General features: G+C 37.1%; 12 protein-coding genes and 1 long non-coding RNA gene across 35 annotated transcripts; 7 read left to right on the forward strand and 6 right to left on the reverse strand.

Moving 5' to 3' along the window:
* The first annotated feature begins 10,661 nt into the window (after positions 1-10,661).
* Positions 10,662-17,996, forward strand: LOC131552617 (uncharacterized). Of its 4 annotated transcripts, none has more exons than XM_058796517.1 (18): positions 10,662-11,344; positions 11,439-11,527; positions 11,611-11,955; positions 12,046-12,405; positions 13,205-13,306; positions 13,480-13,575; positions 13,698-13,799; positions 15,307-15,393; positions 15,568-15,729; positions 15,981-16,064; positions 16,144-16,281; positions 16,488-16,580; positions 16,743-16,826; positions 17,008-17,100; positions 17,185-17,283; positions 17,380-17,398; positions 17,565-17,619; positions 17,866-17,996. In XM_058796517.1, the coding sequence occupies exons 2-18, from the start codon at positions 11,461-11,463 to the stop codon at positions 17,971-17,973; spliced, it is 2,094 nt and encodes a 697-aa protein (XP_058652500.1). In that variant the 5' UTR covers positions 10,662-11,344; positions 11,439-11,460; the 3' UTR covers positions 17,974-17,996. The 4 variants fall into 4 exon arrangements, 3 of the variants coding, with proteins under 3 accessions (XP_058652500.1, XP_058652501.1, XP_058652499.1); XM_058796518.1 differs by having other exon boundaries at positions 11,451-11,527; XM_058796516.1 differs by having other exon boundaries at positions 10,663-10,810; positions 11,085-11,527.
* A 469-nt stretch (positions 17,997-18,465) lies between these two features.
* Positions 18,466-21,870, forward strand: neff2 (neuronal intermediate filament family member 2). The gene is given in 4 exon segments (XM_058796519.1): positions 18,466-19,045; positions 19,047-19,614; positions 20,401-20,525; positions 20,683-21,870. Coding segments are annotated over 4 exon segments (1,164 nt in total). The 5' UTR covers positions 18,466-18,635; the 3' UTR covers positions 20,744-21,870.
* Positions 21,871-22,930: 1,060 nt separating this feature from the next.
* mrps26 (mitochondrial ribosomal protein S26) lies at positions 22,931-25,006 on the forward strand. The gene is made up of 4 exons (XM_058796520.1): positions 22,931-23,311; positions 23,496-23,642; positions 23,999-24,122; positions 24,335-25,006. Exons 1-4 carry the CDS (start codon positions 23,091-23,093, stop codon positions 24,467-24,469), a joined length of 627 nt encoding a protein of 208 aa, XP_058652503.1. The 5' UTR covers positions 22,931-23,090; the 3' UTR covers positions 24,470-25,006.
* An 802-nt stretch (positions 25,007-25,808) lies between these two features.
* LOC131552595 (serine protease HTRA2, mitochondrial-like) lies at positions 25,809-29,619 on the forward strand. Of its 2 annotated transcripts, none has more exons than XM_058796472.1 (8): positions 25,809-25,896; positions 25,993-26,488; positions 26,782-26,986; positions 27,949-28,269; positions 28,498-28,606; positions 28,685-28,754; positions 28,850-28,945; positions 29,028-29,619. In XM_058796472.1, exons 2-8 carry the CDS (start codon positions 26,052-26,054, stop codon positions 29,191-29,193), a joined length of 1,404 nt encoding a protein of 467 aa, XP_058652455.1. In that variant the 5' UTR covers positions 25,809-25,896; positions 25,993-26,051; the 3' UTR covers positions 29,194-29,619. The 2 variants fall into 2 exon arrangements, with proteins under 2 accessions (XP_058652455.1, XP_058652456.1); XM_058796473.1 differs by having other exon boundaries at positions 25,825-26,488; positions 27,949-28,143; positions 28,237-28,269.
* A 126-nt stretch (positions 29,620-29,745) lies between these two features.
* loxl3b (lysyl oxidase-like 3b) lies at positions 29,746-49,220 on the reverse strand. Of its 5 annotated transcripts, XM_058796464.1 has the most exons (17): positions 48,971-49,220; positions 45,616-45,951; positions 45,364-45,527; positions 44,007-44,224; positions 42,077-42,133; positions 41,256-41,330; positions 40,156-40,363; positions 39,883-40,063; positions 38,779-38,933; positions 37,486-37,656; positions 36,200-36,355; positions 35,350-35,509; positions 33,580-33,823; positions 32,511-32,626; positions 32,282-32,418; positions 32,076-32,187; positions 29,746-30,731 (listed from the first exon to the last, which is right to left on the reverse strand). In XM_058796464.1, the coding sequence occupies exons 2-17, from the start codon at positions 45,941-45,943 to the stop codon at positions 30,658-30,660; spliced, it is 2,556 nt and encodes an 851-aa protein (XP_058652447.1). In that variant the 5' UTR covers positions 45,944-45,951; positions 48,971-49,220; the 3' UTR covers positions 29,746-30,657. The 5 variants fall into 5 exon arrangements, with proteins under 5 accessions (XP_058652447.1, XP_058652448.1, XP_058652450.1 ...); XM_058796465.1 differs by lacking the exon at positions 42,077-42,133; XM_058796467.1 differs by lacking the exon at positions 36,200-36,355.
* Positions 48,248-70,215, forward strand: LOC131552599 (uncharacterized). The gene is made up of 3 exons (XR_009274018.1): positions 48,248-48,297; positions 48,401-48,454; positions 69,817-70,215. It is a non-coding gene; the product is annotated as an uncharacterized LOC131552599 (long non-coding RNA).
* pank2 (pantothenate kinase 2) lies at positions 49,494-54,492 on the reverse strand. 5 transcript variants are annotated; one of them, XM_058796475.1, is made up of 8 exons: positions 54,353-54,492; positions 54,009-54,258; positions 52,938-53,290; positions 51,665-51,918; positions 51,395-51,571; positions 50,765-50,888; positions 50,431-50,556; positions 49,494-50,349 (listed from the first exon to the last, which is right to left on the reverse strand). In XM_058796475.1, exons 2-8 carry the CDS (start codon positions 54,235-54,237, stop codon positions 50,299-50,301), a joined length of 1,314 nt encoding a protein of 437 aa, XP_058652458.1. In that variant the 5' UTR covers positions 54,238-54,258; positions 54,353-54,492; the 3' UTR covers positions 49,494-50,298. The 5 variants fall into 5 exon arrangements, with proteins under 5 accessions (XP_058652458.1, XP_058652459.1, XP_058652460.1 ...); XM_058796476.1 differs by having other exon boundaries at positions 54,393-54,485; XM_058796477.1 differs by having other exon boundaries at positions 54,005-54,432.
* mavs (mitochondrial antiviral signaling protein) lies at positions 54,577-61,320 on the reverse strand. Of its 2 annotated transcripts, none has more exons than XM_058796470.1 (6): positions 61,229-61,320; positions 58,429-58,494; positions 58,000-58,129; positions 57,705-57,885; positions 56,935-57,620; positions 54,577-56,782 (listed from the first exon to the last, which is right to left on the reverse strand). In XM_058796470.1, exons 3-6 carry the CDS (start codon positions 58,120-58,122, stop codon positions 56,012-56,014), a joined length of 1,761 nt encoding a protein of 586 aa, XP_058652453.1. In that variant the 5' UTR covers positions 58,123-58,129; positions 58,429-58,494; positions 61,229-61,320; the 3' UTR covers positions 54,577-56,011. The 2 variants fall into 2 exon arrangements, with proteins under 2 accessions (XP_058652453.1, XP_058652454.1); XM_058796471.1 differs by having other exon boundaries at positions 58,415-58,494; positions 61,229-61,319.
* LOC131552598 (G-protein coupled receptor 151 protein) lies at positions 63,732-78,016 on the reverse strand. 6 transcript variants are annotated; one of them, XM_058796484.1, is made up of 2 exons: positions 77,965-78,016; positions 63,732-65,412 (listed from the first exon to the last, which is right to left on the reverse strand). In XM_058796484.1, the coding sequence occupies exon 2, from the start codon at positions 65,301-65,303 to the stop codon at positions 64,023-64,025; it is 1,281 nt and encodes a 426-aa protein (XP_058652467.1). In that variant the 5' UTR covers positions 65,304-65,412; positions 77,965-78,016; the 3' UTR covers positions 63,732-64,022. The 6 variants fall into 6 exon arrangements, with proteins under 6 accessions (XP_058652467.1, XP_058652463.1, XP_058652466.1 ...); XM_058796480.1 differs by lacking the exon at positions 77,965-78,016 and adding an exon at positions 74,596-74,650; XM_058796483.1 differs by lacking the exon at positions 77,965-78,016 and adding an exon at positions 74,596-74,644 and having other exon boundaries at positions 63,732-65,415.
* On the forward strand, positions 73,045-101,195 carry rab11fip5a (RAB11 family interacting protein 5a (class I)). 5 transcript variants are annotated; one of them, XR_009274016.1, is made up of 7 exons: positions 77,357-78,189; positions 86,571-87,079; positions 90,588-91,320; positions 93,592-96,510; positions 97,131-97,226; positions 97,568-97,688; positions 98,503-98,519. XR_009274016.1 is itself a non-coding variant. In XM_058796462.1 (6 exons), exons 2-6 carry the CDS (start codon positions 86,668-86,670, stop codon positions 98,758-98,760), a joined length of 4,443 nt encoding a protein of 1,480 aa, XP_058652445.1. In that variant the 5' UTR covers positions 73,045-73,295; positions 86,571-86,667; the 3' UTR covers positions 98,761-101,195. The 5 variants fall into 5 exon arrangements, 4 of the variants coding, with proteins under 4 accessions (XP_058652445.1, XP_058652443.1, XP_058652444.1 ...); XM_058796462.1 differs by lacking the exons at positions 77,357-78,189; positions 97,131-97,226 and adding an exon at positions 73,045-73,295 and having other exon boundaries at positions 98,503-101,195; XM_058796460.1 differs by lacking the exon at positions 97,131-97,226 and having other exon boundaries at positions 77,362-78,189; positions 98,503-101,195.
* Positions 101,196-101,722: 527 nt separating this feature from the next.
* Positions 101,723-116,728, forward strand: sfxn5a (sideroflexin 5a). Its single transcript, XM_058794742.1, has 14 exons — positions 101,723-101,899; positions 106,108-106,176; positions 106,270-106,347; positions 106,756-106,782; positions 107,025-107,079; positions 107,615-107,640; positions 107,742-107,795; positions 107,882-107,938; positions 109,064-109,129; positions 110,711-110,801; positions 112,398-112,513; positions 112,614-112,699; positions 115,332-115,449; positions 116,228-116,728. The coding sequence occupies exons 1-14, from the start codon at positions 101,843-101,845 to the stop codon at positions 116,303-116,305; spliced, it is 978 nt and encodes a 325-aa protein (XP_058650725.1). The 5' UTR covers positions 101,723-101,842; the 3' UTR covers positions 116,306-116,728.
* Positions 116,729-120,045: 3,317 nt separating this feature from the next.
* Positions 120,046-125,229, reverse strand: emx1 (empty spiracles homeobox 1). The gene is made up of 3 exons (XM_058796163.1): positions 124,628-125,229; positions 122,730-122,914; positions 120,046-121,140 (listed from the first exon to the last, which is right to left on the reverse strand). The coding sequence occupies exons 1-3, from the start codon at positions 124,968-124,970 to the stop codon at positions 120,973-120,975; spliced, it is 696 nt and encodes a 231-aa protein (XP_058652146.1). The 5' UTR covers positions 124,971-125,229; the 3' UTR covers positions 120,046-120,972.
* Positions 125,230-139,916: 14,687 nt separating this feature from the next.
* On the reverse strand, positions 139,917-140,870 carry noto (notochord homeobox). Its single transcript, XM_058796731.1, has 3 exons — positions 140,525-140,870; positions 140,221-140,408; positions 139,917-140,111 (listed from the first exon to the last, which is right to left on the reverse strand). The coding sequence occupies exons 1-3, from the start codon at positions 140,868-140,870 to the stop codon at positions 139,917-139,919; spliced, it is 729 nt and encodes a 242-aa protein (XP_058652714.1).
* Between the last annotated feature and the right edge of the window lie 1,067 nt (positions 140,871-141,937).

Below are 141,937 nucleotides of genomic sequence, written 5' to 3' on the forward strand. Positions count from 1 at the left end.
AAATTCAGAACATTTCATAGTACCGAGTCAGCTTTATTAAAGGTGTTAAATGATATTTGCATGGTAACTGACCAGGGTGATAGTATTGTATTAGTGCTTTTAGATCTTACTGCTGCATTTGATATGATCGATCATAATGTTGTCATTGCCCAACTCAAGTCCTGGCTTGACAGGAAATGTTTTAGGTTGGTTTATATCCTATTTAAAGGACCGGAAGATCTCAGTTCGACTACGCACCCACACGTCTTCAGCTGCTAACCTCCCTTGGGGGGTCCCACAGGGATCAATACGTCCTCCAACACTTTTCTCTCTGTATATGCTCCCTTGGGGCTTCATCTTTAGGAAGCACTGTGTCTCATTTCACTGTTACACTGATGCTACTCAGATTTATTTGCCACTTAAACGCTCTGATAACAACAACTTTTATACTTTGTTGGCTTGTATGAAGGATATCAAAATCTGGATGTCATTAAATTTTCTCTACTTCAATGAAAAGAAAACTGAAATTATCCTTTTGTGGTCTCCCTAGTGGCATTCCATTAAAATATCTCAGTAATCACTCTGTTACATCCCAAGCCAGAAACCTTGTTAAAAACTTTGTTTGGTGTTTTGCTTGACAGTAAGGTGAAATTTCAGAGTCAAGTAAATTCTGTGGTTAAATCCTGTTTCCTTCATCTCCATCTTCTCTCTAAAATCAAGCCTTTCTTCTCTTTTCAAGACTTTGACAGAGTAATTCATGTTTTTATATCATCATGTTTAGATTACTATTCATTGTATTGCAGAGGTGTAAAATACTTGAGTAATTTTACTTGATTACTTTACTTAAGTATTATTTTGGGGGATTTTTACTTTATTCAAGTACAATTTAAACTGACTACTTGTACTTGATTACATTTCTGAAGAAAAAACAGTACTTTTTACTCCTTACAATTTTATTTCATCTTGAAAAGTACATTACATTTTTATTTTATCTTATGCACATTACATATGATAAACGGAAGCTCAAACGTGCGTGCTTGATGTGAGAACCAATGATCATTGTTTCACGCATCAAGCACACATATTTCTACTTCATTTATGACTTTCATCAGGTAAATGTCTGGCTTCAAAAGTTCACCATCAAATCCAAGGAAGCATATTGATGTAGCAAAGTTGCATTTTCCCAAAAAATGTTTATTCATTATTTGTTCTGTTTTGATAGAGCCATTAGCTGTGTAATATATTAGCTGAATGCACAAGATTGAGTGCAAATAAAATCAGTGATGAGAATTGAAATACTTTAATTTAATTAATATTTTTGTGGAAATATTTTCTTAATTAAAAATCTCCAAAAGTGTTTAAATAAGCATTGTTTGTTAAATTAATTGTAATTCTTGTTTAGTGATGTTCTCACCAGGTAGTGGATAAGTTGTATTTATAATTCGATTGAATAAAAAAATGTAAGGAAATTAAAAAAATTACCACTTCATCAGAAACTCTGACTTTAATGGGAGTTGCTATGTGCTACGGTCAAAACTCACCGGAGGCCATAAGCGTGTTACAATTATTATTTTTTTTAAGGTAAAGTACGTAAAATTGATTTATATATATATATATATATATATATAAACAGTTTTACGTACTTTACCTTAATAAAAATTAATAATTGGTGTTTCCTTTTAAGAGCTATCCAAAATCACAGGCAGAACAGGTGTTTTTGAGATGTGGGGGCCTTTTATTATGTAATGCAACATCAGATAGTCTTGAAACTGGTTGAGGGACACACTGGGGTAGTGGACTGTCAATCTGAATTGAAACTGGTCTGTGAAAACAGGGAGTTTCCTTTTTAGAGCAATCCAAAATCACAGGCAGAACAGGTGTTTTTGAGATTTGGGGGCCTTTTATTATGTAATGCAACATCAGATCGTCTTGAAACTGGTTGAGTGACACCCTGGGGTAGTGGACTGTCAATCTGAATTGAAACTGGTCTGTGGAAACAGGGCATTTCCTTTTTAGACCTATCCAAAATCACAGGCAGAACAGGTAGAATATGAGTTTTTGGAGGGCTTTTATTATGTAATGCAACATCAGATCGTCTTAAAACTGATTGAGTGACACCCTGGGAGAGTGGACTGTTAATCTGAATTGAAACTGAATTCCACTGTCTGTGGAAACAGGGCGTTTCCTTTTTATAACTATGTGAATTTACAGATAAATGTGGTTATATGGAAGTTTTGAAGGGCTTTTATTTTGTTATTTGTCATACAGGTATTTTCATATTATTTGGAAATTTAATATTACTCAACATTTTAAGTCATTTTCATTTCATCAGATCGTTTTTTTAAACATTTGTATTTTAAATTCATTGATTTCATTTATTTGTTTATCTATATATTCGTTCAATCGTTTATTCATTATTGACAGAGAAACTGGCTCAATAAATGAATGCCAGAGATCACTTTTCCTTTGTTCTGAGTTTTTACACGCTATTACCGCAACGCCTAGTATATGCGCGCAACACAAAATAACGTGGCGGCTAGAATGACCGTGCTTTTCAAAGTGGAGGCTGGCCTGACTGCAGTTATTTTTAGCTGTACAAAACAGTTCGTTTGCTGATTGATATTGAAAATGAGTGTGTATTATCATATTATTTTAATGTATTATCTTAATTATGAACACACTGGTTTATAGTGCAAATTGTTTTACCGTTTACTGCATGTTGTTATTCTCCTCCTTATTTACCTATAGCGGCTAATGAACCGGAAGTCTCACCCATAGGCTTACTTCCGCGTTGAAGAAAAAGGTGGATAGCTAAATTGACCTTATGCACGGTTACTTCCTAGTTGTAGATAAGCCAGCGCAGTCATTTCCGGTCAACTGTACTGTGCCGTAAGAAGAGCGTCCTTTACTCGCTTTCTCTACATAATCCATTCACATTTAGGAGAAAAGTTTTGTTTGTCTAAGATGACCAAACGTCCACATATTCCGTTTCAGGAATGACAAAATGCGAATGTTAAATTTACGCGAGGGAATCCGTTAACAGCGGCAACGGAATGAATCACCTGACGAGCCGATGTCAAAATAAAGCTGTGCATTAATTCAGACTAAATTGAGACTAACAAAACTACAGGTCTGTGTTGGATAAAACTTAAACAATGTAGCCTAGTTATTGAAATTAAATCTAAACATTTCAAAATACTGAATGCATTCAGGGCTGGACTGGGACAAAAAATCGGCCCTGGCATTTTTTGGTCCTGGTGGCCCACCATATATATATATATATATATATATATATATATATATATGCATATACATATATATACATGCATACATACACTACCATTCAAAAGTTTTTGAACAGTAAGATTTTTTTTTTTTTTTTAAAGAAGTGTCTTCTGCTAACCAAGTTGCATTTCTTTGATCCAAAATACAGCAAAAACAGTAATATTGTGAAATATTTTTACTATTTAAAATAACTGTTTTCTATTTGAATATATTTTAAAATGTAATTTATTCCTGTGATCAAAGATGAATTTTCAGCATCATCACTCCAGTCACATGATCGTTCAGAAATCATTAAAATATTCTGATTTGCTGCTCAAAATACATTTATTATTATTATTATGTTGAAAACAGCGGAGTATAATTTTTTTCAGGTTTCTTTGATGAATAGAAAGTTCAGACGAACAGCATTTATCTGAAATAGAAATCTTTTGTAATATTATAAATGTCTTTATCATATTTGATCAATTTAAAGCATCCTTGCTAAATAAAAGTATTAATTTCCAAAATTGTTAACTTCCAAAACAAAAATTATACTGACTCCAATCTTTTGAAAGGTGTATTGTATAATGTTACAAAAGCTTTTTTATTTCAGATAAATGCTGATCTTTGGATCTTTCCATTCATCAAAGAATCCATTAATAATAATACTAAATATTTCTTGAGCAGCAAATCAGCATATTAGAATGATTTCTGAAGGATCATGTGACACTGAAGACTGGAGTAATGATGCTGAAAATTCATCTTTGATCACAGGAATAAATTACATTTTAAAATATATTCAAATAGAAAGCAGTTATTTTAAATAGTAAAAATATTTCACAATATTACCGCTTTTGCTGTATTTTGGATAAAATAAATGCAGGCTTGGTGAGCAGAAGAGAATTCTTTAAAAAAAAACAAAAAAAAACCATTCAAAATCTTACTGTTTAATAACTTTTGACTGGTAGTGTAGATATGTATCATTGCATCTAGTTGTTTTGAATAATAAAAAATGTCAGGTCTGACAAGATCGTGTCTTTTCTAATTTAAATCTAGATTTATTCGCATTGGCCCATGGAAATCTCTATGAACACACTTGACATGACTTGGCCAAAAAATCGCGGTGGACGAATTTACGTTTTTACGGAGCCCGGGAAGTCACCTGTAGGAGAAAAAAAAACAATCCGTTCCCTCAGTTTATAAACCGTACTCACAAATTCTTAAACTGTTCCCTCGGTTTAACAAATCGTGCCCACGGATTAATAAACCGTACCCACGAATTTCCAATCCGTGCGCTCAGATTTTGTAAACCATACCCTCGGTTTTTGAATCCGTACCCACAGATTCATAATCCGCGCGCACGCTTTCGCAATCCGTTCCCACGGGTTTGTAAACTGTATTCACGGATTCATGCAGCAAGCTCCTAGGTAGCCTACGTGTTAACGAATCATACTGTATATTGTTTTATTGCATATTATTCTGTGGAATAGGCCTGCAGCAAATTGTAACGGACACGAGTTGGAATACAACGATTTAATAAGAAAGATGTGCGTCAAAATCTTGTTTAATTTGTGATCATCTTAGACTTGATTATTATTGTATAATAAACCTGGCATTGTGACTGACTTTGGAGTTATTTGTTACTCTTTTGTAAGTCGTTTTGAATAAAAGCTTCTTCTAAATGCATGTAACCTAAATATAACAACAACAATAATAATAAAATAAGTTATTATTATTATTTTAATTTATAGGCTAAATAAATGAGTGCACTTAAGACAGTAAAATGTTTGTCATACAATAATTCATGAATGCTTTATTTTTAATAACATTTTACAGTTTTGGAAACAGGGTTTCTGCAGGAATTTTAAGCTCAAATTTAAGACTTTTTAAGACCTTTTTTAAGACCTGCACAAATAAAATTAATACCATATGAGCAGGGTAGGGCAATGTCTATGGTAAACTATTAAACTGTAAAATGACTGTAAAAAGCATGATTTACAGTTCAGATACAAGTTTTCAGGAAAACAAAAAGTTTTATAAAATGATACACTTCACATTTCAGCCTTTAAACCATTTTTTAAGAAAATGGATGAGTCAAAAAGATTAATTATTATATTAATTTAAACAATTATTATCAATCAATTATTATATTAATTAAATAACATACAAACACATTTTACTGTTTAGACTTTTATAATGAATTATCTTCTTATTGACCCAGCAGTTTACATTTACAGCTCTGTGTGTTTACAGGGTAAAAACATGGGTCGATTTTCACATTGGTCTGAACAAAAAACCTAATGTTCCTGCAATACTGTGGAGGCTGCAGTTCTAGGACCCTATTTTTTGGGACAGCGCTATCTACTCCAACAGAGGAGACCTGATTCAAACATTAAACAAACAGATGCAAAGACTAGATCCATGGAAACTATTCATTTTTTATCTTTCCATCTTATTTTTAATGTAAGAGCTAGCGTGAACCGTTTGAAGGGGAGTCAGCAATCTCCATTTAGCCTTTTTAGCTGTGAAAAACAGTTCATTGTGACGCTGGCTGTTGTAAATTAGTATTTGTATTCAAATTATTTTACATTTATTAAAGTACTAATAATCACACCAATTTGTACCGCAAGTGTTTTACCATTTACTGCACTTTAAGTTTGTCATACATCAGACATGAAGCGCTGCGGCTAATGAACTGAAGTCTTTCACAGACACAAGCCTTTCTTTCCAAGAAAACTGAATTTAAAACCAGAATATATAGAATATATTGAAATAAATTAGGTTAAATATTTCAACAGGGTTACCAACGGGTATGTTTAGGGTTAGGAGTTGGTTAGGACAATAATTAAGTGTATACAATTAAACAACTACATAATTCCTTAAAAATAATAATATACAGAATTGAATAGCAAGTGCTATAAAATAATATGAGCCACTAATATTTGGTCATTTAGCAGATGCTTTTATCCAAAGCGACTTACAAATGAGGACAATGGAAGCAATCAAAATCAACAAAAGAGCAATGATATGCAAGTGCTATAATGAGTCTCAGTTAGCTTAATGTAGTACATGTAGCAAGGTTTTTTTTTTTCGTTTTTTTTTTCAAAGAATAGAATTAGAATAGAGAGTGCTAGAGTTAGAGGGTCAAATAAAGATGGAAGAGATGTGTTTTTAGCCGATTCTTGAAGATGGTTAAGGACTCAGCTGCTGGGATTGAGTTGGGCAGGTCATTCCACCAGGAGGGAACAGTTAATGTAAAAGTCTGTGAAAGTGATTTTGTGCCTCTTTGGGATGAACAATAAAGTGACGTTCACTTGCAGAATGTAAGCTTCTAGAGGCACATAAGTCTGAAGTAATTAATTTAGGTAAAGTGGTGCAGAGCCAGTGGTCGTAGCTATTGGTAGCCAGTGCAAATGGATAAACAGAGGTGTGATGTTCTTCATTCTTTCTTACATTATTTTTGGCTCATTAAAAATTAATCTTGCTGCACGTTCTGGATTAATTGTAAAGGTTTGATAGAACTGGCTTGAAGACCTGACATAATACATACATACAAAAAATAAATAAACAAAATAATCCCAAAAAAAAAAAAAACTATAGGGTCCTAGAAATCCGATTCTGAAACTACAGCCTCCGGTATTGCATGAATACCCTGCTCACAACAACAGCCTTATTGAACGTGCACATTCATTCTCTGCCAGCAGGAGGCGCTTTCGAACGGTTTCCGCGGTAACAGCAGAACACAAAGCAGCACCGGACTTTGAAACGTGCTGCGCACATATTTATTTATAGCTTTTTGAAGTTTAATCGTCACATTAAGCTGCATCGTGATTCTGGTCTGTACCCAAATTTAAGACCTCTTGAAATCATAATTAAGACTTTCTTGTACAATTTAAGACTTTTTATGACCTTAAATTTGATAAAGTAAATTTTAGACTTTTTAAGACTTTTTAAGGACCTGCGGAAACCCTGTGGAAATGTGTTTGTGTACTCTTCATTTAAACAAGGAGAAAACTGAAGTCATCGCATTTGGAAACAAAGATGAAGTTCTCAAGGTGAATGCATACCTTGACTCTAGGGGTCAATCAACTAAAAACCAAGTCAAGAATCTTGGGGTGATTCTGGAGACAGACCTTAGTTTTAGTAGTCATGTCAAAGCAGTAACTAAATCAGCATACTATCATCTCAAAAACATTGCAAGAATTAGATGTTTTGTTTCCAGTCAAGACTTGGAGAAACTTGTTCATGCCTTTATCACCAGCAGGGTGGATTATTGTAATGGTCTCCTCACCGGCCTTCCCAAGACGACCATTAGACAGCTGCAGCTCATCCAGAACACTGCTGCCAGGATTCTGACTAGAACCAGAAAATCTGAGCATATCACACCAGTCCTCAGGTCCTTACACTGGCTTCCAGTTACATTTAGGATTGATTTTGAAGTACTTTTACTCGTTTATAAAGCACTCAATGGCATAGGACCTAAATGCATTGCAGATATGCTCACTGAATATAAACCTAACAGACCACTCAGATCATTAGGATCGAGTTAGAAACACCAAGGGTTGGACTTTGGACTTTGCACTGGGCTGGTTCCACGCTGCACGTCACGCTTTTTCAATGCATCATACACTCAACAATACATATACATATGCATGTGAGTGGCGGCCGGGGGTGGGACTTTGGGCCTTGTGCCCCGCAGCACCTCTCCTTGATGGCTCGTTTTGGGCCTAATTTATGCCTTGCGCATGGAGGGCCCAGAGGCAGCCTTACAATATCTTACTATTTATAGCTTTATTATTATTACTATTATTATTTCGTCATTACTATTACTACCATTATTATTACAATTTGTCCTCTTCCTGATTCCCCAACCACCCCCTGTCTCGGATGAATAAATTTATTATCGTTATTGTTGCTACTATTACTAATTACTATTTAATACAATTATTGATATTTGTCATCCTCCTCACCCTCCAACTTTCCCCTCATTTCTGATTGAGTTAATTACTATTATTATTATTATTACTGTTATTATTTATTTATTGATATTGTTGCTGCTACTATTACTTATCACCTTCCTCATCCTCCATCCTCTAATATTTGTTATTAATGCTATTATTATTATTACTGTTATCATTACTATTATGTTTTTGTTTTTTTTACTTTTGTCATGTCTGTTGTACTTTCCTTTATTTATATACTTCCACCCCCAACTTACACAAACACACACACACACACACTCACACAAATCATGTTGGCTGTCATGTATGTCTTGTTGACCTTGGTTATTTTGTATTTGATTTGTTACCTGTAAGTATCTGTATGTTTGTTTGCATAAAAAAAGAAAAGAAAAAAGAAACACCAAGGGTTCACACAAAATAAGGGGTGTCTGCTTTTAGCTATTATGCCGCCCGCAGTTGGAATCAGCTTCCAGAAGAGATCAGATGTGCTAAAACATTAGGCACATTTAAATCTAGACTCAAAACTCATCTGTTTAGCTGTGCATTTGTTGAATGAGCACTGTGCTACGTCCGAACTGATTATATAAAATGTATAATAAAATCACCAAAATAAGTCTTCGTGTTAAGAATGAATAGTACACAAACACATTTCCAAAACTGTAAAATGTTATTAAAAATAAAGCATTCATGAATTATTTTATGACAAACATTTTACTGTCTTAAGTGCACTCATTTATTTAGCCTATAAATTAAAATAATAATAATAACTATTATTTTATTATTATTATTGTTGTTATATATTTAGGTTACATGCGTTTAGAAGAAGCTTTTATTCAAAACGACTTACAAAAAGTAACAAAACAGTCACAATGCCAGGTTTATTATACAATAATAATCAAGTCTCAGATGATCACAAATTAAACAAGATTTTGACGCACATCTTTCTTATTAAATCGTTGTATTCCAACTCGTGTCCGTTACAATTTGCTGCAGGCCTATTCCACAGAATAATATGCAATAAAACAATATACAGTATGATTCGTTAACACGTAGGCTACCTAGGAGCTTGCTGCATGAATCCGTGAATACAGTTTACAAACCCGTGGGAACGGATTGCGAAAGCGTGCGCGCGGATTATGAATCTGTGGGTACGGATTCAAAAACCGAGGGTATGGTTTACAAAATCTGAGCGCACGGATTGGAAATTCGTGGGTACGGTTTATTAATCCGTGGGCACGATTTGTTAAACCGAGGGAACAGTTTAAGAATTCGTGAGTACGGTTTATAAACTGAGGGAACGGATTGCAAAACCGTCGGCACGGATTGTTTTTTTTTTCTCCTACAGGTGACTTCCCGGGCTCCACCGCGATTTTTTGGCCAATGGCGCGCGCGCACAGGATAGATGCCTGCCTTCGTTGCGAGTCCCTATCAAGCACTTTACTGATTCAACTGCTTTCCTCTCCTCCTCCTGCCTGGCTCTTTACGCCGCATCACTCACTGCAGAGCAAGCATGTTCTTGATAAAGCTGCTGTGAAAACGTGGGAAAAGCCGACGAGGAAGAAGTTGGGGTGAAGCGTTCTTTAGCCTATATAGGCGGAGCAAAACACTTCATGGCTCCGTCTATAGCGCATTGTGATTGGGTGGTTTACGCTGTCAATAGAGGAGACAAACCAATGGGCCACTGGCTGCTCGTGATGGTCCTTGGCAATAAATAAATAAATAAATTCTGTCGGCCCCTTCAGTGTGTCGGCCCACCGGGAAAATGCCCGGTATGCCAGATTACCAGTCCAGCCCTGAATGCATTATTTATTTGTTATACCAATTTATTTAATTTGTATTTGACTATATAGGTATTTAAATAATTCAGCATTATAGGCTGTGCCTTCCTGCACTTGCTATAGCCTACTTTATACTTCAGTGCGACAAAGTACTAAATTTGTTATAATGTTTATTTTATAATAAATCAAAAGACGTGAAAAACTAAGTTGAAACGGCAGCTGCAGCCAATGAGTGATCCTCTACTGCCATCTCTTGGTTATAACGGTAATTTCATTTTCATCTTAAAAAGTCTATTTTTCGCCGAGACACGTTTTTAGCATATTTCTTCATGTTGTCTTCATGAATGAAAACTGAACCTTTAATAATGGGAATGTTACCACACAGAGTTGAGAAACAATAAATGGCTTAAAATTTTATAAGATTTTAAAAATGTGTTCATGGCTTTGAAGGTAAGATATTGATTAATCGAGAATAGCATTACCGTCGTTTAAGAGATTAGCCTAACTGCCTAAACAGTTATGATAGTGTTTATTTGTCAGCATTTAAATGCACAGTTATACTGACGTGGGTACTTTCCTGGACTCCTGGATGTTTCTGTGAGAGTCTCTACCTATATATAGCACATATAAAATGAGCTTCACCGGAAGATTACGAGCTGGCTTATCTTTATCCGGAAGTTCTAAATAGCGCTCTGTGCATATGGTCAGTTTATACTTCTGCGTCGAACCTACGCCGTACCTGACGTGCACCTCTCCAAAAATCTAACAGCGCGTCAATTCTACGCGGACCGCAAGCGCTATGATTGGTCTGCTAGAACCCCTCCCTCCGTATGTACTTGAGTTTTGTGTGCGTTTATGAGCACTTTAATATAGTTTAATGTCACACCTTCTTATTTAAAATAAAACAAAGCAAAAAACAAGTGTCTTATCATTTATTATAATATAGCATTATACATCAGTAGTTGTCTGCGACAAACAATGTTGATCTGCCGTGGTATGCGTCCTTGTGGAGACTGAAAGAATGCCATCTTCTCCTGTTCCGTTGTTGTCCCCTTTTTGTTGTTTTAAATAATGATTTGATATTTATTTGCCGCCGTCACAGCTATAATGCTTCTCCAAGGAGCCGCTTCATCTTCGGCTTTTGCCGTGGTACTGTGGGTTACACCAGCAACATGCCCGTGGACACTGTGGACTATCGGTCCGCATGTGTACTGCACGTCGACGCGGACGACAACGCAGAAGTATAAATCAAAACCGACGCACAGCTTACGGCGTAGGTCCGACGCAGAAGTATAAATTGGGCTAATAAATGCGTCTTCGGTCAAAGGCCAGATTGCACAACTGCACGCGAATAAAATGAAAGTAGGAAGAGCTTACATTCACACCCACAACTGTTCTTTGTATAATGTAGTCAATTTATACTAGAGCTGTGTTTATTTTTATCTATTAAATTCAGAAATGTTCATAGCTCTGTAGATATGTGCACTTGGAACGTGAGCATGTTTAGAGTCTTGATATCTGCAGCAGCTCTTCTAACATCTGAAGGTGAGGAGCACATGCTTTGCTTCATACTTGTTTACATTATGTGTTTTTGACTTTAACAATCCCATCTGAATCATCTTTTTAAGGGCTCTTGGTTCAAGGACCTGCTCAGCCTCTGGTGGCACGGCTCGGGGGTTCCATCACACTGCCCTGCTCTGTGGAAACACCATTACCTGTGGAGGAACTGGAGATCGAATGGAAGAGGACAGATGAAGAGGCATTAGTGCACTTGTTTCAGAATGGACAGGACAGACCTGAGGCTCAGCATCAGTCCTATAGGGATAGAGCACATTTTTTTTCTGAGCAGATCTTTAAAGGAAACTTCTCAATCCTGTTGGAAAATACAACAGTTGCAGACACTGGTATCTACAGATGTGTTGTTTACTCTTACCAGGATGTTGGAGAGATCTCTGTTACAATTCAACATGTGGGTAAGTGTTTATCTCATTACAAATCATCTTTAAACACTTTTTTACTTTACTTTTTTCCCCGCTTGATTATTTCTCTTTTGTTTGTAACAGAGCGTGTAGTTGTGACAGGAGAAGCTGAAATTGTATTTGCACGTGTTGGGGAGGATGTTGTTCTAAACTGCATGGTGGACTCGCATATCCCTCCTCAACGCTTTGACGAGGTCTCATGGAAGAAGGTGGACAAAAGTCCAGACATCATCCCTGTGTTGCTTTTCCAAAATGGGACGATATTTCCAGGATCGTCTCACAAGCGTTACAGAGACAGAGCAGAGTTCTTCAGAGAAGAAATTCCCAAAGGCAACTTCTCGATAAGACTAAAAAATGTCCAGACTGCCGACAAGGGAGAGTACATGTGTGAAGTACACACAGAGAAATCGGTGAGCTCTGCAACTGTGGAAATCGGGAGGTTGGGTAAGTCATCTGAAGCACACACTATACTGTTTAAAAGCTTCGGTTGGTAAAATGTTGTTTTTAAAGAATCAAATTGAATGCATTATGTTTAAAAATGACAGTAAATACATTTAAATGTTTTCTTTTACAAATAATTGTTTCCACGCAATTTTAAGCAGCACAACAGTGTTGTTTTTGGTAATTGAAATATAGATTAAAAATTGAAAAATAAAAAACTAAATGACTAAAACTGAATTAAAAATAAATCTATATAGAAACATTAAAACAGAAAAACTCTTAGAAAGTTAACTCTTAAATTTATTTCAAAATATTAATAAATACCATAATAGTATATAAACAATACTAAAATAACATTGCATCCACTGATCTATAATAGAGAACATTATATAGATCAGTGACTGCAACACAACTGTTTTCAACACTGATAATAATAAGAGCACAAATCAGCATATTATAATGATTTTCGAAGTATCATGTGATGCTGAAGACTGTAATAATGGTTTCTGATAATTCAGCTTTGCCAACAGGAATAAATTACACTTTAAAATATAATAAAATAGAAAACAGTTATTTGAAATTGTAATAATATTTCACAAAATTACTTGTTTTTACTGTATTTTTGATCAAATAAATGCAGCCTTGAAGAGCAGAAGAAGAGACTTTAAAAAACATTTCAAATCTTAGGACCCCAAACTTTTGAATGGCAGTGTATATATATGTATTTAATTTATAAATCATTTTGAGAATTTGAGAACATGGATAACTTAATCTAATGTTAGTATCTGTGTCTCTCATGTAGGGATGTCTGCTCTGCACATTATTACACTGATACTTTGCTTTATTTCCCTCTTGTTGACTTTCGTATTAAGTATTCCAGTCACAATCTATATAAGCAAAAAAGGTAAGCCAAGAATTAAGTATGCTTTTAATATTTTTTATGACAATTGTAAATTAATAAGATGTTAAAAAGTTGTTCTGCTATTCTTTCACTGAATCAGGGTTGATGTGTAGATATCTATTTGCTGAATAAGTATAAACTAAATGCTTGTTCATGGTGTTTATGTTCCTCTGCAGATATTGGCACAAAACCCATGTACGCAAATTATTTGCAGGTTGTCTGTCCCAACATCTGTTTATCTATTGCATTTGTTCTGTGGGGAGTTATTGAAGGTAAGCATCCTGAACTTCTCCAAGTCTCTATGAATTGTTCACAAAGGTTATATGTACTTAAGGTATTTATTTATCTTTTCTCTCTGTTAATGACTTTGGTGTTTTTTGACTGCTTTGTTCAGGGTCTGTAGTTGAGGTAACGATGTGTGCAACAATTAATCTGACGAGGATCATTTTGTTATTTCTTATGGCCCCATATTTTAATTGGGATACTACAGTTTCTGGTATGTATATCTCAATGAAAGACATTTTCGGATTGTTCTTTGTATTGTATATTGCATAATACATTTCATATATCATTGTACTATAATTGTACAGGTGCTGGTCATATAATTAGAATATCATCAAAAAGTTGATTTATTTCACTAATTCCATTCAAAAAGTGAAACTTGTATATTATATTCATTCATTACACACAGACTGATATATTTCAAATGTTTATTTCTTTTAATTTTGATGATTATAACTGACAACTAAGGAAAATCCCAAATTCAGTATCTCAGAAAATTAGAATATTTTAAGACCAATACAAAGAAAGGATTTTTAGAAATCTTAGCCAACTGAAAAGTATGAAAATGAAAAGTATGAGCATGTACAGCACTCAATACTTAGTTGGGGCTCCTTTTGCCTGAATTACTGCAGCAATGCGGCGTGGCATGGAGTCGATCAGTCTGTGGCACTGCTCAGGTGTTATGAGAGCCCAGGTTGCTCTGATAGTGGCCTTCAGCTCTTCTGCATTGTTGGGTCTGGCATAATCGCATCTTCCTCTTCACAATACCCCATGGACCCTGATTTCCAAAGGAAATGCTAAATTTACTTTAATCAGAGAACATAACTTTGGACCACTCAGCAGCAGTCCAGTCCTTTTTGTCTTTAGCCCAGGCGAGATGCTTCTGACGCTGTCTGTTGTTCAAGAGTGACTTGACACAAGGAATGCGACAGCTGAAACCCATGTCTTGCATACGTCTGTGCGTAGTGGTTCTTGAAGCACTGACTCCAGCTGCAGTCCACTCTTTGTGAATCTCCCCCACATTTTTGAATGGCTTTTGTTTCACAATCCTCTCCAGGGTGCGGTTATCCCTATTGCTTGTACACTTTTTTTCTACCACATCTTTTCCTTCCCTTCGCCTCTATTAATGTGCTTGGACACAGAGCTCTGTGAACAGCCAGCCTCTTTGCAATGACCTTTGTGTCTTGCCCTCCTTGTGCAATGTGTCAATGGTCATCTTTTGGACAACTGTCAAGTCAGCAGTCTTCCCCATGATTGTGTAGCCTACAGAACTAGACTGAGAGACCATTTAAAGGCCTTTGCAGGTGTTTTGAGTTAATTAGCTGATTAGAGTGTGGCACCAGGTGTCTTCAATATTGAACCTTTTCACAATATTCTAATTTTCTGAGATACTGAATTTGGGATTTTCCTTAGTTGTCAGTTATAATCATCAAAATTAAAAGAAATAAACATTTGAAATATATCAGTCTGTGTGTAATGAATGAATATAATATACAAGTTTCACTTTTTGAATGGAATTAGTGAAATAAATCAACTTTTTGATGATATTCTAATTATATGACCAGCACCTGTATATTATCAAGTGCTTTAGGACATTGTGATAAACCCATAAATATAGAATCTTTGCTTGTAACTTGAATATTGGAAATAAACAAACATTTACAATTCATGTTGGTAAAGTTTTATCATTAATGATTATGATGGACCCCCTTTTGTTTCAGTTAATTTTCCAGGTTATATCCACAGAATAATTGAATTTGTAGCGATTCCCATTGCATATCTTCTGATTTCTACAGCATTTTGCTCAGGTAAGGAAACTTGGCCTCTTTTACAGTAGAATTTGATTGTTTATTTAATATAGTTTTTATAATACTTATGCAGATTGTCCTCTCAAATCATATCCGTCTGGGCCTGATCTATGAACATGTACTTATTACTTATAACTGTATAACTGAATTACTATAATCTGTTGTGTTTTGTAGCTGTTCTTCATGATCTCTGGAATACATCTCAGTGGACTCAAGCTGTTCTCGTCAGTGTTGGGATTATTCTGCTGTCATCCATGCCTGCAGTTTTTCGAGCCTTAAACAACGTTTGCTTCACACAATTTTTTGATATACATTCGTCAGTGCGATTTATTATAGGTATATCAAATAGTATTTTACTGCAGTTTTAAGCGTTAGAAAACCTGTGGTAGCCAGCCAAGACTTGGAGCAAGTAATTCAGATGTTGCGCACTCAATCCCTCGTGTGACCTGTAATTAGCAGAAAAGTTGAGAACATCTTATGCAGGGCTTGAACCTACAGTACACGCTTTCAGATCTTTATCCACTAGGCTGCATGTTCTGATGTGTAATGGTCATATGTGTTTACATCAGCATTGCTCTGTCATGCAGAGTCGTTAGGACACGTTCTCATGCAGTCAAGCAACTTTCTTCAAATGCGTCTTCTCTTCTTTAGATCATCAAGTGTTGATGAATGTAAGTAGGAATTGTATTCACTGAATCTGTCAATTGTGACATACTTAGTTACTCATAGACATTAAAATTCATTTTTCAGCCATGATTATAATGACATATGCCTTTGGGGGAATTTCTGCTGCTATATCATTAATAGTTCTTCCAATACCAGCAATTCGCCAGTACCTTTGTTCAAGACTTGGCAACTTTCAACTTTTTGCGCTTATATGGAGATGTTGTAAGTATAATGAGTTTCATTGTACATTGGAAATCATTGTTACATGCTGGTGAGGATATTTCAATTGAATTCTTAAACATTTTCTTATTAAATCAAATCCAAACGTAAAGTCGATTGGGAAACTTTGTTTATAGTGATTTCCCCCCCCCCCATTCTATGTATTGATGATCTGTCTTTCTCTCTCTCTCTCTCTCTCTTTGTCCCAGATTTAGTTTGGGTAACTGTTATGGTTGTTACACTCATCGGGCATAGTGCATTTATTTTATTTTATCTCAACAAGATTCTGGAGTATACTAACGGTAAGCTGGTTTCTAATGCTAGCAAACTACCTTAGTGGGTTTTGTTTTTTGGTGGTGTTTTGTATGTTATAAGATATAAGTCATTAGTTTTGTTAGTTTTTTGGTATAGTGTAGGTTTCCAGCAATAGTAACCTGACTATAATAATGTGTCATTCATCACAGAGCGGTTTGGATGGATCTTTGTCACAGTTCTGCTCCATGTCTTGACTGCAATTTCACCCTCACGATTCCCCAGAAAAGTTCCTGGTAACAAAATACACTGAAAGTCAGAAAATGAGGGGGAAAATTTGATTTTTTTTATTTACTTTGTGGAAACAGTATTAATAATAATTTTAATTTAATCAGTAGTGTTGAAATGTGTGTCTTTATGCTGCAGTTCATCCGTAATCCTACCATCATAATGATTCATTCTTTTTCTGTTTTGCAGATGTAATTTACACTAGTTTGTACATGTATGGGGTGGCAGGTCTACCAGTAATCAATTCTGTTTCTCTTGCCACAGAATTAATATTGCAATTGTGTAAGTGTCAACATCTAAACAATATTTATACTTCTACAATGTATTTCAGAATAAAGTTCTTCTCTTCAATTTTCTGTTTGCAAGACAAGGGGGAGAGAACAGTGGATGATCTGCGTGTAATAGTGCTGGCGTTTGAAAGCATTATGTCTGGCGTGTGGCTGGTTTTACAGATCCATGCATACTGTGAGTTTCATTGGTACTTTTTGACACTCGAGTATAAGAGCTCATGTATTGATATCGATGTAGCTAACTGTCATTGTCTTTACTGATGCATTACAGGGGCAGTTTCTGGGAGAAAGTAAGTTTACTTTTTTGTAAAATATATTTTTTGAATTTTAACTAAAGGATTAGAAGTTAGCAGTATAATGACCCACTAATGTAAATTTACATTTACAGCTGAGGTTGTTTAGTATTATTTTGCATTGCTTAATTGCTTTACTAAGTGTTAATTGATTGTCTTTCAGTGTACAGAATGAGCTGTATACGCTGAGGGACTTCACAACACAGTGCACATTACAGGTAACTTTGTTTTAGAGGCTAAATATTTGATGGTAAAAAAAAAAAGTTTTGTTTTTTAAAAAGACGGAAGAAATAAAATGTAACATGTTTTAAAATGCATTTCTGTAATATGGGTTACCCTCATTAATTTTGGATCAAATGCCATAATGTAGTTAAAGACTCCTCTGTGGTGAACTATTCGTATATTGCTCTCAACCTTTATTCTATAAATCCTGAAATAAGAGTGTGTGTTTAATAACGTTACAGCAAGGAGACATTGAATCAGATTTTTTAGAGAATCACCTCTCTGAGATCCAAAGATGTCAGCCAGAGGCAGCACCATTCCTTGAAGAAGAGCAAGATCAAGAGGTTTAGATCATTTGAGGAATAACTTAATGCCATCTGTGATGAGCTAATGTTACCTTACCTATGCTAACTGTATTTAATTCAATTGATTAAATTGAAAAATTACGCATTATTGTACAATTTGTTGTTTCAATGATTTTCATACTTTGGCTAATGAATTGTATGTAGTGAAAACACTGCTTAATCTTGTTTTATCTATTTCCACCTTCGAATTGTTAACTTTATTGTTATTGTTTATTCCCATAGTAATAATCTGACCGCATGGATTTCTTTAAAATATGTTTCACACACAGATTCACATTTATTTACATAAATTACATTTAAAACATGTGTCTGGAAACATGAAAAGTGTCCCTAAAATGTATTAATCTGCCCTACCTCCTGATATGCTACTCCAGCTAAAAAAGAAACACAAAACCAATCGGCAGCATCATGACACTGCTGAGCTGTTGATTGGCTGAGGATCTGTGTGTGTGTGGAGAGAGTGTGTATGTGTGTCCTGTATAAAGCACACTGCTCTGCAGCATTTCTGAACTGGTGCAGTGCCGGTTCATCTCCACTAATGGTGTGCAGAACAAGGGGGACTTAAAGAGAAAAACTTCTCCAACCAACAAAACATTAACATCATTTGAAAACCAAACAAAAAGCAACAACAAAAAAAATCCTGCATCATGAGCTTTGACCCTTTCATCTCCTCCTCCCTCTCCCGGCGATGGGAAGATTCCCCCTCCAGCAGAACCACCTACCGGCTCTCCCGGGGGCCCCTATCATCCTCCAGGTGGCCGACGCGCTTGGAGCCGCTGCAGCGCTGGGAACAGAGTGACCTGAGTCAGGCGAGCATAGTGAACGCAGAGCTGCTGGAGCTGCGGGCCCAAGAGCGAGAGCAGCTGGTGGGTCTGAACAACCGCTTCGCATCCTACATCGAGAAGGTGCGACACCTTGAGCAACAAAACCGGGTGCTGCTCCTACAGCTGGAGGGCCTCCGGCGCAGGCAGAGTCAGCCGTCCCGTGTGCAGCAGCTCTACCTACAGGAGGTACGGGGCCTCAGGGAGCAGCTGCACCAAGAGGCCCAGAATAAAGCACATGGAGGCACAGAGGGAGAAATTGCGGGAGGTGCATGCACAGCTGCACGAGCGCTGGGAGGAAGAGGCGCAGCGGCGTAGCCGGGCAGAGGTAGAGGTGCAGAGGTTGCGGGAGGAGGCGGGTCAGGTCGCACTGTGCAGCTGTGATGCAGAGGCCAACGTGGTCTCCCTGGCCCAGGAGTTGGCCTTCCTGAAGCAAGTGTTTGCGGAGGAGCAGGAGGGGCTGAGGGTCCAGCTACAGGTTGCCAGCCTCAGCGTGGAGCTGGACACAAGAGGACCGGACCTGTCGGCAGCTCTGAGAGAGATCCGAGTGCAGTATGAGAGCCTGGCTGGACGCAACATGCAGACCGCCGAAGCCTGGTTCCGGGGGAAGGTGGCGAGCGTAGTGGAGCTGACAGATAAGCAGGAGGAGGCTGTGCGCTTGGTACGTGAGGAGACCGCTGAGTATCGACGGCTGCTGCAGTCCCGTTCGGCTGAGGTCGAGGCACTGAGGAATGTCATCGATTCTCTGAATGCACAACTAGGGGAGCTAGAGGAGACACAGTCCACTGAGGTCACCAAGTACCAGGTATAGATCACCAGCAGTAATCAATCCAAGTATAATTTCACCACATGCACAGTACGACCACACAAATGTGTCTGTAGAGACACTCTTAGAAGTGAGGCCATTATGCTATTGACTGCAGAAACATTCTTTATAAAAGAGAAGATTAATGAAATGGAAAATAACCAGAACAATCTTTGTGTCGATGGACATAATACACTCATAAAACGTCCAAAAATCGTACCTTCATGGGTACAACAGCTTGTCACTGGGGCAGTAGTTTTAAACAAAGAACTCTGTACCTTATCTACCCCTAAATTGTGCATAATTGTACCTAAGAGTAGTAATATGTAAGGTACAACTGTCAACCTTTTAGGGGTAGATGAGGTACAAAAATGGGAACTGCCACAGTGACAAGCTGGTGTTACCCCTAAAGGTAGAATTCTGGGGCTTTTCTCTGCTTCCTCCTTTGTTGAGGACAAAGACTGTAAATTTGCTTTTACCGTGCCAAGTCAGTGTGCTGACCTTTACTGTTCTAGAGTCTCAGCATTGATGGGAAACTATTTCTGCTGTGCTTTTGGCATTGTAAGGTCCAAGTGATACTAAAGTTGCAGAAATGTTACTGATGCTGACTCATTCTATCAGTGCTGAGTCATGACTGACAAACTGAGTAGGACAGATGAGACTGACTCTAGAGGGAAAGGTAGTGCTGACTAAAATCTTTAAGATCTATGAAATTCTGCTCTACTACTCTGATGAAGCATATCAGCATTAATTTATGCTTTGAAATTTTCTTTGAACAACTTCTAGGAGAGGATAAGTGACCTAGAGAGGGACATTGCGGATGCAAAAGAGGAAATGTCACGCTATTTGCGGGAGTATCAAGATCTGCTTAACGTGAAGATGGCTTTGGATGTTGAGATTGCAGCTTACAGGTAATATACTTGACCGTATGACACTTGCAGTTTCTTTAATCTTAAAACAATTCTTGTGCATTCAAAAATAATCAAGGGTAACTTTGATGGTAGATCACAAATGAGTATTGATACGATGCGGTTTGTTTTGAACTTAAATTTATTTTTGTCTTTACAGGAAACTCCTGGAGGGAGAAGAAATTCGATTTACGTATTCCACCCTACCAGCCCTAGCCTAAACCCCTAAAACACAAAACCCTAGTAACTCACATTCATCATATTCATATTTTGAATACTGTTGAGTCAGACCCACATAAATCAACCCCCCCCCCCCCCCAAAACCCCTATTAACCTGGACCCACCATTTAAGACCCTTGTTGCCAAATCCATATCCAAAACCTTTACATTTACTTCCGATCCTAGTTCTTTAGTTAATTCCACCCAAATTCCACCATCTATCCATGAAACTAAACCGCAGCATATCATCGCTTTAAAGTCAAACGAGCCCTTGTGTCACACAAGAGGTACACATAATGAGGTCCCCCTTCTTCTTTACACTTGAAAATGGACAAATGACCACCTTGGAGACAAAGCTAAGGGTAGCACTCACTCAGCCAGAGCTCAGTGTCATGTTGGCAGATTCTCGCGGAGGACCTTAGATGGTTTAACTTAAAGAATACTATATTGTTCTGCAAATAGTTTTCACTAAATTGTCATTTTTTAATGTTTCATTCCCAGCGCCCATTGAAAATCAGGTTAGGCTATGATCCCCTATATGCAAACTTTTAACCAATTGTTTGTTGAGGTGAATCATTGTTTAGTCTCAGCTCACTTTGGGTGCTAGAAATGGACTAAAGCCAATTTGTTAATTCGACATTAGACCAAGAAATTAAGAATCAGTCAACAGGACACTGTCCACCATCCCTGGCTCTTAGATTACATGTAGTTAGTGCAACAGTTAAGTTTTAGCTATGTTAGTTAAGTTAGAATGTGTTCATTTTAGTAAATGTTGTAGTAATATTTCATTTGCTATATGTCTGTGTTCCGCTTCTCATATGTTTGTTTGGTTGAGAATATTTGATTCTTTTGTTTTAGCGTTTAGTGTTTGACTTGATAAAAGCATGACTGAAAATCAAGAGTAGAAATAAAAGCTCTAGAATTGGAGTTTTTGACTCATGGTTAAAATACAACTATCATGGTTTCATCTGCTTTTGTTGTGTCATCTAAGTTACAATATATGTCAATTAACAGTAATTTGGAAATAAACAAGAAACCGAGTCTGTTTATCATGACAGTCTCTGAACTGAATGGTGCTGTATGTTTGCACCTAAAATACATGCTGAATAAAGCAACAGTACCTCTTCTGGAGCACGACTCTGGTGTGTGTTTGTGTGCCTGTGTGCAAGATATGCAGTGAAGTCCAGATATCCAAAACTTGCCCATTAAAACCTCTTTGGAACATTTTCACATTAAGCTGGAAAAAAATGCATAAGCAGGTTTATGATGAATGTAGATAGTGTAGCCCATTTCCTGAACAATTAGACTCTTCTGAGTTGGTTCTTTTCAGTGAACAAAACCCTCATGAATCAGTCATTAATGATTCAGTCTGAATTACTTACTGAACTTACTATGTCAAGTCCAATTCAGAAAAAATAAATAAATGAATGAATCAATAAATAAAAATAATATAACTATAAACTGTTGTCCCTGTGAAGCCCATTTCAGCCACATATAAAAAAATAAATTAAAATAATTGGTAACTCTTAAAAAAAAGTGTAAATTGTGACATAAAAGTCATAATTATGACAGTGTTTTTATTTATTTATTTCCATGTCTTAATTGTCAGTTTGTTGACATAATTAGCTATGCTTTAACCAAAGTGGTTGACTTTAATGTCATAGTTTTTGCTTTTTATGACATAATAATCACCACTTTGACTTTTTATACCATAAATATGATTTTTATGTCATAATTATAATTTACCAAAGCAATTTTTTTCTCACGTGGCAGATGGGATTCCATACATCAATCATGTAACGTTAGGCCTATACTGACTGTTCATATGACTGGCTTTTTATGTAAATATTATTATGCAGTTTTGTCAGCGGTGTTTAATCAAAAGCTGTTTTTTTTTTAGTATTTTTAACCAACAGTTAGTTCAACCAAGCAATTTTTTAAGTTACCTCGGTTATGCCGCCTCTAGCCCGCTTTTTAGATATTTTTTTCTAAATATTTCTTCCGACGCAGGCTAGAACGGTTAACGGAACCGTTAAGGAGCCGAAATCGTACAAATAAATCATAACCATAACAGATTAGTTTCCCATCCATTCGCAGCTCTGCTTCCTTCCAGCGCGCGGCAGCAGAGAGCGCTTTGCGTTCAGCTCAGTCTTGACTGTGGATCGAGTAAAACAAACATCTTCCGGCGGTTAAAGTTCAAGAACATGGCGGCCTAGGAGACGATGCTCAATGTTATGTAGCCATGCTGGAATCTGTTACTGTATAATACTATACTATATTCCTTTAGGGTTTGACTGTATGTTCTGCGTAGACGCTTAACGTTAATCATAATTAGATTTAATCTTCAACATGTTGCGGGCTTTATCGAGGTGTCATGCTCCTGTAGTCCGTCTTCTTTCTCCTCGTACTGCTGTTTTGGTCGAAACTGTCAGGGGGAGAAAATCTCGCACAGACCCCAAAGCAAAGTCAAAACTGGGACGGATCAAGACTCCCTCTCCCGTAGATCCGGTAGAAATGGTTGTGCTAAAGGAGCGTTACACTGAATACAATCTGATCTTAAGAGCCCTGCGGTAAGACTGCATGACATTAAACCATTTCCTGACTGATTATGATGTCCAGTCACCAGTGAATAGATCTGTTTTTCTGATTCCCAAGCTCACACTTTTTATTATTTATCACAGTTGAAACTTCAGCCATTTGAGTTTGAGACTGACATAACCTCAACTGATATAATTGATCATTTTATGCATGTAGACGTGAATTCAAGGAGCAGATGTTGAGGAAGAAATATGAAGAGGAGGTCGGTTCCGTGGCAGAGGAGAGAGCTAAAAGGGAGGCAGAAGAGCATCGGTCACTGATGGCCTTGAATGATGCTGAAAACCTCAGAATATGTAAGATAAGGTGAGTCATTTAGAAGTGAGATACGTGAGGGGCGTAATGTGAGAAGGTTCTGGCTGCATCCAAAATAGTGAGCTGAAAACTATGTGAACATAGTATGTCTGAATTTACGGTATTTATAAAACAGTAGACAAAAAGTCCTTGGATGACCTACAGTATCTAGTGAGAATGGGCACTTCACTATCCCTGCAAAAGATTTGTGCAAGGCAGTTAAAGGCTCTGATGACATTCCCTAATTGGCTGTTTTGTTTTAGGGGGTATAACTTGTAGTGATGTGATTTATGGTGGTGAGGGATGCAGTCAGATATACTTGCATTATGTTGCTGTTTGAAATGAATGTGTATCATCTGGTCTTCAAGAGAGCAACGCATGCAGAAGGAGGCTGAGGCTGCTGAGCTGAAGAAGAGAGAAACAGCCATCGTACGCCAGCAAGAGCTGGAGAACTACATTAAAGAGAAAGAAAGACAAATTCTTCTGCTACAGGTGAGTGTTTTACAAAAATTGTTCAAATTTAAACTATGCATGAGTAGTGCTGTCATGTTTTGTTGCAGTATTTTTATTTAATTGATTTACAAACTGAAGATATTTTATACATTTTTTAAAAAGGATGACATGCTTTATTCATGTTATTATATTTGATCAGATAGGGTTTATGAGTCAACCTCTCTCTCACCCTGCATTCATCTGTATTTCAGGAAGAGGCAAAGGACTTCATCACGCCGGACAATCTAGATCAGCGGATTGAAGAGGCTCTTGACAACCCGAAAAACTACAACTTTGCCATTGATAAAGAAGGACGTGTTGTCAAACGGACTGCATTTCAGCAATAAGGATTTCAAAAACCAGAATACCTACAATGTACATAAAATATATTCTGTCAGTGTCATCGTTTAAACTGTATGGACAATTTTTTTTCTTTTTTCTCAAAACTGATCCATATGAGTGCTTTCTGACCCTCTGCAAGTATTATGAGAGAGTCACTGGAAGTAGTGAGTGATATCTTTGTGCGTGTGCGTGTGTGTGTGTGTACTATGTGAGGAACTCAAAATGTCTCAAATATACTAAAGTCTCTTAGAACTGTCGTCTTAAGATGGTCTTCACTAGTCAAAATGGTTCATACACTAAATGCACCAACTAATGTAAAAAAAAAAATGTCCAGTAAGTGTGTGCTGAATTAATACTAATTCCCTCAAACGTAGAACAATGGAAGTGCCAAAAACATGTAGCCGTAACACTTGTGTATCTCAGCAAGAGAGTTTTTAGTTTGTTCATGAGGTTAAATATTCACAATCCTTATATGATTTTCTTTTCTTTTTTTAGTTGAAGGCATGTCACAATAGCAACCGCTGCGATGCATTCAGAATGAATAATGCAAATATTTATAGGTTATTAATATGAATACTGATTTTTATCTATAAAACGATTGAATAATAGATCCATGAATAGTATTCTTGCCTCATCTTACATTAACTGGGAAATAGATGCTCAACTCAGATCTGCAAATCATACTACTCTAAAAATACAGTGACATAGCATGCAACTCTTTATATAACGATGTGGTGAAAAATTAGTATGCGGTTCTAAATTCAACAAGAATTTAACACCAAATTAATCAAATTACATTTATTACACGATCACTTAATCATATCTACATAATATTTCTGATTAGTAAGGTTTTACTTGTCACGCTAGACAAACATGTACGAATGGCTTGTCAGATTTTCTACTTTCAGTACCTGACTTTCAGATCAAGAGTCTCCCACAGGGTTGCCAGGTGTGTGTAACAAAACCAACAAACCCAATGAACCTATCCAAATATCAAAACTCAACATATGCCACTCTCATACCTAAAATACGTATTTTACAGTCACTATTATGTGTAATAAACATTTTCAACTTTAAAATCACTAGTAGAAACTAGTAGTTTAAAATCATAATCTAAATTTCACATAATTTCCCTTCATCACAAAACTCTAATCTATCAGTTTTGTTATTGGTAAAATGTAAAATATTTTAAAACACTTATTTCAGTCGATTACAATCTATGCAATATGTAGACCTCTTTAAACCTCGGGAAAAATCAACTCCCTACAACTGTATCTCGGGATAACCGCGAACTTGGCAACCCTGAGCTCCAGCTCTCCTCAGACATGCCCATACATGCGCAGACGCCTTAGCCAACTACTACTTCCGGTACAGTCACCGACCTACAGACAGAAGAGCCAAGGGCTGGACAGGCGCGCCACGACGAGCACGTGTGAAGAACATTTTAACCACATATATTCATATTTAAAGAAGATTTTATATACATTTTCACAGAAACATTTGCTAATATATAATGTGTTTGACACAGTGATGTCCTGCTTCCATCGGGATTGAGTGTTTTCTTCGATACATCTGATCTGATGCAACATGGCAATATCACATGTTAATAGATATCTCATAAGGACAATCACGAGATGTCTCCGGGACAGCAGTCGGCAACCAAATGTGATGACAGTAAGGCCATTAGGACACTTTTCTAACTCATCTTCAGGTGAAGAGGAACGTGAAGCACGAGCTGTAGTTTCACGCCGGACTTCAGGAGGCGGCGGTCGCAGCGCTCGCCTGGCAGCCGCGTTTGGACTGGGACTCGGAGGAGCAGCATTGTATTCATTAAGAGACGAGGACAATAAAGATGCCTTACAGAGGACAGTCGCGGTCAGGAATTTGCTAATTGACAGCTTACTACCGACTGTCCAATGTGCCTCTCCGTTTAAACCTGACAGCCCGCGGTACAAGTATAATTTCATCGCGGATGTGGTTGAGAAGTCCGCACCTGCTGTAGTCTACATCGAGATCATTGGGCGGTGAGTGTTAAAAATACAATGAAACCGTTCTAGTCCTGCTGAAAACACCTCTGAAACGAGTCTCTGAGCTGGTTTAAATGAGTCTCACGTTCTGGTCAAGCTGCTGACAGACCCTTCTTATAAACTAGCCACCATGACTAGACTTGGAGGCCAGCAAACCAGTTTAGGCTTGTTTAAGTTGTTTTTCTCAACAGGGACTTTTCATTCTTTGTAAACTGGTTGTATCTGACATATAGGTATTTAGTTTCAGTTCTGCTGGGTATTGTGACACATACATATGCTGTGTTTTCCAGACACCCCTTTTCTGGCCGTGAGGTGCCCATCTCGAATGGCTCTGGCTTCATCATAAGTAGTGATGGCTTGATAGTGACCAATGCACATGTGGTCGCCAACAAGCGTTGTGTCCATGTTAAACTGACCAATGGAGAGACTTACAATGCCACGGTCCAGGACATCGACCAGGTTTCAGATATCGCTACCATCAAAATCAATGCTAAGGTACCAGTGGTGCTTTAATGTACTACTGTGTAGAAGTTTGTGGATGATATTTAGAATTTTAAAGACAAGCAAGGATTAAATTGATCACATGCGGCATTAAAGACACTTAGAATGTTACAAAAGATTTCTGTCTCAAATAAATGTTCTTTTGAACTTTCTATTCCTCAAATAATCCTGAAAAAAAGTGTCATGGTTTACACAAAAAGTTTCCAACATGAATAATAAAAATAAATGTTTCTTGAGCACCAAATCAGTATATTAAATGATTTTTGAAGGATCATGTGACACTGAAGACTGGAGTAGACAGGAATAAGTAACATTTATTGAAATAGAAAACAATTATTTTAAATTCTAATATTTCACAATATTTAGATTTTTACTGTATTGTGCACATAAGAGGCTCTAAACTTTATAGTTAAAAGTTAACTTAACTTTTAAAAACACATCTGTTCCATCTTTATTTGACCCTCTAACTCTAGCACTCTCTATTCTAATTCTATTCTTTAAAAACAAAAAAAAGCATGCCCCTTTTATACTTCATTTAATAACTGCTTGTTTTCTTAAAAACTAACACTAGCTTCTCTATTCTTTTTGTATTCTGTCTTTTTGTTTTCTTTTTATTATACAAATAACAAAGCAAAAAAAAAAAAGCCCTCTATCACTAGCTTGCTCTATTCTTTTTCTATTCTATCTGTTTTCTTTTTATTCATTATGTAATTAAAAAACAAAAGACCTTGCTACATGTACTACGTTAGGCTAACTTGTCTCAGCACTTTTATATCATTGCTCTTTTGTTGATTTTGATTGCTTCCATTGTCCTCATTTGTAAGTCCCTTTGGATAAACGCGTCTGCTAAATGACTAAATGTAAATGTATATGGTAATATGTGTGTACGTATAATATGTACTCATACAAATGTTTTATGTCTCATTCTGTTCTTTTCCCTCTTGGTCTCATCCCAGCATCCCCTCCCAACGCTGTGTCTCGGCCAGTCGTCAGATGTGCGTCAGGGTGAGTTTGTGGTTGCCATGGGAAGCCCCTTCTCTCTTAAAAACACAATCACATCTGGAATCGTCAGTTCTGCCCAGAGAGGAAGTAGAGAACTGGGCCTGTCCAACTCCAACATTGACTACATCCAGACTGATGCTACCATAGATGTAAGAGCACAGGAAACGACATTAGAGAATTTGGGTGTAATTGCATGTTCATTTCATTTATCAAATAATTCATATCACATTTCTATTTTACAGTTTGGAAATTCAGGAGGTCCCCTTATAAACCTGGTGAGTCACTGACTGACATTTACACAACATACTCCTAGTACATTTTGGTTTTAGAAACGAGGAAGTTGAGGTGTTTAATTTTGCAGATCAGATTTAATTTATAGGTCATTTGACTAATAACAGAAGAACATGTTTGTCTACCTGATCAATCTATCTAAGAACCTACTGATTGGTCACGTGATGCAATGTATGTGATATGAACTAACATGTGATGTTTGTAACTTTCAGGATGGAGAGGTCATCGGCATTAATACCATGAAAGTGACTGCAGGGATTTCCTTCGCCATTCCCTCAGACAGAGTCCGCATCTTCCTTGAGCGAGCGGCAGACAAACAGAGTAAGAATGACCCTTGACCTTTTCATTCTTGTTTATTTGTTTCGAGGTCACTGATTGATGTGCATCTGCTGTTTTCAGAGTCCTGGTTTGGAGATCCAGGATCAAAACGGCGTTACATTGGAGTGACGATGCTGACTTTGTCCCCCAGGTGCCTATTTGTGTTTTGATATCAGATGCTAAATGTGCGTGAGGTGGTCACTGTGTATTTTTTTTTCACTTTAAATGTTGTTTTTGCCCTCTCAGTATAATCGAAGAGCTGAAGATGCGTGATATGTCCTTCCCTGATGTTTCTTGTGGAGTTCTCATGGTCCGTGTTATTATAGGATCTCCAGCCAATAGGTAAGCAGCAGCAGCACACTGCTGTGATCTGTTGATAGAGGCCTTCTATTGTCGATGTAATTTCCTGTTTTCTGTTTCACAGAGCTGGATTGAAACCAGGGGATGTTATTGTTGAGATAAACGGGTCAAAAGTGAACTCGTCAGAAGAGGTCTATAATTATGTAAAAACATGCGACAGCTTAAACGTGGTGGTCCGGCGGGGGGCCAACCTCATAAAGCTGCATATGACCCCTGAAAACACGGAGTGACGTTACATGAAGCTTAAGCATATAAATAAGAGAGTAATAAATGGTTCAGCTGAGAGAGAAATGAGAAGCGAAAGATGATTTGAGTAATTATTCAAATCACTGATGTTCACATGCTGGACGCTTGTGTAGTCAAAATGTTATAATTGTGCAGTTTGTAAGTGTATGAATTAGTGTGGATGATTCTGAGCATTACACTGGATAAATATCAGTGTGTCCTCTCAAACTACACTGTATCAGTATTGTTTTTGAAGGAATACTTCTAAATGCTTGTGTGAAACACGGTTTATCATGAGATGAATGAACATATGGCTGCCATAATAAAAATGGGTGCTTTTATTCCAACATTGCAGGTTTTTTGTATTCAATGTATTTTAATACATTTTATAAACCGCTGTGACTTCACAATAAAACCTCTTCAACATGGAATGTCAACATTTTTGGATGATTATATATTCACAGTGCTTTCAGAAAATGTGACCAAGTACACTTTCATCTCAAAAATTAGTGTCATTGTGTTAAGCTTTCCACAAACTAGCCTTTGGCTTCCATAGTATTGTTGCAGTTGCTAGGGTTTTCAGGGTGGTTGTTATGCATTATTAGAACAAAATAAAATTGAGACATTAAAAAAATATATATAAAAGGTAGGTACTGTGTATCTTTTTTGGCTTTTCCAGATTTCCATCTTTATGAGTGTTAAGCAGAAGCCTTTGTAACGTAAGAAGTCATGACTGATCATTTAGTTATTACCATTTATTTGTTTAATGGCTCATGAAACTTGAAATGATTTGAATTACAACTTTAAATAACACTTTATTTTTCATCTTTAACAGAGTTGCATGTGACGAAATATTTTACTGTATCTGAACACATGAATGCATAACCAGTTCAGTAAAAAGGCAAATCTAGGACAGCGTGTAAAAAAAACAAGTCATACATGAGAGCGCGTATGAAAGTAAAATAGGAGTTGAGTCAGAGCTTTGAAGCATAACGTACATTCACACTTTGCGACAGCTTTTAAACACGAATGCTCATCTGGAGTACAAAACATTCAAGTATTTTTAACTCACAGATGCATCGACAAGGCTTTTTAAACCTTTTAAGAAAATAAGCACCTGATTGCACTGTAAACACATACGGCAGGCTGTACCACTGCACGGCCTGAGCAAATGTTCATTTACATCTGATCGTCACACTACTCAAGCCAGACTCAGTAGCCCAGAGTGTTTTTTGGAGTTCTGTTTTCATAAAAAATTATAGGTAATGTCAATAGAGTTATAATCTGTATTGAGTAAAAACTTTGGATACTGTAGATTTTAGGATTTCTGTAATTGCAATGTGAGAAGTTAATTAGTTTATGGCTGGTTTGAATGAATAAATATTTTACTCTGGATAAACCTACATATTAGATTGTCTCAATATGCTAATTAGATCAATCTGGTAATAGGATTCTGGTAATAGGATAGATTATGAGATCTGGTTGTTAAGTTGTCCAGGGTATTTCTCAAACTTCTTCTCAGCCTCCTCACTGAAAGCATCACCTGAAATAAAGACAAGGGAAAATAAATCTTTTAGTATTTGACACTGAATGGAAGCACTACCCTAATGTACTCTTACTATATATATATATATATATATATATATATATATATATATATAATTCTCAGATGATTTTTCTAATTGCAACATGTAATGTCAGATCATGAATGACAAGAATGTGGCATACTTTGTGGTTTTCTTACACTACATATTCCATTCTGAACATAGACATTCTCGAACAATTCTCACCCAAAATGAACACTTCCTGAAAATGTATTCACCCTCAGGCCATCCAAGATGTAGATGAGTTTATTTCTATATCAGAAAAGACTGAGTAATTCAGCATTGCATCACTTGCTCACCAATGGATCCTCTGCAGTGAATGGGTGCCGTCAGAATGAGAGTCCAAACAGCTGATAAAAATATCACAATAATTCACAGGAAATCCAGACTCCAGTCCATCAATTAATGTCTTGTGAAGTGAAAGGTTGCACGTTTGTAAGAAACGAATCCATTATTAAGGCATTTTAACTTTAAACCATCGATTCTGGCAATAATACATGATGACATGTTCTCCAGTGGAAAAAGTCCATCTCCTGTTGTCATCTCATATTTGTTTAGAACAGCTTTGGACTGTTTTTGCTTGTAAATGGTACTTGATCTGTGCATATTTTCTCTCCTGATTCAGACAGAACAACTTCTTTTCACTGGAGAAATCAATATTATGCATAGAGGTATTTTAGCTGGAAGCAATGGTTTGAAGTTAAAAATGACTTCATTTTGTTTATTACTAAAATGTGGCTTTTCAATTCACAAGACATTAATTGATGCACTAGAGTGGTGTGGATTATTGTGATGTTTTATCAGCAGTTTGGACTCTCATTCTGACGGCACCCATTCACTACAGGGGATCCATTGGTGAGCAATTGATGCCCAAGACTGGTTGCCCACTGAAACTAAGCAGGGTTGAGCCTGGTCAGTACCTGGGTGGGCCACCCTCTTGGGAAAACTAGGTTGTTGTTGGAAGAGGTGTTAGTGAGGCCAGCAGGGGGTGCTCACCCTGTGGTCTGTGTGGGTCCTAATGCCCCAGTACAGTGACGGGGACACTATACTGTAAAAAGCACCATCTGTGGTCATTAAAAATCCCACTGCACTTCTCGTAAAGAGTAGGGGTGTCCTGGCCAAATTCCCACTACTGGCCCTTGTCAATCATGGCCTCCTAATAATCCCCATCCACTTGATTAGCTCTATGATTCTCTCTCCTCTCCACCTGTAGCTGGTGTGTGGTGAGTACATTTTCATTTTTGGGTAAACTATTTCTTTAAAGCTTTGTATTCGTGCCTCACCAATATGGCAGTTATGGACCCAGATCCTGTGCCCATCATATTTGCAGTTACATTTCATGGCATTGTTTGTGAAGTCACTCTCAGCAACCTCATAGTTAGGATTTATCACAACCTGGAAAGAAGCGAAAACAAGTGTAAATACTCTTCAATTAACAGAATACATGTTTTTGGTGACTGGGGACAATGGTCTGCACCCATTTTCTGACCTGAAGAATATAATTTCCTGGTTTGACATCAGTAATATCGATCCACTGGCAATCAATGTCATGGCGATACAAATCCCAGCATCCCACTGTGATGCCCTGCTCACCAAAGTTAGCACACTCATATCTCTTGGAAACACCTAGAATATAAACACAGATATTTACACAAGTAAAAATGTGTCTAACTAAACAGAGCTGACTGTAAATGTGTATTTGGATGAGTGTGACTTACCCTCTTCACAATCTGTGTCCTCCAGGCAGAAGCTGGCTTTGTGTCCTTCTGCCACTTTAGTGCCATTGGCAGACATCAGGTCATAGTGTGTGAAGATGTCCATACTATGATAATGCCTGTGGAGTCACACACACACATAAAAATCCCATCAAAACTGAGTGAAAAGAAATCAGCTCTTCAACGTGTGGTCAACAGATCCCAGAATGCCACAAAACATTAGAGAGAAAAACTGATCATCTGCTTGTCTAAAGACTGGTCAGAAATCATACCTTGAAAGTACAAAATCTTCTTGAAATTTTGTGGGGGGTTTTCTCATTTAGGTTCATGAATGTGCATGAAAATGATCAACACATGTGTGTTTTGGAAAGACTAATTTACATTGGATACGTTGACTGTGTTGAGGTAAAACTGACTCTCCATTGGTTTCCATACAATTTTGAAAAAGAGTAGTCAGGCAAAACAATAGGTCAACAACTAAAATATGAAATTCATGACAACTTATGAATGTTAAGACTTGAAGTTTACTAAAATCACTGTCTTTTAGATACAAGTCTATGAAATTATGAATTACTAGTCTGTTGTAGCACTGAAAATAAATGTGAGAAACCCATTTTACCCTCGCAAAAGTTTGAGAACTCGACATAAAACGGCAGAGGATATTTACAAATATTGATAAATACTATTTACATTAAGAACAAATAATGTTCTATACTATTTATACCTAGATGTAGCACCTCAGTGTACAAATAGGGAAATGTCAATGAAATGTTTTATTTTGTGTCTGTGCAGCTAATTTTGAGTCAAACTGATCTCTAAAAGAAAGATAGGAACTATTTTTTTTTAACACAACAGGAGTTCATAATTTTCATATTTTATATTTTTAGTCTCTGACAAGCTACAATATGGGTTTTCTGTTTTTATATGAGTCTTTAGTTTTGTTTCCCTTTTTTTCTTAGTTTTGCATGAAAACCAGTGGGAGTCAATTTGACCAGCAACACAAAAAGTGAACCCAGATTTTCAACACAACAGGAATAAAAATGGTTTAAATTCTTTTTAACAGTACGGTTACCCGTGACATGCGTGCCAGACCCATGAGTGACGGCCTGCTTTGGGTCTGAAGTCAGCCCGTCCGATGTTGTGTATCTGTGAGGAGAAGCGCAGCAGGCGGCGGTGACCGTAAGGCCAGTTAGCTTTAGCGGCGCTCTTGGACAGACAGTCCTCCTCTGCTGCACAGTACAGCATGTGTAACGGCCGGTCCTCTATATACGTCGTCTGCTGCACTAGCGGTGCGTTCAGCACTAGATCAGATGCAGCTTGGGAAATAAAATTGTACATTTTAAGATCAAGCTAAAATATGCAAAAACCCTGAAACCGCATGCTAGAAACGTAAAATGAGAGTTCAAAGAAAAATATAGTCTTGGTCCAAGAATTTCATTTAGATTTTTGTTTCTATTTTGACATTGCATGTTGGTCACTGAACTGGATGTCTGAGGTTTTAATGTCTGAACAAACAGTTTTGCGCAACGCACAACAGTTGAGAAAATGATATGTTATCTCATTTGTATACGTAATCCAGACAGGTGTAAGTCATTTGAAGTCAAGCCTTTGCCATGTGAGGTTCACTAATTACAGACCAGTGTTCAGAGAAAGATAAACAGCAGACTGACCACAGCTCTAGATCTACCATCAGCAGCAGACTGACCGTCTGAGAGGTGAGAATTCCAGCCATCTATAAAAATATTATAAATAACTCTTGCAAAACAGTCAGCTTTGACTCTTACACTGTTTGACTGAACTAGATTCTGAGTATGATATTGCTTTTATACAGCAGTTCTATAAACAAGCTAATACCGAGTGACCTACATTTTAAATACAATATTGCCAATTAGCTGCTTCCCAATTCACAAACGTATGCACTATTATATGCTATTTTAGTATGAATAGTTTGAGTAGTGCGTTCACACTGAAAATTCCAAAAAGAAAAAGTGACACATGACACACTTGATTAAAATGAAGTGTGGAAGTGTTGTAAAATAGACGGTAGAGTACATATTGTATAGTAGTATAAGTGCATAGTGTTTCGGGCATCATTTGGGACACAACATTTGTCAATTGTTTTCCAGAGCTAACAAAAATAGTTCCAAACAAAGCCAAAGCAAAATGAATGTGCATTTATGAGCACAACACAGTGAATGAAGGTTTTAGAAATAAATCGGTTAAGTGAATGTTTCAGTGACTCACTCATAAAGACGGTTACTGTTACTGAGTAGGTACTATATTTGCTGAAGAACTTTTAAAAGTATGTTTTACATAGTACGAATGTAGATAATATGAATTAAATTCGAATGACATGACAACATTTACTCCCATGGTCTTATGGGATTGTAAAGTGTCCATTTGATTTTGCCAGAAGTAGTACATCATGCATGTATTGTTCGCCCACTGTTTTATTAATACTATGAACTACTCTTTTCACATATACTATATAGTAGCTTTTCACATCTACCATATAGTAGTTTCGAAGGCACATTCAGATGCAGAGAGTCACTTAGTTCATTCCTGAATGAATCAGTATTGTTAACTTAATCAGATGAATAAATGATTCAGTGACTCACTTATAAAGACAGTCACTTGTGTAAACATAACCTGCAAAAGTCTCACTGAAAAATCCCCATCATTAAAACAAAGACTGACAGTCTGTCCGAAAGGCACAAACACTAGAGTGCTACAATCAGTGAAAAGTCCTAGTGCTGTTGGACTAAATACCAGTTTAATATCAAACAATCAAATTTGAGGTATTCTTTGTATCTGTCTGTGCATATCGTGTAAAGTGACTCACTTTCTGAGCAGATAACTCCTGCTGAGAACCGTGCGCCTGCTTTCTGGCAGTTGACCGTTCTGTGGTGTTGGCACTGGCTGAGAGACATCTCATCGCCTGTACATTTCACTCCACTCATAACCATCTCTGTCACATTACTGCCGTCCCAATACCATGTTTCCTTAGCAAACACGCAACACAAACAAACACAGACCGATGGTGATTTACAGTTTACTTTGAAGAGATTGTCAGTCACATGCCATTTTGAACTACTTAAAGATTGTAAAGCATTAAGCATCAAGCACTCGAAGACCAGGTCATTTCACCCCTCCCACCCCCCTCCCCACAGTAAAAAATGATATCCAAAAGATAAATCTTTTTCATTAATTTTTTTTATTTTTGCATTATGGTAATGAGAATTTGGGAGGAAATTTGCACACAAAAAAAAAAAAAGAAAAGAAAAGAAAGACCAGGCCACACTTCACCCCAAAATAAAATAAGTTGGGAAGATAGAAAAGTTTTTTTTAAAGTATTTATTTTATTGTTTATTTATTCATTTTTGCACCATGGTAATGATAATTTGGGGAGAAATGTAACTGTCGTTAAACCTTAACTGTCATGAGAATAATGTCACAAATCTTGGTCCTACAATAAAATTTCTGTAATATCTTTCTTTTAAGGGTGAAACAAGACCAGACATGTGGACCAACTTAAATAATCAATGGCTGTTCAATACAGCTACCACAAAAGTGCTCCACTTATATTCCAGAAAAAAAGTAATTTACAAACATTCATGTTCGCTAAAAAACAGCATTCCTGATGAAAGGATAGAGCTGCGTCTGCGAGCATTGTGTGTATGTCATGTACTCACTGTAATCGCATGCATGCTGAACCCCAGCCCTAGCTGCCTGCATGCCACCATGGCCTCTTTGGTGGTCCATCCCTCACTGCATACACTGCCCCACCGCTGCCCCACCCGCACCTCCACTCGCCCTTCATACTGCGAGCGCCCACCTGACAGACGCACCTGCAATCACAACCTACGCCACGTCAAACACACTCACATCTTACCCCGCTCACCCTTCTGTCTCCTGCCATCCGCTGCTTACCCACATACACAGACAGACGACCCTGCTGAAAAGACCAGGGGTCTCATTTATGAAACACACACACGATCCGATTTGACCCGAAATGTTCTTATGCACACCAACAGAAGAGCATGCATACAAACTTATATACCAGAAAATTAAAATTTTTTATCATTGTTTAGTAAAATGTAAATATAAAAAGACAGTAAATAAAAAAACTAATTTTGATAATTACATCATTAAAGTCAATTGCTTTTCATTTTATATATATATATATATATATATATATATATATATATATATACTAGTCAACGTTTGAAGTGGATCAAAACCTTTAATCAAAGTTGTCCTAAAACCAAAATGCGTACTTGTCTTAAGACAACTTTGATGAACTTTTTGATCCAATTCAAATGTTGACTATATATATATATATATATATATATATATATATATATATATAACTATGACTACTACACACATATATATATATATATATATATATATATATATATATTCATCATCTTTGCCCAAGAAAAAAAGAGTTGATCTTTTGTAAAAATACACACATTATATGTGGTAAATTTAAACAGTAAATTGACTGTAATTGAACTTGTAATATAAAACTATCCTACCATTGTTGTGGGCAACAAATATGGTAATTAATATGTATAAAACTATAAAATAGTAGGCATATATGTTCACATGAATAACTTGTCATATACTGCTCGATCACATTTAGGATCATACAAAGCACATCTTTATAAATGAGGCCCCAGTACAGAACAGCATGGCTGGTTAGTCCTAGTTTTATGCTGGTCTAGCTACTGTAGTATAACCAAGCTGTTCAATAGCCAAACTTGAGCAGACTGATCTTTTCAGCAGGTTTATTTCTGTCCGTCCCTGTACTACATGCACTGACTCATGTGGTGCGTTTTCAAAGTTTGAGGCTTTGAATATGTATGTGGGAGTGTGTAAGCCAGCACCATCTGATTTTTTCGATGGTAGCAGAAAGTTCAAGGCAAAGTTCAAAGCATGCAAGTGTGTGTTGCTGTTACTGTTAGCATCCTACTTGTAGGCCATGGTTGGCGTACCCGAGGCCCAGCTGCCTGCACACAACCATGGCCTCCTCAGTTCCCCAGCCTTCTCCACAGATCAGGCCCCAGCGCAGCGTCCCGTTAGTCTCAGTGTATAACACCTCCACACGGCCCTCGTAGCGAGTTCGGCCCCCTAAGATGCGCACCTGAGCAGGGCACAACCAGGAACGAGGTGTAAGAGGGAGTTCAACTAGAAATATACAGGAGATCGGGGCTAACTGTCACACTTCTTACTCTAAAGAATGTTTCTTGAGGTGTTTTTGTTAGTTTATTTCAAAAGTCAGTTTTGGCTACAAAAAAACTTCTAATATTTCATTGCCAAAGAAAGGAAAGATACATAGTGGGGTTGTTATTTTATATTGGGTAAATTTAAGCAGTAAACAATTATGAAATAGCAATAATGTAATTGGTAACCAATAAATCTACCATACCATTGTTTTGGGCAAAAAAAAAAGAAAATTAATATGTATAAAATTAGAACTATTAAAACCCATCTGACAACTTACCCTGACCTGACATTTATGAAAAATATTCTTGTACTGAGAACACAGTTTGAATCTACCTTCATTATATAGTTGACTCTTGTGCTCTCTTATGTTCACACAGGCTGTATTTATTTGATGAAAAATGCAGTAAAAACAGCAATATTGTGAAATATTATTACAATTTTAAATAACTGTTTTCTATTTAAATAGGTATTAAAATGTCATTTATTTCAGCAGCCATTACTCCAGTTTTCAGTGTCATGTGATCTTGCAGAAATCATTTAATATGCTGATTCGGTGCTCAAGAAATATTTATTATTATTAATGTTGAAAACAATTTTTATGAGACAATAATCATTTTTTTCAGGATTCTTTCATAAGAGTATGTGACAACTAGCCCCGGTGTCTTCTACGTGCATATAAGATGTTTCAAGCAGTAGGTGCACAATGGTTAAAGTACGTTGCATCTGTTGAGAATCAATCATAATAAATCACAACAGATGATGAATTAATTCCAGTAATTGTCTCTTAATACAGACAATGATACCCAACATTTCCAGTCATCCATTTTAAGCCAAGATGAATACTAAGCACAACATCATGAATATATGTAATTCATTTGATCACTGCTATGTTCTTCTTGAATTGAGAAACAAGCAATAGATGCAAATGAATGTAATCGTCACTGGAAACACCGAATGGCATGCGACCTATTTGTTAAGTAACAAAATCAACACATAAGAAGAAATGTTATGAGTGTGAGTATGTGTGTGTTGCTCTGACCGTTTTCTCATAGCCCATATATGGAACATTACAGCGAACTGAAGCGTCTTCAGTGTGTTTGCAGTCCTCAGCTGTGATGTTTTTATAGGGGCAGTTCCACAGAGAGCGCTCATGACCTGTGCACTGCACCTCATTCATATGGAGAGGCCCCAACCCTGAGACAAAACACAAAGCAAAATTCATCCTGACAAAAATACATAAAATTGTGTAACAAACAGTTTTATTCATGCAAAAAACATTGACCCAAAAAAGGTAACACAAAAATTTTTAAAAAATAAAATATTTCATCAAAGCCAGTGGGAACCCAAACTGATTGGTTACCATCATTCTTCAAAATATCTGCTTTTATGTTCTACAGAAGAAAGAGAGCCATTCAAGTTTGAAACGACATGAGGCTGTGTAAATGATGACATTTTTGGGTTATCTATCCCTTAAAGTGAAGTGTTTCAAGTTTGTTTAAATACTTTTTGGTGCCATTGTGGCTGGAATACACTACCTAGACTTTTCAAAGGATCACACACTACCAGACTTTCAAGTTGTACACAACAAACTCACACATAAAGATACATGACAAATAAAAACAAAATATCAAACATTTGATATCCTCTGACTGCATATGCTCCTTTTCTTAAACTGTGCATTTTAACTGAATTTTTCTTTTTTTTTCTCATGATGTTGTATGTCTGATGTGTTTTTTTCTGTGCTAGCTGTGTGTCTAAGTCCAAGACAAATTTCCCTAACAGGGATAATAAAGTATATACAGTCCAATCCAAAGAATCTTAGTCTGAAGCCCATCATACAGTATGCGATTTTTTGTGAAATTTGTCAATGCTCTGACTTTCTAAAGACTGGCTATAACTTTCATCAACTAGCATTGGATGACTCCAAACCGCAAATTAGGGCAAAAATCTGGGCAATAAAGGAGGTAATAAATGAGGGCAGTTATATTATCTCTGAAAACCTCAGAGATGAGAGTCCAGGTCACTGGTCAGGTAATAAAAGCATTCCATGCATTCCTTCACTGCAGGAAAAACAGTGTCTGTATTTGTTCCATTATATCCATCCATCCCCTGATTTGTTTTTGTCTCTCTTTTTCAATCTCACCTTGTCCCATGCGGGCACCTGTGAGGGCTTCTTTGGCAGAGCCGAAGCCTAGTTCTCTGCATACGACGCTGGCAGAGAGCAGGTTCCAGCGATCATCACAAATTGTCCCCCATTCACTGCCCTTCAACACCTCGACACGGCCCTCACCATATTTCGCTCCACCCTTCAGCCGTATAGTAGACTGATGAGAAAGAAACAGTTAATAGAAGTATATAAACTTATATATATAAACTAATCTAAACTTATGTTGCACTAATGAAATACACAGTTTACCGGCATCTTGAGTTTCTTCCTCATGGCAGTGCTCTGTGAGTACAGTGGACCGGGCACACAGCTGGCCACAGCAGGCATTCCTCCAGGACACGACTCTGTGGCATTGCCATAGTTAAACTCCAGAGGACATGCAGCCAAGTGCACTTCTGTACCTAAGCATGCCACTGAATGAACCAGGAAGTGATTCTTCTGCCGTTCAGCATACAGCCTGAGAGAGGAGATGTGAAAGAGATGCTGACCATGTTTACATGCACATTATTTTTAGATTAGGGTCCATACTCAGGTTAAGCCTTTATTCAGAGAAAGATGTCTAAATGCTCAACAGCTATTGCAATATTCTTGTATACACATATGTAATCAGCATAATTTCTATAATGCACAGATTATGGACAAATATCGGAGATGCAGCATTCATTCTCATTGATGTAGACACACACCAGGACAACAAAATTGCAAATGTACACTACTGTTCAAAGGTATGCGGTCGGTACAATTTCTTGAGTCTTATTACAATTTGAAATGTATATATATATATATGTTTTTTTAATGTAATTTATTCCTGTGATAGCTGAATTTTCAGCATCATTACTCCAGTCTTCAGTGTCAAATGATCTTTCAGAAATCATTCTAATATGCTGATTTGCTGCTCAAGAAATGTTGAAAACAGCTGTATTGCTTAATATTTTTGTGTACACATTTTCAGGATTCTCTGATGAATAGTAAGTTCAAAAGAACAGAATTAATTTGAAATAGAAATCTTTGTAACATTATGCATGTCACTTTTGATCAATTTAATGTTTCGTTGCTAAAAAAAAAAAAATTTCTTTCCAAAAAAAAGGAAGGAAAAAAAAGAAAAGAAAAAACTGACCGCAAACTTTTGAATGGTAGCATATTTTCACATATAATAATTTGAGAAAGCTTCTTTGTCTTTTAACTGATTTCTATAATCTATAGGTTTTGTCTAGGCCCCAGAATCACCTGTAATGCAGCGTTTCTGACTGAAAACATTTTGATTTAGAGAACAAAAGAGAAGGTTGGAAAGGTCTGAACCAAAAAGGTAATGTATGTTCCCCCCCCCTTTTTTTTTTAACCAAGGTTACCTTTTAGCTGCAGCTGATTTGCCCGGTTTAGGCTTAGAGCTAGTTTTAGTGATAGCCTTAGCTTTGGGCTCCTGCCTGTAATGCAAACATCCATTAAGCATTCAGAAACACTCAAATGTCCACTGCAACATCCAACATGCACATGCACACATATACATTCCAGCTGCATGGGAAAAAGGACAATAAGATCCAAGTTTTTTTTTTTTTTTTTTTATAATTAATTAAGACTTAACACTGTCAAGATGCTGTGAGGCACAAGCTAACTAAATGAATAATTATTTTATATATAATAATAATTACCATAAATGTCAGTAACAGAAACTTTGGGATGAGAACTACAAAATACCACATCAATTAAAAAGAAAAAATGTTAATGGTGATTTCACTTTGCCATGATTGTTATACATTGAAACTAGCACATTAGAAGCACACATATCTGAGGTGAACATGCAGTAAGCACAAGGAGGGATTTGTGTTAGTATGAGGGTATCTGTTCAAGATATCGCCCTCAGAAAGCTTCTACTCTTGCACAAGCACAGCCTCATCTCAAAACTATGTGAGTAAAACTAACAGATGGTAATCTTCATGGGGAAATGTTTCGTCCACCTCTCTTTCAGACAGACACACTCACTCACTCACACAAACACATTGCTGAGAGAGCATATCAACACAACCCCATCACAAAAAAAAAAGATAACTGACTAAAGCTTGGAAACTGCAGTTAGTTGACTAGCACTAATAGTGTTGTGTACTAAAGCCACACTATGTGCTTGAGTCCTCTAGGGAAAGAACACTACTGGTTTCTTTCCCTCAGATAGTACCTGGCCGCTGTTACTTTAACTTTTGATTTTGGCTCAGCAGATCTCTTTTTGAGATGCCTGTTGAAAACAGGGAAATGGGGTCAAGCACACATACACACATGTACACTGTTTACTGCATCTCTCTTATTTCTCTCTGTCCACTTCAGGACAGTTTAGATTGTTTGAGATGGGAAAGGTTACGTGGCATCGCCATATTCCCTTAAAGGGATAGTTCACCCAAAAATGAAAATTCTGTCATTAATTACTCACCCTCATATTGTTCCAAACCCATAAGACCTTCGTTCATCTTCAGAAAACAAATTAAGATATTTTTTATGAAATCCGAGAGCTCTCTGACTCTGCACAGACAGCAAGGGTAGTACCACAGTCAAGGCACGGAAACGTAGTAAGGACATCATTAAAATAGTCCATGTGATATCAGTGGTTCAACTGTAATTTTATGAAGCTATGAGTACAGCATGTCAGCAGAACCACACGCATGCATCGTGGTACTCTTGATAATGGTGTCCCAGGAGAGAAGAAATTGTTAAATAAAGTCATTATTTTTGTTTTCTTTGCACACAAAATGTATTCTCGTAGCTTCATAAAATTACGGTTAAACCACTGATGTCACATGGACTATTTTAACAATGTCCTTACTACCTTTCTCTCGGATTTCATCAAAAATATATTTGAGTAAGTATGAGTAAGTATGAGTTATATGAGTAAGTAATGACAGAATTTTCATTTTTGGGTGAACTAACCTTTTAACCCTTACTAAATAGAAAAAAATAGTCTGCTTAATTGTATTGAATGTGCACTTGTAGTATACTTCACAGCATACATTTATAAAAAACTGTACCTGCAGATAATATTAATGAAATAAAAGGCAACTTAAGTGTACTTTCATTACTGTTTCTCAAAACACTTTTTAAAAAGTGCACTTGTGGAAATGTTTGACTTTTACATTTTAAATCAACGTTTTAATAACCTTCAGTAATGCTTCAAAGAAGTACACATATTTTAATGTATTGAATAACATACTAAAGCACATGTAAAGTGCTGGATTATAATTTTAACTGCAGAATGTTATTTAATATTACATTAAAGTTGAAGAAAGTTTATATATTATTTACAGTTATAGCTGATATAATTGAATATATATATATATCATTATATTATATTAGTTAAAAAGCCATCATATTTGGCCATATTTACACTAACATTTTGTTATTTGATTTTGATTGTATTTTGTGGGATATTTTGACCTAAACTATGATAAAGTCGAAGCTTTCCAGAAAGAAACCTTCTGGTCAATAATAAAGCAGGCTTCTTTTACTATGCTGGAATCCTAAGTTCCATTAAAATATCCCAAAAACTATAAAAGCAACTGAAGTGGGGTTATGGAAACATCATCAGTCACAGTGTGCCACTGTTTCGAGAATGTGGGGCAGGTAATGGTGCATACGTGCCTTATTAAGGAGACGGGCTGAGAAATGGAACCTTTAAAACCACACGTGGGAAATAAATGCAGACAGACATTGTGTGCAAAGCCATTTGTATTCTGCATAGGGCTTATTCATGTAAGTGGAACATTCTTGTAACATTCCATTGGATTTTGGGATGAGACCCTGACAGTGTGCTTTCTACCAGTTGGTGTGCATGAATGTCCTACGTCTATGCAATAGTTTCCTTGTCCAGATGTTTGTCTGTGGTTTAAACTGTGTGTATGTTGCTGCATTTCACAGATGACTGAGAAAGTAAACATAATTTCCTCTCACATTGGCTAAACTGCCACAGTAAAGCGAGACGCCACACACAAAGTCAGAGTATAGAGTAATATTCAAATGTGTAAAAGTGTTTCCATGACCAACTACAATCCATTCAATTCCTGATAGATAATATCGATTCCTTCATTACATCCAGGCCTCAACATGTCATGAACACTCACTTGTAGAAGTTCTTGTTGACCTTCTTCTCATGGGGGAATCCCATCATGCCGCAAACCACACGTGAATTTTTGGGTGTCCAGCCATTATCGCAGATCTGAGCCCATCCGTCCTTATTCTTGACTTCCACCACCCCCTCAGTGACCGGCATCCGCTTAGTGGCTATGGTGAACACAGGACGCAAACGCACCTCCTCCACTTTATTCTCATCTACCTGCACCTGAGAGACACATGATGCAAAAAATAAAAACCATATGGACAACCAAACATGAACAGAGTGTGAACAAGCTTGTGAGATGGGAGTTAACCCCTTTAGACAGTGCAGGACAAAAAAAAAAGAGCTCAGTCGTCGAGTGTTTCCTGCATGTTAGATCAGAGTCGTTATTGTTAACTAAAACTATTAAAAAATGTTTGTTATTTAAAATTAAGCTGAAATAAAACATACAAATACAAAAATTAGATAAAAACTTTAATCTAAACTAAAAAATTTGTAATGTTGCCTTGCCAAACTAACTTGAAAGCTGAAGCACTACAATTACTGGAAAACTAGAAATAAATAAAAATAAACTGGAGTAAAACTAAATTACACTTAAAAGTAATATTTAAAAAAAAAAAAGGTAATAAAAATTCCATAACAAATAATAAAATTACTAAATAATTAAACTAAAATGAAAACTGAAAAAATAAATAAATAAAATAAACAGGACATAATTAAAAATATTAATAAAAGACTACAATTATATTAAAAGTATGCTAAAATAACACTGTAGAAGTTATTGTACTTAACTCCATTTCCCACACTCAGAAATGCTAAAAGCAAGTATTCTATTATAAAGACAACATGTTGTTTTTTAACATTATTTTGGAAAATATTCAGAAAAATTCAGAAAAAATAACATAACATACAAATAACATGAGAAAAATGTATCTTCATACTTAGAGTTACACATACCATGAGAGAGGTTTATCTTGAATGTTAGAGGTTATTTTATTTAATTTTTTTTTTACATTTTTCTGTCACACCATAGGACACATTGATACGTCAACTACCCATTTGCACTAAACAATACTTACTGTACAATATAAGAGAAACTTATTTTAAATTAAACTGAAATATATTTGTATAACACTTAAAGTGATACAGTAGTAGTAAAAGTAAACTAGCAAAGAAGCTAGACAACACTGGCAAAACAAAAGAAAAAAAAAAAAATTAGAAATTTAGAAATAGACAAAAATAATGGTTTAAGTACAGTTAAAATACATTTTGTAAAATATTTTCTCTCATATTTTCTGTCGACGGCAGTTAGATTTAAAAAAAAAAAAAAAAATTCTTAATTGTTTCTGTGTAGGGTCCTTTACCTCTATAACATTGGAGTCCATGTATCCCGGCAGTCTCTCATCTTTACAGATCACTCCAGCGTCCTCATCATGAGTGCAGTCACTGTTACCCCAGCCACGAGATTTACACACTGACACGCTCCTCTCACTGCCACTGCACTGCACATTGTCAAGCCAAATCTTACCTGGAACAAACAAAATCTCTCTGAGCACATACAGAAATTGCTTTATATCTGCTCTGATTGAGTGTGCGAATGTATGTAGGAACGTTACCTGTGCCCTTGCCATACTTGGCGCTGTGAGTCCAGCCCGTGGCAGACACGAAGCCCAGCTGGCGACAGAGGACATGGGCATTGGCCAGTGAGAAGTCATCATCACAGATGGTACCCCATTCGCCTTTGTAAAACACTTCAATTCGGCCCTCATTGTGTTTCCTGGGGAAGCCAGACAGACGGAACTTCAGAGTCTCCGGGCCTTCTGCTGTCTGAGGGGTCGGTGTGGGGCTCGAGCGCACTGGCGGGGTGGTTTGGGCAAAGCATGATGGAATCCAAGCATGAATTAAGAAGACAACAATGTGTCGCCACCACTGACACAGCTCCATGTGCGGCTCTGTGGCAGGGAACAGAAACAAAGAGGGGAAGGTTTGAAAAATACTGAAAAACATGTGGTTACTGTTGTATGAATGTCAGGCTGTTTTGATTTGAGCACTATCACGTGTTCACACAGAACATGTTAAGCACACTCCCACCACCAGTTCTCAATACCCTAATGCAAAAATGTAATTTCTCGTTACTGTACTGTAAAAAATGACTGTACACTAAGACAAATGTGTAGGACTTTTCTTTTTTTTTACTAGTATATGTCACAAATAATTACAAAGTAATGCACATTGCATTAAATGTGAAATTTTGAAGTAGAAAGACTGAAGTAATAATACATACTGCAATAATCTTTTTTTTTTACAACTTAAAAAAATTATTTTTGCAGTTTACAGTAAATAATTATTCTCCAAAAAAAACCTCTAAAACGTTTAGAAGCATTACGGTAATGATAATGTCACAAAAAAGCAAAATGGGTTTTTCTCGAGATTTACCCACAGATATGTGCAGTGCATGTATCCTGAATCTCCAACAATTGACAGATTGATTGGAAATGACGTACAACTAAAACTATTCTGTTCACAATTTACCGTCATTTTACTTCTGGGTCACATTTAACCCCAAACCTGTATACTGTTTAAGGACAATTAAGCCTATTTTTTAGGACCATGAAGATTTTCTGCCATGCTACAATTGTTATGCAAGGTGACTAACCCCCATCACCACTTCTCATTACCGTAATGCAAAAAAAATAAAAAAATAAAAAATAAAATACTTTATCATTACTGTAATGTAAACAAAAAAAAGCACTAAATTTCACAACTAATTAATTAAAACAGTATTTTCACAGTATTTTCTTTAAAAACAATTATCTAAAATTAAAAAAAAAAAAAAATTAATAAAAAGCATTACAGTAATGATTATCATCTCATAAAAATAATCCAAAACATCTGAATGGTCCTAAAAATAAGATTTATTAGTTTTCTTCATAAAAAATATGTACCTTTTCTTTTGATTTCGGAGAAAAATGTGTCTTGGATATGTTTTCTTGAGATTCACCCACAGATCAAATGTCTGTACATGTATCCAACACACCCTGGGGCACCCACTGTTACAGAATGAGTGAGTAGGAAAAACTAACAATAACTGCATTTGACACAGACATCTCATTCATCACATAAACTAAACTCAATACTTTCATGTGCATGCACCTATTTTGATATTTTGAACAGCATGAGCTGTAGCCATCCGGCAATAGCTGGATATTGCAATATTGATTTTAGAGGAAGCAGTAAAACATTTTACTGAACCTCAACCACCCACTGGGTTTAAGTGTTTAAACCCATTGTATATAGTATGACATTGCACAGATAATTGTGTTGATGATATAACAGCCCCTCACTGGTGCAGCGATGGGATTTCACTAATGTAACAACAGCTTAACAGACAAGTCACTCTGGTGCCTGCGGGTCACAGAGGAATGTAAATCTTGAGCGCCCTCTCCACTGGCTATGAGCGAGTACAGACCCGTTACCCAAACACATGGCCTTCTATTGTCAGTTTGTGGACTGGACTGGATCTCTGAATTGCCTTCATTTGAATATCAGGTCATAATACAATCTTTTTAATCCATGTAAAAATGTCGGCAACCATAAAAAACACAAGATTTTGGCCTTTACATGCATATCAGGGTGATTCCTGAACGTTCCCTTTAAATATGGCCACTTTTGGTCCAGTAGACTTTAAGGAAATAAACTCTTTGAGAACACAGTTTTCTTGTTTGTTAATTAGTTTTATTAATTAGTTAATTTTTAACAATGTCGGAATACATTCCAGAAGAATTCTTTCATTTCTGTCATTAACATTTACACCACATCTTTAATTATGTATTGTATTGTGTAAATGAGGTGATGGAATTTTAATTTGGGGATAAAATGGCTCCTTTGTCATAGGAAATTCATAGCTAGAATTTTAAGAATTTTCTGGAATCTCAAATACGCATAATTTGACAAAACAACAGCTTGATTGGAAATGACAAATATATATTTACCTTCGTTTTACTTTTTCTTCATGACCAATATTTCCTTTGTCTCCTTTCTAATGAAGTACACTAATGCATATTAGGCTATTAAATACATATTAAATCTGCATAATTGTATAAGACAAGTATTTTAAGTAATTTCAAGCATGTTACATGTGTAAAACTTAAATATGTAAAATATGTCAAACTGAATAGATCAATAACTTTTCCTGGATGGATCCAATTATACAAGGTATAAAGAGACTGGCGCGCAATTGAAAACAGATCTCCAGTAACTCAGGGGCACATGGTTCACTAGCACATGGTATTTCTACGGTAAATATAATTAAATCAAACTAACAGCACAAAATACATGATAAAATCTTTAAATCACATCAACTGTAAACTATATCATGATTTGAAATGCCTATATAAACAGGCAAAAGAAATGCTGAGGTAACAGCGTGACGCTGCCAGGTCCGGACCCCACAAGGTATGTCGAGATCATAGACAAATTCACTATTAAACTTCAGGTATTAATTAAATATGTGAGGGCAAAATGCAAACAGATGTTGATTTACTTCTTTAAAGTGACTTCAAATGTAGTTCAAGCAGCTCAACTTCTCTGGACAGTTGAACACTGCTGTCCTTTCTTAAGAAATACAAGCGGCGGAGGAGAAAAGGAACTTCCGACAAAACTCTAATAGTGTTCTAATAATGTTATCAGTGTTCTTTAAAACATAAAACTATTGCAAATGCGTTGGCATCATTTATTAGCTTCACTGCCAAACTGAGTGGAATAAAAGGACTTGATAGAGGAAGTGTAGGCTACTTGGCGTCCTGCTGCTTTATCTCAGATCATATCTGTGCAAGTATAATTTATACTCTATTCAACAATATTTATGACACTTTTGCGTAAAAGAGAAAACTATTCAATAATATACTCAGACGAATAAAAACTAATATCAATAAAAATAATTTCCCCCCCTCCCCTCCCCTCCCTACCTACCTCAAGTTAAGCGGTCTCTTCAGTCTTGGCACGCAGTTTCATGCAGTTTATATTTATGCACAGAGCCTGAAAAGCATCCAGAAAAGACTTGAGTACCTGCTGCAGAACCCAGACTTCTGCAAAGAAAAGCGTCTTGAGCAGAGATAACGGGCTGTTATGGCAGTGAATTGCCAGCTGGACAGTCGTGCGGGTGGGAGAGAGAGCGATGGGAAAGACGGGGCACAGGGGGGAGAGGTGGAGCTGACTCGTGGACGACTTCACACGAATGAAAAGGGGCAGGATTTATTTGAGGAAAAACACATAACCCTTTCACAGTTCAGGAAAAGATTTTCCTACTTGCATAACGGAACGTTATTCTGCTCAGGCACGTTCTACATTTGTAAAAATACATGCTGGGAGATTCTGATCTTCGTGAAATTTGCTGGAATATTAAAATAATAATAATAATAACGTGCTACTGTTAAAATGTCCGATTTTAACGAATCAAGTCATTGTTTCTGCATGTCAAAAGCACAAAGAAGCCTTTTTATATTGTGATTTATATATTTTATTACAAAAAAATGACAATCCTTTTTTTTCTTCTTTTTTTTTTACAAAGACGTTTTTGTTGAAGAACAATACTTGTTTTCCATATTTTAAACACAAAACGCTAGGCACTTCTTATTTACTGGTCTAGGAACAAACTGTCTATTATTTATACAGACTTGAGCAATTAGCAAGTAACACACAAACTATAAAGAGAAGGCAACAAAACACATGTTGGTTCAGTGTTGGTTTATGCAACAGGGACACCAAAGTTATTCCAAAGAAGAAGAAGAAGAAACAGTTCTCAGGTTTAAAGAGATTTATCCATAGTGTAAAAGTTTTTGTTCCCTTCCCTGAAAATAGGTCAAAGTTTTGCCTGGTCCCTTTCTCTCTCACACAGTTATGCAAAAATTGTCAAAACAACACTGTTTCTCTACAAACATAATAGGAGCTACTTAACATTCATGAAATTCTGATTCTGAACTCACTGCGACATCTTCAGCTAAAATTATATTTAGTAATTTTGCATTTATGTTGCATCAGTTACATACACAAGAGAGCAAAATGAGCAAAGTGCTTGACTGATCAGCTTGCTTTTGAGTAAATGATGGCTGTGCCTTAAAAATAGTGCAATGTACCACAGTGATTTGGTGGTATTTTGATGAGTTTTGGTATTAATAAGATGTCAGAGCTTGGTCTGCATTGTTGAGGGCATGGGCTGATTATTTGAAGGCAATTTTGGTCTGTTTGCATAAATATTTCTGTCTTTTGGTAAAAGCTGTGAACTAAGATTGAGTAGCAGATCAGGATGGGTTTGGTAACTCCAAAAGTGCACCAACCGCACCAAAATAGCCCTGAAAAACACAAAATGACTTTGAGTGATTTGTTAAGATATTATTTAGTTTTGGAGGAATTGCAAAGACTCACACACACACCTCATGTCGCAGGAACAGGGCTTTGAGTTGTCCTTTGCTCCAGTAGTCCAAAGCATAAGCGAGCAGCTTCATGGATAATGTGTTCACCCGCAGAAAGTTCCCAACAAATACCACTCTTTCAATGTTCTAAATGGAAGAAACTCATAATGAGCATTGATTCTGAAAATGTCATTTTTTTAAGAGGAGTTTCCAAGGAGCTGATTGGCGCCTGGTCTCTCATAGCCCTGTACAATGCTGCTTGATCCAGATTCCACAAGGCAGCACCGTAAAGAGGCTGACAGACAAGGGCAAGGACAACATACTGGTGATTTATAGTGTGGATGTGCATGTGTACCTCATTGAGTGCACACATTCGTGTGATTGACCCAATGTTGTTGGTGATGGTGACAAGTGTTGCTCTAGCCAGATCCTCCTTGGAGACCGCGTCTCTCTTTTCCTTGCATATCATGTTGCCAAAGCTACAAAAAAATACACACACGTTATATTGATTAAATTGATTCACGTCTATTATCAGTGTCATAACAGAAACATTTTAAAATGATAACATTGTCATTTAAGGAATAACATTTGGGATAAAAAAAAAAAATCCCACCTTTATTAATCAAGGATGCATTAAACTAATCAAGTGTCTGAAAAAACATTCATGTTGATATGAAAGTTTTCTATTTTTGATATATTGCATGCGATTATCATGCGCATCTCGTCAGTAAAACCGGTTCCGTGATTAGCAGCTTGCGTAGCTTGTCAGTGAACTACGGCTCTGTGTATTAAATGGCGCTCTATTTGAAAACAGGTGATGGAGATTTACTGCTAATCATGGAACCGGCTTTACTGACGAGATGCGCGTGACAATCACATGCGATATATCGTGCAGCCCTATCCTGAATTAATTTGGATTGATTTAAGAACATTGAAAACATTAAAAAGACCCCAAACTTTCAAACGTTAGTGTATATGCCTGTACCTGGAGGCAACAGCCCATCCTGGCAAGCCAAATCGTTCATAGTCGCCACCATAGATGTCCTTGACTAGTTTATCTACACATGTACTCTCCCCTTCTGTGGCCATTGCCAATGCCTCCTCAAAGGTAGAGCATCCAGTCAACAGGCAACACAGCCCAAGGAATGTACCACCACCAAGACTAAAGGGGAGACAGAAAATATTACTATAGCTTTACAGTAAAATGCCCATTTATTTTGTTAAACTGTTGCAATATTATTAAGTCATGACCAACCTGGTTCCAGTAACACGCTTGTAGTTGTCTTTGGAGTATACAGCCAGTATGCTGACACCAGAGCCGATGTTGACAAGCAGCAGAGGATAGGGGTTCTCCAGGTTGTATGCCTTCTGCTCGCAGCGCTCAGGGTCTGTTGGATGCTCAAAATAGTAACATTCAGGTGGACCACTTGAGACCACCGAGTCAATGTACAGAACCCCCTTTATCAGGCAGTCAAGCTCATCCAGCTTCAACAGCTGAAGATTGGCCATCTAAGAGAGGAAAGACAGGAATAGTTCACCAAATTCACCTTCAGACCATTCAAGATGTAGATGAGTTTCTTAAATAGGTACAGATGTGGAGAAATTTACCATTACATCACTTGCTCACCATTGGATCCTGGGTGCCGTAAGAATAAGAGTCCAAACAGCTGATAAAAACATCACAATTCTGGATTATGGAATCGTATTTTATTTTGGTTAGAAGTGTTATAAAGTTAAAACATCTTAATGATGGATTTGTTTCTTAAAAACATGCAGATTTTCACTTCACAGGATGTTAATTGATGGGCTAAAGTTGTGTGGATTATTTGTGGATGTTTTTATCAGCTGTTTGGACTCTCATTCTCATGGCACCCATTCACTGTAAAGGATCCATTGGTGAGCAAGTGATGTAATGCTAAATTTCTGTCAGGAACACTATCGTCAAAATGATTGACACTTACTGTAGCATACAGTTTGGTTTTGACGGTATGGTTCTGTTCTGGGCAAAAACTCCCTGCCCATCCATGCAGTCTGTTATGAATGAGCAGGGAGAGCAGCAATAATAACCCCCAAGGGTAAACAGAACAGAACAAAGCAGATATCATTAATGTATTTAATGATTTTTAAGTGTAGCACATTTTTCAAGATAAAAGAAGTCTGGTCTGATTCAATGAGGAATATCAGAAAGCCAAGTCCTGACTGTGGCGAAAGGAGGAGTTGGGGATGGAGGAGGGTAATAATAAGCAGAATAACACGGAATAGAGCTTATATAGGAATGCCGTGATAGGTGTCGTATTCCTATAGGTAGATGTGATCAGCTGAGAGTCAGCCGATGCAAGCTTGACTCACGTGCCCGGCCAGAACTAAAGCTATACGCATAATTTCTACAAATCTGTTCCGATGAAGAAAGAAACTCATCTACATCTTGATCAGCCTGAGGCCATCATTTCATTTTTGTTCTATTTATTCCTTTAAACAGATCACATAAAATAATATATATAATTTCATCAATGTGAGCTTGGACACACCGTACGGAAGTCATCTTCATATTTAAATGCACCACCTCCAGTGGCACAGAGAGTGGTGTGCAGACTGGAGAAATGCTTGTCTCGGCCCATCTGCAGGAAGGCAGGCAGCTCATGCGTGGGAAAGCGAATGAAGTGTAGGTTGCCCTTGCGGCCCCAAAGGGTGAGGTCAGAGAGCTCCAGGTGAACATCTCGTATACCTGTTTTGCCATAAGCGGTGTGTGAGGTGAGGTAGCGGCGGATGCTTTTCAGACTCTCCACCTCCTCCTGTTCCTCTTCTGCTGTAATGTCTTTGGGCTCAAAGTAGACCAGCTTCACCAATGTGCCACCAATGTCCATGCCAAACCATGGGAACGCTGGGGACCAATAATAGTGAAGTGACTTTAATACCTTGTGCATTTTCTAAACATTTTCTGTGAGTAAATATTAAGCTCATTTCACTTTTTTAGGAAAAAGTTAACTGTTAACTATATACGAGCCGTTTTATTTTCTGTAATTTTCACTGAGTTCGGCACATTTTCAGCCTTTTAAGGTAACAGTGTTATGAATTCAAATACACAATAGAGTTTTAACTAGTTTCGAAAAATCATTTCTCAATCAAAAAGAAATATTTGTTCCTGGCACAATAACTTGAGTAGCATGATTGAATGGTTGCGCTTGATGAATAAGTCAACACGACAAAATTGAGAAAAAAACGTGTCACACACTTAAATATTAAATTTTTTGGTTATTAAATGTTATTACTCTGTACCATTGTACTAGGGTCGCCTTTTGATATTTAATATTCCTGAAGGCTATAGTATTAATGCTATACCATATGGAAATATATGAATTGTATTACATTTAATGCTAATGTTATCTACCGTCTAAAAATGTAAGTGTATAGTGTATATTATTTTTGACATATTATTCATTAATATGATGCCAACCGCGAGCGCAAAAAAAATTGACAAACATGGCTATAAAACGTATGACTATTGGTTTAATTTATTTATATATATCTGATATTTTATCACTGTGGCATCCGCTCCGTTTACCCTGTTACCTAGCGCCATAACAAGATGGTTCACCTACGCGGCCTGTTCTTTTTCAGCGAATCGAGCCTCAGCATCGCCGGCGTCGATTTTGACATCCGCTGCTCTCGGAGTGCACTGCCGCCGGCCTCTGCGCTGTCTGCACCCGGTGTAGCAATTATGCTACAGGACGTTTCCGTCTTTGATCGAGGCAGCCTGAGCGCTGTAGGTTCTTCCTCTTGCTCCTCCGCACATCCCTCGCCGTCACAGTGGAAGCCGTTCAGCTCCATTATGCCTTTTACCAAAAACCTCTGCATCGATTAAGGAGAAAAATCACAGTTAACATATATAAATGCATTGTCTGTATTTCGTATTGTCATTCACAGCTCCATAGAAAATATTTACGTCGCTGTGTTTACAACACAAGCACAGTTACTCGAATTACTCAATGAATGCTCTTCTCCTGTCAACTGAAATCGCAACGAGCCAATCAGCTTCACAGTTCGGTTCATATGTTCCCTTATGATCACTTTGTCTTCTTCAACAGTAGATGGCGCGCTTCACATAACAACAAGCATCATTTGTTCACAATCTTTACCCCCTCTTATGTTCTGACTGACCAGACAGACTTAAGGTAGGACATTTTATTTCAGAAACATCTCTGGAAATCATTATTGACTGTTCATGATAAAGATTGAGCAGTACACAAAAGCAAAACAGTTTAGCGCAAGTATAAATATTCCCCTGAAATACAGTAACTTATCTAGCAAACATACAGGCCCAGATAAAATACTCAAAAAGATCAGGAGTAACATTAACACATACAGTGCATTTTAAATCAGGTTCAATCATTTCACATCAGAAAGTGAGGATAAAGTGCAGTTACTGATTAAAAATGACACATGAATTACATTTAAAGTGTACATGTAATTCATTGTCATTTACAATGTGGTTCATGAAGCAGTTTACCCTTACATAGACAACTTGACGCTAATAGCATGAATATTATGTTGTTTCTGCAGCTCAAACGATAGAGCAATCCCGCTAGCAACCCCAAAGAACACGAGTTTGAATCTCAGAGAATGCTTGAACTTAAAAATATACATAGAATACAGTGTACAATCTTTTTAAACTACATATCAATGTATTACTGTTGTGCACTGGACTTGGAGACTTGTGCAGACAAAACACTTACATATTAGCAATATAAACAATATAATCTTGGGCCATGGGGCACTTGGTTATGTTTGCATTTAGCTTAATCTATCTTAACAGTTACTTCACTATAGGTACCTCTTGTAGCAGGCATTAGGAGAACACATTTGATTTTTGTCAAAAGTGGGCAGCGTTCTGTGTGTGCACACTTTGAAACTCTTATAGGGGTCCAACTGGCCAGAAAATATGGGACAGTGATGGATAAAGAGATCTTAAGGAAAGGGTTGGAGTAATTGTCCAGTCCATGTAATATGTTCAAAATGAGTTTTTCATAAATGTCCAATAGGTTATGCAACAGCTCCTTATATTCATGGTCTGTCACACACAGGATGTATTCTTGCAACCTTATCACAATTCACAATACATCAAATTGTTGTACAATGCAATACCAGTCAAACTGGGTTCTCTAAATTACTTAACAGCTCCATGATAATCCATTTATTAGTGAAACTGATTTCACAGATGCAACGGCAGTCAAATTCATTATCGGCCCTGACATGCAAGGCAAATCTATGTAAGGCACATGGCAAACCATGATTACATATAGGCGTATATGTACACACATGAAATAATACATGAGGATAAAACCATAGAGTTTGGCGAAAGAGATCATGTTGGACAACTAAAATCTCAGTCTGTTCCTCATAGCAAGCTATCGAATGGTTATATAAGACTTGGTATATAGCACAAACCTCACAGGGACTACATTTATTGTACGTTTTGTCCTTTTCTTTAGCACCAGTTACTATGCACTGTTATTTATTACTTAAGTCCCTTTGTGTTTCATTGAAAAAGAAAAATCATAGGGGTTTCATGCAACACAAGAGTGAGTACACGATGACAAAATTCTCATTTGTGGGTGAACTTCCAGGCCAAGAACGCAGCAGAAAAACCAATCCCTGCAGCAGCAAAAAGATGGAAGTTGTTTATCCTGAATAACTCTGGCCGCCCCTCTCCTCTCTGCTCTGGCCTAGCAGCAATGGATTCTTCCTCTCGAACGTTGATGGTGGTTGACTTCTTACTGTCATACCCAGATGGCTCAGTAAGATGAACTGCACTTTCTGTGCCAACATAGTTCAGAGTATGCTGGTCCTCAGAGATGACTCTGCTGCGTTGCAGGATGCTTGGTGGCTGACCATTCATATTTTCAGCAGATGGCTCTTCAGCAAACTGAATTACATCTATCCGTGTATGACTCTCGTAGAAAGATTCATAGTGGTCCTCCTCAGGCTGGTTAAGGGTCAAGGAAGCAGAAGTGTATGGAGGGTCTTGAAAGGACTGAGTAGCAGAATCAAGGGAAGCGGAGTTCTGGTCTGCAGCACAAGTAGACTGGCCAGATTCTGTGGAAGAGACTGTTGCGTTGCTGATCTCCAAATCATCTGAAACCACTGAGCAAGGCTCCTTTTGCCCCTCTGCTCCATTTTGCTGGGGTTCTGGATGCTGAAGGACTTCAAGATGCTGAAGGACTTCAGGCTTGCTGAAATATTCCTGGTCGATGGAAGAGGGAGAGTGTGTAACCACCTCAGCAGATGCAGAAGATGTTGCCTGAGCTGTTCTGGTAGAATTTGTTGGAGCATTATTAAAAACGGGCAACCCAACGGTGTTGTTCCGCTGAACCTCCTGAGAGAAAACACAAGATTAAGCCACAGAAAACAACAGATTAACCATTGGAAAAACTTGAAATAGAGTTGACCAGATCCTTTTAATAATGAACTTGCTGTGTCACAGTTTTGCCTAAGAACAACAGTAAAGTCCTTTGGGTTGAGCATTACCTCATTTGCAGTTGGGTCAGAGATCTCTTCCGGCTCCTGAAATGTCCTTTCCATTCTCAATGGGGGATTAGAGTCTTGGACAGGGAGTCTCTCAGAAGTGTCAATATATTTGTCTGCTGTTGGCATCTGGGTCTTCTTTGACTTCGGAGAAGTCTGGGAGGTGGTGTAAGGCTTTGTTATTTGGCTTAGAGAAGTGGAAGTGTCTGAGGAGGACGATTGAGCGCTTGAGGTGGAGAGGAGAGCTTCATCAGCTGATGAGGAGATGGTGGTTTGGTCTGTTAAAGCCAAGCCATCTAAATTATCTAAAGCAGGTGTTTTGTTCTCAGCTGCCCCAGTGAGGGTTGGAACAGGTAAAGACACTTTAGAAACTGAGACTTCGGGAGGGGAAGATGCTTGGGAAGGAGCTACAACAGGAGGTGCTACTTCAGCTTGGGGAACTGGTTCAGGAGAAGGTGCTGGAACTGGAGTATGAGGTTTAACAGGAGCAGGAGATGGTTCTGGGTCTGCAGTGTTGGAAGGGGCTGTTGAACTTTCTGGGGCTCCCCCTGAGGGTGGACTCAGCAGAGGAGAAGTGGTCTCTGGGACTGCATGAACTGTCACTGTGGTTGTTGTGGAACCAGATGAAGCATAAGAAGCAGCTGGAGCAGGTGCTGTTCTGGGTGTAGGAGCAGCAGGAGCAGCATTATCTATAGATATAGAAAAAAGGCATTCATAAAATAACGTGCCTCCTTTTCATAATTTGCTTTGAACACAAGCAAGAAAGCTCTTACTTGTGATGCCCCTGATCCTGTCATAAGCAGCTTTCATCTCATTAGCCAGTTTCCAATGTTCACAGTTCTGGAGTGCAGTGATAAACTCATCAGGCCATTTCTCGCGTCTGCGTAGATTGTCCAGAAGTGTCTGTATAGCAGTGAAGTTTCCAGAAGTTTCTCTCTTGGCTTCGACCTCTTCCTGCAAAAACACAAATTGAATTAGTAAACAAAAACTTATTTATTTAAGCCTTTTACTTTTGCATATCTAGATATAATTGTGATGTTATTTGTAGTTAAATGTAGTACTGCTTACCTTATCAGTGAGTGTGAGGCATGGCAGGTGAGGCAAGATCTCTCTCACTTTGAGCGTTGATGAAAAATGAGCCAAATTCGGCCTTATTGCCTCGTTATAAAATTGCTCACGTGTATATGACATTTTTGCACTTATAAAGAGAGAATGACAGAAAAACAGTGTTATTTAGTGGTTTATTGTTATTAATCTCACTAAATCAGGGGTGTCCAAACTTGGTCCTGGAGGGCCACTGACTGTCCTGCAAAGTTTAGCTCCAACTTGCCTGAACACACCTGCCTGGTAGCTTCTAGTATGCCTAGTAAGACCTTGATTAGCTTATTTAGGCGTGTTTAATTGGGGTTGGAGCTAAACTCTGCAGGACAGTTGCACTCCAGGAGCAGGATTGGACATCCCTGCACTAAATAAAATCACATACTTGAAAATTTCTACCTGCTTTAAATAGTCAAATTCAACAGCCTTTTCTTTGTTTTCCTGAATCTGGACTCCAAATCACACCTGGAAAAAGAATTAGAGGAAATTATTGCAAATGTAATCTTCAAAGTTTGAGAGGGTTATCATTACAGCTGAATTAGAATGTTAGATAATCAGCTAGGCAGAGTACAGTCTGCTGACAATGCTAGGAATATGATTGCATCATCTCATATAATCCATCCTGCTTCAGAACTTCTGGATGTGGGAAGCCTTGAAAGTGAAAGTGAAAACTGGTGTATGCATGAGAATTTTGGGGAAATCCTTAAGTTTCCATTTGGCCTTCATTAGAAAACGCTTTCAAACCACAGATGAAACAATGCATTTGATATAACTGGTGTGACATAGATGTTTGTAAAATGTAGATCGGATATGAGGAACGCAAAGCAGATTTTGCCTCATTTTTGCAACATTGACTCATCAGTACTGGGGATATCCCTGAATGGGCATTTCTCATATGCCACCAGTTTTGTCTAATGCATTTCTGTTTTTTTTCTAATGATTCACATTCTTTCCCAAAATTGTTCATTATATATTATAGCTTTGTCCATTTTTGGTTAAGATAATGTGTTAACGACTGTATAATGTAACTGTTTGATGTTCTTGATTGTAAGGTCTTATTAAATGTATTTTTAAATCATGCAATCATGTAATGACGACATACATTTTTCATTTGATGACAGACAGATCAGAGCTGCTTTCCTGCAGACACATTTGATATTATTCACTTAATATGTATGCTAAACTTCTGAGTTCATGTACAGTATATTTGTAAATAATTTTTATTTGTCTTAAACAATTTAATTTGTGAATGAATGAACCAAAGTCTACCTAGATCGCAAACCTTGTTTTGTGTGGTCTTCTGGTGTGATTCCTCAACCTGATTTTGATATCTGTGTATCAACTTGTGCAACATATAAATGTATTCATAATAGTTTAAAAATTAACCATATTGACAGGACATTGTAGCACATTTATATAATTTACACTTTAAATGTTCTACAGAAGGCCTATTATCTAACACAACACATCACAGCTGTAACAAAGTCAGTCAGTTTCTATATGGTACTGAGTACAAAACTGATGTGAACTATTACCCTGCTGGTTGAAAAATTAAGGAGGGAAATCATGTACAAAACTGTAAAATGCCAAAAGCCAATGGCGAAGCCCTGCTTTTCAATGGATTCCTATGTTATTTGACCTGTTCACTTTAAATATTTTGATTCAATACACTCCATACAACATTTTTTTGTGTCATAAACTACCATGACACACCTACTCATTATTATTATTTATTACTGCTATTGTCCACAATAGAAAAGTAGGAGAAAAAAAATACACAGTATAATAGTACTTTTAATGTTTAATACAACTTTACAAAAACTGTATAATAGAATAAAAACAATATGAATTTGATTCAAAAAGTGCTGAATCAAAACTCTTCATACAATATTGAAGGAAGACATATATATGCTAGAAACCCATCCAACTCATCCATTAAAAATTTAAATAAATATTTATTTATTTTGTTTTGAACAGATGTTTATACTGCACAATTCATAAAATTACATTTTAAGCATTTAAACAAGCATTTAGGCCCACTTTTTCTATTATGAGAATTAAAAATTCAGTTGTGTATTCAAACTAAATATCCATGCCCCCTAAAACCAGCTCAACCAAACAAGCTCAAAATTTCAGCCCACAGTCTATAGACAGGACTGACAAAGCAGACAGTCACACAAACATCACCGGCATCTGTGCCACATAACTACACATGTAAAGCATTAACAAATTGCAGCACATCTAGCCTTCAATCTCACAGTGAAAAGGAGGACCCAAAATATCATCAGAGACTGTTTTTAGTCTGAATCTTAGACTGTTTTCACTTAAACAGCTCAGAAATTATAATCTGTTGTCGGTTTCAATGACAGTACTGCTCTTCTAATCTAAGGCACTGCAGGTTAATCCATAGTTCACGTCCCGTAAAGGTCAAACATGAAATAGTTTAACTGGAGCAGAGTTATTATCGGTCATCTTCAATGATAACAGACATAAGGGTTCATTTACTGTCCTAAACCACACTGAACTACAGTTAGGCAGGTGCTGTCCTTCCTCAGAGCTAATGTGCAGCCAGCCAAGTCCAGGACTATTCACAGTTTCTAATAACTTATTACAGAGTTTAAAGCACGAGGTTGAGGTCATAATGACAGACTGCTTAATTGGCTTATGTTCAGGAAACTGGAAAACTGCTCTCACGTGGAATGTCCTCTAAACGACCGCACCATTTCCCTGTAAAATCTCGAGGAAACATTGTCAAGTACTTAGAGGTGACCAGGAAGCACCTATACCTGTCTTTATATACAGCATATGCTTTAAAGTATGTAATGCATTGTGCCTGGCGTAAATGATGAAGAATAACGACAAAGATCAGCCTTTGAATCACATGCAACAGTGATTACGAAGAGTTTAGCGGAATATTTAATCTATTTTAACAATATTTGAGCATGGTTTTTCAAGTCGATTTACCAGGAAAATTAAGTTGCGGGAATCAGAAACATACAAAACACGCATTTAAACGTTAAAATGTGAGTTTATGTATTTTCAAGAGACAGTCCGCCTGTTTGTAAGTGAAATCGTCAACTAACTTTACTGGTGCGCGAGCTTTATGCAAGACAGACATTAGTACACGAAACGCAAGTACAGTATAATTTACGCACAAAACAACTAACACTGTGGAAATATGAAGTGTCTTTGAATTTACCCTTTAGAGGAAGGTCAGTCTGTGAGGTCCTTCGCAGATTGAACCACTAAGTTTCGATATCCACGTCTTCCGTTCAGCGTTTAAAGCACAACCCTCTCCTGTCATCACACGCTGTTTGTCTTTTTCATTGGATGTCGGAACTGTGTATCAACTTGTTACAATATTACGCCACTGAATTCTCATATTTCCGTGTTGCAAATATGATTTTGGAATCGTATCGTCTTGCAGTAGGACAAGTTTAAAAACCATAATGATTATTATTTGTATCATTTTTTGACAGGTGCAGTTGGCGACAAACTGTGATGTCGAAAATAAACTAAAATTATCCTAGGTCAGGTAGACTTTGAAATGCATGGTTACCTATTTGATTATACAGCTGTTAAAGGTATGGCAGTTGTAAAAACCGATAAAGACGCCACTGAAAAAAGCTGATAAACTCTGAGGGAGGGATATGCTACATAGCCACTGAACGTGCCATATAGGCTAATTAAGTCCATTTTATGGGTCTAAGACCATCGAGTTTTTATGGCCCGTACATAAATATTAAATGTGTACAAATCTTGTGTCCAATTTCAACAGTAATTATGGAATTAATTTTCAAATTATCTGTAAAGTTAAGAGTTACATGTAGCATGCATGAGTGCGAGTTGGACGGTGTGCACACTGCGCAGGCGCGCGTTCTCAGACATGCGCATTATATACGTGCACATCTGCAGAAATGACAGAAAGAAGTGATGTCTACTCCCAAAAATTTATTCTTTAGTGATTTGCGTTACTAACCTAAACAAAACCCTAAAGAGAGTGATCATCTGGGAAAGTAAAGTCTTTGAACCGTTTACACTATTAACACATTGGAAATATTCAGCAAATGTTTCGTTTTATTCTTGTTTTACTTAGATGTCCTTGTATTAAGTTAAAAGCATGTTTTGCAAACACATATTAACCTTATTAACATAAAATAACCTATTTTGTGCCTCCTAAGATTTCTAAAATTGAATATCCCTGGTAGAAACGGAAAAGGAGCTTATTTTGTAGATGGCCCTGTATGTTTTAGATGGCCCTGTATGTACAGAGTGAAGCTGTAATACAATTTCTTTCTTCACCATCTCAATTCTCATGATGACGGCATATTTCACTCTCTTCACGGGTAATGGCTGTTATATACTATAGAAAATCACGTAATATGAGCATATCTCCTAAGGCTACAGCCAATGTGTTTGTGAGTATATGGGCCACTGAAAACAGAATACCGTGAATGATAAATCCCTGGCCTTATGTTTGCTCAAACATAGTAAATACAATACTGTACTTTTTAAACCATTCTTTTTCAGTCTAAAGTAAATACATAATATTGAGTGTATAAATAATTGTACATTTTATAGTTGAGACATTGTGAATGTACTAGATTAGTGGCAATGGGCATCATGTGCTTATGTCATAGACTTGCTATACAAAAAAAAAAAAAAAAAAATCTGCCAAGTAGTGCTGTCAAGCCATTAATCGCGATTAATCACGTCCAAAATAAAAGTTTTTGTTTCCATAATATATGTGTGTGTACCATGTATATTTATTATGCATATACACACACACATATATTTTGAAAATATTTACATGTTTATATTTATATTCATATAATTTATTTTATATAGAAATATTTAATATATAAACAACATATTTTTCTTAAATATATACATGCATGTGTGTGTTTTTACACACACACACACACACACACACACACATATATATATATATATATATATATATATAATAGATATACACAGTACACACAAATATATTATGTAAACAATTAACTTTTATCGTGATTAATTGTTTGATAGCACTACTGCCAAGCTGCTATAAGTAATAGATAGCTGTACAAAGTATGTTTAGCTTAGTTAATCGACTCTAAATAATGAGCTTCTAAATGTACATATGCATTTACTTGTGTATTCCAATCTCATTTGTGGATATTAATGCTGGCCTATATTGCATGCATGTCACAGTATGTTCACCCTTTAATGTTAAATGTTAGAAGGTATTTTGTAGTAACCAAGGAGGCTTTTAGTTGAAAGAACAGTGATCTTTTAAAAGCACCTCTTGCAAAAAGCACCTAAAGCTAATCATTCATTTGGCACTAATAGAGACTACACTAAAATAGCATCCACTGTGAGCTCTTGACTGACGATATATCATGCTCACGTGGTTTTTATGGGCCATGGTTCTTCTTTCAAGCTCTAATCTTTTGATACCACATACAAATAAAGACATATTAAATATATAGTATTATAGTTTGTATATAGTAAAAAATAAATTAATTTAAAAAAGCAAAGCATGCGAGCATATTTCTATGAAACATTTTTCAACAAATCACATTCAAAATGTTTTGAAATATTAGCACCTACATTCTAGGTTGCATTTGAAATCAACCAAAAAGGGACTAAACAATGCACATTTTTAAAGCATATTTTTATTGTTTACATACTTAAAACATTTCTTAGTGAAACATATTCAGAGTCAGAACATACATTAATTAAATATACAACAGACAAAACAGAAGCAGACTAGTGAAAATAAGATTATTTACTTCATAAAAAAGAAAAGTAACCTTTTTGGCCTTGTGCGACTACGCAGGGCAATCAGAAAAGGTTTTCATATTCAATACATACATTTAGTCAATACATGACTGCACAGTTTATTACAAGCTTGGACCAGCTTAGATTCAGCTATCATTCTCCAAAACACAGCTATCATCTTAAACTGGATTTTCCTGCACAGATATAACAGAGGTCAAAGCTTAGAGTTCAACGTTGCTTTGATTCAGTCGTTCCCATGGTAACGGGTCATTATTCTCTGTGACTGTAGTGTTTCGCCGTTCGCTCCAAAAGTGCTCGAGATCTGGGAGAGTTTGACAGGATGCATCTGAATGCCTCTCCATCATGGTCACACATCCTCGCTCATCCAACACCCTCATAACCACTGTGCGCATCTCATTTCCATTCCCCTCAAGTTTTAGTCTGTGTTTATCACGTCGACAAGCCAACGATGAACACAGATTGTTAAGACTTTCTCTGAGGGGCACATGCATGGTCAGAAGAATGGCGGGAAAGAACGTGCTGCTCAAGTAAACGCACACCTGAGCGAAAATCAGCAAACCGACTGAGGGTTTGCAGCTTTCGCCGGATCTATGGCGCATCCACACCCAAGAAACCCACTCGGGAAGCATCATCAGCGTGTTCAGGGCGATGACGCATAAATACATCAAAGAATTCTCATATTGACGCGCAACAAAAGACTCCTCGTGGGAACTCGGTTTGATGAGGAAGATGGTCCTGATGTGGCACACGGCAGAGAGGATGATGGGAAGAACGTAGATGCCCAGTGGTAGCATCTTACTGAAAACTCGCATGGCATCTTGGGAGTGAAAAGTTAATTCGGATACACACAGACTGATATTTCCCTCTTCTTTTAACCTGGAAAAAACGATATCAGGAACTGGAAACACTAGCGCAACCGTCCATATGATTATTAAGGTGATCACAATGTTCTTTTGACGAAAATTCGACTGCTCCTCGGGATGACTGGAAAGGGTATGACGTGCTTGACTCGTAGCTAGCAGTGTAAATGCTTTTACCGCCAGACAGCTGTGCTGAATCCATTCTGTAGTTCTGCAAGCCAGTAGTCCGAGTGTCCAAGTGCGCTTGTAGTATGTGACCGCGCGCGCCGGAGCGCACACAGAGAGTATCATCAAGTCAGTTGCGCTCAAGTTGGCGAGCATCACATTTGCTTCGGATGCGCTCTGGCTGGCGAAAACGTAGATTAGTACCACAAGCACCAAAACATTCCCACCGATCCCAAGCCCACTGATTGTGCTGAGAATAGCTGGTACGATTATTTTCGTATCTTCCCCTTCTAACTGTTGAATGCCACCATCAAAACTCACAAATGTGCTGTTCACTGCCATGTCAAACTCCATGAGATGCAGTCCAGTGGGAACTACTCTGATGTGGATGCAATTTGCTGTGCTGAATTCCCTTAGTTGCGCACGCTTGATTGCAGATATTTTAAGAGATGCCATTCAGTGTCGTCAAGCATCAACGTCATCGTGGCTGAAGGGAAACACAAACCCAGATTTGTCTATTGTGCGTTTTAAGCATACAATGGCGTTTCCCCTTTTCTCCACAGCACTGCTTGAATGAAGTAAACATAAGCAACAATTACAGTTGGAAAAATCTTCCTCTCATACTTTTTCTGGATTGTGTTTGTAGTGCAAATGGTGAAATTAATCATAAATACAAAATAATATGTGGGATAAACTTTCAGATAATTATCAAAACATTCATAGGTTTCATTGTGAACTTCCCTACTTAGAATAGATCACCCTCAGGCCATCCAAGATGTAGAGGAGTTTGTTTCTTCGTAGGAAAAGATTTGGTGAAATTTAGCATTACATCACTTGCTCACAAATGGTTCCTCTGCAGTGAATGGGTGCCGTCAGAATGAAAGACCAAACAGCCAATAAGACAATAATCCACAAGTAACCTACTTCAGTTACTGTCTTGTAAAGTGAAAAGCTGTGTGCTTCTAAGAAACAAATCCATTATTGAGGCATTTTAATTTTAAACTGTCACTTCTGGCCAAAATGTGTGTCCATAATCCATGATAATGCTTCCTCCAGTGAAAAAGTCCATCCCCTGTTGTCCTCCAAATCAACCAACATGTTTGTTTAGAAGAGTTTGGACTGTTTTCACTTGTAAATGGCGTGTGGTAAGTGCATATTTTCCCTCCAGATTCAAATGAGATGACTTTTTCTCTGGAGCAACATTATGGAAAAAAGTCTCTTATTTTAGCCAGAAACAACAGTGTTAAAAACGTCTTGATGATGTTTCTTACCAACATGCTGCATGTTGGTTTACAAGACACTAACTGATATACTAGAGTTGTGTGGATTACTTGTGGATTATTGTGATGTTTTCATCAGCTGTTTGGACTCTCTTTCTGACGGCACCCATTCACTTCAGAGGATCCACTGGTGAGCAAGTGATGTAATGCTAAATATCTTAAAATCTGTTCCGATGAAGAAACAAACTCATCTACATCTACATGGCCTGAGGATGAGTAAATATTCAGCAAATTTTCATTTTGGGGTGAATTATTCCTTTAAAGAATTATTAATAAATTGATTGATTATTAGGGATTATTAATAAATATTTATACTGTTAAGTTAGCGGAAACTTAAAACTGCATTTTAATTTAAAGAAAAAAATCAAGTCTTTTATCAAAAAAAGTGACTTGTTAGTACACGTATGTGTTTATTTTATTAATATATTCATATGTTTATTCTGTCTGTATTCAAGCATCTTGTGGCTCAGAGACCCTGCAGTCACTCTCTCAGAGGTGCTTTTGCATTTCTGGGCCAGTGTGTATATGTGCTTTCTTCTTGTTGTGACATAGTGCCCTTGGCTTGGCTCTCGCAATTTCTAACAACAAAGAAAGAGCAAAAAAATGTATGCTTGATGTGCGCAGGTCAGCCGAAGTGGTTATTTTTATTTCTCTTGGAGAATTTCCCGGATGGTGAAAGTAATGTTTTTACTCGAGGGATCAACTTTTATAGAGGATGTGGCATTCACACACACAATCTTGTTTTCTCTCTGCTGTCAGCCAGTGCTTTTAGACGCATGTATTGCATGCCCCTGGGTCATTAGAAATCTCTTAATAACACTCTTTGACATAAACAATGTGAAAAACCAGGGCAGCATATTTGATGGAGCGAAATCTCAACAGGAAATCGGTGAGAATTTTCTTATTCATTTGGAAAACATCAAAATGATCTCTGACTGAGACAAACATACAGATAAACAAACCTTCCGTCCATCCATTAATTCTGCAAACTGCTATGCAGGGTCACAGGGATGTTGGAATCTATCCCTGCATGGATGGCCAGTCCATTGCTGGGCTTAAATAAACTTTCTTTCCAATGCAAAATATAATCTGAAGTGTGTATAATTCCCATGCATGGAGCATTGTAATATTAACTGATTTTAATGGCACTTGTCTCATGTTAAAAGTGATCTATAACCAGGTACTCAACCTCCTTCTGCAACGGAATGCTACCATCTCAAAATTGAATTAGTAGTAATGTTTACAATAACTAAAATGTTTCAGGGTTTGAATAAAATAAATCTGTAGTGTCATGGAAACTCACTTAAAAACTGTGAATGACCCTAGATTTTAGCTTTAGAATTTAGCTTTAGAATATAGTATAGTTATAGTATTACCATTTTATTTTTTTATTTGTGTTGTCAAATAGTATCACACATTTCATATAGCTAAACAATAATTCAGACTGTGAAGTATTATTATTGTTATTATTATTATTATTATTTTGTAATTCTGTAATGTATTAGATTTTATGTTTGGGGGTATTTTTCAATGTCTATAATTTTCTCTAAATAATTAAAAACAATTAAGTCATTTTTTTTAGATGATGTGAATAAATACAAATTCTTATGCAATTTGAACATTATGTTCTATGTAATGTAACATTTTGCAACAGTTCAATAAATATAAAATTACACAAACTAAATACCAATACATCAGTAACAAGTTAAATGACAAAAATATTCATTAATTTGCGAATGTATAAAATCTAAATTTTCCATGGTCTGAATGAAAAAAAGTAATACATATGTTTATCCGAAAGAGGGCAGCAAAGTCCATAAAGCTAAATACCATAACCACTTAAAAAAGAAAATACTTATTACTATAATACAACGGAATTATAACACCTAGATATTTTAATGATGCTTGTTGTTAAATTATTTTGGATAGTTAAATGAAGGGGTCATCTTCTGACAGAGATCCTCTGCCTTTAATGTTAAAATGATGGCTCTGAAGTTGTTTCACACATAAGTGAATTTGTCCTTGGAAAAATAATATTCAGTCCAAAAGTAGCTATAAACTCACGGCGTTTTTTCCATATCCTAGCCACATTCTCTAGCAAGAGAACACTTAAAGTTACTTAAAATACTTTTTTTTTATTTTATTTTTTTAAACTCGGCTCCAAAGCAAATTTTGTTCCAAGCCTGGTCCAATACACCTGCCATATACCTATTTTTCAAGCAATTCTGAAAGGCTCTCGACTGGATCGGGTATGTTTAATTAGAGATGAAGCCAAATTCTGCAGGATTTAGGAGTTTAACACCCCCGCTTTAAAAACTTTACACAGGCGCAGAGTAAGGGGACACTGCAGAAAGTGGGACGCCATACGCGCGGAAATAGCATCATTTTTTTTATCTTGATTTACGCGCATATGCTTTTATGAATAGCATTCGCGCGCTAATCTCCTCGGTTATCAGTGTGGTGTATAATAAAAAGCGCTTATCCCGCGCGCTGGCCGCAGGGCGGGATTTCTCCCACAAATAAACTACTCAGCACATAACCCGGACGTTAGGTTGGAAAAAAAAAAAAGCAGAAATTGACTGAAATTAAAAAGGAGACAATTTAAATGAAACGAAGAGTTCAATTGGGAAGAATAAATAGAAGTCATTGTAGATAACGCATACACTATTTGCTCATCTATTTAACATTCATTGAATTGAATAATCCGACCTTATTATCGTAAATAGCCTGCATATTTACTATGAATATGCTAATGCATGTTTGCTGCAAGCAGTCTATGGCGTAATATTTTTTTTTCATCAGTATATGCATATAGATTCACAACATCGGCTGCAGCTCTATAGAGAGAAACTGATTTGTAAGGAGCGGAGTATCCTTTGTCTTCAACCATCTTCTGATTGCCTCTGTTCTAGCCATTTCTAGCTGCTCGCCCGAGGCCAGGCAAGTTACATTTCAATCAGTAGATTCATTGGAAAGTCATTACCCCAAACTAGACGCCGAAAGGCATGACGTCATTAGCCCAACTCAGCGCTCATTAATTGGCTGTCACTTTGCATACGAACGGCGCGCGAGCCCTCGGCCAAACACCCGTTTTATCTCTCTCTTTTAAGGAAAAATAATAGACAATTTATCATTAATCTAAAGCTAGAAATATTAACAAGTTAAATGTCATTTCCTCCGCTCCGTTGTGTTAATCCTCTCCTGTTGCTTTCTGCCCTTAAGCGCTCTGCAAGCGTTTCCTCAAACTCTTTGAATGTTCTCTGATTGTTGCTTTACACGTCTCCTATATAAAAACAGAGGCTTTTCTGTGAACCATGAAGCTTAACGATTTATGCTGATATTCATATTTTCCCCTTCCTTATTAGCCTAGCACCCTCACACTGGACGTTGAGAAATATGCTAGTAAAGCACAGACACTTAAACTTTAGCTTGTTTATTTATGCATAATGGAAAGAAAATGAACAGGACGCCAAACAGGGTGGAACCTAAAAGGATAGAAGTAGATCTTAAGTTTGCCATCATGATTGTCAGTTATTTTATGTGTTTACAGGGTGTCAACTGTCTGAATATCATTTGAAATTAATGGAATGTTTTGGAATGAGGCAAACCAACTTCACAAGCATAAAACATCACATTGCTAATACTTGATTGTGTGTGGATTTCCTAACAAAAATGTCACTTTCTGGAAGATGGTGAGGGGCCTGGACAAATTCCAAATGGTGTTTGGAATTCGGGAAGGGGACGACACGAGATGGGTATTCCAGAATGACATTGTTTGTCATTGTTCCATTGTTCATCTACATTATGAGACACAATTGCACTGTTCTCTTCAGAGTTCCCACTTCAGTGACTCAGGCCTTCAGAGCGAGTAGGACATGGAATGCTCACTTCTGAAAGGAATTGCTGAGGAATTAACTTTTGCTTATTAAAATGATGGAAGGTAAATAGAGCACACAGGAAAAACAAAGTAAGTACTAATTAAAACTAAATTTCCAAGAAAATACTTCCTTTGAAACATTTTGATTAGAGAATGAAAAAAAATAAAATAAAAAACACACACACACACATAGAATATTTCTTAACAAATTGTCAGTTTTTCATGTTGCACATTACATCCCATGCAACATATCAAAATCCATGCACTTAAACCGAAGTAGTGAACCAATTCAGAATTTACCTCTGTGGTCACTTCATTGTGCTAAAATCAAACTAACTAATATGATTTTCAACTGTGAGATATTTTATCCAATATATTGTCCACAATATATATATATATTATGGTACTACTACATAACAGCCCATTTTTGTTTAATGAATGTTAATAACAGTAAAATTGTCTCTGTGGTCATCAGATTATGCTCAGTTAAAAATCGAAGGCTGTGGGTTGATAGGTTAATGGCGTTTAGCTTTCATACCGCCAGCAGATGCATCACTACCGACCTGTTTGAGCACAGATCAATCAGCAGTCAAGGGCAAAGACCAAAACAACGGCAGACACACAATTCACTCAGATTAAGAAAGCAGAGTTTAAAACAGTGGTGCCAGACGATGTTCATAAATGAACTAAAATCCGTTTGATTAATGCACAGAGATATTCGCCTTTAGTTTTGACACAGTGTGGGGGCTCGCGGAGATGATGGCCTCCCACTAAACAAATAAACAAATGACACACCTAAACCTTCAGACGCTCTTCGATTAGCTCCCGAGTTTAATCCAGGGTCACACAAAAGTGAAGCATGTCTGTGGGTCAATATGATCATGGGAAGAATACTTCTGATGAAAGCTAAAACCTAGGAAATGTGAATTTATATATGTATATTATAGAAAGTTTTGCTGTATTGCTGATTATATATTTTTATTTATCAGTTAACCAAATATTTTTCCTTGGCTCAAGGGCAAAGAATCTTTAACAGTTTCATAATCAATATTTTGTGCCGATGTTCATCTCCCTTGACCTTGCAGTGACCATGACAATAGACTTTGAAACAGAGACAAGGAGGAAGGTTGGTGTGTGCTTTGTGTTTCCAATTATCTCCTGTTATACTCAGTCATCGTACACATAAATGCACACAGATGGCCAGGAGGATCACAATGTATGATGTTTGTGGGGATATGCCACCCATGATCATGACCACAGACCCGGCGACCTTTGACCTGTCACCTCTAACCTGCTCAAATGTGTCTGCTCATTGTGGTGTCCAATCACAATAGACCTCAAGATCAAACCCAAGTGTCTATTTGCCTTGTCTAAGCTGTTAGATAAACACTGAAGATCACTGACAGATTGGACCATTATAATTCAAACACGGACCCTCATTCAAACCCAAAGCAAATTCATTCTCTAATCTTTCTGTCTGTTTTTCAAAAGACCATCGTGATTGAAATTAAGTGAGCTATTCTAAAGAGACATCTGTCATAGATACAGATACAGAGATACTTGGGAAAGTGTGCATAAATATGCCTCATGCATATTTGTTGCTTTTTCTTTTTCTTCTCAATATTGAAGGCCATTTTTTTTTTTTTGCATTAAATCAGTTTTCTTTCTTTGGTGTTTCCAATCTTCTAATGTTTAAATCTGAATGTGGTTTTGAGACTTTGAACACTGTAATGGGTCACAGGTGGCCTGTCATAGGGTCAACTTTGTATGTAACTTGTTACTATATACGTATGTAACATTTTAGTTTAAATCTCAGATTAAAACATCTGTTAAAATGATCTATTTTTATATAATTGATAAACGTGTTTTAGGTTACTCTTGTATTGTCATTTTCATTTTATTTTCATGTAAATCTATGCTTCATTGTTGTTTTTATACTGTAAAGTGTCATTGAGTGTTGATAAAATATATTATTATTATCCATTTACAGTTATTGTGTGTTATGTATTATAATTTTTCACTTTTTCGGTGCTGAACCAGATCTGGAGTCTACACATTTTTTTATTTGAAAACCTACCAGTGGAGGGCAATGTGACTGAATAACATGTTTTAACATTGATAGAGGAAGTACTCTGCATCTAACTGACAAACCGATTGTGCAAAGACATATTTATGAGGGTCTGACTGACCACATAATGTGATTTAAAGTAGTTTAAACAGGAGTCGTTTGTTGTACGGTGCGTGCAAACAAAAAAAATTACTAAATTACCATGTAAACTCAACTTAAAGCCTTATAGCATAAACCAAACTGAGTAAACTATAATACATTTAAATGTGTCAAAACTGTTTTTCAAAATGAATCTCTTTCAGTTAGGCTAGTAAACTAGTAACGGTGCACGTTAGAATGTAGACCTATTGTAAATTTTCCTATAGGGCCTATAGTATAGGCCTATGTTTGATGTTGAAAACTCTTTTAAATCGCAAAAGATAATGAAACTCTAACAAGTCTCCCTCTTTTCTAATCTCATCTCGAAAACACAAAATGACACCTTCAACATTTACTCTTCCCATCCAATCCCATGCAAAGCAGGCTGGGAACTAACTAATCCCCTGCCAAAATAGAGTTAATGCCAACAAAAACTAGTCCAACACACATGCATTTAACTTCTATTTCTAAGTGGATTGCATGCAATAAAATTAAGCTGTGACAAAATGTATTGAATTGTGTTGCTAAACTAAATTATTTAAGAAGCCGTATGTGAGTGACAAGGAAAAACTGCTGAAAATTCTTTTAGTTATTATAGAAAATCATAGTTTTGTGTTGAGTAGCCTAGTTTATGAGTCCAGTCGCTACTCTAAAGCATACAAACAGGCCATTTGTTTGATTTAATTCCACCATCTTAAACATAGTAAAATATATATATATATATTTTTTAATAGTAGATATATTTTTAAGTTTAAGATCTGGGTAACGTGATCGCTTGCCCTGAGATGATTTGTGTTCCCTCTTTATCGGATGATTGACATGAGAGGTTGTGAAGTGCCGCTTGTTCCCACAAAACGCTTCCGCGCGCAGTTTAGCGGATAATTAAATTCTAAATCGAGTTAAACCACTCAAAGAAAATCTTGATGCCTCTAGTTTGTAAGTCGACACCTCGAGTAAAGCCCTAGAACACAGAAAAGCGCAGCGTGCGGCCAGCTGCGTCAAACAAGTGTGCGCTTTATTGAGCACCGAGCACGACGCCAGTCTGGTGCAGGACGAGGCCGCGAGACACGAACTGTTTTGACAGGGTAAGATCCGTCTGACTGAGCGGAAACACCGCATATTATCAGTCCACTCGCTTGGGGATATCAAAACTCGGTTTGTTCCCATGAGACCACCAGTCCATATACATAAATAGCAGAGTCAGCAAGACAATGGGACACATAGCTTACCTTTCCTTCAACTAGGTTCTTGCAGGCCTGCTTCTGAGGCTTCATTGTCTTTTAAGTCAGGTTTCCACAAAATATTAAGCAGCACAATGGTTTTCAACAATGATAATAAGAAATAGCAATAAACTAGAATGTTTTCTGAAGTATCACGTGACACTGGAGTAAGATGCTGAAAATGTGTATTTGCCAAACTATTAATCTTTGCTATGTAACTTTTATATTTTGTTTGTTAGAAATGCTCAGATAGATCATGGAACATAATCTGTGTGTGCTTGCAAGTTTATTTACACGTCTGATTGAGTGACAGGAAGTATGTTAGTCACAGCTGTTCAAGGCAGCCTGCTTAAAAGTAGATTGGGTCAGGTTGTGTATGAGTTTAGATGAATGAGGAATTTCATTACGTAGAAGCCTCTCTGTGGTTCTGATCCCTGATTAAGGATCTAATTACCCAGTTTAGACTGTAAGTGGTCTATTTGCACTTTGGTGCTGGAATTGAACCCTTTCCAGATTAGTATGTGTGAGTGTCCGTGTGTAAGTGTGTGTGTGGTGTGTTTCTCTTGGCCCAGATAGTGCACTTATGAATGTCAGCTGCACCTCTGTGTCTCCACTGTCATTTAGCAAGCGCACACAAGTGTTTAGTGAGTATGTTTGATCAAACTGAGGACAATACGTGTGAAGGATTCTTGTGGACAGAGAATTGGCTCCAGAAGCTCATAAGATGTGATTGACATCTAACCTCTAAGAATAGCATAGTTAGAAGTTAATTAGGTTTAAAGTAAAACATAGTCATTAGGGAGGCAGCTTATTCTCTTTTAATTGTCATTAATGTGAAGAAAAGCAGAGATTGTTATGAAACTGATAATGTAACAGACCCATAGCACCAAAGCATAAAAAAATGAAAGTTTTAAAGTTACTTTTCCCCCATACATTAGAATGTGTCCTGTTTAAAATGATTGTTTTTCTGAGCAAAAAATAATGACTGTCTCATATTTTCACCATGATTTACTGAAGACTAAAATACCATTCAGTGTAACAATAGATTAAAGAGATAGTTCACCCAAAAATGAAAATTGTCATGTCATTCCAAACTCGAGAGACCTTCGTTCATCTTTGGAAGACAAATTAAGATATTTTTGATGAAATCTGAGAGCTCTCTTACCCTGCATAGACAGCAATGCAAATAAAATGTTCCCAGGCCCAGAAACGTAGTAAGAACATCGATGAAATATTCCATGTGACATCAAGGGTTCAACTTATATTGAATACTTGATTATGTTGATTATGTTCAAGGAAAGCGCACATGTGTCGTGGTACTTTCCAAAATGGCAAAAGACGGCAACTTGGGGAGAAGAATTGTTGAATAAATTGTTATTTTTGTTTTCTTTGTGCACAAAAAGTATTCTCGTAGCTTCGCAAAATTGAAGTTGAGCCACTAATGTCACATGGACTGTTTTAATGATGTCCTTACTACGTTTCTGGGTGTGGGAACATTTCAGTTGCATTGCTGTGTATGCAGGGTCAGAGAGCTCTCAGATTTCATCAAAAATATCTTCATTTGTGTTATGAAGATGAATGGAGGTCTTACAGGTTTGGAACGCCATGAGGTGAGTAATTAATGACAAAATTTTTATTCTGGGGTGAACTATCCCTTTAAAGTATGTTGTTTAATTTTTACGTAAATATATCTGTTACCCTGAATGACGATGGAAAATTATTTCACCCATGCGTTGACATTTTCACAAAAGTTATTTGAAACATTAAAATAGACACTTTACTTGCATTTCTAGAAAATAAATTCTGTAAGTTTGATTTGATGTAGACACCAAAATGGGATGTCTTGTCTTTGACCCTTAGGTATTTGGCAGCTTTTAATCCAAAGCGACTTTCCATTCAGTGTACACATCTTTACAATTGAACAGTTCTTGCTTTTGGGAACCAAACCCATGACTTCAGCATTGCTAGTGTAATGCTCTACTATTTGAGCTACAGAAAATAAAAGACATGAGATAGAGTTGTCAAAGTTGTGGTTGATATGGCAGACCTCTCTCCACACATCAGAAGCAGGTGCTATTTTAGTTCATTGCTTCAAACTCTTTACAAACTCATTGTGTCAGAGGCCCTGACTACTTCAGGTTTTCAGCTCATGACTGGCCATTGAATAACTCTATAAAACCTATTGCTTTGATGTCCATTAAGTGCACATAGAGCTTACTGGCAAAGGATATTTTCACAAACTCCTATACTAGTGCTCAGACAATGTAACCTTAGTACAAATAGCATGCTACTTCTGTTTCCACTTCATGTGAATATCATCTAGCCCTGTACTTACTGTAAACATGATTCTGTTTGGTGCTTTTTTAGTGCAAACAGGACCTACAACTAATTAAACTGTAAATAACATCTACTTTTATATACTTAGTGTATACAGATGCTTTATTGTTTTTCATTTTATTCTTTAATAATTTCAAGTAAAATGTGGAAATTGTCTTGCATTCTAAGAAAAGTCTGTAACAATAGGGCCCAGTGTGTTGATATGAAGAATTTTCTTTATTTATTTTTTTTTCCCACAGGTCTTTTACCCATATTTATAATTATGCATTGCATCATGTTGTTTCAGGGTTAAAACACACAACACAATGCAGAATTGTGCAAATTTCCTGGCAGATATATTCGTTTTTTCTTTTAGTGTGTGGTGTCAGCATAAGAAAATTATCAATATGGATAGAAGTATTATCAATAACATATATTGCCATTATCTATTTGGGGTCTGATTTCAAAAATGGCTGGTCATAAATGTACTTTTCACCATTATATCTCATAATACGCATTAAATGGAAAAAGTTGTCTCAAATTATTGAGTCTTGTCGAAAGCCTCACAAAATACATTTTTAAATGGGCAGTCTCTTGGGTGTCCTTGATGCTGCTAATCAGGACCCCAACAGGAAGTAAGAAATTTTCAAGCTTGTAAGCTAGGAAGAAAGAGAGTAGTGTTTATGCTTAGTGTTAGAAACAATGTTTTAAAACTGCTGAATGAAATATATGATACACTACACTCCATCTAAAACTACCTTAAAGTTTTTTTATTCAGAACTGATGACATGAAACGTCTAAAAAAAGTATTTCCCTTATAATACCTATACGTAAAGTTTAACCTAAAACTTCAGTTGTGCCAAACCTATGAAAAGAGAAAGGTTTCCAAGTGTCAACTACCTATAGGCTATAGCTAGCTAAGCATTAATGCTCTCATTTTGGCTCAAGCAGTAGCCTCCTATTTACCATGCCATGGGTAGTGGATTATTTTCCATCTTTTCAGCTAGATATATCTGAGGGATAGAAAAAAAGTATGAAATTTGACAAGATGAGAAGGAGAGTAAATACGATAGTCCAGCGATCGGAAATTCTGATGACTGGGTACATGATGGGCTAAATGGGCCTGGGGTAAAAAGCCCTTGGATTTGTTGTGAGAAATGTGCAAAGTGGATCTATATTACAGGGTTATTTATAAATTATGCACATCATTCATGAATTTAAAGCAAAAATAATACATACATTGGGATTAAATGCATATTCTGAAATGACCGATACTAACCAGGAAGAGACCAAGTTGAGCCTTGAACATTTCTCTCCATTAACATTCAATGCTTTATCTTCTTAACATAATTTAACATTAAACATAACACAGTTTTCAACATGACAAACTATTTTTCCTTATAGACCGGTAAAGGCTTTTGATCAATTTGCACCCTAATGCACCTCATTCGTGAATTTTGGCCCACATTGAAAACTATTAAAAATTCATGAATTTTTAATGGTTTTCAATGTGGGCCAAAATTGACAAGTTTGTGAAGTTTCTGAGGACAACACGAGGGTTAAACCCTGCCCTGTACCAGCAGCTTCCCCGTTTAAAGTCAGCGCATCACGGTATCTGCAATATTATGTCATCGTAAGGCAGTATTCAGATTCTCACGCGGGGTAGCTCGACTACGGTGCAAGTTTAGCATTCATCATAAGCGGTCCGACAACGAACGACTGTTTATTTAATCGGAGGCTGCTTAGTGAAGCTGTTTTTCTTAAATGCACACGGAAGAGCGTGTATTTTAGAGCAGCACGAATGCAGTATGCTGTAGTCTGGGTACCGCTAACAGTCACTTCCTTGTCCTGCGGAGAGGAGAAAGCAGTGACGTCGGTGGACCGGTCTGCAAGGCGGCTGTACCGCCGCAGAGAGAAACGACCCACGCCGGCGCGCGAACACAGACGTCTCGCGCGTGCCGAAATGTTTTGCCGTGGACCACGACGATAGGCTGGCGGTTACCAAGCGACGCTCGACCGGGAGAACAGCCGTTATCAGCTGTCCCACTGTCGGTGCACCGGTGACCATGTCCTTGGTGAAGAACGACGAGGAGCAGCTCTGGGTGCCGACGCACGTGCAGGTAACTGTGCTACGGGCCCGAGGGCTGCGCGCGAAGGGTAAACACGGCACCAGCGACGTTTACACCATCATCCAGCTGGGCAAAGAGAAATACTCCACCTGCGTAATGGAGAAGACCACGGACCCGGAATGGGGCGAGGAGTGCTCTTTCGAGCTGCTGCCGGGGATCCTGGAGGAGGGAGGGCGAGACGTGTACCCACCCGGTGCTGGCGACCTGACCCTGACCGTGATGCACCGAGCTCTCATAGGACTGGATGTGTTTCTGGGCCAGGCTGTCATACCTCTGGATGAAGCATTTCAGGAACGGAAATACATGAAAAATGAGTAAGTTTGTGTTTGCTGTTTTATATTCATTGTTGCTGTTGTTGTTATTAGTGTCAGTGTGAAGAAGCAGTTGTGCTGCTTTTACTTTGGATACAGGAATGAGAATTAATATTGTGTCATTAGCCCAGTCGGATATGTCTTACTCAGTGCTGCAATGTGTTCCTCTGCAGTCACGCCCTCTTAATGGGCTTGGATGTTGACAGAGGAAAGTAGGGGAATTTTTCTTTAGTGTTTCCCATTTCTGTTTCTTAGGCCTTTCGATACACATCTTTCTCAACAAACTCCTGAGCTCATTAGTAGAGGCTTCAAGACCTGAAATGGGTGTGTCCCATCTGGGAGACATCCAAAATGTGTAATGCTGTGGGGGGCCTCCTCCAGTATCTGTAATGATGGTCTGCATTTTTCACATCTGTCTGATTTAGGTAGTGGAAGTTGCAGACAAAGTGTGGAATGTGTCATTGTTTATGCGTATGAGCAGGTTAGCTTTGCTCTGTCACCTTTATGATTATGTAAGACTAAGGCAAAAGCAGGAAAATAAAGACTTGGATCATGTGCTTTCTCTTTAAATGTAATATTCTTCTTGCTTCACCAACAGAGTCTCTTAGCAGTTCACAGCTATTTTACATTAACATTTTGGCTAATTTGTATGAATTCATACCATCTTATTCATATGTTTTTTGTACAGTCTGCCACAATGACAGTGATGTTTAGAGGTGGATCTTCATGCTAACTTTTTTTTTTTTTTCTAAAAATTGCATGTTTTCGCATACAAAATCGCCATCTTGTAAAATAGCTATGTTTTCTTGTGAGATGAGGTTGACTTCATGGGTCCACCAATTAAGGTCCATTACAAAATAAAGCATATACAAATAGGGAGTTCAAAGAACCTCTTCTTTAGGTTATACTAGAATCTTAGTAACTCAAAGATGGTTAAGATAGAAGTTTAATAATAAAATAAGAGCACCGCAGTGTTTAATTGCTTTACCACTCCACCAACAATAGTTGGGCAGTTGGCATGATTTGACAGCAGTCTATGTAGCATCACAATCCATTTGAAAAAGCAGTTTTTATATCTAAAAAAAGGTAATTTCTTAAATTGCAGCCCCATTTAAATAAATTATTACAATTATTAAAAAATGTGCTTTAAAATTGCCTAAATAAATGCATCCAGTGAACCTATAGACATATACAAAAGTTTGGTTTTGAATAAAAATGAATGTCCATGTTATTTATCATCTACAGGTTTGCTGTTATATTTGCCGTTCATATTAAGATATTGTTCTCCAGAAGTAGCCAATAGTTTTTGAGTGACACCAGAAGCAGCTGTGGTGCTAGATAACAGATATCAGAAGCTCAGAATAGCTCAAGATGGGCATTTGATTAGACCAGTGGAGTACGACTTCTTCATTTCTCGTTCATCCTTAGGCAAAAGAAAACATATTTTTATCTGTTTCATTGTAGCATGCACAACATAAGGAAAGTGTTGCAAAATGTATTTTAGTATTTTAGTTGAATGTTTGTGTATATATTTATTTGTCTGATTCTGAGGAAATACATTTTCCTGAGTAGTTGTGGGTGTGAGAGGTTCTATATCGAGACTGTAAAACTACAGCTGTGAGAGGTTTATTCTCTGTATACGCCCCACTTCCTGTGACAGGCAAGCAAATAAGAAATCATTTATTTGTGTTATACAGAGGCTCTTCAGTGCTGCACTCTAGCTCTTCTGGTATCACATTTGTAGAGATGGAACCGGAATTAATGTGTTTATGTGAAGAAGTTCCTTTTTTATGAGACAATGAGACTGACAGGGTCAAGAGTAGGTAATGTGACACAATTACAATTATTTTGCAACCATACACTGCAGTGAAACGCCTACACAATCCACCCGATTAGAGGTATGCACTACACACAGGCAGTAAATGGTAGCCTAAATGAGACTCTGTAACTGATACTATCAAATTTTAAGATAAATCGCTATAAATATATTAAACCGCTCACCTTTTATATTTCCTGTTTGAGTACACCAGTAATCCATTGCACCATTTGTTCTTAAAGGAATAGTTCACCCAAAAATACAAATGTGCTGAACATTTTGAAGAAATAGTTTCATTGTCAGAATTATATTAGTTATTCTTAACTAATGGTAAAATGTTTCTGTTAAAAGACAATACTACATGATCATGAATAACATATGCAATTTTTATATGAAAATAACAGTAACTTGAAATTAATAAGTAAATACTGACAAACACGCACATGCAAAAAAAAATATTACATATTTATTATGACTCATTTTATTGACATGAACACAGAGGCGAGTTGTGTAGGTTGGGCTAGGGCTGAATTACTGCTAACAAAGTAAAATGTAAACAAGTGTATATGTCCACATTTTCATATACAGTGGTGTGAAAAAGTATTGGCCCCCTTCCTGATTTTTAATTTTTTTGCATATTTGTCACACTTAAAAGATTCAGATCATCAAACAAATTTTAATATTACACAAAGATAATGCAGTTTTTAAATGATTATTTCATTTATTAAGGGGAAAAAGCTGTCCAAACCTACCTGGCCCTGTGTGAAAAAGTGCTTGCCCCCTCCTATTAAATCATGAAAGAACTGTGATTAACCACATTATTTTAGAAAGCTGAGTTAAATTTCACTAGCCAAACCCAGGCCTGATTACTGCCAGACCTGTTGAATCAAGAAATCACTTAAATAGAACCTGTCTGACAAAGTGAAGCATGTTTAAAGAGCAACACATCATTCCGCGATCTTAAGAAATTCATAAACAGCTGAGAAACAAAGTAGTTTACATGTATCAGTCTGGAAAGGGTTATAAAGCCATTTCTGCAGCAAACCATGGTCAGAGCCATTATCCACAAATGGAGAAAACTTGGAACAGTGGTGAACCTTCCCAGGAGTGGCTGGCCTACCAAAATTACTCCAAGAGCACAAAGACGACTCATCCAGGAGGTCATAAAAGAACCCAGAACAACATCTAAAGAACTGCAGGCCTCACTTGCCTCAATTAAGGTCAGTGTTCATGATTCAACAATAAGAAAGAGACTGGGCAAAAACAGCATCCATGGGAGAGTTCCAAGGAAAAAGCCATTTCTGACCAAAAAGAACACAAAGGCTCGTCTCACATTTGCCAAAAAATATCTTGATTATCCCCAAGACTTTTGGGCAAATATTCTGTGGACTGATGCGTCAAAAGTTGAACTTTTTGGAAGGTGTGTGTCCCGTTACATCTGGCGTAAAACCAACACAGCATTTAATAAAAAGAACAACATACCAACAGTCAAACATGGTGGTGGTAGTGTGATGGTCTGAGGTTGCTTTGCAGCTTCAGAACCTGGATGACTTGCCATAATTGATGGAACCATGAATTCTGCACTATATCAGAAAATCCTGAAGGAGAATGTCTGGCCATCAGTTTGTGACCTCAAGCTCAAGCGCACTTGGGTTATGCAGCAGGACAATGATTCCAAACACAGCAGCAAGTCCACCTCTGAATGCCTCAAGAAAAACAAAATTAAGGTTTTGGAGTGGCCAAATCAAAGTCTGGACTTAAATCCAATTGAAATGCTGTGGCATGACCTTAAACAGTCCATTCATGCTCAAACCCTCCAATGTGGCTGAATTAAAACAATTCTGCAAAGAAGTGTGGGCCAAGATTCCTCCACAGCGATGTGAAAGACTCATTGCCAGTTATTGCAAACGCTTGATTGCAGTTGTTGCTGCAAAGGGTGGCACAACCAGTTATTAGGTTTAGGGGACAAGCACTTTTTCACACAGGGCCATGTGGGTTTGGATTTTGTTTTCCCTTCATAATAAAAAAACTTTATTTAAAAACTGCATGTTGTGTTTACTTGTGTTATCTTTGATTAATATTAATATTTAAATTAGTTTGATGATCTGAAACATTAAAGTGTGACAAACATGCAAAAAAAAAAAAAATCAGGAAGGGGGCCAACACTTTTTCACACCACTGTATGTCTAAAGACTGAAGTCAGGTAAATGAACTTATTGATGCAGTTGTTTTATTCCAACCATTACTCCTGGTTGGAGACTTCTGTAAATATTTCATTTATATGTAGAGCTATGTTTCAACTAAGTTTAACACAGCACAAAAATATGTAGTAGCGTGTAAGTTGTAACCTTGTAAGTTGCCCCTTTATATCAAAACTATAGGCTGAGATGTAACTTGTAAAGCTGGTCCCTGATGCACATTCTGAAGTTTGTGTATAAATACATACAAGATAAACACAAAATAAAGATTTAAAGATTATTTCATTCTTTTTATTAATTACAATCCCCATTTGACACAAACCCAAAGTTATACCTGGAAAAGCACTTTAGCCTGGCCCAAAACTGATAGTTTCTCTGGGTCCCATCAGTCTCAGGTAGTCCCTCATATACTAAGTGCACTGAAGATTGACTCTGAGGGTTTGGTATTTGCTGAATGTGTTGCTCACTTCTTGGTACCTGGTGATTTCCAGATTGTGTGTTGGTATATCCCCTTGTTTGTGTAGGTGGGGTGAATCGGGTAGACGGATGAATCATGTAGTTAGTATGTGGGTTGGCAAATTACCATTGTAAGACACAACGATTAGATCACTCTTGACTCTGCACTTCATGATTATAGCATTTAGTCAGATGGGAAACTGTCAGATTTTTCTATACCTCGCACGAAATGTGGGTTTCCATCTATTTTCAGCATTTTTTGAAAGAACCACACTGAAAGTGCCCGTTCTGCTGGATGCTGAGCAATACAGCCCACATCTAACCACACAGAGCAGGAGTCTGCTGCTCACCTCACATAGAGGTGAAGTGATTGTAGTGCTGAATCTAGGTTATTTAGATTGATACTGGAACTAGTGGGTGTTTGGTATGGTGATTATAAAAGATGCTACAAAGAAAACAAACAGTGAAAGTGAAAATGACTCATTTGACTTGCTGACTAATTGCTTTTGAATCTTAAGGTCTTCAAAGACACAGAAAGTCACATTTTGCACGTTATGTTTTTCACCCACACACAACTCTGAATAAATTTAAACAAAATATTCAGTTACTAATTTCTAGTTTACTACGTTAATGTTGCTTATCTGTTTCTTAGTGGACTAGGCATTGTTTAAGCACACCATTGTACATAATACATAGTGCTACAATACATGTGATTTACTTCTTGTAACTCAGCAGTTGCAGAGAAGGCATTTTGCCTCAAAGATGGAAGGCGTTGCTTGAGTTATTTAAAGAGATAAGAGGATTAATTCAGTTCTTTAGAAACATCATGTAGCATTAATCTAAGACACTTAACCCTGTAAAGTCTGACATGTAAAATAATAGTCATAAAACTAAAGTTATTTGAAATTTCAGTTCATTGAACATTTAAACAATTGTTTTTTGGGTTTTTTTTGTTTGTTTTTTTGAGTATCGTATTTGATATCAGACCTTCGTCAGACTATACTATGATTTAATGAGAATATGGGGCTTAAGGAGGAAAAAACGCCTCAGTTTTATTTAGCAGCTGAAACTGCACAAAAATAAGTAATGTTGTACAGTTGCTGATATTTACATCCAAAAAGTAAGATGAAATTCTGATAAATGTAATGTAACTCAAGGAGGTCTTTATAACAACATAACAGACTAATTACATATGCATAAAAATATTAGTTGTCACTATGTATCTCCAAAATGTATTTCTTAATACAATAATATTTAAATGCTTATTTTTATGAAGTTTTACTGTGGGAGACAAAACATAATGCAATATATGATACCCACATTTAAACATGAATAAAAATAAAATAAATATATATAATTTCATAGCGGAAAGACACATGTACCACAATCTGAAGGAGAACGTTTTCAAAATTACGTTAAAAAGCCTTTTACATGCTAAAAAGTATAAACTATTAGATGATAGGCATGTAGTAAATTGTCTACAACAGTTTGTTCATCAAAGTTTTGATCATGCCGATCATTTAGAGGCCTTCTTGTACCTTGAGAGTGTCCTGTTGGCATATTTTGAGTGTAGGCATAATAGTATTCATCACTTGCAAATAAATTGGTCAATGGAACTATGCATGAATTTAAGAAAATTAGAGAAATATATGGCTTTTAAAGACCGTAAAGTGAAATGACAACGGTCAACAGTGATTAGACATTCAAAAGATGAGAAGTGAAGGTTGCTTGCACATCTATAATTGACAAAGGTGTTCATTTTTGGATGAAGTGACTTTGTGCTGTGTTTAGGGCTGTAGATGTACAACATGGAAGGAGAATGTTTGATTTCCTGTGAGAGATTGTGATGATGCTGGTGATTTTTGATACTTTGCCATGAAGATCACAAGGCTGATATATTTTTCTGTTTGTGTATGTGTGAATATGTGTGTTTCCCAGATGCACTGATTGCTTTTTAATCTGATTTGGAACATAAACTACCCCCATTTCAACCCATAGTCCAAGGAAAACTGAAGTAATACCTGTTCACCAAACCTATAGTTTTGTCTGCATATTAAACTTGAACAGGAAGAACTATTTTAATGTTAAAAATTCATGTATCACCTTTACTAATTGCAATATGAAACAACATATTCCAGTGTCACATCAATGTGATGCTACCATAGCAACAAAACAGTGCACTGGAATAATGCCAAATGTGTTTATTAGTAAATGTGAATAATTAATAGACATTCCTGTGTGGGTGGATCTGCCTATCTGTTCATCTGTTAATTGGTTAATTGTTTTCTTTTAATGTGTTGTCAAAGGGCTGTTTAAACAGCCAAGTTTCTAACGATAAGAAAATTGCATTATTAGTGTGTGTGTGTGTGTGTGTGTGCTGTACTGTCGTGTGAAGTGTCTAGAAAAGCAATAATGCTGATGGAAGAAAGCTGACCTTCTTGTCCCAGCTCTGCCTTTGTCAGCATGTGTGAGTTTGTGTGTGTAGCTATTCGTGTGTGTTTACATGAAGAAAAAAAAAGGGAGTATCAGGAAATCCTCAATTTAATTTAGCAGGAAGCCCATTTGCATTGTGATCTAAGTTCAAACATAAAGTTTGTGTATTTGTGTTTGAAAATGAGAACTGTTCGTGTATATGTGAATGTAGAGGAGAGGGCACTTGGCAAACCCAACAGCGTCAGATCAATAAATCTATCCTTCAGCCTTCACTGACTGCTAGAAATATGAACATCGTTACATATGAAGGTTCACTTACAATTCCACCAATCCAAAGGACAGAGACATTTTTGGTGTAATATTTAAAAAATGCACATATATTTTTATGTAATAACTGAAAAATGTCCTGTATTAAAATGTGTATTTTGTCTAAAATAAAACCTCTTAAGAAATCAAAATCATTAATTTTAAATGGATAATTTTCCCTTGTTTCAAACATGAATATATATTTTGAAGATATTTATATATATTTTGAGTGTGCATCTTATTTTTTTCCATATAGTCCAGTCAGTGTTGTTAGGTTTGAGTATTTTGAGATGAAGATTTAATTTTATATATAGATTAGATTAGATTAGATTAGATTAGATTATTTGTTTTTTAAAAGATTAACTTTGTGACCATTAGATGATGGCAAAGGTAATCTAATTGTTAAAAATATAGGAAATAAGCATTCAAAATTAAATATCCAATATCATAAAATAAATAAATCTAACATCTGTATTTCTTGTGCATTGCTACAAAATGAATCATAAAATAGAGCCAATGTTAATATAATTTTGGTGTAGATACCTTGAGGCTCTCCTTTGAGCCGAACCTTATGATGTTTTTTTTTGGAGGATTCTATCCAGGATTTGTACTTTTAATCTAGTTGTGTCTTCCTAAGTTTAGCTTTGGTTTCGAGTGGAACTATATTTAAAAACATTAACATCATTGAATAAAGAATTTCTGAATTAAGTAGAAAAAAGTAAAGGTTTTTCTATGTACAAATGAAATAAAAATACAGCAAAAAAGATATGCAAGGTCAGCATTCATAGATGAAATGACTTAAATATATATTAAGCTTTTCTTGATGGCTGAAACTTTGATGCATTGTGCTGATCCCCTTTATTGTATTTCTCTTGTATAAAATACTGTTAAAAAGCAGGGGTCACCACACTCGGTCCTGGAGGGCCTGTGTCTTGCAGAGTTTAGCTCCAACTTGCCTCAACACACCTGCATGAAAGTTTCAAGTATACCTAGCAAGACCTTGATTAGTTGGTTTAGGCTTGTTTGATTAGGGTTGGAGCTAAACTCTGCAGGACAGCGGAACTCAAGGACCAAGTTTGGTGAGCCCTGCTATAAAGAGTTAGAAGATGTAGTTCCGCTTACTTTCATTTGTGCATCCCTTTAACACCGTTTTCGTAACTCATTATTGTTCATAGGTGGTACCGGCTGCATTCGAAAACTGGCAAAAAGGAGAAAGAACGAGGGGAGCTTCAGTTGACCGTGCAGTTCACTCGGCACAACCTGACGGCCAGCATGTACGACCTTTCCATGAAAGACAAACCTCGTTCTGCTTTCGATAAGCTCAGAGAACGCATGAGAGCTAAGAAGCGCTCTATTGAAGAAGATTCCTCTTCCGCCATCGTCCCTGGTGGATACGGAGCACTGGCACGCATGCGGGGGCGGCTGCCGAGCGATGGGGGCGGCGAGGAAGACTACGAGGATGATGAAGGCGGGGAGGCCCGCAGGAGTAAGATGAGAAGTTTTTTCCTACGTGGGAGGTTGAGGAAGTCTTCAGACACGCGTTCAAGCACGTCACTGGGCTCTGAGAGCAGTGAGTCTTCATCGCGGGGCGGCAGCCTCAGCCCGACGGCAGGTATCAGCGTGGTGGTCTCAGATCTGTCCAACTCTCCGAGTAACAGCAGCAACCTGACTGCAGACAGTCCAGGTATGCACAGCAAAATCTGGGTGTTTTTCTTTTTAAATAATATATTATTGTTTTTTAAATATTTATATTTTTATAATATATATTCCGGGTTCAGTACAAGTTAAACTCAATTGATATAAAAATGAATTTCCAACTGCTTTTCTTTCAAAACAATCAATAAATAAATAATAATAAAAAAGCTAAAATCTGGGTTACCGTGAGGGTTTTGCAATGGAAATGAATGGGGTCAGTCTTTAAACATTGGAATACTTTGTTTCAGTAATTGAGGAACAAAACAAAACTTATGTTAACATGATTTTAGTGTGGTAAAAATTTGCTCATTAACCTGTTAATTTTTACCACTTTGCTGTCAGCAAAATCATGTTAACATAAGTTTTGTTTTGTTCCTCAACTATTGAAACAAAGCATTCCAATGTTGTAAATCCTAAAACACTAAAATGATACACATAATACAAATAATACACATACTAAAGTGCCCATAATATTCTTATTCAAGTGGATAATTTTATTTTTGGAGTCTGCTAGAACATATTTACATGATTTAAAGTTCGAGAAACAGATTAAATCCTTCATTTTCTTCAAAAAACCCCCCAAAAACAAACAAAAATAATAATAAATAAATAATCAAGGTTACAGTGGATTCAGTATTATGTCTCAAGTGCCACTGACTGAACTTAAATTGTATTGAACCCAGAAAATTCCTTAAGTCGGCATGAAAGGGAGATTCAGCCCTTCAGTTTTTATTATTATAATTTTTTTAACGTAATCATTTTTTATCAAAATGTTATAACTCGACCTTTCAGTGACACTACATACCTCTCTCTGGTGACATATACTGTTCTCTCCAGTTATTTAGTCTACTTAAACTCCACCACTTTCCTACAAGCTCGAATTCAGATCTGCCTCCATCCAATCAACAACTGATGCACAGAAACAAGTCCCCACACTACATTTTTTATTATATGATAGTTTGTTTCACTCAGATATATGTTAAAATATGGAACAAAAAATGTAGGTATACAGTAGATGGACAACCGAAATGCCTATTACTGCCGCGTATACCGCCACCGCAGGGCCACGGCGTTAACTGCAAGTCAGTCGCATGTTAAAGTCGGTCACGAAACTACCGCCAGGTGGCGCAAAGAGACAGATTGCAAACTGACTGTAATTACGATATTTTGTTTTGTAACGATGTTCAAATAACAAAATAAAACATCAATAACATTATAATATAACATTATAACATCCTCAAATTTACAGTGAGGGTTAATTTCAAAATGTGGGATCGTTCTAGACTACTAGCCTGACTATGTCAGACTTCGTACTTCCGCTCAATTTCAGTTCGCTTCTGTACTCAGTCTGATATAGCAAACCAGCTCCCAGATTATCTCCGGCTCCGCACCAGCCGTCCAACCAACAAACAGAGGGCGGGCTGATGGTATTTCGCTCTATGGTTTTGTTTTCGCCGCATACCTGTGTTTACAGCGGAAGTTTGAGCCGGCGCATAACGTACGTCATAATCAAACGTTATGTGATTGGCTTATGGGTACACCAGTGATTTTAAACTTAAGACAAGCGCCAACCCCCGAAACAAATAAAATAATATAAAATGAACTTGAACAAAATAATCTGTGGGAAATCAAAATTAATGGGCTAAAACTGCGACATGAAAAACGCCTAGAAATACTACCAAAAGTAGGATATTAACTTGGAATGTTTAGATTACGTTTAAGGAGGTGTGCATTATGCCATAAAAAAAATAAAACGATTGGAAAGGTGGCTTATTGTTGAGTGTTATAGGCTAGCTAGGCCAACACATATTTTGGCACTCACATTAATGTCACAATGAAAGGCTTGAACCTTACATTTAATAATTCTCTGATGTATTTCAGCAGGTCACACACTTATTTGTTATCTGGCCTTTTTTAACACATTTGTTCCATTATATAGAGCCCATGACATGCTGAAAATTATGGACATGAATTACACATCGTCTGGAGGGGAGCATATGTTGCTCTAAAACCTTTATATACCTTTCAGCATTCATAGTGCCTTCCAAAACAGGCAAGCTGCCCATACCTTATGCACTTATGCACCCCCACACAATCAGAGATGCTGGTTTTTGAACTGAACGCTGATGACATGCTGGAAGATCTCCCTCCTCTTTAGCCCGGAGGACATGGCGTCTGTGATTTCCAACAAGAATGTCAAATTTGGACTCGTCTGACCATAGAACACGCCTTTCCACTTTGAAACAATCCATTTTAAATGAGCCTTGGCCCACAGGACACAACGGTGCTTCTGGGCCATGTTCACATATGGCTTCCTTTTTGCATGATAGAGCTTTAGTTGGTATCTGCAGATGGCACGGCGGACTGTGTTTACTGACAGTGGTTTCTTGAAGTATTCCTGGGCCCATTTAGTAATGTCAATGACAGAATCATGCCGATGAGTGATGCAGTGTCGTCTGAGGGCCTGAAGACCACGGGCATCCAACAAAGGTCTTCAGCCTTGTCCATTACGCACAGAGATTTCTCCAGTTTCTCTGAATCTTTTGATGATGTTATGCACTGTAGATGAGACTTACAAAGCCTTTGCAATTTGATGTTGTTTTTAAAGTATTCCACAATCTTTTTACGCACTCTTTCACAGATTGGCTGGCCACTGCTCCGGGTTGGGTGTGTGTGTGTTTGTTCACTACTCGCTGCTGTATGTGTGCACTTGGATGGGTTAAATGCAGAACACAAATCCCGAGTATGGGTCACCATATTTGGCCACACTTCCTTTTCCTTTTCCTTTTCCTTTTCCTTTTCCTTTTCCTTTTCCTTCCTTCCTTCCTTCCTTCCTTCCTTCCTTCCCTTCCCTTCCTTCCTTCCTTCCTTCCTTCCTTCCTTCCTTCCTTCCTTCCTTCCTTCCTTCCTTCCTTCCTTCCTTCCTTCCTTCCTTCCTTCCTTCCTTCCTTCCTTCCTTCCTTCCTTCCTTCCTTCCTTCCTTCCTTCCTTCCTTCCTTCCTTCCCTTCCCTTCCTTCCTTCCTTCCTTCCTTCCTTCCTTCCTTCCCTTCCCTTCCTTCCTTCCTTCCTTCCTTCCTTCCTTCCTTCCTTCCTTCCTTCCTTCCCTTCCCTTCCTTCCCTTCCCTTCCTGAATCTTTTCAAAATTTCTTGCTTTTTTTTATCCCCCTTGCCAACTTTTTTGAGACCTGTAGCAGGCATCAAATTTGAAATGAGCTCATTTAGTGGATAAAAGTGTACAATTTCTCCGTTTAAACATTTATGTTCTGTATGTTCTATTGTGAATAAAATATTGGCTCATGTGATTTTAAAGTCTTTGTTTTCATTTTATTCAAATTTAAAAAACGACCCAACATTTCTGGAATTCGGGTTGTACATTGTACTTTTTGATGTAAGTACATTGTAGTTAAGGCCACCTAATATAAAGTGGGACCAACGTCTGTTGTTTCTTTTATTACATCACAAATTTAAGAAAACAACAATGTTCTTTCTCTTTCAGAAAACACAGTGGCTCCCTCACCACAGGTGTCTCCTGTCAGACATGTGATGTATGACATCAGCTTACCAGTGCCTCATTCTGTGACGTCAGAGAACGACACGCCTATTCTGCTTCCTTCGGTGTGGGTGAACGGGAATCCGGTGGAAACGTCTCCTCTTACTCACCACCCACCATCACTCGTACTACAGCAACCTCAACCAGAGTCAACCAAACCAGTAACTCAGTCAGGTCAACCACAGGCAACCACTCTGCCAGCCAAGCCCCAGAAAACCCAGTCAACTCAGTCGAAATCCCAAGAGACACAGCTACCCAAGTCCCAGTCAAAGCCAAGGCCCGAGCCCCTGCTCCCAGCCCTCGGGGTGCTTCAGAAGGGCTCTCTCTCCCTCTCTCTGCAGAACCTCTCTAGCCGTGGGGAAGACAAGCAGAGCGGTGGCCCTGTGGATGGCCGTCGCTGGTCCTTTGATAAACCCGGAGAGGAAGAAAAAGCCGCCATCGTAGCAGCATTAGAGCAAGCTGGAAGAGTTACAGATGAGGTGGAGATGGAAACAGTGATACCTGCTGGAGAGACAGAGACTCAGAGCAAGAAAAGGAGGGGCCTGTTCTCACATGGGAAAGGTGATTCGGCTGGGAAAGGACCAATCGCGAGCAAAGAGGAAGCAGAACGTGCTCAACCACTTGTAGAAGTCAAACATAAAGGATGGTTCAGCTCCAAGGACTCACACAGTAAACCCAGGTAAACTTATCTTTGCCGATTTTATGATAGAAATGCTAAATAGAAGCGTGTGTGTGTGTGTTTTTGGTTCAGTGAGAGTGAACATTGTGACATGCAGCTATAGATCTGGTTTCTGCATCTGCATTGCAGAGGGAGGTGTTGCCTGGAAACCTGAACTCTTGAGTTGTTTCCTTTAACTTTCTCTTTCTCTCTCTCTCCCTCTCTCTTTCACACTTGTTCTCCTTCAATACCAAGATTTGATTTCTCCATTTTAATCAGCAAGTGCTATTTTTGCATTGAAGACAGATGGATCTGAATGTGTGTGGGAGTGTTTGTGTTCGCTATGAATGGGAGGAGTCACTCAGTTTAATTCTGTCACTGACCTAAACCAGTATAACTGCATTCTTGTTTCTGTTGTAGGTGTGTATGCTGTCCATTGTTTGGTAAATATTTTCTTTTTTCATGGGTGATGGTAGATCACACTCTGTTCGTTTTTTCCCAGAGCTTTGGTTTGGGTTTTTGTAAAGCAGGGAAACTCCTCTTCATGCTGCGTCAACTGATACGTGCACACACATGATCATAAACAGATACATGACCCTCTAGGATTTTGCAAATTCATCAAATCCCTGTGTTAATTGCGAGAGCTTACAATTAAGTCACATCTTCAATTTATCGTCCAAAAACGTAAACGTGAGGGGGAAAAAGAAAGCGATATTAGCTAATTAAGATCTGTGAATTCTAAGCGTATAGAATTAAGTTTCCTGCTGATGTCTTGGAGCAAATTCCACAGTGAGCATCATTATGTTGTACTCACTCTGTAGGGCACTTGAAGTGAGATTACTCAGAAGAGAGCAGCATTACAGCTCATATCTGCACATTTGGTACGTCACTGACACTTTATTTTAAATCCTATTAGTCAAAAACAGGCGAATACAACTTCTGCTTCCAGTATTGCCCTTTTGTGTCTTGGGATTTGAAATGAGTAAAACCTCAAACTTTAAAATTTTCTTCCTAAAACCGTGTTATCATAAACTGCAAAGTTCTTCATCGGAATGACCATCTTCTGTATATTTCACTAATGGCCTTAAGAAAGGGCTCTTTTTGGCAGTATTTAGTTGCTTACATTTGTTTGTAATGACCCTACAAAATGCACCATATTTGCGTCTGTCAAAGACGCAAAAATACCTTTTGGAATTTGCTTCTTGATAACTTTAAGATTAAAATTAAATGCTAAAACCATGATTTATGGTAGGATTACACAGCAAAACACAAAAATTCTGGAAATAGCAGAGCTATTCAATCATTTGCGTCCCTCGAAATCCTGATGGAAGTGAGACAAATGTGTTTCACAAATAGACCAAAGAGAATATAATCTATACTGATCGAGTTATTCACCTGTGAAATGTCCCATAACAGGCTAAATCTTTATGACTAATGACCTATTAAATGGATACAGATTAAGCCTTGCCCTAGCATAAAAACAGATTTATTTTGACAATCACCATTTACAATGCCGTTTAGCTCACAACTATTGTTAATCTTTTCCCAAGCAACTGGCTTCTAGCATGTTTTTATTATCTCTGCGACATCCAGTTCAAATGATTTCATAGAAATGTCATTGAAGTTCAGCTACTGGAACATGTCAAATACCCCAACCAGTCACATGCTCTTATGTTTACTTGCTTGAGGCAAAAAGTGATTTTGTTTGTGAACTTAACTATATGGGCATAGATGTCACGCTGTAGAAGTCTATCTTGTTTGTTCTGTCTTACTTTTTTCTGCCTCTCACCTCTCCCTCTGATATAGTTGGGTGATTGTTATGACCTTTCAAACTCAGCATTTCTATGTTTCTCAGAGTAGAGCAGGTCTAGCCAGACACTGTGTTCGAAATATTATCTTACATCATATATATATATTATCCAGAGTATGCACGCTGCTAAAATGATGGTATAGTATTTCGACCACAATATGGCCTCTATTTAGAAGACCTATTTTTTTTAATTGTCTTTTTTTGGTGTTTCTTATTTTGGTTGTTTTGGGGTTGTATTATTTTACTTTATTATTATTATTTTTATTATATATTTTTTTTGGTTTAAAATAGCATTGTGCACAATTAGTACCCATGCAGTGCTGTGGGACATTAGTCTCTCTTGTCTAAAGGATTTCACATTTTGGACGGTGAAGGTCAAACTGGTCATTGCTTATGGCCATCAGTGTTTCTCACCGTTATTATGGGTTTAATGGAGGCAACTGTCACTAATGGTGTGTACTTTATATACCTTCCTTTCACAGCCCGCTGGTGTCTCCTCAGTCAGACTCAAGTGCCAGTACAATCTGTCCCATTGTACCCTTGACCTTTAATGACCCTTCACAAAGTATGGCTGACAAAAACGCTAATCCCTTCACTTCTCCCCCACCCCTTTTTGACGCCAATCCGTTCCTCCCACACACACAGCAGAATCCATTCATTCATGCTCCTTTAACTCCCGATGTGCCCTCTCTCTTTAGCTCAACCCACTCGCAGTCTGACGGTAATGCCTCCCCAGATTTGCTAAGGAATGGAAACCAAAAAGGACCTTCCCAAATGGATATCTCATTTGATCCTTTAATTTCTCACTTCGAGGGGCTGACAGAAAAGGATGACTTTGAACATTTTGCTAAGGACAGATTAAAGTCAGAGGAGGTGAATGAAACAACGAATTTGGTTACACCCCCTTCTCTCCTCATGAAAACAAATAATCAAGAGCCCTCAGGTGCATTGGGTGGTTTAATGGTGTCGGATACAAATTACCCAACTGATTTAGGACGAACTGCTTCAGCAAGTACTGTAGAGACATCTAAGGAAACTGCTGCTGACACACCTCAAGTTTCAGGAAGTGATGTTAATTATATTTTCTCTAGTTCTAACAAGCCAGACCTCACTGCTCATGGGGCGCATGTCTTCCCAGAATTTGATCTCAGTTCATCTGAAATCTCCTTGGCCGAAAATTCCAGTTTAGAGTTTTCTGAACTGAATACACTTGCATGCCCTTATCCTGCACTGTCACCTCACTCCAAGAATCAAGACAGTGCTGATGACACAACTCTTGAAGACCACCCAAAGACCAAACAAAATGTCACACAGCCATCAGTATCAAAAGCAGACAGTGTTGAACTTCCTCCTAGTATCTCCTTTGAGTTCTTAGAGGGGGTGTCTGTGAGGCCTGAAACATCACAGAGGCCTGAAATACTAGAGTTTGCTAAAGATATTAAGTCTGTGACAGTCCATGAAGATCCTGTGCCATTCTGTGGAGACAACAGCTCAGGTGACACCCTGGAACAGTCAACAGTGATATCTGATTCCTTAGGTGGAGACCTAGACCACCAGTCTATTGAGCATAGTCTTTCTCCACAGTCTGACATCATTCAAAGTAATATAATACAATCCAATGAAGAATTTTGGGGATCAAATGCCTCACCCATTCAAAATGTGGCTGTAAGTGGAAAGTCCCTAGTTGAAGCCACTGAGCCTTTAGTATTCAATGTGCAATCAGGACAGAGTTCCCTATCAACTGCTCTGCCAGTGAAGAATGGAAAGAAAATGGATGCAGTTATGGACACCATGCTACAGAATGAATCAGGAAATGGTATCTTAGAGGTTGTCAGTAGTAAAGATATCTGTTCTGAAATTGAAGACTTTGTTCCTGAGAACCTTATTGATGGCCCTTTCTTTCCAGTACTCTCAAAATCCATAGCTAATGACGTGCAGGAGGACAAACAAGAGAAAGTCAGTGAATTGCCAACTAGTCCATTTAAGAACGATAACCTGGTAAGTCAACTCAGCACCATCAGTGAAGAGGAAGAAATAATGCCTTCTAATGGACCGACACTTCCTGTAGGACATCTCCATTCCACCACTGGAATTAGAACAGGGACAGAGGAGGATGCATCAGATGTAAACTCAGTGCTCTCACCTGGTAGCGTGCTTCTCCACAGCATGTACAAGAGTGCAGATTCAGACCATTATCTTACTTGTGTATCTCAACAGGATTTCCCAGTTTCCCCTAGCTTAGAGCTCACACAGGAAGTGAAACCAAGACATCATCTTTCTGAGGAAGACACTTTAAAATTTGAATCCTTGCCAAACCATATCCCTAATGTTGCGCAACAAGATGACATATCTGCAAAAGGCATTTCAGAAATGGGTTGTAAGCAAGATGAGGTCATAGCAGAAAACATTAATCCTTCTCCAGAAGACTTACCAAAACAAGAATCTCCTCTGGATGTTCTACCAAATAATTCCTTATTGGACCTCCTGCCAGAAACCCATTCCTTTGCCCCCAAATCAGCCCCCTCACTCAATACTCCATCTGAGAACATGATAAAGTCAGATTTTGATAAACCAGTGCTACTGTGCAACCCTTCAAAGGACATTGTTGAGAAATCCAACTTTCCCAAAGATATGTCGCCAATTGTTGTTACCTCAGAAATGATAGCAGAACTTGAGGCTCAGCTTGCACCGTTAGATACAGACACATGTATGGTAGATGAGAGTAAAACCTGCCCAAAGGATGGATCCTTTAAAATAGAAACTTTTGGTATTGTATCAGAGGACAACTTGAATTTTGTCCAGTTGACTGATTCTAATGCGTTTGTATCCGATTGTTCATCAGAACAAACCTCCAGTATCACTCAGGACCTTGTCATAACTGATTCTGACCTGAAAAACATCTTTGTACCCCAGCCAACTGAAATGCACCTTCTTAGTACTAGAAAAGGTCCTGTTGCAAACCCTGAATCTGCAGAAACTCACAATGACCCGGAACCAGATCCTAAACAAACAGAGAGTCTAGACGTAAATACTGATTTTTGGACAACTCCAGCTGTTCAACATTCTGTAACACCTAACTTCTTTCCAGTGAACTGGCCCACTTTACCCCAGCCATCAGCCCCTTCACCCTTCGACCAGCCAACGCTGGCTTCGAGGCATGATCGTAGCCTTAACTTTACATCATCTTTGTTCGACCTTTCACCTGTAGCTTCCTCAACACCACATATAGCAGTAGACACTAATGCGTTGCCCCAGCCATTCCCCTTCCCCACAGTGCCCCGTACCTCAGAGGTGCCACGTCCAAAACCTGCTGCTCCTCTTCCTACTATGCAGGCTGTGAATTCTACAGCATACAATCCTTTTCTCCAGGATAAAATACAGACATCTGATCATCAGAGCAGGTGAGGTCTCCAGCTTTGTTGTAGCTGTTAAGGGAGACCGAGGTTGATTCCTCAAGGTCTTGATCTTGCACTGGTCTTTTTTAAAATTCCTTGGGCTCACCGGTCACTTTCATTCTGCTTTGCAATTGTCTTCAGTCATGTTTAAAGGTAAAATCTGCAGTTATTGAATCAGAAATTTCTACTCCTAGAAATTAGTGCTGAACCAACATGGAAATTTTGGCCAATGCTAATAACCGATTATTTATATTTAGCTTAAATATATTGCATCGATACCTTTAAAAAGTACAATTTATTGGCTGATACACATAAGACCACCAATATATGGTCCATACATGAGAGAAATTATTTTGGACTAAGGGCTACAGCATCTCAAACTGAGGTTCTGCATGCATCTACCATTGATATCTTGCCAGTATCAATAACTACAGATTTCCTGTTTTTGCAAATATGTGATGTGAGGTACGTTTCTTGTGAAAATGGTGTTATGGGGTTGGGCAAGGTGTCTTTTGGGATGTCTTATTATATGCAGCCATCAATGCGCTTCACTTTCTCGGGTTGCAGAGTGACTCTTCCCCTTCATCCACATCTTCTCTCTTGTGTTAATTTGTTTGTGGTAGCAGCATGTCTCCTGATTTCTCCATGGACAGTCACACATAGGCTCACACTCTCTTGTGGATCCTACAGTAGAGATGGGGGAGCCTCGCTTCAATTAACAGGTGTTAACCTAGTGAGCTGTGAGTGTGTGTTGTTGAGTCCACAGGAAGCTTGCCTAAGTAAATTTTAGTTTCTATGATTTCGGGGGCTTGTCTTGGTTTGTTGCATATTTTTTTGACTCTATTACTCTTAATGCATCTGGTCTAAGGGGTTGTAGGATGGTGACCAGAGGTAGCATTTATTGCGTTCTTGAGATCTCCTTTCTCTCAAAACGAAGGACTTTTCATGAAAACTTCTTAATTGGTGTGCTATTGTGAATAAATTCATTGACAAATTCTATGAAGCTGTCACCATTGTTTATAGCACTCTTCCCATCTAATCTTGCTGTGTCATTGTCTTTTAGTCCACACCCAGTGAAGCCATTGACACCTCCTGATGAGAAAAGGTCAGAGGGTCGCTCAGTACTAGAGAAGCTTAAATCCACCATCCACTCAGGACGAACAGGCCAGGATGCTGACAAGAAGGTACTGTATGAGTATAAACCAGTCCACTTTGTAGATAATGAATTTGCTTTTGGAGTAAACAGATCACATTTATTTTGACACTGATGAACCTAAAAACATTCAGTCAGCTTTCAAGTCAGCTATCAAATGTCATACACTTGATCTCCTTATTGGCTTCTAAATACAGTGCAATTACTCTGATCATTATTTGAGTAAATGTAATAGTATTGCACTGATTATCTTAAAAGTATTAAATATAATTTCCCCACATATACACTACAGTTCAAAAGTTTGGGGTTTAAATATATTTGAAAGGAGTCTCTTATGCTCGCATTTGTTTGGAAAAAAAAGAAGCAAAACCAGGAATAATGTGAAATATTATTACAATTTAAAATAACGTTTTTCTATTTTATTACATTTTTAAATGTAATTTATTACTGCGATGCAAAGCTGAATTTTCAGCATCATTATTCCAGTCTTCAGTGTCACATGATCCTTCAGAAATCATTCTAATATGCTGATTTGGTGCATTTCTTATTACTGTTGAAAACTTTTGTGCTGATTATAATATTTGTAGAAACCGTATTATGTGTATTTTTTTTTAACATTTAGATGAAAATTAATAAATTAAAATTTATTTAAAAAATAATTTACTAAAATTAACATGTTTAAATACAAATCAAATTAAACCAGCATCTACTGATTCAGTTACTACTAGCACTACTTATAATAACTCTTTCATTAACATGATCATAAAATCAAACATAATACAGAAGTGTCAACTCCAGAATATTTTTGTAAGTAAATCTCTTTTTTTTTGTCTTTCTCGTTTTAGCTGCTAGTGGAGGGAGGAGGCACATACTATCACCTGAACCACAGCGAGCTGGTGAATTTGCTGATCCAGCGGGATACTGAGCTCAGGCAGGAGCGGGAGGAGTACGAGAGGAGAGGTGCGCTGCTGGAGAAGCGCGAGATGGAGCTAAAGAAGATGAAGGCTGTGATCAGAGATCTAGAGGATTATATCGACACGCTTCTTGTACGCATCATGGAGCAGACCCCCACGCTGCTGCAGGTCCGCTCCAAGATGAAATGATACAACAAACGCCTCCACTATCCCTCCACGAATCCTGGGCGGACATCACAACCCTGCACTGCTACAGCAACCATATAAATGTAGAGAGCTATCTGGCGCTAGGTGATGGGCATGGAGGAGAGGGTGTAGATTTGGTGTTCTTAACTGTGTCCAAAAATACCTGGGCCTCTACTGGGGTCCGTATGCACTGCAGGTTTGCATTTGATGGTTAAAGGTCGGCACACTGCTGCTAAACTTCAAAGCTGGTAGGATCCATTTTGACATGTGTCAGCTGATATTCACTCACTAGACATGTCACTAAGTCACATGCTAGTCCAGCTATGTACCAAAACCACCTGTCAATCGAAAGGATGGCATGACTGTGACTTGCCAGTCTTCTAGAGCTAGTGTGAATGGTTTTTAATGCACGAAGAAAAACATCGATTTATATTTAGTTTCTTCTATCACGTTTTTCTGACATGTAACGCTCAGCTGCTTGAACCAAGAACAAAAGAGCGAGTTTGAGATCACTCGAAAGTGTGCGAGAGGGAGCGTGAGATGTAGAAAGCAGGAAAGAGAGCAGAATCAGCCAGTTTCAAATCTGCTTGTGCCTCCCTACATGTCTTCCGCACTTTACTTAAGAGCTTAAGGGTAGAGGCTCACACCAGCTGACCTTCTCGCTTCGGTTTGTTGGTCAGTGTCCTTCCTCTCCCTTCCTTTGCTTGAGCCAATGCACGTACATCGCTGCCAGTGCTTTCAGGTGTAATGAATGGGATATATACTGTATTCATTGCATATATGCCACTCTGACAAAATGCCAAATGCTGCCTTATCATACAGTATTTTCTCCATTCTGTTCTCGCTGAACTCATCACTTTTAATTAGATTGCACATTATATTACACAACTAATGGTGGAGGAGTGTTTCAAGTTAAACTTTCCCAAGACTGTTAGGTATCGAGATGAACAAATGGATCTGAAGAGAGAACGAAAGCCATGAAAACAACAAATGCCAGAAATGATTTGCTCTAAATTAACGTTACAGTATTCTCAATACTGCAACGGCTCTGTTAATGTTACTGTAATGTAATTCTGGTGTTTCTATGATGTCGCCACTATCAGTGTTGCCACTGTCTGTGTACAATGTAGCACTATATGTAGATGTGTGATAGAGGCGTAGGCCGCAGCACTTTTAAACCTCACAACCATTCTTTCTCAACAGCTTAGGAAGTGCACGTAGTCAAACGCACACTTTCACTGCACAAACTAATCGTCCTCTAAACACAGGATATACATGGTGTTTCAGTACTAGTCCCTGCTAGAAAGCTCAAGATCTTTTAATAACATAGAAGCACTTAAGGACTCGTGTGCTCGGACTGTCGAAGGTGGATTAATGAATGTTCATTTATTAAGGCTTAATGTAAAAGTTTACAATTTTTCAAAAATGTGTTACATTTTAATCATGCGAATATCTATTTATGTTTTTTTGCTTTGTGGCCAGGTCTTCTGTCACCTTTTCTTTTGGGTGGTCTGAAGGTCTGTACAATCCGTTCATTTCTTCTCTCATTTCCTTTAAATGCTGTTCGTGTACATCGTGATTATTAAGGTCAGTAATAACAGAAAGCAATAGATGTGAAGGCCAGGCTTTTGCAGAAATTAAGAGATTCATACTTTTTTAGGTCTAAACAGATGGAATGTAATATGAAATATGTGCTTAGGTTGCCACTGTGTTGAACTGCAGTTTATATAAATATTCACCAACACACACACACACACACAGCCTGCAGCCTAGTAAGAAGGTGTGTTCAAGTGCCCTTGGCTGAATGTTATCATGAGATGTGTGTGTAGAAGAAGATTTGTATGCTTTTAATGGTGAAGATGATAATCAAAGCTACATTTTATGTAGTACAAACTCTGGAACTTGCAAATAAAAACTTGTGTTTACTATACTACATTTCATTTTATTTTTTAGAAGTCTGGAATATCTTTTTTTCTTTTAAGGTCATTTAAAACCTAGATATTTTTTAAAGAATTGCAAAGGGTTTATTTTAAAGTTGTATGAATGCACCGGTAAGCGGCTTGATGCCCGAATCCTCATTCTTAAGACTATAGGCTCAACTCTTCCTCCTCTGGTGTAAATTTCAGTGGATTCCTGTCACAATCAAAATAAGAATGGCTTAAATTAACCTCACGTATCAAGTAGCATTTAAGCACCGAACATGATGAGTGTGTTCAGTAGAGCCATTTGTTTGAGGTGCAAAATATTTGAAGTGCTTCCTTGAGGTGCTGTTTGATTGGATGTGCAGGGTGTAGTAACAAGAGTGTCCACTGGAGGTTGTGATGTATTCTTTTTATCAAATGCCTCATCTGAGAGATGTTCAATTGATTTTTGGTGTGCTCTTACGCATCTCTGCTAAAGAAAAGGTCTCTGTTGATGAAATAAACTTTTCACTTTGGGATGCATCTCTGACTGTCCTTATTTGATGTGAAAACAAAGCTCTCATGGGTCTCGAAAGTAAAACACTATTTCAACACTAGTATATTGAGCATTAAATGTAGTTGTTTTAGTTCTATTTTATTATTTTTTGCTTCAAACTAAACCCAAATGAAATTTGCGTCAGTAATAATTAGCTTTCAGTCACACTATTAGTCAAACAAATGTGCTAAAACGATTTAGATTTTCTCACACTGAATTAGGTCCTTCTGATATTTTTAGAGCATACTAATAGGAGAGCATAATTTACAACAATTAATATTGCACAGCATGTAGACAAGCTATCTTGGGTAAATACATTATAGGGTATGAATCAAATCGCACACTGTACAGTAACAAGGTCATAATAATGACTAAACTGAGGCGTCTAAAATTACCTAATTTATTAATAAAAGAAAAACAAGGATTCACTGACGTTCATGGCAAATGTTTAAGCTACTCTTTAAAGTTAATTAATCGCACATACCCTTTGACCTGTTAGAAAACGACATTACCCAAAATGCATCGATTCGGATGACTCGACCACTCTTGAGGGAACTCTGCGTAACTTTGAGATCTCAGTAAAACAGCCTTATTATTAGACTGCACTGTGCATCTGGGAGCACCTGCCATGCCTGCATCGACTGAGTGCCCTCCGTTTAGACTCGGCGAGTCTCGGTTTGATCAGGTAAACAACAGCCGGACCCAGTGCATACGAATGTGAGACTTGTGCTTTTGCATCTGCTTGATTTCTTCAGGCTTACTGCAGACGGGTTTGGAGACGGAATATTTCAGCTGAATTGTTTGAGAGGAATCGCCTTTTGCTGCTCAAAAGAGATCCAGTTTACTTTTCTCGCTTAAACCAAACAGTTCACTGCAGTGTTCGTTTCTTCCGCCCTCACTCCTCGTTTAAGTCGCATTAACACAGTGACCTCTGTTGGTGACATAACTGTTTTGCAAAATGTGATAAGTATTAATGTTGCTTAGAATAAACCGAGCACATTTTATTTAGAATATTGGCAGAAATACAATAGTATAGCCTAAAACAGTGGGTCAGCATTTTAAATCAATCCTTAAATGAAAAAAAACAAAAAGTTAGAATTCTCTTTGCTAACACCCAGCACTTTTTATTTATTTATTTATTGTATTTTACGTGCTATTTATACGCAGAAACTGACTTTGGCGTGCATATGATACGCTGTTGGCGTGCAATATATGTGACCCTGGACCACAAAACCAGTCTTAAGTGTCAGTTTTTCAAAATTGAGATTTATACATCATACATAAGCTTTCCATTGATGTATAGTTTGTTATGATAGGACAATATTTGGCTGAGATACAACTATTTGAATATCTGGAATCTGAGGGTGCAAAAAAATCTAAATATTGTGAAAATTGCCTTTAAAGTTGTCCAAATGAAGTTCTTAGCAATGTATATTACTAATAAAAAATGAAGTTTTGATATACTTACGGTAAGAAATTTACAAAATATCTTCATGGAACATGGTCTTTACTTAATATCCTAATGATTTTTGGCATAAAATAAAAATGGATAATTTGGACCCATACAATGTATTTTTGGCTATTGCTACAAATATACCCCAGCGACTTAAGATTGGTTTTGTGGTCCAGGGTCACATATGCATTTTGGCGTACATATAATACACACCTACCCCACACCCCTAAACCTACCAATTGCGTATCATATGCACGTCCATTTTTGCATATAAATAGTAGGCTACTCCAAATAGAAATAGAAAATCTTGCAATTAACGCACATTCATGAAATCGGGTTATATTTTAACATATATTTTAACAAAACATGTTGATAAATAGTTTCATGTGGATTGTAATAAGCGCCGTAGGCCTACTGTTGTTATGGTTAATGTTATCTCGTTACGTTACTTCTATCTAATCTAATCTTTTGTGGTTTGTTGAAACATATGTTTACTTGTATGTGGAAAAATACATACTTTAGAGACCTTTTGAGAACATTTTTTGACATTCTTTAGGGGTTCAGTTACTTTGTATGGACCCTTATAATTAGCACCCCCTCAATTAATTATTTCCGAGCTTCAAAATCAAGATAAAACGTCTTTAAAAACTATTTTGTGCTAAAGCTAGTTCATTAACAACGTTCTCTATTAAAACATGTGGAAACTGGAACATTCACTGCAACAAAAAAAACCGATTTAAACCATTTTGTATGCATTAGTGACTCAATAACTTTAACCTCAAAGGAAGAGGCAATTTATTTATTCATTCATTTATTTATTTAATACAGATGATTCACATCTGCTGTTATTGCTCCAGCGGTACCGTCCTTCATGTAAAGGACCGTCTGTTAGACGTGATAAACAGAGAATATGTTGCGTGCTGCTTTATAATCTTGCATTCCTCCTTGCACACACACATTTGAACATTTTAATTGCGTTGGAAGAACTTTTTAGGTCTACAGATCAGCCAGCAGACAGTTGGTGCACACGCATAATGAGGCGGACACACCTGGCGCGCGAAAACAACTGGTTTGGCCCTGGTGTCAGAGTCTGCATCAGCAGCTGACTGCCACGTCTGGAGAAAGTTTCTGGGACCTCAGAAATCATTTGGCAAATCATTTAAGGAAATTGTGAACATATGATTAATAATCATGATTATTAATCACGGAACTGAACTGGTCTTGTTCCACACAGACCTGAATCAAGACAAGAAGTAGTATTTTTGGAATTCATTGGATAATGTAGGTTAAAATCATCATTTGCACAGGCACAAATAAATTAATAAAGCAACAAGTATATCATTAAGCAACAAATAGGCCTAGTATAAGTGAATTTAGTTAATTTAGTTAGGTACAAATCAACTAAGACAAATATCTAATTTTTGTCATTGTCGTTTTAAAATGTGATGCCAAATGACATTATGCCAAACCACACGATGCCATTTTAAACAGTTAAAGATCTCCACTACACTATATAGAGTAAAAAAGAAGACATTAAATACAAAATTAAATGTCTCACTTCACCTCTTGTAATCTGTATTTACTTCCATTGCATTTTTAAACTAAAACAATGAACCTTCTCAACAAACCAGGTACGCTAGACTAGATGTTTAACCAGTGTTGGGAAGGTTACTTTGGAAATGTAATAGGTTACAGATTACAAGTTACCCTACTTAAAATGTAATAAGTAGTGTAACTTTTCAATTACTTTATTAAAGTTATGTAACTGATTACATTTGATTACTTTTTGATTACTTTTCTAAATTTCTAATGTTTTCAACTGTTAATCATTTTCAAACATGTAAACCAGGCAGGGTTAACCTTACAGTAGTGCTCAACACTGATTACTGTCAGACTTTCAAAATATTTCATCACTTGAATTAAGATTATAATATTTTAATTTTGAAGGAGACATTGGATGAAAAATATCTTCATTTGCATATAATTGTGTCTTAGCAGTTTGTGGACACAACCACCCTACAATGATAGAAATTCACTCCTTTTTTTAATCCCCCAGAAACCTAAACAGTCTCAATTATCAAGCCATTTTGATTTTGGAGTGAATAACCAGCGCTCTCTTCCACCTTCAATACCTCGACTGAGGTGAGGCCCTTGAGCAAAGCACCAAACCCCCAGCTGCTCCCTGGGCACCGCAGCAATATGGCTGCCCACTGCTCCGGGTGTGTGTTCACTACTGTGTGTGTGCACTTGGATGGGTTAAATGCAGAACACAAATTCCGAGTATGGGTCACCATACTTGGTCACATGTCACTTCACTTTCACTAAATTCGTTTATGTCTGGCTGCGCAAATCATTTTACTCCAGACTGTTTTCTGAATGAGGGACAATTCAAGGCAGGTTTTGTTAAAACTCAAGGATGGATCACTTCCACAGAATAGAGGGGTGGGGTGAGCAGAGCTCATTAGCATGTAAAGAGATATGCACCGAAATGAGTCGCTCATTGTTAAATAAGGATGTTATTTTACACGACCACTGAGACCATTTCAAAAAGACCCTAATGAATCATACCACCTTGTGGAAAATGGGCATCCGATGTCCCCTTTGAAGCACAGCCACCACAAAATCAGACCTACTTTAAAATCACGCTGAGGTTAAATACAGATTTAAAATCATAACAAGAAATAATTTAATAGCTATGTTACTGTTTTTGAAATCAAATCTTTGCATAGCTATGACAGGAAACACTGGATCTAACAATGCCTTAGAAAAAAACAGGCATTAATCTTAAAAAAATAAAGCATATACATAAACCCATATAGGAAATATAAGAGTTATCAGATAAGCATGTTATAAACTTCTGAAACATTGGTGTTTCATATTTTAGAGCAGTTACTGCAATTTATGAAAGCAGTCAATTAAATCTGTATGTGGGAGTGTGTGTTAAAAAAAAAATCAGATGTAACCCCATTTGTAATCCTTAACATTTTCATAAGTAACTGTAATTTAATTACACATTTTTTCTCAGTAACTGAAACTGATTACAATTACTTTTATTTTGTAATTAAATTATGTAATTCCATTACATGTAACTAGTTACTCCCCAACACTGTGTTTAACTTAATTATTTATACACTTTAATAATACACTTATTTATACACTTATTTAACTTATATTATCTATAGAATTAAGGTGGAATTAATATCCTCCAGGCAAGTACCCCTTCTGGGGATCTCACTTCCTTTGCTGCTTTCTCTCAGTTTGCTCCACCTTTAACGTTAGAAAACTATAAACAATCTTCAAGCATTTAATTGACAAATTAGCCACAAATTCGCCAAACTGTACAATATTATGAATTGCTGTGAGAGTGTTGTTTAGTTCCCTATATGGTAATGGAGTGCAATTTGTTGTTCTGTTTCTTAAAATTTCGCTGTTACTTTCAGGGTTCATTTTACGGCAGACTAAGACACTTTCTGGATGTGATCGACCCTCGCACACTCTTTGTATCAGAGGTAAGCAAAAGTCTTCTGAAATGTAAACCTCAAATAATTTGATAATTTGTATGTGAATGCTGTTTTCACTGTTATTATTATTATTTTTTTTAGAAACGTTTAAATGAATGTATGAATCTCTTGGACCAGTTCAAAAATGGAACTCTGCGTCCAGGTGTAACTAATGTGCAGGTAGGTTTGGGGCCCATTAAAAGGTCATTTGGAAACCCCCATTGTGTCGTGTTTGCTACACATTCATGCCATATAGGGGAACCATTTTTGGTTCACCAAAGCACCTTTCAGTGAACAGTTTTTAAAACAACAATTTTTTTCACTATAAAGAACCTGTTGTGGAATGGAAAGATTCCACTGATGTTAAAGCATCTCTATGGAATCACAAATGTCAATAAAGAGTGTAATGGTGTAATGGTAATGTGAGCAATATGGCTACGTGAGCAGAGGAACAAACATCAGCCAATCAAATTTCAAATTCACATGTGTTGTGTAAAGAACTTCAGTTTTCTTGGTAACTTCAGTTACACAACAATAATACTTGTAAACATTTCTCTCTTTTGCATGTTTCTCTGTTTTTCGCAATAGCTTTGGGAGGCACAGAAGATTAAACAGGTGAGTGTGAACAGCGTTGAAAGCCTTTTACAGGTTGCTTTGATGAAAGAACCTGCTCAGATCACTCAACATCTTGAAGCTGTGCACTCACAAGCTGTAGTTCTGTATAGTGGTGTAATGAGAAGAGAATTACGGCTAACCTCAGCATGGTAATTCTCCCATCAGCTCGCTCTCACCTCTTCTTCTTTCTCGTTTCCTCCTCTTCATCCTGTCTGCTGTCTGTGGATTCATTATGTCCTCAGGCCATAATCCATCCAGACACAGGAGAGAAGATCCCCATGCCCTTTCGCATGTCAGGTAAGGGTGTGAGTGTGTTTTCGGTGTGTGTGTGTGTGTGTCTGTGTCATGGGTGGTAGGCAGTTTTCTGCTTGTTACCAGCTCTGGAGACTGGAGTTAGGTGGTAGGGGGTCTCTCTGGACCGATCTGTTGGCAAAGGTCACACTCAGCTGGGCTCTGATTAAACCCTCTCCCTCCTGCTGTCTGGAAGTGTTGTTGGGCCACTCAGAAATAGGAGTATTTTAGTCTTCTGTTAACACCACTATTTAAAGAGAGAACAGATAGAGAGAGACCTGCCTGACAATTATGATGGCTGCCTCTGAACCATGCTATCTTTTATGAGTAATGAGGATTTTATTAATGTGTTAAAGGTCAGTAATAAAGTCATAATGTCATATGAGAGTCTATAATTCTGACCATTAAACCAAACATGACACGAAATGTACTTCTGTGGCCTGATCCAGCCTATTCGAATGTCAAAATTACAGTCTTAGTGTGATTTCATTATTGGATCAAGCGTTCATTTTCTCCTGAAATCGTCTCCTTTTCCTTTCAGGTTTTGTGCCCTTTGGTACTCCAGTGGTAGGTCGTTGTGAAAAGACATTTTCTTTATATCAACTTTTCCTTCTTGTCTGGGTCATCAGATGTAAACTTTAAATCACTTCTTATGCCTACATTTATAGGTTGTAGGCCTCCTTTTACCCAATCAGACATTTGCTTCCACCATCTTCTGGCAGGTATGTGTTTTTCTTGTCTTTCCAGATGAAAAGTCAGTCCAAGCTCTGTTTACTATGAACTCACTGTCTCACTGTCTTCCTCACAGTGGCTGAACCAGAGCCACAATGCCTGTGTCAACTACTGCAACCGTAATGCATCTAAGGTGCGATATATAAGTAATGTAATTTTGACCAGTACATAAGGCATGGCATATTTTATGTTCACACATATTCTAAAATTATCATTAAAAAGTAATGAAAAAAGTGCTGCAGTGATGTATTTCAAAAAACCCAATAGGCTGTGAACAACAAATTAAAAAGCTAAACTATAAAAGAACTACTCCACGGTCACATGATTTCAGCATCAAGTGTATTCATTATAATGCATGCATAATGCCGTATAAAGTTTGTATAATATGTTGTATCATCTCATGAATAATCGTTACAACAGCTGTAATACCTATTTATGGTTATAACTTTTAAGAGTATGATTATGTATAACATGCAGTGAACACCATGTTTTATCCCCTTAATGGATTATAATTCTCGTAGTTTTAAGTCTTGCATCTTGCCATTGCTTCTTTAAGATCTTGCTACGTCTTGTGAGGATTGATTGTTCATATTGGAGTGTTTTCCTGCGAGGCTAATGTTAATTTCGGTGTGAGCTAGTTTGCACTCATTGGTAGCCATTTTACAGTGCAATATGGTTTTCTTGAAATTACAATACAAAGGTTCAAAGCCGGTGTATCATAACATCATAACCCATTCATGATATCTTATATCTTAAGCAGACAGTGACCATTTATAAATATTATGAGCATATTGTACAGCATTTTGGATATTTACAAGAAGTCTTATATGTCTTTTTATAATAAAAGACCACTTACAGTAAGATACTGTGCAGATCTTAAACAATTTCAAGATGTGAGACATATGATACATTATAACTATGGTAAATATCATCTATTGTAACTTTAGAGGATATAATGTGTTATAATAAATAATATCCTAAAAAGTTCAAACAAAAATATTATAGATCATATATAAATTTTGCGATTCATGATACATGTTGTTTTTGTAACACTGTACAATAAGGTTTAAAGTAAACATTAGTAAACGAACAATACTTATTCCAAATAAGTGTTGCCCTTCTTTTATAAGATACTATGCATGCATTATAATGAGTAAGAATGTGCTTAGAAATCATTATATATACAATAGGAAGTGTTACCAAAAATGCCATATTCATTCATTTTATTTGATTAATTTATGCTTTTTTATGTTTTCAGCCCACGCCAATGTCAACGTTTTTCCAGGGTTACCTCGGTGCAGTCAGCAGTGCAGTTACTATTGCAGTGAGTACACATGCATGCACATAACTGTATTATGTAATTTGATGTGTAGAAAGAATGATCTTTTTATCCTTAAATTTTGAATTGCCATTTCACGCTAACAGAGAAAAATATTATTCATGACTTTTCTAGTATTACATGACTTAAATTCTAATAAGCAAACTGATGGAGGCTGATAGCATCACATAGGCACACAGAGCCCTTTGCTGTATTTCACATTGCTGAATTGCATATCCTTCTAGTCACGCCCCCTGTGTCCTCTAGAGCCAATTAGCTGCCCTGCTGGGCGGCAGTTTGATGCCCAGGGGCATGACAAGCAGAACCATGGTGACGACAACTACAAATGGCCCCATGCCTGTGAGAAATATGGGAGGGGGGCACTAATTAAAACTACAATCCCTCTGAAGACCCCTGCTGGGAAGGGAAGGGATGTGAATGGGTTTGATTCTCAGATGTTTGTTAGACAAGCCTTTAACTGGATCTCATAGAGATGACCAGAGACTCACAAAGCAAGATGAGAAACAACTTAGCATAGCCTGTCATGACCTGTCACGAAGCCTACTGGGAGTTACGCGCTTTTAAGGTCACTATGAAAACAAATGTGCATTGTCTCCATAACATTTTTGACTTCATGGGCTGTATTTATTGTATTAGATCAATTGAATATTTCATTGTTTCACTAGGTTAGCAACCAGTTTTCATTTGAGGTGAATTTAAAGACATGCTCATGCTCTATGATTATGTGAGATGTCACTCTCTAAATAAAGGACAGATTGGTGTAATATAAAGTCAGAGCTGTGGCACAGCGGGTAATGCGAGTGCTCTACATGTGTAAATCTGCTGCGCTCATGGGCACACAGTTCAGATTTCCTCCCTCTTTTCATATATTTTCCTGTCTGATCTACACTGTTTTATAAATTAAAGAAATAAAGTCATGAAAAAATTATTTAATTTAAAAAAATTAAGTATTATAATAAAACATATACACACTCACACTACTGTTCAAAAGTTTGAAGTCAGTAAAAAGTTTCTTATGCTCACTAATGCCGCATTTATTTGATGAAAAATGCAGTAAAACAGTAATAGCGTAAAATATTACAATTTAAAATAACTGATTTCTATTTTAATATATTTTGAAATGTCATTTATATAGCTGAATTTTCAGTAGCCATTACTCCAGTCTTTATTATGAATTATGTGACAATGAAGCAATGTGTGTGTGTGTGGCTTTAATTTGTCATTCAGAAATTATTCTAATATGCTGATTTTCTGCTCAAGAAACACTTTTTGTCATCAATGTTGTTGCTGCTTAATATTTGTGTGGAAACAGTGATACTTTTTTCAGGATTTTTTAATAGAAAGTTTGAAAAAACAGCAACATTTGTAACATTATAATCTTTTATAACATTGGTATAACATTGTGTCTTTTCTGAATAAAAATATGAATATCTTTGGGGGGAAAAAAAATACTGATGTCAATCTTTTGAACTGTGTGTGTATGTACACATTTTAAATTGTATGTTTATTTTAAAAATATTAATTTTATTTTTCTATTAATTTATTTTAAATTGACTGTGTGCACAGGTGGGGCTGAATCTTCTTGTTAAAAGAGCTGAGCATTTCAGTCCAGCTACAAGAATCCTGGTCCAGAGGTTCATCCCGTTCCCTGCTGTTGGTATGTGCATGTGTGTGTGTGTGTGTGTGTGAGAGCATCCACCCTGTTGTGTTTATGACAGAAATCAAGCATCCTGTCATGCAGTCTTGCTAAATTGCTGATTATTAAAGCATAAAACGACTGAGTAATGTACGGTATTAATTAATGCCTACAGTTTTCAGTCAGCTCTTTTGCTGTCTGAAAGCTCACGTCTTTGCATTTGTAATGACACTCAATTTCTAAATGAGCATTTGTTCAGACTTTCATTAAACCGCAAGCGTTTGTTTATTGTTGTGTATTAGCGCGTTGTGTTTTGACTGATCCCGTTGTCAGAGGGGGCTGCTGCTGAAATGTTATCTCAGTGTTCCATTAGCGTTCTGAGGCTCAAACAGGTCCAGAGGGGCTGAGGGAGACTGTCCCACAATGCCTTGGGGATGCTTGGCTGTAATTAAATTGTTTTCGTCCCCCACCCCACCCCTTTAATTAAATCAGCAGGTTCCCCCTCACCTCTCTGGGCAGGGGTAACGGGACCTTGTTAGCTCTCGGCTGCCGCTCTCTAATTGGTTAATTAGGCCTAAAGTGCTCTCTGTGTTAGCACTGAGTTCCCTGTCTCCAGGCCGCCATGTTGTTGTTGTTGTTGTTGTTTTTTTGTTTTTTAGTGTTTAGTTATAAAAGGCAATTAAATGCAGCTAATGGAATGCAGTGGAGACAAAGTGTTTGAAACTTGCCTTTGATTTTATTTTGCATTATTAGCATTTATATACATTTTAAGTAAAATGCAAATCAATCTTTTTTTGTTAACCTCAAAACGACATCTTGAATTTAGCACCTTTATAAAGATTTTTCATAATGGTTTTTGCCTCTATGGGTGACCTAAAGCATCATATAAATTTAGTATGCGTTTGTTTATGTTTCTTTGTTCTCCATTTTTGATTCTGCGTGTGTGTGTGTGTGTGTGTGTGTGTTTAATTGGCCTGGGTCTGAACCCCTCAGAGGTGAATAGCTATTTACTCAGCCAATTAACTTAGCCCCACAACACTGCAGCACTGAACACTGATAACTCACAACACAAGGCCTGTAAATTAAAAATGCTTCGGGCTCTCTTTATTTCTCTGTTTCTCTCTCTCACACACACCCACACCAATCTCACCACATGCCACAGATGATAATGCCAGGAAGTAAATCATTATTCTAATCATTTTTCCGCTTGTAATTCACGTGTGCACTTTGACATGACCATATGAAACTATTTGTTTCATATCCAGTTAACCCCTCTTAGCGCCGACATTCCAGATCAAGAATGTTTTCCAGTTTTGATTGCTTTTATTTTAATATCCACAGGCGGGGACTCTCTGGGAAGTTATTACTATTCTGTTCGTTCCGTAGTATTTTTATTGGGAGATTAAATGGGAGATTGCAGTAAGATGTGTCACGCCACCATTTAGCAAAAATTTGTGATTGTTATTGTACTTATTATAACAAGTACATGCATGCATATGCAGAACAGGACTGAAAAATAAAGTGCTACTGATATAATCATGTACATTCACCTACACTTTTAAGTTAAAATGTATTGAGCAAGTCCTGTTTTCTAACTGCAGCTCTCCCTTCATTTAGCAAGTGCCAATGTGTGTAATGTTTTGCTGATGCGCCACACTGAGCTGTCAGAGGGCATCAGCGTACTGGACGACAAAGGCAATGTGGTGGGCACCTCAAAGCTGGCTGCCAGGCATGTGAGTATGGATCCTTTTGCAAGTGTGAGGTGAAAGGTTACTGGCAGCTTTTGTGCAGTTCTATTGTGAGTTCTGGTCTGATAAATGTCTTTTTGTTCAGGCTCTGATGGAGACATCCCTGACTCGTGTTGTGCTGCCCATGCCTGTTCTCCTGCTGCCGCCTTTAATAATGGCCATGCTGGAGAGGTCAGTGATTTGACATTTCAGACTTGAGTGCACCTGGTATATTTGTATTTCACAGTTTGATGTGATCACAACTTTTTATGCATCATTCACATAACCTTAAAATATACCAAATTCTCACCATTTTTTTATTCCTACATAGACAAGATGTTTGGCTGTCAAGTTCCAAATGTGACAGTGGTGTGATAGTGGTCCATACAATATGCTATATTCAGTGTTTTCTGAACTTTTTTTTGCAATTTTAATATGCTTAGAAACCATGATTGGTTAGGAGATCTATCAGTGAATCATAGCTTAAATTTCAGCCCTTTCCTTACAGAAATCATATGACTGCAAAATACTTAGAATAAAGTGCACAGATCGCATGGAAGAAAGAAATTACTACTTTTATTCAGCAAGGAAGCATTAAATTGATCAAAAGTGACGGTAAAGGCTCATGTGACACTGAGTAATGGCTGCTGAAAATTCAGCTATGCAATCACAGGAATAAATGCAATTTTAAAATATAAAAAATGTCATAGTATTTAACAATATTACTGTTTTACAGTATCAAATAAATGCAGCCTTGGTGAGAGACTTCTTTCAAAAACATTAACTAATCTTTACCGATCCTAAAATGTTTAAACGGTCTCCTTTTGTGGTTCACTGAGGAAAGGAAATGATACAAATTTAATATGACAGCATTTTTGTTTTTGAACTATTCCTATAATGTCTGTCTATATGTGGCATTGAAGTCCACCTTCAAAGTCAGATTTTCTTGCATTTAAACTTTAGTTTAGAAAGAAGTTTAAGGATAAAGTTTTTCAAACTTTTCACTTCTTTTATATTAAATTCTAAATGCAAAATGAACATTTGTGTTGAAGAGCGGGATCGACTCTTCACCAGAATTCGATGGGTTTTATGACTGCTAGTCTGTGTCGCAACCTCAAATTCTTCCTGCTCTTGATTCGCAGGTGTGTGCGGCTATGTGTGTGTGTGTCTGTGTGTGAGCGGCAGTAAATGGTGAGTTGTCCTCTGCTATGCTGCCTGTCAGCTCACCCTCACTGGCTCTCAATGGAGCAAGAACAGGGCTGCAGGAGGGTCACTGCTTTGAGGGTGGGGCTGAGGGCCAGGGCTATCCTTGATTAATTAGAGCGCTGAGAGGAGTCTGTGTGATATATGTGTGGTGCTTAAACCTTTCACCTGTCTCTCTAGCTGTGTCCGAAAATGCAGACAGCTGCTTTGCTGAACAATCAGTGACGGCGTTTTTGCATTAAAGTATGAAAATGGTTTCAGACTGTCTTGCAAGACACAGCAGTGTCACATGAAATGATCTAGAGGAAATTTAAATGAGCTTTAGACATAACCAAGCAAATATAACTATACTTATTAGCTGATTTAAATTTTACAAAATGTTAAAATTTATGAATTGAATTACTACTTTCAGATGTTATTGTTATAGGAACGGATCATATGTTATGTAGTGATCTGTACTGTGTCAAGATTTTTATTTTATTTTTTATTTTTTTTAATTGAATTTACCAAAAAAATTTAAGGTAAGTGGTTGCAATCAATGTATTTTAGCTACATTTAAATAACTTTTTTTATTTTTTATTTAAATGTAGCTAAAATAAATTGTTTGCAACCACTTACCTTAAAAAAATTTAGTATAATTTTTTTTCAGTGTAATATAAAAACTTAGTAGCACTTTACTTAAAACATTTATATATAGTGCATTATAAAAGTATTTTTAATGCAATTAAATATACCTGATAATTCATTGTTCTCATGAATAATTGTAAATATAATATTATAATATGTTATAATACTTATCTATCCATTGTTGCGTCTTTAATGCATTAAAGTACATGACAAACAACCAATTTCAGATGCAACAAGCAATCTGCAAATATTATAATGCATTTTATCTTTGATTACAATTATTTATGAAAATATATAATGCATTACATTATGAATACCTTTATAAAGCATTACACATAAAGGTTTCAAGTAAAGTGTTACATTTTGAATTACGATATTTAATTTAATAACACTTTTATATGTAATCTTTAGCAAACTAAATGTAAATGGATTTGAGATTTTAGTAATTCTTTTTTTAATTGACTATTATTAGTCATAACATGAAAATAAACGTTTCGTTTAAAGGCAGCCCTGTTGTTTACTACATGTCACTTCAGTTCAGCTTTGACCTCTTCACAGGAGAGTGACGGATGAGTGTGTTGATTTATTTAGAGCAGTTGACGGACACGATAAAAGGTCTTTAACATACTTTGATCCTTTCCCCCGTTCCGTTTCTCTCCCAAACATACACATATATACACAGAGAGAGAGAGAGAGAGTTTCTGGTGGCCAATTAAAGCTCATCATGCGTATGTGTTGATGAAGTCATCATTAGGCAGTCGCTGCCTTCATTAAAGCAGGACTACTCTGGAGGACTCCTGCAGAGCACGCTATCCCACAACCCCCCACACGCACTGTGGCCAGGGAGGGAGGGAGGGAGGGAGGGAGGGAGGAGGAGGTGTCAGGGAGCAATCACGCACAGCAGTTTGAAAGTGTCAGCGAGCGCCTTTGATAACAAAAAATGCTCACGGTCTTGCCAATAACGTATGCATTTTTGTGGGTGTTTTTACGTTAGGCTCCCTCTGCTGCAGAAGCGCCCTCGTCTCAGGCTGCCTGTTCACAGCATGGTGTGTCTCTGCGCGTTCGGCCTAGCGCTGCCTGTTGCCATCAGCCTGTTCCCCCAAAACAGTCAGGTGAGCACTCGCACACGCCTCCCTCCATCCGCTCGTACTTTCTCTCCGTCCCCTTCTCTTTGTCTGCCGTGAAGACGGTTATGGTTTAAAATGGTGTTTATTAAGCTGTTCATCCATATGGTTACTGAACTGCAGACATATGTGCTGCCAACTACTTCTATTCCTCTCCCACCCCTCCCCTCCTCCTCTCCTCTCACTCTCTCGCTCCCTCTTTACACTTTTCCGAGGGTTCCAGACGAACGCTCCCAAAAAACTCCACTCCTGTCCCCCCCCCCACCTTTTCACACCCCACAGGATGTCTGTTTCAGATTCTGCCTCACACACTCACACACTCATCGCCATCTGTTTCTGAGCAAAATATTGCAAGTTTTGGCCCTGGTTTGGATATTTACCAGTGCTCGCTGCTTCATTTTAGCTTTTTATGATGGCTGAAGTGTCAGTTTTGACTGTGAAAAATGCTCGAGGCTGGAAAGACATGGCACACTTTTAATTCTCATTTGATGAAACATTTTAAACATCTTAATGACTTAATGATTGCCGTGAATGGTAATCTCACTGTAGCCAAAAGATCTGAATCTTAATCTCTGTAATCAAAACAGAGGAATCATATACGAGGAAACTTTATGTTACACTCTTTTCCTGGCACTTCTGTTACCACTAAAGCTAAATTAAATGAACCTAATAGTTAGAGGTTAATTAAGCTATTAATGCTGTCCACGAATATGGTTATTTGTGTGTATTTGTCATATTTTGACCGCACCTGTTTCCTGTCTCTCAGATCCACGTGTCAGAGCTCGAGCCAGAGATCGCTGCTGCAACAGAGTGCAAGATCCTGACCTACAACAAGGGTCTTTAACCAATCAGAATGCTTGACGCCCTGCTACTAATGTTGCTGTCCCTCATGGTAAAACTCTAATCTGAGCAGAAAAATGCAAAGCGTCATTGCAAATTTTGATTGCATCTCACTGGATTGTTCCTGCTGTGTGTGAATGTGAATCCTCTCTCAGCCACACACAGAGACAGACTCACACCAGCGCTAATCATCCTCTTTCCATGCACTTGAACGTGGAAGTTGCAAATAAAGGATTTCAGGATATTTACAGCAGTGAAAACAAGTATTGTTTTGAATTTCCCTATGATGTACTTTAAATTTATGTAATTACCAGCCTTCCTATTCAAGCAGTTCTGTATTATCTGACTACAAAAGATTGAAAAATAAATGTTTACAAAGTAATTGTTTTAAATAATGAATAAACAATCAGTTTTGATATTTTAAACAATTGTAATTGATTTTTTTTTTTTTTTTTTTACACATAATTAAATCGCCCTTTGTGTTATTTTCTTAAAATGGCTTTACAAACCCCAAATCATGCTCATTGAATAGGAATGAAAAAATAATGAAATACCAGTAACAGTTGAAATTAGGTTTGTTTTTAACACAGAATTAAACTGCCTTTGTGGTATTTTCTTAAAATGCCCTTACAAACCCCAAATCATTCTCAAATTAAATTGTAATTTAAAAAAATAATAATGAATTACCAGTAATTCCCATGTGGAAAAGAAGTATAACTTATGTATTATATAAGTTATGATCTATATTACTTAATAAATCTTATTTGTTACATCTCTGTAGAACTGTCATTATCATTATACATATTTTATATCATTATACATATGGCAGAACATACATTGTTGTCTGTTGTTACAGAAACATTATTCTATAACTGTTTTGTATAGGTCAGTACACTGTAAAAAGTGATAAGTTGACTTAGCTTAAAAAAATTGAGGAAAGCCGTTGCCTTAAAATTATTAAGTAAATAATAATAATTTAAAAAAAAGTTAAGTGAACTTGACAATTCACTTTTTTTTTAAAATTATTATTTACTTAATAATTTTAAGGTGACGGCTTTCCTCAATTTTTTTAAGCTAAGTCAACTTATCACTTTTTACAGTGTATTAACTAAAATTGATCAGACGCGCTCAATTTCATCTACAATGATCCCCCTTTTTTGACATTGGTTTTCTTTTTTATTTGCACACTGCAGAAAGTGTACACTCAAATATACGATAAAATCAAATGCTTTTCTCTATTGCTTTGTTCAAGAAAATACACAGAAATCCCTTAAAATATTATTATCATGCTTAATGAACAGAAACAATGTACACATTTGTGCAATTCCTGCTTTCTTCTTTTTCCATCCATTTGTTCTATTGTTTATAGATGATTGTATCTCTGCTTTTATTTGGATGTGTTTGAGTTCCTTTGGCAGGACTGTAAAATGATTCCTGTAAACTTCTATTTTATCGTTAGATCCATCGCTAGAATGAGGGAGTGGACCTGTGTGTTTTTCTACCTGGTTGTCACGGGAACAGATCACAGTGGGCAGTAGTGAGGAGAGACATGACATGAAGCCGCATGTAGAATCATTAACCGTGCAGGGCTTCCATACACAGTTGCACAATGTGCACATGACCGTGTTAATGAGGGTAACATTACTGCTTATACCTTCCTTTTTGTCAGCTTTTGCTTTAATTTCCAAATCAAGAGAAAAATAGTTTTTAAGTCTTTCATTTATATGAAAATGAGAGCTGGAGTTTCTGTGTGCACAAAACTATCCTATAAAGGCAAAACAATTGGTCAGTATGGACTAAAACCAGTTCTATGAAAATGATCCATCCTATGACAGAAGGTCCTGGCTTAACTATTCTCATTATGTGACCCTGGACCACAAAACCAGTCTTAAGTGTCAATGTTTCGAAAAAGAGAGTTATGCATCACCTGAAAGCTGAATAAATAAGCTAAATTTGGCCGAGATACAACTATTTGAAAATCTGGAATCTGAGGGTGCAAAAAAATCAAAATATTGAGAAAATCGCCTTTAAAGTTGTCTAAATGAAGTTCTTAGCTATGCATATTACTAATCAAAAATTAAGTTTTGATATATTTACAGTAAGAAATTTAAAAAATATCTTCATGGAACATGATCTTTACTTAATATCCTAATGATTTTTGGCATAAAAGAAAAATGTATCATTTTGACCCATACAATGTATTTTTGGCTATTGCTACAAATATACCCCAGCGACTTAAGACTGGTTTTGTGGTCCAGGGTCACGTATCAAAATTAATTAAAAATACTTTCTTTGTTCCAGTGTCCACTGCTCACTGTAATACACTTGACACAGTCATATATTCAGTAATTTGTTATAAGATACATTTTTCCACTGCAACTGATTCAGTTTGCAACATAAAATGGCTGATGACTTAATATAATAGTTCTTTAACCCAGAAGTCATTGAGGTTCCTTTCAAAACAAGCAGTCAAGTATGTTCCACTAGAGCGCCACTCTACATCAACAAGCTTCTGTTTACCTACCATAGGTTCTCCATTACACCATTACATGCTTAAAGCAGTTCACACTGCAAAATAAATAGCTGAAAAAAATTGTTAGCAGCAAGTTTTATTGATTGAACTTAAATCTAATGAATATTTATTTCACTGAAATAATATTTATGTACCAAATTACTAAAATCTCTTTACAATAAGCTGACAAACATTAAAAACAGAGGCGATTTTAGCCACATAATGAATCAATGAAGTTCATCACAAGTAGCTTTTCCATAAGCTGAGGTAAAATGTAATATATAGAAAGATGCACACCATTATGGTAACCCATGCACAACACTAAAATAACACAATAAATATTAATTTAACAGCATGTAAAATAAAACCCTAATGTACATAACTGATAAGAAAAAACTGAACAGTTCATTGTTCAACAAACATTTAATTTCAATGAAAAACCTTCAGATGCGAACCGAGAATTCTGGGAATGCCAATTTATGTTTTTTTTCTTTTAGGTATTTCACTTTAAAATGAAATGAAATCTCTCATTAGATCATATATAGCAAAGTTACTTACCGTTAACCATTTAACAGGTTCTTATTGTTGCATTTTAGTCTTTTACCGTTAAAATTACAATCATTTTCGCTAAGACTGAGCAGCTAGTTTAAACAGTCTTACAAAATGAAATGGGCATTCACAAAGTTCTTACTCTTTCACGCGCATCAACAAACGCCCATCTATTTCTCAATCTCTTTCCTTTCTCAAAGAGGAAAGAGTGCTTTTAGGGAATGCATGGAATGCGTGATGTAAAGCTGTAGAGGATGTGATGTGTGCACCTGCGCACAGGATTGGATATCTGATGGCCTCAAAACAAACTCACCAAAACAATCTTTTTCTCCCTCTGTCTCAATACACTCTTGTCATACTTGACAGTGATACTCGGGTGTCATCAATCTGTGCGTTTCACTCTCACAACCCTTGCTCATACTGCAGGCTCAGGGTCAGATGTTGAGGTGAAAGGTCACCTGCGGGTTCGTTTAACACAATCTTCCTCGGTTTCTTTTGACAGGAAGTTAGCATGGTGAGATGAGAGGAAAATTGCCGGCAGGCGTTATCCCTTTGTCTGAGTGTGTGTGTGTGTGTGTGTGTGTGTGTGTGTGAAAACATTTTAAAAGGGTAAACTGTTTTTCATAGGTTAAAAAAAAAACCCATTTACAATCAGTTTTGTGATATCTTTCTTGGGGGGACAATAAAGTGTGAGCTGCTAATAAGGTTTTGTCTCTGAAACATCTTTATTAATTATGGACATTTTTGATCATGATTTGCTTGAAAATGAGATGAATGAACACTATAAAGAAGCTAATGTATAAATTGGCAAACATTCGCTTTAGTTTATGAGTGTTACAGAGAAACCTGCATACGTCAGCCTGTATTTACCAGTAGGCCTACTGAATGATTTCACGCAAATCACTCACACACACATACACACACACACACACGCACACACTCATACCGTTACACTCGAACACACTAACACCAATTCCTACACTCCTTTTGATACAGAGACCATTATTTACACAGACACATACACCCTTGCCTCTATGCTGTGGGTACAGGATGGCTCATGTTAAAACTGGCTGGTCAACTGATTCCTCACATCACTTATTGAACTTATTTCAATCTAGTTGCTATAATTACCAAAAGCTGCCACCAGTTTCATCAGCATGTCTTAAAGCATTTGCAACTTAATTTTCTTTTGATAAATGAAGGCAACATCATGTTGAAATGAATAAAAATGTCCATTTTAGTAACCGACTATACAAAGAAACAACAAAATAATCAGAATTAAAAATATTGACTTGTGACAATTAACTTCATTGTTAGTTTTAAATACAATTTCTTCCAAAAAAAAAAAAGAACAAGAGAAAGACATATATAATATGATTTCTTCTTACAGGTGATGCATGTCTGAAACATCGGATAATTCCAGCAGAGGTATGTTAAACGACTATAGTGTTCAGTCCTGGGTGTAGACCTGTTTAATTCATCCTTAACTCACAATGTGGTCAGGTTCTCTGCAGTTAGGTTTAGAATCTGAGATATCATGACTAATAACATTAAATAAATAGTGCTTTTCTTGGTCTTGTGTGTTCATTTGGGCAGTGTTTAGGTTGGTCTTAGGCGTCAGACATGACATCTATGTCCTCAGATCCGGTCTGTTTGGTGGCAATCCTCCATCGGTTCATGTGGTGGTTTCCCTTCTTCTTCTGTGTGCACTCTGGACCCTCTTCTTCCAGCTTCTGCCGCTTATACTTGGTCCTGCGGTTCTGGAACCACACTTTCACCTGAAGAAGAGCAGGACATCAGTGCCATAAAGGTTTTGGCGAGTAGGCTATACGGTTGACAGTTTAGCCTGTCACTACTAGTGACAAACCGAGACAGATCGTGATTGATGCTTGGCAACACAGTTCAAAACGCATTTGTGTTCTAATCGAATCGTTTTAACGCCACACAGATGAAACGCAGTCCATACAAGACGTTCGATTAATTCTGTTGCTTTTTTGTTCAATTTTAATTTGTTTCAGAACTTCCAAAAAAACACGAATAAGTTATATATTTTAAATTCATTTAAACACATTTACTAAAAGATCTTGCTAAGATAAAGTAGCCATTTAATGTATTTGGCCTTCTAATTAAAAGTTGTTGTTTTTTTTTTTTTTTTTTTCAACAGCCTAACTGTACATTTCACACATTTCAAGAAGCAATATATGCTTACCGCCATAAATAGTCGCATTTAGGGAAACATAAGGATAGTCAAAAACAACCCCGCAGAAGGTGAAGAACAAACAGTGATTTACCTTTATTTTGTATTTTATTTCTGAAGCGGTCTCCTGCGCGCTATGCTAAACAAATTCACGAGACGCTCGAATCATGAGATCGTGAATTATTTCCATAAAACATAGGTCTACGCTTAGAAATTAAAATAAATAAATAAATCACATATGGCTATATGTGTTGGCCATATTTGACCAAATAGTTGGTATATAAATCGATGTTTAATAATCATATCATTTTACATTAGTTTTTAAAAAAATATTTTTTTATATTTCAATAGCTTACACGATTTTGTCAAATTTGACAAATTACTATGTTGCGACATATCAAATCATGTTAGTTTACGCTTATTTAGCCATATATGGCATAATTTGGAGGAACACGGAGGAAAACTCACTTTGCCAGGGTTTGAATGAAATGTAGGCCTAAACACAAATGAGATGTAGCCTATTCTCTTTTATATGACAATTATAAATAAAACGTTTTCAAACTGAGCTTTAGGCCTACATCATTTGATCGGGGTGAATGGGTTTATTCTTCCTTATCTGAGCAAAGCAAGTAGGCTATAGAACTCATTCTTGGCCTAAGATAAAATAGCTAACAAGTGACACATGGCCAGCCAGCGTCCTTTCAGACTCGGATTTATTCTGCTATTGGCCCGTTTCTGGATTTAGCAAACAGCCCAAGTGTTGTTTACATTATCATGTAGGCCAACAGCAACAGCTTGTCAGTACAACATTAATCATTCAAAATAAAGAAATGTCTCATTATTATAGTCGTCAGTTTCCACTCATTGCCCAATTTCATCTCAACCATTTCATCATAACTTAAAAAACATCATCATTATTTGCTATTATTATCTATTTACTTATTTATTTTAACCATCGTTTCCTGGTTCCACAGGAATTATTTTAACTAGTTAAAGCCTGATTTTGTCTGTTATATTTGTGAAACTCAATTCGACTCAGCACTTTATTGCAAGCGAAACAGTCAGCTAAAGACCATTTTACTTTTGTGCCTTTAAATAGGCTAGATTTTCGATGCGCACGAGAACAACAGAATTTTTGTTGTGTCATAGCACTAGTTTACTCATGTTTACCTGAGTCTCAGACAGACTGAGGCTGTTAGCGAGCTGTTTCCGTTCGGCTCCGACTACATAGTGGTTCTTCTCGAAGGCTCGCTCCAGGCGCAGCAGCTGAGAGGGCGAGAACGCGGTGCGGATCCGCTTGGGCTTCCTCGCGAAAGGTCCGTGTAATAACAGCGTGTCCTGTGAGACGTCGCTCCCTGAAATAATAATAATAATAATGATAATAATAATAATGACAATAGGCAGTTTAAATTGCATATAGACGACACAGGACAGCTTCATTAAGCCCATGAATTAAACTGTAGATTTTTCAACAAATGTCAACGCCAACTATCGATTTTAAAGTGTCGAAAATGAACCCATGCTTTTATGACTATTTTAATTTATATATCTGTTGGAATAGTATAGGCTATTTTATACTTTATAATTGTAGAATATTTTAGAATAAACTAGCTATTAACGCGCTCCAGCTTGTTTTGGGCGCTTTTTGACTGAATAACATTTTAGGGATGTATTTATAAATCACTGAGAAATTACGAAAACAATCAATATTTCTACATGACCGTTCCATGGTAATTTTGTCTATTTGAATGTAGCTATTTGTCTATAAAATATAAAGTCCAAATAATAAGAATGAATTAAAATCAATAGCCATGCCACATATTTGCATCTTTTTTTTTATTTTTTTTTTTTACTTTGTATCATTAATGGCCATGTAATTTGCCATTAACACTCATTACGCATAAGTAGCGACGCATTGTAGCCTAACCTTTAACCTGATGATTGACTAGGCTATAAAACAAAACAAAAAATCGCAGGGTCAGTCGATTTTAAATGTTCTTAATTAAAAAGGTTGCAGCAAACAAAATCCGGAATTAGCCTAATTATTAAGAATAGGCTTAGCCTATACTTTTAATTATTAGGAATGGCCTATAGGTTACTACCCTCATAAAATTAGACTTTTCTTAGGTCATTATCACTGTTAGCTAATTTATTAGCACTTTTAGCTTATTAACAATATTTGACCTTTATATTAACATTTTTCAGTTCATACGTTTGTTTAATTGTCTTTAGAGAACAGCTTCAACACCAGAAGAGAACAAATCATCCAATGAGCTATGAAAATAAAATTGTGATAATGACTAGCTGTAACGAGTTCATCAGAGTAGATTCATTAGCTCGACAGTGATTAGTGTGCAATAATATATTAGTAATAACAGAGTAATTAATTAAGAAGTAACTGTCAGCTAGCCTAATAAAATATTAAACAATTAAATGTCATCTTGGACACTCGGAAAAAAAAGGTAGTCTTACGTTAGGCTATTTACCACATGAAAATAACTCACAAACGGCTTTAAGGCTGAATACATTTAAACTGCATTTTGCCGAAGGCTACATGAAACTGGTGGAAATTCTTAATTCAAGATCAAGCAATTACTGTTATCAGAACTGTTCTCCAATCCTGTTATTATAAGCTTATACAAACATAATGCATTCATTTCGGGAGGTATGACATTGTGCTTTTGTGCGTGGACAGCCTGGTCTAAATCTGCGTGTCCCGCTTTAAGTATCGCCTCAGGGCACGGCCAAAGCTGTAAGCATATCATTTGTGATTTTCATTTGCAGCTTATCCGGCGTTACTTTCCAATACAAACTCCAACTATCAGTGTTATCCCGCTCCACAGTAGTAGCTAAGTAACATGTAGCCGCAAGCGTGCATTTATGACTATATGTCAGATAAGTTCAGAAAAACACGCCATGCCTTTTAATGCACAGCACGCGCGGGCTACTTTTATCTAGCACTCTTGGAAAAGTAGAATAGGCGACATATGTTATTTTATTATTTTTATTTAGTAGGTGAAAAAGTTGTTTAATGAGCGGTGGATGCAAATATCGTGTTAGATGCTTACCTTGAAACCGATGGCCAAAAAACCTGTTCCTTAAGACCCACGGATAGAAATTCAGTGGTTCACGGTGCTGCGTGCCAAAGAAGTGCGGGTGCTGGAGGTGTGTGCTGCCGAGCTGGTGTGGGTGCATGCTGAGAGGTGCATGGTTCACAGTCTCGGAAAACACCAGCTCTGGGTTTGGATAGAGCGCGCGGCCTGCGGGGCTTTGATACCCGTTAAGAAAACTGTCAGCAGGCGCCGTGTAGCTTAGAGCGGTAGGGCGAATAGGGTCTTCTGGTGTCAAGGGGCTTTCCTTCGCCACCAAAGACTCAATGGTAAAACAACGCTTCCCCGTTGCCGAGAACATTGTCGGTGAGGGTAGCGGTACAGTCCAGCAGATGATGTTCACCTTCACGTCCTTTCACAACTCCTTTTAGTGACCTCTGTCAGCAGCACTATTTTAGAAAGACATTGTAGAGAAGTCAGATAGAAACTAAATATGAAACACCTTAATATTCCCTACTTTGGCCAATTGCTCCGTAATCCATCGATCCACGAGTGTCCATAAATCATGAAAGGAAATGTGAGAATATAAACTCGAGACCCATGGAGTTGGATTTGAGGGACGCCACACAGTGTCGTCTGAGACTTGCACTCATTGGATGAAAGCCCTTGGCGCATAGAGCTCCGGCGGTGGGCGGGTCTTTCGTTCATTTGGGTCAGATAATGAACTCTATTAGTTTGATCATTCACTTCAACGGGGCTGCCTCCAACAGGTCAGTTCCTACGCTGTAGATAGGCTAATCAAAAACTATTTTCCTTGTCACACGTCCAACAGTACGCAAGCCTTCAGGGTGTAGGCTACTACAATCCGCGGTCTATTCCAGCCTTATTAAGACTAGCTAGGCTATAGAAAGAGGGTTTGCTTTTGAACTTTTCTTCATTGAACTTTTCATTCAAATATCACGTTTCTTCAGCCGTATTTATAAATCGCGAGCCCTACTAACCTAAAATAGTAGAATATTAGTAAAACGTGGATGTTTTTGTTGCTGCGATTAAAAAAATAAAAATTACAAGAATATTTCCAAGAAAACCAAAAAGTTCTTTCGTAACACAAACCCGTCCGTATTAAATTTGAAATCTTGATCATTTTAGCGTCTAGAGTTAAGTACACTCTTATAAATAAAGGTTCCAAAAGGGGGGATTTCACAACAATGCCTTTTGGTTCCCCAAAGAACCTTTCAGTGAACAGTTCTTAAGAAACATTTTTTTCTTAGTGTGAAAAACATTTTAATAATCTAAAGAACCTTTTTCAATAAAATAACCTTTTGTGGAACGAAAAGGTTCCATGGATGGACGGTAAAGGTTCTTTGTGGAACCATTGATGCCAATAAAGAACTTTTATTTTTAAGAGTGTATACGCATTTGGTTGGTTCTCTGACAATTATGCCTACAATGAGTTCTAGTATTTATTTATTTTCATTTTTCACCCAACGATAATAGGCTACATAATTTTCAAGATTAAAAAAATAAGTATTATTATTATAGCCTAATAACAAAAATAATAATCTGCCAAACCGTACGGGAGCCTATAGCTAGCTATTTATTGTTGTTGTTGCCTAATGAAACGGACACTGCGTACAACTAAATTCGTCAAAGTGATGACTTTTTCGTCTATCCAAACCGCAGGCTAATCTTTTAGTCTTTAACCAGTGCCTGTCGATTATAACGAGGAGTCGCTGACCCGTTTACGCAGTAACGTATTAACTTGTTTCACTGCGTGATTTCCAGAACTGCACCTCGATAGCATCTCGTGGCGGGCCAGACTGCACCTGTGTCCGATCACTCAGCCGGTCAGCGGACTGGCCTACAGGACGGCATTATGAGGTCTAGCCTACACGACTGAGCGGGTAAATTATTGAAAATATTCCGTCTCAGTGTTTAATAAGAGTTTATGTGTAGGCATTGCGAAGAAGGCTTCAAGCTACAGCTCAAGAACTCCTGCCTCGCTATTAATTTACAGACCGATGTATATTTATCTTGAGGGGCTGTTCAGCAACCGTTTCATGTTGTGTTTTAAAGCTAATGATTAGGCTAAATGTTTGACAGGCTCGTTAACTCCAGTGCGCATTAGAAAATCATTACAGTTGGCAGAACAACATGTTGAGCGCCTATTTAGAAAGCAAAAACCCGTGAATGCGCACAGTCATGCTTTAAATTAAGACGGACCTCTACACACTATCAGAGGATTAAACTTGTTCATTATTATTCAAACCTTTGTTGTTGCGTCAAGTAGTTGATAAATTCAAGATTGAAGGCTATAGTTGTGCTTTTTTGTTTTCATTTATGTTGCCCAAAATCGTGCTTACCATTATTATGCGCTTAAATCATATAGCATTTTTATATCAGTAGGTAAGCTTTCAAACTGTTCTTGTAAATGCTGTGTGTGTGTGTGCGCGCGCTATTGCAGTCTTCATCGCTGTATTGGCTAGCTGCCTAAATATTAGCAAATTATTAGGCTACTACTAATTATCTACTAGTAGGTATATTAAATGTAGCCTACTCTTTTTGTTTTCCCATTTGTTTATTTTAATCTTTAAATTACTTGCACTAAATTACACTTAGCCTAATTAAGAGTCCAACACTTTCATTGTTCTTGGTATTTAGTATCTTTATTGGACAAGTGACAATGGATCTCTGCTGCAGCAGTTGTAAACTTTTTTTTGTCAGTTGTATAGCTAGACATAAAACAGTGTACAATATTAGTGTAATGACTTAAAGATATACTCAGCATCTGAAATTAAGGTGGTTGCATTCGTCTCCACATTTATAACAATTACTAAAGTGTTATTATTATTATATTATATAACAGTGTTATTATTATTATTCTCGAGTCGTCCAATACCTGCTGAGTTTTTACTGTACCAGAAACCTTCTCAGCATTTTATATCAGCCTTTCTGACAGAGCTATGTTCATGGCAGTACATAAAATGAGCAGCAAGTCATAATTTGTACTGTCACACAAATTACATTTTTATATTTCATATGTCTATAATTTCTCATGAACATAAGGAATATGGTACATATTCGTTCATACGGGCATTCAGAAAAATTTTCATGGATCATATCTGTGCCATACATGGACCTAAAGGTGCAATGAAGTGACAGGGAAAGAGAGCGAGAGAGAGAGACTCCTCAATGTTTCCGTCTGCCACTCTTCTCTCTTGTTCCATAATTAAGTGCTCAAGGAATCTGTAATGAATGCTAATGGGGCAACCAGCCATCTGCACAAACACAGAATTAAAAACTACCATGCTGAGAGAGAGAGAGAGAGAGAGAGAGAGAGATGGGAGGACGGGAGACAGATTTAAACCTTTCACCAAAAGGAATCGTTTTAAAGGAGGCAAACACTAACTCACTTTCTCTCTCCCATTCCATGTGAAGCAAAACACTGTCATAGATTCAAAGAGCACATCCAAAAACCAAGAGAACTTAACCACTATGACACGCAAATATGGAACCCTTATGTATTTGCGAAGATTTTGGACAACATGTCGAAGAGCTTGTTTATCATCCAAAACTACATTCATGGGTTGACTAAACTTAAAATATGTATTATATATTACAAAATATACTATTTAATATAATATATGGTTACAATAATATAATATGGCTTACAATCTCCATTCCAGGTCATCCCAAAGGTGTTCGATGGGGTTGAGCTCAGGGTTCTGTGTGGGTCAGTCACGTTCTTCTACACCAATTTCATCCAACCATGTCTTTATAGACCTTGCTTTTTGCACTGGGGCACAGTCATGCTGGAAAAAGTGCCTTCCCCAAACACCTTCCCATGAAGTTGGAAGCATAAATATCTTGGTATGCTGAAGCATTAAGATTTCCCTTCACTTGAAGTAATGGGCCCAAACCCTGAAAAGCAACCCCATACCATTATCCCTCCTCTACCACACTTTACAGTTGGCACAGTGCAGTCATGTTCTCCTGGCATCTGCCAAACCCAGACTCGCCCATCAGACTGACAAACAGAGAAGCGTAACTCCACAGAACAGGTTTCCACTGCTCCAGAGTCCAGTGGTTGCATGCTTTACACCACTCCATCTGATGCTAGGCATTGTGCATGGCGATGTGAAGCTTGCATGCTCAGCCATGGAAACCCATGAAGCTCCTGTCGCTCCGTTTTTGTGCTGATATTAATGGAAGTCGAGAGCTCTTGGAATCAGAAAAAGCATTGGCATCTTTTACACACCAGCAGCCTCAGCGCTCTTTGACCCCACTCTGTGACTGTATGTGATCTTGGAGTTGCTGCTGTTTTTAAATGCTTCCATTTTCCAACTATACAGTTGATCATTGAAGGGATGAAATTTCATTAACTGACTTAGTGTAAAGGTTGGCATCGTATCACATTACCATGCTTGAGTTCACTGAGCTCTTCAGAACCATGCATTTTTCACAAATGTTTGTAAACACAGACTGATTATAGGTGCTTGATTTTATACACCTGTGGCAGTGGGTTGACTGAAACACCTGCAATGCACTTATTTAAATAAAAACAATTGAACCACAAATATTTTTTTATTCGAATATATATTTTGTTTAAATGAAAATATATATACATTTATTAAATTTATATGCATATTTTTATTATATTAATATATACTTTTTATATTTTAAATACATATAAAAATGAAATCTATACATTTACATTGAAATATATATTATATTTATTATTTCTATTTAAATGTATAGATTTTATTTTTATATTTGCATTTATATCGGAATGTTTATATTTTAATATATATAAATATATTTAATTTTTGTATTAGATTTAAGTATATAATTTAAAATAAACAATATATTATTAAAATATGTAGCTATGTTTTGTTAAAATTTCCAAACAGATTCGTTGTGAGTTGTTATAGCAAGGGACCCTGTTCAGACTGACCCAAAATAATTGTACTGTTAATTTTTACAAATTTAACATTACTTTCTAAATGTTCTTAATAATTCAGTTTCCCTAATTCATTAAAAATGACCACAGATGGAGTTTCTGTTGTGTCTGTCCTACTGTCCGCTGCTGCCCTCTAGTGGTAAAAAAAACCTGTATTTGCATTAAACCGTTTTCTAGAGGTAGTCACAAAAAGGATAAATTATAGACGTTTTTGAATTAGTGCATTAAGACAAAAACGTTTTGTCTTTTGCTGTTACATTCAGAAGAGCAAACATTGTATGGCAACATTATAGCCTAATAATATATTAGCCTATATCAGTGGTCTCAAACTCAATTCCTGGAGGGCCACAGCTCTGCAGAGTTTAGCTCCAACCAGCTCCAAATCACACCTGCTTGGAAGTTTCTAGTGATCCTGAAGAGCCTGATTAACTGGATCAGGTGTGTTTGATTGGGGCTGGAGCTAAACTGTGCGTAGCTGTGGCCCTCCAGGAATTGCGTTTGAGACCAATGGCCTATATAGTTTATTTGAACACCTATACACTTGTCAAAAGGGCTACATATCAAATGTGACCCTGGACCACAAAACCAGTCTTAAGTCGCTGGGGTATATTTGTAGCAATAGCCAAAAATACATTGTATGGGTCAAAATTATCAATTTTTCTTTTATGCCAAAAATAATTAGAATATTAAGTATAGATCATGTTCCATGAAGATATTTTGTAAATTTCTTACCGTAAATATATCAAAACTTCATTTTTGATTAGTAATATGCATTGCTAAGAACTTCATTTGGACAACTTTAAAGGCGATTTTCTCAGTATTTAGATTTTTTTGCACCCTCAGATTCCAGATTTTCAAATAGTTGTATCTCGGCCAAATATTGTCTTATTTATTCAGCTTTCAGGTGATGTATAAATCTCAATTTCGAAAAAATTGACAGTTAAGACTGGTTTTGTGGTCCAGGGTCACAAATTGATACTATCAGTAGTTTCCATTCTGCATGGTGAAGTATGCTATTTAATATGTAAGTATAAGTATATAGCATATTTACATTTGTATAGAAAGAAGATGCCAAGAAGAAGAAGAATTGGATAGAATTGAGTAAATCCATATTGAAAATTGACCAGATAAGAGAATTAACACGAACTCTTTTATAAAAGTTTTTTAATGAGATGCCATTATTTGCTGAATTTTAACAGGCTACATACAGTAGATTTGAAGTTTGATTTTATTGTGTAAACTCTACATTTGGCAGTTAGAGACATTCATACCAACAAGAATAAATAAATGAATAAATATATAAATATGTTATAAATTAAACAGATAAATGTAAATATCAACCAAATTTGTGTGCATTTGCTTTTTGATAGAGCTCCACAATGTAGTCGAGGAAGCTTTTAGGAGACATTTTGTGTGCGAGCTTTTGGTCTTTCAGTATTCTTTTCTCTTCAGACTTTATATCCAGCTTCTGTTGTGGGAAAAAAGAAAATTGATAAGATACAACTGATGCTATCAAGTGAGTGAAACACTAAACTCTGTTGATGTTACAGTCATTCTAACGTGCCTGTGACTATAAATGCTGTGAACTGATGCAATTCATAAGTGACTTTTCTTCTATAAAATTGCTTCCTCTAAGGTGAACATACCTTCAGTCTCAGAATGATATTTCCAGTTTTGGTTAATTTGAGATCGCCAAGGCCGTTTTCAATGCACTTGATAAAAGGGGTTTCCACCTAAACAGAATGACACAATACTGTGGATTTAGCACTCATTAAGGTGTCTTTACACAGCTGAGTTAAGGCTGCTGTATGCCTGCTCAAAATTCAGTGTAAAGCTACAGTTATGCTAAAACCAGTTATGCTAAAAGTATACAATTGCAATTGCTGTGTAAATGCATTTATGCCACCCCTAAAAAGCATTGAAAAGTCTATGTAAAGACACCTAAATGCCACTTCAGAAGCACTTCTGTGCAACTTTTGCTGTGCACATTTTGCATTAGTAATGCGGTAAGCAAAACAAAGCAAAACTGACTGCGGGTCAGAGCACTGTAAAATAAACTAAAAAAAGAAACATGTCTTACCGAACAAGTGAAGCCGCGACATTTGCATTCTGCTTCCTGGATGATAAAAAGAGTACACTGTTATTGCATTATATTAAAGCAGACTTGTTTCTAAAGTATTATCTGCCAATGGCAAAACCATTTTAAGTCTACAGTCTCAGAAAAAAAGACTGTCACTAGTGCCCTTTTATAGGGTGCTAATATATACAATGTACATACTAATATGTACTTTTAAAGTACTAAAATGAACAATTTAGAGTTAAATAAGGTACAAAGACGTACCCTTTAGCTTTTGTACACTAGAGTACTGCTGCAGTGCCAGTTTTTACCTTTTTCATGAGAGTGTAGAAATTGAAACTGCTAAGTCAAAACTAAATTTCTTCTTTGGTGGCAAAAGGATTTGAGCTTATACAGATGGAACAGTCATGCAAATGGAAAGGAAGTCAGAGCAATGCACAAATATGATACTATCTCGCGTTATTCTGATAAGCATTAGGCTGTGGTTCAACAGAATGTATGAGAGCCAGTGTATTAACGGGTGTCTACATTCAAATGCACATTCTGGAGCCCAGCACTCACTCCAAGAGCTCTGAAACAAGTACAAAATCAAAAACAGTTTGTGAGTACTTACCTTTACCTCGTTGCATTTTTCTGTGCAGTTCTGTAAATTAAAGAAAGAATGTCAGATGTCTGAATGTTTGGAAATGTGTACTTTTTAAACATCCTCAAAAGAGTCAAATTTGTAGCATGAATTGTAGTACTTACCAAAAGTGTCCTATTGTCCTTCAGTCTTACTGTTTTCACCATATTTTCGAAGTCTATCTCGAACTCTGACTTCTGAGCAGAAAGACCAACGGCCAGCAGAAATATGAAGCATGCGTAGGTATTCATTGCTCTGTTTTTTAATTTGTCGTGAAGTTGTAAAGTTGTGGTGAAGTTGTAAATTGATCTGATTGATGAGTTTTCGGGCTTCAGCTTTTAAACTCCTGATCGAGAAAAATTCCATAGAAGAGGGAAATCCCTGTCTTATGCTCACAAACGCAGTTTTACCTTTGGGCAAGAGTTACCGCACTTTAACGTAACACTTTATCTCCTGAATCTCTCATTTTCATGTGGAAAATTTGGCAGCATCATTATGAGAATGTCCTTCGAAATCTGTTTTGGACACTAAAATATGACTGTGCTGGGTGAAAGATTATCTCTCAAAAGGGACTTTTGTACTCATTTTTGTTTTGACTAATCATCACAGTTTTCCTCTTTCCTCTGTGTTTATTACAAGATGATTCTGACATAACTAAAAATAACTACGAAAATCTTGTGCAACCGTGAAACAATAATTATACTTTTTTTTAACAATTACAGAAATGACAAAACTGATCATTATTAGAAATAACAACTGTTTTCAAACAGGTTTCCTCTCCCATCTGCCATTGGTTGAACAGAAAGTGTTGCCCTAAACTCACACCATTGGTTGGGCCAGTGCACCTTTGGAGGTCTGATGCATAATTAACCTATAAATGAAAACAAAATCCAGATTATTAAAAGACTATATTTAATTTGCCAATACAAAAGCTTTTCACATGTGGATTAATGAGCAAATGAATCACTTTAAAGACCAGGTAAAGATAACCCAAGTTTTTGCATGTCCTGAAAAAAAATGTTGTTGGATTTTACCATTTTCATTTAGAAATTGGTAGTAAATATCTCAAATACTTAGAAAGAATCGCAAGAACTTTCATAAAATGTACTCCAATAAATTTTGTTATGAAAAATGATTTTGGGTTTACAACAGTTTTCGCTCAGAAGTTGTTAGTAAATTTCATGACCAATTACAAAGAATCAACAAGAATGGAAGAATTAATTGATGGATTGAAATGGTGTTTTCTAGTAAAATGTATTACAACTTAAAAAAACACAAAACGTTTTTTTTTTTACATTATACCCCCCAATACAAGAATACAAAATTGTTGTGCTACATCTGTGATACATGATACAAATAATTTTCTCATTACTAATATAGCACTAATATCCAGTGAGATTAAAATCACAAAACTATTAGAATCTCTGTCATACATGGAAGATAATAGATGCTTAATTTCCACTTTGTTGTTTTTTTCTGTTTTGACTATTGTGTATGAAAGTTCCGGATGACTTATCTCAGACAGATATAGATACAGAGACAGAATGTTACTGTTAATAAGCCTTGCTCTGCTCTGTGTGTTTATGTGTTAATTACTGCTGATAACATAATATATCACATAATAAACTGTTTTTGGCTGTTCTAAAGGTGCGTATGTGTGGTGGCAGGCTGCTGGGACATGTGAAGTTAAGAGCTCTTCAGATCCTGTTGAAGTGGCAAGACAAAGATTTCTGTTCAAACCAGATGAGAGTGGAAAATACTCAAATAGATTCCCAACAGCCCTTTTTCTGGCTTACTGTGAGAAGTGAGTGCAATATTAGCTGCATTCATATCCAAAGAGAGGTCTTAATGCGGAAGGAGACTGTATATTTGGAGCTCTCCTCATACAGAAAGCGGTATAGAAGGAGGACACATGGGGCTATGCTCCAGTAAGTCTACGGTTGCAGTGGCTCCCTATGCTGGGGTTCAACGCAGTGAATCAGGAGACCAAACTGACAGCACCATGCAAACCTCCATTTGGGACCATCGAACCTCTGTGGCCCAGGCTGCCAAGAATAGGACTGACTCTGGGGTGTGGAGCAGGGCGCCAACCCGCCCGCCAAAGGCTACCTGGAGCTAGGAGGGAAGGGTGAAGGGGAGCTGCAGACGTCCAGGGAGGCTGAGGAAGAGGAGGACACTGACGGGGATGAAGTGGTGGAGCTGTTGAATGTCTCTGACAGTGAAGGAAGCCTGAGGAGTCAGTATTTGGACTGAGTATTGTTAATATGCACTATAATAAGACCAAAACAATGCAGCTGTATATTCTGTGTGGTTTGAAAAGGAAGAGTCACTGAAGAAAAAGTAGAGAGAAGATAAATGTATGGACTCTGATTCGTCATAATCTTCACAGTCAATTTGTGGATTCACAAGATGTCAGATGTGGTTTGAAATATATTTCTGACATAATCTTAAAACTCTGAGTGTTATGTATGTTTCTTGTACAAAACTTTTGTGTTTCTGTCAAGCCTTCCTTGTAAATTTAATTCAAATAATTAATAGTAAATGAAGTTGAATAATTTGTGGTGATCTTCTATTTGTTTAAATTATCAAAATGAATTTCGCCTAAATCTTATATAAGAGCTATTTCCTAGATTTGTGTAAAGCAGGTTTAGTGGCAGATAATAATGATGGGAAAAGAAAAGTTCCACCTAAGTCAGCTCAACTGTCACAAAATGGGTTTTCTTATGCTACCCATAATTATTCAAGGGCTTGTGGGAGATACGGCCAGGTTATAATTACTCATACAAGTACGGTTTGTTTAGATGCGTCAACTAGATTATTTCTGGAAATAGATAAACATTTTGTCTGAATAGTGACAAAGCATGAATCACAATCTGTTGGTTACAGATAACAGGGTTTCCTTTTCTCCGACAGGAGAACATGATTAGAATTTTTTTCTTTGAAGTCAGGGGAAACCCACTGATGGCATTTATGAACCTTAACCTGCAAATTCTCTTTGGGATTTCTGTATTTTCAGAGAGGGATGCCCTTGACATTTCCATGCAGTGGGGCAAACTAAAGAAAATAAATATGTTAAAGGTGCATTTGTCTAAAGTTTAGAATTTACTTTTTAATAAAGACAAAAATATACTGAAACATGGCGGCATATACATGCATTTAGCTGTTTGTGATTCTTATAACCATGAATTTGACCTTACATGAACATGTTTAATATTATACTGGATACTTCTGTATTTATTGATTTATTTAAAAGTAACTTAAAAAGCAGAAAAAAAGGTTTGGAATCTTAAAAAAAAAAAAAAAAAAAAAAAATTTCAACACATGGAAGTAAAGATATTTTTGTCTTTATTATTATTATGTAGATAATATATGCTGCTGTATGGGGTCCTCAAGTGGTTGAAGGCCTCCGGGCCTTTTGGTGGCACAAGAAGGGAGTGAGACATTGTATAATTTGTTCTCGATCATAGAGAAGAACGGGGCTAGTTGTCACACTATATCTCAGTAACTTTAATGTTTTAAATCAAATGTCCAATTTCACAAATTAGAATAATTACGTAATTAGAATGTTTGAAATCACAATATCATATTTTGCTATAGCTGTTGGGTAAACACGTGAACCAAAATCACACTTTGAACTGAAAGGTAGAATTATGGTGTCAGAACAAGTAGGTCTGTCTATCTATCTATACAATTTCTTGGTTAAAATAGACTGTTGTTTCATATTTAATAATTGAATAATTATACTGTGTACCCATATAGGCAATTGTGAGTGACAATATGCCCCCTAAGTAGACAAGTAGGTAGGCCTACAGCAAGCATGCTAGGTTTTAAATGCTGATGTTAAACTCCAACAACACTCAAGAGTTAAGATCGAAAATAGCAAAAGAAAAAAGATTTATGAAAATTGCGGGATTTATGCATTTAAGCTTCGCTATTTTAACAAAGAACAGAAAAGCAGATCTGTTTCGTCAGACTGTCTTTGGTCGGAGCTCACACTTCCTCCAGTTAAAAAAAACTAATCGCCCACTTTGTCTCCTATGACCTTCGCGTGTCTAGCTAATCTGTTCTCATTAAGAAGCTGCAGATTTTCACTCGAACTGAACGAGCTGGGAAAATTCACAAACATATGCGCTACTGCCACCTGCGTGACAAGTCAAGTCAAGCAATTACTCCTATCTTTGACTATTTCTCTTACTTTAAGTACCGATATAAACGGTTCAGTTAAATTAATTTTAATGTAACTCTTTTCTCAGTGTTTACTCTGGGAATCTCCTGCTGAGCACAATTCTGCCCACGAAATCTTCTTTGATTTGAAATTGCACTTGCGTCGGTCTTAATGGTCGTTGTTGTCGTCGAAAGCTTGGGAAAACAGGAACGGCTCAATTTCCTGAGTAAAAAGCCTCATTGAAATGTTGCACTGGGCGTCGCATTAGCATAAAGTGCTCGTTTTAAGTAGGGCCTCGCCTTGTGCTCCTTTCAGTCCATCTTTCAGTCAACGCGTTAGAAGTCATTGTGCTCACACACTAAACCTTTCACAAAGACACAATAGCCTGCGTGTACTTCAAACGCTGGTGATTAATGTTAATGACCATTAGATGGAGTGGACGCACATTTCGCTGCAAATAAAATGCAAAATTGAACGTTTTACGTTTCCATGCTAAAATAGGCTACTCAAATCTTATGCTACTTTGCTAGCTGTGTAGTGGCAAAAGAATGTGTTTTCTCTACACGGAAGGTGAGAATCGCATCATTAGCCTAGCTATCCTCGGTTTGTCATGTGACCCTGGACCACAAAACCAGTCTTAAGTGTCAATTGTTCAAAATTGAGATTTATACATCATCTGAAAGTTGAATAAATAAGCTTTCCATTGATGTATGGGTTGTTAGGATCGGACAATATTTGGCCGAGATACAACTATTTGAAAATCTGGAATCTGAGGGTGCAAATCAAAATATTGAGAAAATCGCCTTTAAAGTTGTCCAAATGAAGTTCTTAGCAATACATATTACTAATCAAAAATGAAGTTTTGATATATTTATGGTAAGAAATTTACGAAATATCTTCATGGAACATGATCTTTACTTAATATCCTAATGATTTTTGGCATAAAAGAAAAATCGATAATTTTGACCTGTACAATGTATTTTTGGCTATTGCTACAAATATACCCCAGCGACTTAAGACTGGTTTTGTGGTTCAGGGTCACATATTTGAAACAAATTACACTACAACTGGTAGCAAATATTAGGCTACCTAAATTAGCTATTTCTACCTGATCTAACCTTTAAAGTTAGCTTTTTGTGTAATCTATTCATTGGGTATCAGTCAATGTAGACGCTAAAGCACAATCTAAGCTGTTTTTCAGTTATTCAGTATAAAATTAGCGGCCTACATATAGACACATGCATTATTGTCTGCATTATGGATTTCACCTATTTGTTTGTGCTTATTAACCAATTTCATCCCTTGATCCGAGGGTTTAAATCTGTGTTCTAAGGATGAAGGGAGCTGCTGTAAGCTAAGGGGTGTTAGATAAGAGGATGATGCATCCCTGAATCAGTGAGACACTGTGCTAATACTAGCAGTGGGGGGCACACGGAGGCCCTGAAGGTGGCTTGTGGGGGTGAGAGATGACTAATTGGAACGGTGAGCTCTCCTCCCCTTTTCCTGCTGCTTCTGTCCTGTGGCTTTTCCCAGGGTCCCCCTCCCTGTTGGACATCTTGGCCTACTGCGAGATTACACCAGATCACATCACAGAAAGTCTGTCTGTACATAAACAAACGCATAAATCCACACATGCCTGGAAATCAGTCAGAAATCAGTCAGATAAAAAAGGAAGAGAGATGGGACGGCAGCAGAGGATTGATGCATGTCCCATTTCTTGCTCTGTCTCTCTCTCTTTTTCTTTATTGCATGTCATAGAGAGCTTCCAGAATTACCTGTTTGGAGAGGATTTAGGATTAAGGAAGAGAGGTCTCCATGACAGTGCTCTCATAATAGGCTTTATTCTTCTCTAAAGCCAGTAATCATGTGAAATGGAACCCATGGGACAATAATGAGTGTTGCAGCACATAATGTTTTTTTTTTCTTTACTGTAAGGCAAACATTTTTTTTATTATTCAAATGTATGCATTATTTAATTTGTATAATAATAATAATTATATAGGCATTTTGTACATGCACAGCACTTCAGTCTGAATTTCCATTCACCTACAGGGTGAAACAGTCTGAAAGGTCATATTATGCAAGTTTTAATCATTTGACTTCCCATGATAATTTGATTCTGTTATTTTAAAGATGAAATATTATTCATTGAACAGATTCCTTTGGCCTTTCTGTATTCTTACCTTTAAGGCTTAACTGGATTAAGAGAGTGGAACAGAAACATTGTGACGAGTTTGTTAACTAGTAATCAGTGTGTTCTTAGAGCAGGATTACTAATCCATCTTTATCAAGACTATTAGGCCAGCCACTGCACAAAGCCGCCATGCTAACGGGCTTTAGCATGTCTTAGTCTGCTGTGGAGCGGAGACAACAAGAAGACACAACCATGTCTAAAAGGCTCTGTCTACAATGGAGAGACACACTACCTGGCTCCAACAGCTGCCCTTGGAACTCAGATAAGCTCTTTTTTGTCTTCTCATCCAACTTTGTCGCATCAGCAAAATTGACAATTCCAAATTAGTCTAATTGTGTTCATCATTTGACCCTTGGAGTTCTGATTATAGATTTAAAAATTTTTTTTATTGTAAACCTTTTTTAGAGATCATTTTATTAATGCTCATTTCCTCTGATATTATTGCAATTATGATTGTGAAGGTCATTGTCTTATGAATTAAGTAGTATAGTTTTCATTACAGTTCATTTGTTGTAAAATCAACATTATTTTGCATTTGAAACTAATTAAATAAGTCAACTACAAATTAAGTATTTCTAATTTTATTTAGGCTACTCCTGGTATAATGATATGGTTTCAATTATATTAGCTACTATATGAATTTGTATATTATTTTATATTATATTTGCTATAATGTTGTCATTTATTTTATCAATAATATATTGGATTATTACTGCAGAGTGAGGTATTTTGTATGTGTTGGTATGCAAGTATGCCAACATAAATTCTTAGTACATGTGAAATAATCCACTCAATTTACCTAAATTTAATTTAAACTGAATAAATTGTAGATTATGCATGTAGCCTCCTACAATTAGTTAGTTAATAGATTGCGATTTGTCACACTATTTAAATACATTTACTAAAAATAACTGGTTACATTGAAATATACGATGCATGTATATTAGATGTATTTAAATAGTTTTCACATCTGAGATACAATTGTGCCCCCCCCCCACACCTTTTTTTTGGACACCTTAAATGTTTAAATTTCAATTTAAGAGGCAAAATTACAATTTCAGAGACACAACAAAGAACATGAATTCAATTTTAAAATATATATTTCCTTTATTTCATCCATATACAAACGTTTTAACGAAAACAAAGATACCCTTATAAGAGCAATGGTGTGTAAGAGAAACACCTTAAATATAAATCTATTAATTAAATATTTGTACAAATAGAGAAGACCGTGTCATCTAGAGAAAATCAAATACTATGTACAAAAACACAGTGTATGAAAGTTTTTTTCAGTCTTGAAGTGAATCGTCGATGTCAATGTCTACATCAGACTCTTCTGTGAAATCTCTCTCCTCATCCTCTCTGCCCTGGGATCCGGGGCTTTTTGGCGGCACAGCGAGTCCCAGTTTGGCGAGTTTGGCTTGCTGTTGCTCAAGACTCTGTTTTCTCCACTTGATGCGTCTGTTCTGGAACCAAACTTTAACCTGGAGTTACAAGAAAAAAAAAAAAAGTTTAGCGTCTGATCTATGGGAACTAAATGTTTGGGTTACATTTTATTAATAAAGTTATTCATAATTGTATTTCATAATTTACCTGTGCTTCTGTGAGTTGGAGAGCAGATGCCAGGAGGAAGCGCTCTGATCCCACCATATATTGCTGCCGTGCGAACTCCTTCTCCAGTCTGGACAGCTGCTCGTTGGTAAAACTTGTGCGCATTCGCTTTGATTTTCCAGCTTTGTGTTTATAGTGAGAGTGGACTGCTGCTTTGGCCAGTGCAGCATCTGTGCGTGAGAAAAGCTGCATTGGTAAGGGTAGCCTATTATAACATCGTTCCTTTATCTCAGTAAATATCTTTAAATACAGATTCCCTGACAGTACATTTGTCAAACATACATACCTTGTGCGTACATAGCTCCACGACATGTTGTCTGGTAGTTGTAAGGCGGGTAGCAGAAGACAGGATACCCAGTCTGCGTATGCATGATACTCTGGTTGTACGCAAAGTGGGGCATTTGCGAATACACTTGTGCCGCAAATGGGACAGCGGAGCTCGAGACTGGCGCTTGATTGGATACGTTCCGATACACACTTGTCCTGTCTCTCTCCGTATGGTCAGGCCTCGCAAGCAGAGCGTCGATTGTGAAGGATTTCCCTGAGCTCGGTTTTGATGAAGTGGCATAGTCCTGATGGAAAGGACGCACTGATTGTCCATAGGTTTCATAAACTCTTCCAGGCATCTGCATGGCTTCTGTTTAGGTGGGTAAAAAGTCCAAAAAACTGCCTAAAAGTTATCCGCAGTAGAGCTGTTCTCGACCTTGTGAAGAGTGGAGTGGAATGAAGCTTGGAGAGCCAGCGGCTCTTTTATACCTGCTCAGGGGCGCGAGGTGTGAACGACCCCCAGCGCGCCTTTGTCTTTTTAAGTGGCAGATGAGTCAAACGAGCGGCTCTACAAGGGATCCAATTAACTGATGGAGTTGTAACAAGCTGAGATTGTCAAATATCCTAATGGCCCTCTGCACTACATGCCCCCGGAGGTAGCCCAGAAACACAGAGAGGGGGTCAAGAGCCGAGAGCCAGGAGGTCCAGATTTACTACAAATTCCTGTATGGCTGTGCGCCACAGAAACGTCCCATGAGAATGCATTGATGTTACCCAAATCATCTTATTTGTCCTGTGAGAGTGCATTGATGTTACCCAAATCATCTTATTTCATGTATTCAAAGGGTACCGCCGAATGCGACACACAGCGGAACAAATACCCTCACATTCAGAGGTCAAAGAAAAGGGGGGAAAAAGCTACTAATCACATTACGACTCGGCCCGTACATCTCTATGAAAGCCTGTTGCCAGTCTTTAAGACTCCAGATTGTCATCTAAATCTTTGAATCGTGGTTAGTGAACTAATTCATAATTTAGGCCACTATCAAATAAAACAACTTGTGGTGCCAACCTGCAGTACTGATAAGTGCACTTTTCAGCCACTTTGAAGTTGTTTACTGATTAAGAAAACGAGACGAGTTGAAACTCATTAAATCGGGCAGAAATGATTGTGATAAGTTAATTAGATTGAAACTAAGATGTTGTTATGGCATAATGATGAAAAGATGTTTTACGGCGCAGACAACGGTAGCCTCACACCTATGTGTTGTGGATAATGTCAGAATTCACTTCCAGTTTCAGTCTCGAGGTGTCAAATGAAAGTAGGTATAATAGTGAGATCTATTCTACTGTGGTTCATGTAAACACATTGATCAGTTCTCCTCCCTCAATCAGGCGCTGGCGTGCATTGCACCTTGTGCCAATTGTGTTT

The sequence above is a fragment of the Onychostoma macrolepis genome, chromosome 13 (genome assembly GCF_012432095.1).
Source record: "Onychostoma macrolepis isolate SWU-2019 chromosome 13, ASM1243209v1, whole genome shotgun sequence".
Classification (NCBI taxonomy): Eukaryota; Metazoa; Chordata; class Actinopteri; order Cypriniformes; family Cyprinidae; genus Onychostoma; species Onychostoma macrolepis.

What these genes read in the sequence shown, in the direction of transcription:
- LOC131552617 (XM_058796517.1), top strand. Translation starts at nt 11,461, where the DNA reads ATGTGCACTTGGAACGTGAGCATGTTTAGAGTCTTGATATCTGCAGCA. An exon ending in TGCGCTTATATGGAGATGTT is followed by an intron (nt 16,282 to 16,487) that starts GTAAGTATAATG and finishes TCTTTGTCCCAG; the next exon opens with ATTTAGTTTGGGTAACTGTT. An exon ending in GATTCTGGAGTATACTAACG is followed by an intron (nt 16,581 to 16,742) that starts GTAAGCTGGTTT and finishes CATTCATCACAG; the next exon opens with AGCGGTTTGGATGGATCTTT.
- mrps26 (XM_058796520.1), top strand. Translation starts at nt 23,091, where the DNA reads ATGTTGCGGGCTTTATCGAGGTGTCATGCTCCTGTAGTCCGTCTTCTT. An exon ending in CTGATCTTAAGAGCCCTGCG is followed by an intron (nt 23,312 to 23,495) that starts GTAAGACTGCAT and finishes TTATGCATGTAG; the next exon opens with ACGTGAATTCAAGGAGCAGA. An exon ending in GACAAATTCTTCTGCTACAG is followed by an intron (nt 24,123 to 24,334) that starts GTGAGTGTTTTA and finishes TCTGTATTTCAG; the next exon opens with GAAGAGGCAAAGGACTTCAT.
- LOC131552595 (XM_058796472.1), top strand. Translation starts at nt 26,052, where the DNA reads ATGGCAATATCACATGTTAATAGATATCTCATAAGGACAATCACGAGA. An exon ending in TACATCGAGATCATTGGGCG is followed by an intron (nt 26,489 to 26,781) that starts GTGAGTGTTAAA and finishes TGTGTTTTCCAG; the next exon opens with ACACCCCTTTTCTGGCCGTG. An exon ending in CCATCAAAATCAATGCTAAG is followed by an intron (nt 26,987 to 27,948) that starts GTACCAGTGGTG and finishes GTCTCATCCCAG; the next exon opens with CATCCCCTCCCAACGCTGTG.
- loxl3b (XM_058796464.1), bottom strand. Translation starts at nt 45,943, where the DNA reads ATGGAGCTGTGTCAGTGGTGGCGACACATTGTTGTCTTCTTAATTCAT. An exon ending in CAAGTATGGCAAGGGCACAG is followed by an intron (nt 45,528 to 45,615) that starts GTAACGTTCCTA and finishes TGTTTGTTCCAG; the next exon opens with GTAAGATTTGGCTTGACAAT. An exon ending in GTCTGGCACGCATGTCACGG is followed by an intron (nt 32,627 to 33,579) that starts GTAACCGTACTG and finishes GTGACTCCACAG; the next exon opens with GCATTATCATAGTATGGACA.
- pank2 (XM_058796474.1), bottom strand. Translation starts at nt 54,264, where the DNA reads ATGCAGAGGTTTTTGGTAAAAGGCATAATGGAGCTGAACGGCTTCCAC. An exon ending in GCTGAAAAAGAACAGGCCGC is followed by an intron (nt 53,291 to 54,008) that starts GTAGGTGAACCA and finishes ATTGGTCCCCAG; the next exon opens with CGTTCCCATGGTTTGGCATG. An exon ending in GGATGGGCTGTTGCCTCCAG is followed by an intron (nt 50,889 to 51,394) that starts GTACAGGCATAT and finishes ATTTTTTTGTAG; the next exon opens with CTTTGGCAACATGATATGCA.
- mavs (XM_058796470.1), bottom strand. Translation starts at nt 58,122, where the DNA reads ATGTCATATACACGTGAGCAATTTTATAACGAGGCAATAAGGCCGAAT. An exon ending in GCCTCACACTCACTGATAAG is followed by an intron (nt 57,886 to 57,999) that starts GTAAGCAGTACT and finishes GTGTTTTTGCAG; the next exon opens with GAAGAGGTCGAAGCCAAGAG. An exon ending in CTGACCCAACTGCAAATGAG is followed by an intron (nt 56,783 to 56,934) that starts GTAATGCTCAAC and finishes GTTTTCTCTCAG; the next exon opens with GAGGTTCAGCGGAACAACAC.
- LOC131552598 (XM_058796484.1), bottom strand. Translation starts at nt 65,303, where the DNA reads ATGGCATCTCTTAAAATATCTGCAATCAAGCGTGCGCAACTAAGGGAA.
- rab11fip5a (XM_058796460.1), top strand. Translation starts at nt 77,813, where the DNA reads ATGTCCTTGGTGAAGAACGACGAGGAGCAGCTCTGGGTGCCGACGCAC. An exon ending in GACTCACACAGTAAACCCAG is followed by an intron (nt 91,321 to 93,591) that starts GTAAACTTATCT and finishes TTCCTTTCACAG; the next exon opens with CCCGCTGGTGTCTCCTCAGT. An exon ending in ACATCTGATCATCAGAGCAG is followed by an intron (nt 96,511 to 97,567) that starts GTGAGGTCTCCA and finishes ATTGTCTTTTAG; the next exon opens with TCCACACCCAGTGAAGCCAT.
- sfxn5a (XM_058794742.1), top strand. Translation starts at nt 101,843, where the DNA reads ATGCCTGCATCGACTGAGTGCCCTCCGTTTAGACTCGGCGAGTCTCGG. An exon ending in CTTCCACCATCTTCTGGCAG is followed by an intron (nt 107,796 to 107,881) that starts GTATGTGTTTTT and finishes TCTTCCTCACAG; the next exon opens with TGGCTGAACCAGAGCCACAA. An exon ending in ATAATGGCCATGCTGGAGAG is followed by an intron (nt 112,700 to 115,331) that starts GTCAGTGATTTG and finishes TTTTTACGTTAG; the next exon opens with GCTCCCTCTGCTGCAGAAGC.
- emx1 (XM_058796163.1), bottom strand. Translation starts at nt 124,970, where the DNA reads ATGTTCTCGGCAACGGGGAAGCGTTGTTTTACCATTGAGTCTTTGGTG. An exon ending in TTTTGGCCATCGGTTTCAAG is followed by an intron (nt 122,915 to 124,627) that starts GTAAGCATCTAA and finishes TTATTATTTCAG; the next exon opens with GGAGCGACGTCTCACAGGAC. An exon ending in TCAGTCTGTCTGAGACTCAG is followed by an intron (nt 121,141 to 122,729) that starts GTAAACATGAGT and finishes GCTCTTCTTCAG; the next exon opens with GTGAAAGTGTGGTTCCAGAA.
- noto (XM_058796731.1), bottom strand. Translation starts at nt 140,870, where the DNA reads ATGCAGATGCCTGGAAGAGTTTATGAAACCTATGGACAATCAGTGCGT. An exon ending in TGGAGCTATGTACGCACAAG is followed by an intron (nt 140,409 to 140,524) that starts GTATGTATGTTT and finishes TCTCACGCACAG; the next exon opens with ATGCTGCACTGGCCAAAGCA. An exon ending in TCCAACTCACAGAAGCACAG is followed by an intron (nt 140,112 to 140,220) that starts GTAAATTATGAA and finishes TTGTAACTCCAG; the next exon opens with GTTAAAGTTTGGTTCCAGAA.